Raw genomic sequence first — 144,179 nt, 5'->3', positions numbered from 1 at the left:
CCTACCGCGTCCATCAGCCGCTGGAAGGTCTGCGCGGCGTTCTTAAGGCCGAACGGCATCCGAAGGAATTCGAACAGGCCGAATGGGGTGATAATCGCAGTTTTGGGGATGTCATCCGGATGGACCGGGATTTGGTGGTATCCCCTAACGAGGTCCACTTTGGAAAAGATGCGGGCCCCGTGTAAGTTCGCTGCGAAGTCCTGGATGTGAGGGATGGGATAGAGGTCCAGGGTGGTGGCGTCATTCAGCCTGCGGTAGTCGCCGCAGGGCCTCCACCCTCCGGTGGCTTTGGGGACCATGTGCAGGGGGGAGGCCCAGGGGCTGTCTGACCTGCGAACAATCCCCAGCTCCTCCATGTGACGGAACTCTTCCTTTGCCAGGCGGAGCTTGTCTGGAGGTAATCGCCGTGCTCGGGCATGAAGGGCTGGCCCTGTGGTAATGATGTGGTAATGTGGTGTCGTACCCCGTGTGTGGGCCTAGAATTTGTAAACGAAGGTGCCAAAATCGATGGGAATTCGGCTAGGAGCTTGGCGAAATCGTCGCCAGAAAGGGAAATGGAGTCCAGGCGCGGGGCTGGTGGGCTGATTTCTCCCAGGGGATAGGTCCGGAGAGTGCTAGAGTGGACTAACCGCTTCCTTCGCAGGTCGACTAACAGGTTGTGGGCCCGAAGGAAATCGGCTCCTAGGAGTGGTTGGGCGACGGTGGCAAGGGTGAAGGTCCAGGTAAAACGGCTGCCGCCAAAGTGTAATTGAAGCGTACGGGTGCCGAAAGACCGTATCATTGTACCGTTGGCGGCATTGAGTAGAGGACCTGGTGGCCTGTCACGAGTGTCGCGGCCTGTCGGGGGCAAAATACTGACCTCCGCTCCAGTATCAACGAGGAAACGCCGTCCAGATTTCTTGTCCTGAACGAAGAGGAGGCTCTGTCGGCGGCCAGCCGCCATAGCCATCAGCGGCGGCTGGCCCTGGCGTTTCCCTGAAACTTGCAGGGTGGGCGGCATCGACGGGCCTCCGCACCCCACCTCTGATGGTAGAAGCACAGCTGGTCACCCGAGTCGTCGTCTGCATTCCTGGGGCGTGGCTGCTCGGTTGCTGGGGCCGGGCGAGGCGGGCGTTGGGCTCGCGGCCTGGTGATTTGACTGACGGACGAACCGCTCTCGCGTTTGGCCCTCCACAGGACATCTGCCCGGGCGGCCACCTCACGGGGGTTGCTGAAGTCGGCGTCAGCTAACAACAAGTGGATGTCATCGGGGAGCTGTTCGAGGAAGGCCTGTTCGAACATCAGGCATGGCTTGTGTCCCTCGGCCAATGCCAGCAGCTCATTCATTAGGGCGGATGGGGATCTGTCCCCCAGGCCATCCAGATGAAGCAGGCGGGCGGCACGCTCACGACGGGAGAGGCCGAAGGTCCGGATCAAAAGGTCTTTGAAAGCCGGGTACTTATCTTCCTCCGGAGGGGACTGGATGAAGTTTCCAACCTGGGCGGCTGTCTCCTGGTCCAGAGAGCTAACCACATGGTAGTACTTCGTGGAGTCGGAGGTGATCTGCCGAAGGTGGAATTGCGCTTTGGCCTGGTCAAACCAGACGCTGGGCTGAAGTGTCCAAAAGGTGGGCAGCTTGAGGGCCACTGCGTTGGCTGCTGCGCTGTTGTCCATTTAGCGGGTCCAAAAGCTGTTTGGACCGTTGGGGTCACCAATGTAGCGGTTGCTACCGCGGAATAAAACAAGACTCTACTCGGAGGATTGCCAAACAGAACTGGTTTATTTTCCTGCCTTGCGCGGGCCCTTTAAGGGAGAATGTTCCCGCCCAAAACAACCGGCAATGACATAAGTCCTACATCATCAGGACTTTCCCGCGCGCGGGTTCTCCCCGTCGCTCGGAAAGACGAGGCCCGCCGCCATCTTGGGCCTCGTCGCTCCGACGCCGCGCGACCCGACTGCCGAGCCGGTTCGCCGGACTAGACGGTGAGTCGCCACAATAGCATTAATTTTTACACAGTTGTGCAATTGAATCTCCATTCTCCCTGTCCAGTTGAACGGTCTCGACCTGAAACATTGACTGTCCATTTCCCTCCACAGATGCTGCCCGACCCACTGAGTTCCTCCAGCAGTTTGTTTTTTTTGCTCTTGATTCCAGCATTTGCAGAGTCTTGTCTCTGAATCTCCATTGTCCCTGGAGTGAAAAATGGTAACCACGGTATTAACTCAGCACTTGGAATATTCAACCAGGCCAAATGGGATGATGTTATCGATGTGGTTTCCATATCAATGAAATATGATTTTCACATCTGGGCCAAATGGGATGATGTGTTATTCTTCATGCAAAGCTCCTTCTCGAGCGTTAAAAGGGAGCAAGGGCCACATTGTCCTGGGGATGCCCATTGGCGAGCACTCCCAGGACCACATGGTCTTACTAACACAGTGGGTGGGGTCTGGAATGCCTGCCAGTAAGGTCATCACATCCTTAGCCTCCTGGCTCCCTCAATACTCCGCAGCCTGTGTGCACCCATTGCATCTGTGGTCGGTCTCGATCTGCCCTTCCTACACCATCCTGACGTACAGTGTTCCTCTCAAACCCCAGGCATCATTCTCTCCACCAACGCTAGTGTCTTCTCTTGCTCCCTCCACATCTGCCAGATTCTCACTTCCAATCCCGCATCCCTTCTACTGACCGTTCTGTTAGTTCCCTAACTATACCTTCTGGCCAAAGCGCAGGGGGGCCAACAACCAAAATAGCCATGAGTGGCTGGTGTCACTGTTCAGATGCACTTGAACCTCTTGGTGTGAATGCTTTACCACAAAAGATTACACAGGCAGGACCTGTAATCTTGTGCTAGAGGGAATTACTGATGCACTTAAGAAATGAATCTATAAGAACGATTGGGAATAATAGATTTAGAAATGAAAGCAGTGGCTACAATTTATGAACAAAAGCTCAAAATTGGGCAATTTTCCACAGAACCAAAATTGTTAACTGAGGGAATGTTAAGGAGATTTTCAAAGCTGTCAAGGAAGAGCACTTGGAAGTTCTCACTGATCGCAGATCAATATGTGTCCCTCAACCAAGAGCAGATAATTGGTCATGCATTTAATTGCTGTTTACATACTCTGACTGTGCACATTGGTGCTTTATTTCTTGTCAGAAGAAAGTCAACAATGTGAAGCCCTTTAAAGCATTCTGATTTCAGATACAAATGTTCTATTTTCCAGGTACTTGTTTTTCATTGTTCCTATTTTATCTATTTTATAGTTTTCAAAATCATATTTGCTAATTTTTTTTGAGCTGTCTTTTGCTGTTTTGGAGTTAATTCACATGTGCCTTACTGAGTGACCTGAGACAGGTTTTGGTTTTGGCATTTTTTATTCCACAGTTCCTCACCATTTCACTTCCTGTGATTGGCATGAATCTTTGATCCCATCTCATCCAAAATCCACATTCCTTTCAAACTTCACAATATTTAAATGCAGTTGAAGCTTCAAACTCTTTGTGTCAGACCTTCTTCAATATATAATAACTACCATCAGTGCAGCATTTTGAACACAGTAAAGGACATAAGGAACTTCACAATAGCTTTTTAAAAGAATGAAAGAATGTATTGAGAAATGTGATAAAAGGAGTTGTCCAAAAGGCAGGTTTCATTGAGAGGCAGCAAGGTTGAGGAAGAGAGTTGCAGTACTTAGAACCCTGTCACAAACACCACTGGTGGAGTGAAAGAAACCAGGAGAGGCTGGTGGGTGGGGAACTCCATTGGCTAGAAAGGGGGGGGGGTGTGGGGGGAGAGGAGGACAGAGAGTTGCAGAGCTGCTGAAGATGGAGTATAAGAGAAGGGCAAAAACATGAATCGAGGTGAGAGTGGTTGGAAGGCCATCAAACTCAGGAGAACAATTATTTGGTTTGAATTAGGGAAGATATTGGTAGAAGGAATAAAGCCATTTTATATTTAAGATTAAGATAAGATATCTTTCTTAGTCACATGTGCATCGAAACACACAGTGAAATGCACCTTTTGTGTAGAGTGTTCTGGGGGCAGCCCGCAAGTGTTGCCACGCTTCCAGCGCCAACATAGCACACCCACAACTTCCTAACCTGTACGTCTTTGGAATGTGGGAGGAAACCGGAGCACCCGGAGGAAACCCACGCAGACACCTCCACTGGTTGCTTTATTTCTTCTCCTGCTTTTGTCTGGGATCAGATATTAACCTTCAGATCTCTGAACCATTGGCTGGAGTTATTGTGAAACCGTCAACAAAGGAATAATGCATTTGTAGGTTGACCCAGTTTAAGAATGAATCTGATCCTTGTATCAGTCTATGAACAAAACAACATTATTTCATTCCTGGAACTTTCATCTTATTCCTTATTCTGCAGATGCTGCCAATGTTGCTGTTTCCATCACCCCCGTTACAGTGAGCACTTCATTTGGTATTGGTATTAGTTTATTATTGTCACTTGTACTGAGGTACAGTGAAAAACTTGTCTTGCATACGGATCGTACAGGTCAATTCATTACACAGTGCAGTTACATTGAGTTAGTACAGAGTGCATTGATGTAGTACAGGTAAAAACAATAACAGTACAAAGTGTCACAGCTACAAAGAAAGTGCAGTGCAATAAGGTGCAAGGTCACAACAAGGTAGATCGTGAGGTCAGAGTCCATCTTATCGTATAAGGGAACCGTTCAATAGTTTTATCACAGTGGGGTAGAAGCTGTCCTTAAGTCTAGTGGCACGTGCCCCGAGGCTCCTGTATCTTCTACCTGATGGAAGAGGAGAGAAGAGAGAATGACCCACTTCAAGGTGAAATAAGTGATTGAAAAAATTAAGGATTTGATTTTATTTCTTGCATAGTTAGCACGAAGAAGCTCAACTAGATTAAGGAGAATGGCTCAGAGAATTGCACATTCTCATCAACAAAGAAATGCAGAGTTGAGGGAGCAGCAAGTAACAAGGTGAGTTGATGTACCAAAGATAAAGACAGAAAACAATGAAACACTCAGCGAGTCACAAAGCATCTGCAGAGAGAGAGAGAGTAAAATTTCACATCTGAGATCCTTCGTCAGAATCAGGGGAAAGAAAAGTTAACATCAAGCTATAGTGAGGATGGGGAAAGGGTGAATAAAAGGTTTATCTCCAATACCGTGAGGCCAGTTTTTTGTTTTGAGAACAGTTTTTTGGCAAGTCAACAATTAATTACAATGACTTGACAGAAGTCAGCCTTCAGTAGCAAATTTCCCAGCTGCATAATTATAGAAAGAGAAACAATATCAGGCCACTTAAAACAGTTTTCACTGGAGAAAGGGTGGAGGGGGATGGTTGCAATGAAGGGATTACCTCACCCGATGGGAGACGTTCCCTTTGTTCTACCCACCCCACGTCCATTAAACGTGATGAAGGGTTCCGCACCTGAAACATTAGCTGTTTCTCTCTCTACCGATACTGCCCGACCAGCTGAGTGTTTCCTGCGTTTTCTGTTTTTACCTCAGATTTCCAGCATCTGCAGTTATTTTGTATTTTGAGTACAAGAAAGCTGGGGAAGGAGCAGTGCGTGGACTGCGAGGTGGATGCGAACCAGCTTCAAATCCTGGCGGACGTATTTCGATCCATTAAAGATCGCAGAGGAACCGGCAGCATGGAAAGTTTATATTAGTCTTTACAATCTGATTCCACAGTGCCTGCGGTATGGCTTATATGATGCTTGAGTTATGGGGTCATTGAGAGGTAGAACAACCCTTCGGCCCACCGAGACCGTGCTAACCACTCATTTACACTGATCCTACACTAATGCCATTTTGGTAATTTTCCCCACGTCCTAGTCAACTCCCCACAGATTCACTTACGCGCTAAAGGCAATGTACAGCGGCCAATTAACCCACCAAACGGCTCGTCTTTGGGATGCGGGAGGAAACCGAGGCGCCCGAAGAAACGCGTGCAGTCACAGGGAGAAGGTGCAATCTTCACAAAGACAGCACCCAAGGTTAGGTCTGAACTGGGGTCTCTGCTGCTGTGAGCAAGTGGCTCGACCAGCTACACCACTGTGTTGCCCTACCACTTGTTAATCTACTTGCGCAATGTACGAAGCGTAGCATTGGGTCAGCATTGTGTATTTATGAGGCTGCATCACTGTTCAGGAGAGACACGGCATTAGGCTGAAATGCCCACATTCATTAAAGTTAAGACGTTAAAGCTGCCTGTTTCTCATTCCATGGCTTCACAGCTGAGGAATTGGCAAACTGACAAATTGATAACAAACTGTTATCAAAACAAAAACAAATCGGCCTGACCTTATCAGCAATAGCCCTTTGTCCTGTTCAACCTTTCCCTGAGTGTAAAGTAAAGCCCTTCCCCTCCTGTGCTTCAGTGAATGAGTCCATGATTTCTGGCGCAGGGTGTCCGAGCGAACACGGGCGTCACCTCAAGGTTCGGCGGTTCTTGGCTCTGGGTGTAATCATCCTGGGTTCAACAACTAGTTCTGAAGATTACCCTCAGTTCCCGTAACTTCATTTGGTTTTGTTACAGGACCAAGAACCGGGGAAAAGTGAATTCAAATCCGAACCACCACGGCAGGTTGAAAAAAAATAAGGTCAGAACTTGATGATCAAAGGAATTAGCTTGTGGACAAAGTATCTACTGCATCACCAACGCCAATTAGAGAAAGAAATGTGACGTCTTAACCCATCTGTACAGCGCGGGCCTCCCACAAACCCAGAGGGAACTCTGAGAGCGATTTTGTCTCTACCGTTGAGGTTGGAACCAGTGTTAATCCTTACCTAAAACAAAGCGTTGGAGGAATTCAACCGGTCGAGCTCAGTTCCCCCAGCACATCATTTGTTGCTCCAGACTGCAGCATCTGCAGTATCTTGTGTCTCCTTGATTCCCACCTCTCTGAAGCTGGTGCCTTCACACGCAGCATGACCAGAAACAAGCCCTCTCCACCGCCCATCAACTTTCAGCTATTGATTTTTGAACCCAAGATATTGGGAAAGGAATGAAGAACCCAATTTGGTTCTTTTGGATCATTTGGGATTCTCCAGTGTTTTTCTCGATGTTCTAAAGAGCCGAGGCTGAGCTCGAGAGAGAGAAAGCTCGAAGGCTGAAAGCGGACATCGAAGCAATAAGTTGGAAAAAGTGCCTGAACCGTCTATGGGTTAAATTTCTGGGTTTTATGCAACTGGAACTGTATGAAAGAGCGATCGTCGGAATCATATCGGAGACCTGTTATAGTAGACCCAGTGCTCACAGTGAAATCTGCAGTCCTTGCAGGAACATTGGACAATTATTGGTAATTATTTTAGAACATAGAACAGTGCAGCACAATAAGGACCTTCGGCCCACAATGTTGTGCCGACCTTTAACCCTCGCCTAAGACTATCTAAGACTACTCTGTGGCGGACAACTGTGCATCTGAGTGCACAGTCCCATTGGCTGTGGCAAGGGGGGAAGTACTGACGAAAGGTTCGACAGCAGCTCGGCACTCACGGGGAGACCTGGGTTGGTGATCCCGTTGGGAATCTCTGGAAATTGCTTGGCAGCGAGCGTTCGGCGTGAAATGAGTGGCCCTCCCCGGCGGGACAAGTGCAAGGACTACATTGGGTAGTGGGGAGGTGGTGTTATTTATAAAGGGTGGGGGGGGGGTGTGGTGGAGAGTGGCGCACGGAGATACACTGGTTGGCGTGAGGAGCTGGAGTACAGTCGCTTCCGCACGTTGCGGAGATCCCAGCGGGGCAGGGCAAAGTTGGCGGCGGGATTTTGGGAGAAGGGGGTCCCTTCGCATCACAGCTGTTGAATCGGACCTTGGAGGCAGCTTGGAGTGAGCCCCCGAGAAAGTGGGATTTGGTCTTTGTATCGACAGCGGTGCACATCTGTTCAGGGCGCAGCTGTTTCAACAAGCCGCACATCTGCCCCCTTCAGCGCCAGAGCACGCAGCCGGGCCAGCGGATCAATCGCCAGGCAAGGAGCTGCCTGCCCGATGTTGCGCGTCTGAGTTGTACCTCAGTTGCCTCTTGGGTCAGTCAGTCTCCATCGCTTTTGCCGTTTCCTCCCCAACGGACAAGGCAGCAGGAGAGCTTCAGAGGCACCCGGAGTGGGAGAGAGGTGATTGCGTCCCTCTTTCTTGGAAGAAAAGACATTAATCCACGCTGGACTTTATAACCTATTTTTCGATATATCCCCGATATTTTAAGCTTCGGTTACAGTTTCTTGCGCGTCAGCGTCAAGATTCACCAAGCCGGTTCCAAGCGTCCCTTCTTGAATTCAGTTGTACTATCCCGCCGGTAGCTGGAGATGAACATCACCCCAGAGGTTCTAGAGCATTGGCTGAAAGCTTGGAATCTGTCTCGAAGAGAGTTCATAGAAACGTTCAATTTGCAGCCGTTGGTTTATGTGCCGGAGTTACCGCTCAGTCTGAAGGCCCTTTTCTCAGTCCTTTATCTCTTGATCTTTACCTTGGCTCTTCTGGGCAATTGCCTGATCATCACCAAGAACATGAAGATGCCCGTCAAAAACTCCACCTGTATCTTCATCACCTCACTGGCTGTCAGTGACTTGCTCATCTCCGTCTTCTGCATCCCCTTCACCTTACTGCAACACCTCTCTGCCAACTGGATAGCTGGTGAGTATCCCAATAGCTCTCCTTTGCCCCGGTTTCTCATCAGTTTACAGTGGTGGTGCAGAGGGATATACCGCTGTTGGTCAAGTGGTGGTGGAAAATAGTGCAACATTTTCTACAGACCAAGCCAATCCAAACCCAGAGTCTTTAGTTTTCCCACAATTGTGATATTCTCTTAGAACCTAAGATAAGATTTCTTTATTAGCCACATGTACATCAAAACACACAGTGAAATGCATCTTTTACGTAGAGTGTTCTGGGGACAGCCCGCATGTGTCGCTATGCTTCCAGCGCCAACATAGCATGCCCACAACTTCCTAATCCGAATGTCTTTGGAACGTGGGAGGAAACCAGAGCACCCGGAGGAAACCCACACAGACACGGGGAGAACGTACAAACTCCTTACAGACGGTGGCCGGAATTGAACCCGGGTCGCTGGCGCTGTAAAGCGTTGCACTAACCACTACACTACTGTGTCCGTGCAGCAACTGTTGAGTCTACTTAGCCCATTATGCTTGGCTGTTACTTCACCCTGGAGTGGGTGAATCCAGTCTAATTTTTCTGCCATTCCCCTGTTTTCTTCAGGAGCTTAACAAATCCCTCTGAGGTGTAGTGATTTCATGGTTTCATTAGCTCCTGGTAACATAGGCCACTGACCACCCTTTTCATCTTTCTAATACTAATCCTTACCTAATGCATCCTAGTTAATGGTTTACCAACTAGTGGAACTAATTTTCTCAGACAAGCTCTTCAAATTTCTCTTAACCACTACCTGTGTATCAGTCTTGGTAAGTCTTGGTAATAGGCAGTACAGACAGCCTATTTTGTATACCAAGACTTAGTTCTAAAGTGATAAATTATATAAAAATACAAAAAAAGTAATCAAATTAGGGGTATGTGACAAATCTATTTCCTCATTACTAATGTATTTATATTATAGTTGGTTTGGAATTTATTTTTCAAATTCAATGTTCATGAACTAAATTGGCTTTGAACTATATTAAGTCACACTACCCGATTATTTTAAATACAAATAGAGCATGCTAGGTATATTCAGTAGGATTGGCAGGGTATTGATATATTATTACAGTTATATTAAAGGAATTAATCATAGCGAGTATGCAATTCAACACCTCAGGAATTCATTTGACAGAATAATTAAAATGAAGTCAGACACAGAGATGCACTATCTGACAATACTTGTGCTACGACTTCTGTTGTGACAAAACTAAGAGCAATTTCAGAAACTGGCAAATCTAAGGCAGCACAGACAGCCCATCAAACCAAAGGATTACAAATGCTGATAATCTGAAACAAAAAATGAAAATGCTGGAAACACTCAGCAGGTCAGGCAGCATCTGTGGAGAGAGAAACAGGTTTCAGAACTGAGGAAGGATCTACAACCTGAAACGTTATCTCTGTTTCTCTTTCCAGCTTTACTGCTCAACCTGCAAAGGGCCACCAGCATTTTCTGTTTTTGTACTCGCTAGATTAATTGTTAAAAGATAAATTGTACGTCATTTACTTCAATGAATGTAGTGATTGAATTTTTTGGCTTGTATTTTTGGTTCTGTTCAGAGGTGTTTTTTATATTTTTTGTTACAGAATGGGTTAACTTCAGTTATTATAAAATTTCAGCGGAGAAGTGTATCAGTTTTAAAGGATCAAAGTGTTGACAGTGTTGGGAATCTTTCCGACGATGTTGCTAGGGAGTGAAAGGTGCAATTTGTACTATTTACTGGCCTTCATTAAGGGTAAAGCCTTTTTAAAAATTACTTATCATTCTTGTAAAGCATTGCAAATCATTTTTAAAAGCCTCTGGCGAATACTGGCTGTGGTGTGCCTGTGGTGATATCTCACTACTTGGGCTCTACTGTGAAATACCTCACTAAGGAATGCAATCTCGTTTCATCATGTCTCAATTACACCATTGCCTTATCAAATTCATGAGTGACAGTCTCATTTTCCTCCTGTTTTCTATTCCGTAAAGGTACAGTTTCTGTTAGTGACAAATGTACTGCAGTAGAAATTGAGAAGGGATTTCTAATTTGTGGGGATTGCTGTGCAGGTGTCCTGAAATCTGACAATTAATTTTGCAGTGGTCACAGAAATTAAACAAAAAAAAAGGAAATCACACAAAAATAATACTCCTCAGTACTTGCAGGTTAGTTCAGGCTTTCTCTAAATTATTTCTTCAGCAAAATCTTCCTTCATGTGATCACGTTCTATGGGCCCTTCTCTCCCATGCTGTTATTCTTCAGGCCACTGACCAGTGAGTCCCAAAGACAAGATTGGCTGGGGGCCCATGGGCATGTTCTGAGAAACATGTCCAGCACTCTGAAAGTAAGACGTAAAATTCATATGGTTGATTTTTATCACCAGCATAGAGTTTATTGCTTAACAAAAAATTCCAAGTCTTCTGAAATGTTTTTCAGTTTCCTTTTATTATCAGCATTAAGATTCAATGAATAGCTTTGAAACTATTGATTGCATAATATATTGTGGGATTGCAATTGAATATTGGTCAGCAGATTTGCCCAGGTTATCTCGCTATGACACAAGCTTTAGAAGATATGGCTCTGAAAGAATCACATGGACTTTCTCTTCTCTTAGCTGGACCTTCACCTTGGAAAGTGGTTCAGCATCTGTGACTATCTGTAGTCTTTCTTCACTAGTCTATTTACTCTCTGAACTTAATTCAACTTTCACATCTGTGTTTCACTGCATTCTTTCATTGATATTTTACTCTCATGTTGTAGTCAAGGGTGTGAACACTTAACTGTTGTGGTGATCCACTGTACAAGTTAGTAATGTAAGGTTAACTTCTTAACCTTCACTACAACCTTCATGCACGACCTCATCTTCACTGTGGTCGTCCAGTTCCTATATACCTCCATTCCCCATCATGACGACTCACTGCTCTATGCTTCTTTCTTAACCAGAGACAGAACCAGTCCCCTTCCACTAACACTCTCCTCTGCCTGGCTGAACCTGTCCTCACCCTAAACAACTTCACTTTCACTTCCCCTCACTTTCTACAGGCCAAGGGTGTAGCCATGGGCACTCGCATGGGCCCCAGCTATGCCTGCCTCTTCGTTGGCAACGTTAAACAGTCTCTGTTCCAAGTCTACTCCAGCCCCATTCCTCAACTCTTTCTCTGCTATATCAATGACTGCATTGACGCCACCTCTTTTCCATCTTGGAACCTTGCAGCCTAACGGCATGAACATTGAATTCTCCCACTTTAAGTAATCCCCACACCCCCACCCCCACCCACCACCCAACCATGCCTCTTCTTTCTTCCCTTTCCTAGCCTATGTCTCTTTTTTCTACCCCCCCCCTTTTTTTTCTCTCCATACCTTTGACACATCCCCCTGTGGACCTGCTCTCCCCTCCTCCCCTGCTCCTGCCCATCACTATCCCTTACCTGCATCTACCTATCAGCACCCTGTGCCCACCCCGCCTCCCCTCTTTTGTCCACCTATCACTGCTCTGCTTTTCCCTCCTATATATTGGGCTTCCCCTTTTCCTATCTTCAGTCCTGAAGAAGGGTCCTGACCCGAAACGTTGATCGCCTGCTCTTCTCCACGGATGCTGCCTGGCCTGCTGAGTTCCTCCAGCAACATAGTGTTTTTCGTCTAGGTTCCAGCATCTGCAGTCCTTTGTTCCTCTAACTTCTTAACAATACCAATCCAGTCACAGGGAATAAAATGGACAACATCACAATCTGGAGCATCTCAGGAATAGTGATCCTGGTACACATAGCAGCAGAGAGAATTCAGAACAGATTAACCATAATGTTGCTTGGAGGAGTTATAAAGAGGTTGTGTCGGATGGGTTTATTCTCACTGGAGTGTAGAAGGCTGAGGGGTGACCTTATAGAGGTTTATAAAGCTATGAGGGGCATAGGATCGATATCAGAATCTTTTTCCAAGCGTAGGGGAGTCTAGAACTATACAGCACAGGTTTAAGGTGAGAGGGGAGAAACTTAAAGGTGATCTGACGGGCAAGTTTTTACTCAGAGGGTGGAGAATATCCGGAACGAGCTGCCAGAGAAGGTGCTGGACACAGATACGGTTACAACATTTAAAGGGCATTTGGATAGGTTCATGGACAGGGAAGGTACAGAGAGATACGGGCCTAATGTGGGCAAATGGGATCAGTGTAGATAGGCATTGTGGTCAGCATGGATAAGGTGGGCAGAAAGAGCTCACTTCTGTGCTGTTTGATCCTATGATACAGCAAGGTCTAGTCACGGAGAAGGCCAAAGAACAATGTGGAGCAAAACTGCTGGAGCACAGATAACTTCAGGGAATTGAGCTGAAATCTGTCATTTTAGACCCAAAGACCTGCAGGCAGAGATCTAGTGGCTTTTATAGGGTGTGGCCTCAGGTCTTTGTTCATGCTTTCAAGGGATAAATAGATGCTAGTTAAACCCTGAGCTCTCTGGAGGATAATAGTATCAGAGAGCAGAAAGAAACAGTCAAACAGAAATGATGTAATGATGATAATATAAGGGTGAATTAGAATGGATTTTAAAAAATAAAGGTAGGCTGAAGAGACTGTACAAGAATAGATTTATGACTAACAAAGGGAATTTAAAGGTTCACGGTAGGCTTGTTAACTGTTGACTTATCAGAGGAGACGTGGAAAGGATTAGGGAGCAAACTGAGATCTGTTGGTCCAGGTAGATGCACGTTTGGACTACCACTCTAAGTCACTGTTTACCAAGGAAGTGGACAGGTTGTTCTTGTTCGTCACTTATCCCCGAGCAAGACCATGACACCTAGTCTATAGTAACACACAAAACGCTGGAGGAACTCAGCAGGTCAGGCAGCAGCTATGGAGCGACATGAACAGTCGACATTTCGGGCTGAGACCCTTCATCAGGACTGGAAAGAAAGAGGGCAGAGGACAGAATAAAAGGGTGGGGGAAGGGGGAGGAGCACGAGCCGGCGGGTGATGGGTGAGTCCAGGTGAGGGGAAGAGGTAGGTGGTGGGGGGACAGGGAATGATGTGAGAAGTTGGGAGGTGAGAGGCGGAAGAGGCAAGGGGCTGAAGATAGAGGAACCTGATAGGAGAGGACAGTGGACCATGGAATAAAGGGAAGGAGGTCGGGAACTGTAAGACCATAAGACACAGGAGAAGAATTAGGCCATTTGGCCCATTGAGTCTGCTCCGCTATTCAATCATGGCTGATTTATTTTTCCCTCTCAACCCCATTCTCCTGCCTTCTCCCCGTAACCTTTGACATCCTTACTAACCAAGAACCTAGTTTTAAATACACCCATTGACTTGGCCTCCACAGCCATCTGTGGCAATGAATTCCACAGATTCACCACCCTCTGTCTAAAGAAATTCCTCCTCATCTCTGTTCTAAAGGGCCATCCTATTCTGAGGCTGTGTCCTCTGGTCCTAGCCTCTCCCACGACTGGAAACATCCTCTCCACATCCACTCTATCCAGGCCTTTCAATATTCGGTAGGTTTCAATGAGATCCCCCCCCATCCTTCTAAACTCTAGCAAGTATGATGATAGCTGCGAGAAGACGGCATGACTCAGATGGTGGCGATCTTTGACGATGGATGTTGCCTTCTTGAGGCAACGGCTCCTGTAGATACTACCGATGGTGGGGAGGGATGTACTCATGATGTATTGGGCTGAGTCCACTACCGTCTGCTTACGTAACTGTGCTTTCGAATTGCCGTACCAGACCGCAATACAACCAGATCAAACGAGGATGTTTGATTCTGTGTCTGCGGTGCTTGGTGAAGGTGGGTGCATAACTTCTGTTTTCTTTGTGGACATGTATGAACCTGGTCAGAAACAGTTTAGTGATGGTGGTGGGAAACAATAAATTGAAAGAACAATTAACAGCTACGTGGAGAAGCATGGACCAAGAGAAATAGCCAGTGCTGGCTTGTTAAGGGAAAATCACGTCAAGAGTAACTCATGTTTGAATAACGATAGAATCTTTTAAAGAATTGCAAAATGATGTTGAAGACGATGAGCTGGTGTGGCAGTTTCAGATAATGTTTCTTAAAATACCACAAATAAAGCTTTACATTCTGGGATAAAAGTGAGGATACAAAACTACCTGGGGAATGGTAAACCAATCTGCGGTAAGTGACTGTTTTTCAGGAAGGAGGGAGGTACACTGTTGTTCTTAAGACGACTGCTGTTGTTAGTGCTCATGAACGATTTGGGCTTGGGAGGAGTTCGAAATTTAAAGGTGGCATAGGAGTGGATTAATCAGTGAGGAAGATTGTATTAAACTTCAGGAGGACTTGGGATTCTGAAGTAGAAGGACACATAACAAATGGAATTTGGTATTGGTATTGGTATTGGTTTATTATTGTCACTTGTACCGAGGTACAGTGAAAAGCGTCAGTGCCGTATCCCAAAGAGGACCTGCTCTGTTTCAACGTGAGGCTGGTTTTTGTCTCCATCACCCTTTCAGGCTGTAACCCAGATCCCCACTACCCTCTGGGTGAAAAAGTTTTTCTTCATTTCCCCTTTAGTTTATCTACCAATTATTTTAAATCTATGCCCTCTGTTTTTTCATTGCACAGCTAAACGAAAGAGATTTTACTCCCTCTTTGTTCCAAACTCCAAATGATGCAGATCTTATCTCTTTGTGACAGGCCAACCCTCACCCCAAGAATTAACCTAGTGAATCCCATCTGGACTGCCTTCAAAACTTGTACATCCTCTTTGAATTAAGGGAACTGAAACTGTACACAGAGCACCAGGAGTGGCCTCACCACATCCTCTATGCTTCTCATTTCTAAACTCCAACCCCCTTGTAATAAAATCAGAATCAGATTTATTATAAGATAAGATATCTTTATTAGTCACATGTACATCGAAACACACAGTGAAATGCATCTTTTGTGTAGAGTGTTCTGGGGCAGCCCGCAAGCATCGCCACGCTTCCGGCGCCAACATAGCATGCCCACAACTTCCTAACCCGTACGTCTTTGGAATGTGGGAGGAAACCAGAGCACCCGGAGGAAACCCACGCAGACACGGGGAGAACGTACAAACTCCTTACAGACAGCAGCTGGAATTGAACCCGAGTCGCTGGCGCTGTAATAGCATTACGATAACTGGTACCCTACTGTGCCTTTATCGCTGACATATGATGTGAAATTTGTTGTTTTGCAACGGCAGTACAGTACAAGGGCATAAAATTGCTATAAATTACAAAATAAATAAATAGTGCAAAAAAATAGGAATAACGAGGTAGTGTTCATGGGTTCATGGACCGTTCAGAAATCTGATGGCGGAGGGGAAGAAGCTGTTCCTGAAACATTGAATGTGGGTCTTCAGGCTCCTGTACCTCCTCCCTGATGGTAGTAACGAGAAGAGGGCATGTCCTGGATGGTGAGAGTCCTTAGTGATGGATGCCACCTTTCTGAGGCACCACCCCTCGAAGATGGCCTCGATGGTGGGGAGGGTTGTGCCCGTGATGGAGCTGGCTGTAGCCAATGTGACAAATGCCTACCTAACTACCTGCTGTATGTCAAAGTCAAAGTTGAGTTTATTGTCACATGCACAAGTACATGGATGCACAGGTGCAATGAAAAACTTACTTGCAGCAGCATCACAGGCACACAGCATCAGATAAGCAGCATTCACAAGAAAAACATTTTAGTGCAAGGTGGTTAAAGTTGTCATGGTGGTGCTAAACTATAGTGATTAGGGTTTTGGTGGTTGGTTAAAGAACAGATAGATCTTTTGTCTCTAGATAATAGTCTACCTTTTGAATCCTGTACTTTCCTACGTTAAACTCAACTTACTAAGTTTTCACCCAGTCACTCAATCTTTCTATATCTTGCTGCAGAATCCAAATATCCTCATTGCAGCATACCCTCCCACCTATTTTCATGGAGTATTGTGTACAGTTCTGGTCGCCCCGTTACAGGAAGGATGTGGAGGCTTTGGAGAGGGTGCAGAAGAGGTTCACCAGGATGCTGCTGGATTAGAGGGCATGAGATATAACGAGAGGTTGGGCAAACTTGGGTTGTTTTCTCTGGGCTGAAGGGAGACCTGATAGAAGTCCGTAAACTTATGACAGTTATAGATAGGGTAGACAGTCAGAGCCTTTTCTCAGGGTGGAAATGTCACATAATGGAGGCGTAGGTTTAAGGTGAGAGGGGGGATGTTTGAAGGAGATTTGTGAGACAAGTTTTGCACACAGAGGGTGGTATGGTACGTTCCTGGAATGCACTAACAGTGGAGGTGGTGGAAACAGATACAAAAGCAAGCAATATTGAAGAGGCATTTAGACAGGCAGATGAACAGGCAGGGAATGGAGGGATGTGCAGGCAGATAGGGTTGGATTAAATTGTATCATGGTCATCACAGATATTGTGGGCCAAAGGGCCTGAGCCTGTGCTATATTGTTCTATATTCTATGTTCTATCAGCAAACGTGGACACTTCACATGACTCAGGCCCTCGAGTCCTGGCTACATCCTTGTAAATCTCTGCACTCTTTCCAGTTTAATGATGTCTTTCCTATAACTATACACAATACTCCAAGTTTTATATTACCTGCGCACATTCAAACTGAACTTGTAGTTCGTTTGTTATGTGAATAGGTACACATAACACATAGCTTGAATGGGAAAGGTTTAGAGGGATATGGGCCAAATGTGGGCAAATGGGACTGGCTTAGATGGGAACCTTGGTCGGCAAGGACCAGTTGGGTCAAAGGGCCTGTTTCTGTGCTGTATGACTCAATGACTCTATGAAACTGATTTAAAATGTACAAAATTGATTGAATTATGCTGGGGCAGTGAACAGGTCTGACTTTTGTTGGCAGGCGAGTTCCTGTGCAAGATGATATCGTTTGTCCAGACCATGGCTGTCTCCACGGAAATTCTGACCATGGTGTGCATCGCTGTCGAGCGCTTCCAGGGTGTGCTCCATCCACTGCGGCCCAGAAGCACCTGCACATCCCTGCAGGGTAAGAAGCTGACAGGTATGCATCACTGAAGTGCCAGTCAATGAGGAGATCATTCCTTTTGGATCTTGTCAATAGGTTACAGAGTAACAGTGTGACTCGATCATGGATATGATCCTAATTCTAACTCCTAGACTTTGAAGTGTCAGTTAAATATTTGGGGTTCTGGGATTCATAAAAAGAGGCAGAGAGTACAAAACCCGGGAAACTATTTAAAACCTGTGTAAAACACTGGGAAAGCCATCCAGCATTGCATTCATTTCAGATGACTATACATTAGGGAGGATCACAATGGTTAATTGTATTTGAAAAGGGTAGATAGAATGGTCTAACCTTTCATTCTCATCTAACACCATGCTGTCTGAGTATTGGACCATGACTCCTTTATGTGCAAGGTTTTTCTATTACCTGCTACACATTCAAACTGAACTTCAGACAATCTGCTGGAGGAACTCAACCGGTCAAGCAGCATCTGTGGGGGAAAGGGATGGTCGATGTTTCAGGTCGAAACCCTGCATCAGGACTGCGTCAAGGTTTCGACCCGAAATGTCGACACACCAAGGGCAATATACAGTGCCTCACTGAGCTACCGACCTGCATGTTTTTAGGATGTGGGAGGAAACTGGAGCCCATACGGTCACAGGGAGAACGTGCAAACTCCACACAGGTAGCACTGGAGGTCGGGATCGAACAGGTCACTGGAGCTGTGCTCCACTAGCTGCACCACTATACTGCCCCTTAGTCTCTATTGAACTTGATTTTCACTGAAGTCTCATGGAGACAGACGTATTATTCATCTGTTTGTTTTACCTGATGTCAAGTCAAGTCAAGTCAAGTTTATTGTCATGTACACAAGTCCGTGTGTGCACAGGTGCAATGAAGAACTTGCAGCAGCATCACAGGCACATAGCATCAGATAAGCAGCGTTCACAAGAAAAACATAAACATAAATTATAGACAATTTTTACAAGAGAGAACACAAACAGAACAAACATAAACAAAGTCCATTTTAGTGCAAAGTGATCAAAGTAGTCACAGTGTTGCTAAACTGCAGTGATTGGGGTTTTGGCGGTTGGTTCAAGAACTGAATGGTTGAAGGGAAGTAGCTGTTCTTGAACCTGGTGGTGTGGGGACTTCAGGCTTCTGTACCTCCTGCCCGATGGGAGCTGCGAGAAGATGGCATGGCCCAGGTAGTGGGGACCTTTGATGATGGATGTTGCCTACTTGAGGCAGCGCCTCCTGTAGATACTACAGATGCTCTGAGGCTTCTCAATGTGGAAGCTGCTATTGAAATGCATTTCTGTCTGATTGACTGGTTTCTGGTATTTCAGCGGTTGTCTGGTTGTCTGCGATGGCCATTGCTTCGCCCCTGTGGTATGCACAGAAGATTGAGGTACATGAGCTTCTTCTCTTACCCTCCGAACCTTGACCTCTCACCCCACTATTCCAATAGTAAAATCTGAATAAATAACTAGAACAGTATTCTAATAATATGAGCCGACAAAACTTGCTGCCTTTTTCCTTCACGCCTACAATGTATTCTAATCCTCTGCTGCTGCTGTTCATATCGTCTGCATTTCCTTGCCATCCTTCAGGTGGGTGAAGCTCTTCTCCACTTAAAACAGTGTGCAACACACAACACAATTCAGGTTACTCTTCACCCACCCTAATTCCTGTCAGGACTCTATCCCAGTTCCTCCATTTCTGTAGCATCTGCCTCGAGACGCTGCCTTAATGTTGGTGCTCCTCAGCCAAGGTTTCACCCTTCCTCAGCTGACAAGGCCAATGTCCACTCCAACTAATTTTCTGCACCCCTGCTTCTCCCACCTAAGTGTCTTCTCCTCACAACTTTACTGGACACAAATTGTTTCCCTTATTTAAGAAGTTTATAAAATTATGAGAGGCATAGATAGGGTAGATGGTCAGAGTCTGTTTCCCAGGGCAGAAATGTCAATTACCAGAAGGCATAACTTTAAGGTGTGAGGGGGAAAGTTTAAAGGAGATGTGCGGGATTAAGTTCTTTCACACAGAGAGCATTAGATGCCTGGAACGCACTGCCAGGGGTGGTGGTGGAAGCAGATACGATAGTGGTGTTTAAGAAGCATTTAGGCAGGCAGGGAATGGAGGGATATGGATCACATGCAGGCAGATAGACTTAGTTAATTTGGCAGCATGGTTGGAACAGACATCGTGGGCCGAAGGGCCTGTTCCTGTGCTGTACTGTTCTATGTTCTAAGGGAAATGCTGGCATTGGAACCAGTCCAGAACGAGGCTAATTCCTGGCTTGAGAGGGCTGTCCTCTCCCAAACGGCTAAAGGAATTAGACTGATATTCTTTGGAGTTCAGGAGAAGAAGCAATGATCTTATTGAAACGTAAAAGATCCTTGGGAGATATGACAGGGTAGGCAGCGAGATGCTTCTACTGTGGGATAATCTCAAACAAGGGAACAGAGTTACAAGATTGGGGGGGAATCATTTAAAACTGAGGTGTGAAGGAATTTCTTCTGACAGAGGGTGGTGAATCTCTGGAATTCTCGGCCCAGACGTTTGTGGAAGCTGGATCATTGAGGATATTTGAAGAAGAAGTCAATATGGTTTGGAATGATCAGTGATTTGAGGGTCTAATGGGGAAGTGGCAGAGAATAGCAGATGAGGCCTGGGGTAAATCAGCCATGGACCTATTGAATGGTGGGACAGGTTTGAGGGGCCAAGTGGCCTACTCCTTGTTCACCTTCCACACTGCCAGCCCCACATTCAATCACTTCTGTCAATGCCTCTCGACACAATGCCAGACTGACTCCCACATTCACCCCTTCCACAGTTCGGTCTGCTACTTGTCTGTGAACGGGATCAGTGATTTCCTTAGCGGCTGTGTGACGTTGCTGTGTGATTGTTGAGCAGGTTCAGCACGATTTCCTCTTCGAAGTGCACTACATCTGCTGCCAGGAGGTCTGGCACCAGCCCCAGCAGAGGAAAGCCTACACCACCATCATTCTGCTGCTTGTTTTCCTTGTCCCACTCATGACACTGGCAGGCATCTACGGGAAGGTGGCGTATGAGCTGTGGTTCAAGCATCGCGTTTACGACTCCGTCTTTCAAGCCCTGTCCAGAGCTGAGCTGAACAAGAGGACAAGGTAAAGTTCAACAAAGAACCTTTAAGGTTACTTTGGCTTCAGATGTGATGATGGTCTTGAGGACTTATCTTGAGAAAGGTGTTCTGTAAATAGATCTTCTGTTTATTTTGCTTTTCACTCATCAGTAACCTCTTAATAGTAAAGGTAAAGTTTGCATGCTTCTGTACAAACATGCAATAGACCAAGCAATTCCTCCAGAGATGTTGTCTGCAAACTTGGAATGTACCCAGCTTTCGCTAAATGTTTCACTAAGTGGTTGCCAGTAAACGATTATCATTAGTTTATGCTCTCAGAGGCTCTCAACAAATGAGGGCTTTGGGAAAAGATGCCCTCAATCAGTGACAGTCTGGTAAGCAGTTCTTTCACTGAAAGATGCTTTTGGCAAACAATATTTGGAGATGTGATTGATACCTTCTCTTAAAGGCTGACCTCAGTAAATCACGTTCTTAGTAAATGCTGCTCACTCTAAATTAATATGCCAAGGACACACTTATAAAATGATCATCTTTGTAAATATCATAAATACTGCATTCACAGCATGACACTCTGTAAATAACATTCAGTAAATAGCAATCTCTAAATAACAATTTTAGTAATTAACATTCCCAAAATTAAGACTTTTCAATCAATAAAATTCTCAGTAAACGTCACTCTCAATAAATGTTACTCTGAGTAAATGTTGCTGTCTGTAACTGTCATTTTCAACAAATGCCACACTTAATAACTGCCATTTTCAGACACTGCTACTATCAGTAAACGTCGCAGTCAGTAAAATATCAGTCTCAGTAATTGTCAATGTCAGTAAGTGTTACTCTCAGTAAATGTCACCCACAGTAACTAATATTTACAGTAAATGTTGCTCTGTTAAACGTTACTCTTAGTTATAATACTTCCAGTTAAATGATGCTCCTAATAGACAGCACGGTGATGGAGCGAGTAGACCTGCTGCTTCACAGCTCCAGTGGCCCAGGTTCAATTCTGACCTGCATTGCTGTTCTCCCTGTGACTGTGTGGCTTTCCCCCAGGTGCTCCAGTTTCCTCCCACATCCAAAAGACATGGCGGTTGGCAGGTTAATTGGCCGTTGTCAATTGTTCCTGGTGTGTATCTGAGTGGTAGAATCTGGGAGGAGTTAATGGAAACATGGGAAGAACAAAATAAGGTTATTGTGAATGGGTGCATGGAACTGGTTTGGTCTAAAGGGCCTGTTTCCACACCATGTGACTCTATGATATTCTATAATAACTCATCCTCAGTGAATAAGGCTCTGTGTACGTATTATCCCCAATGAATAATGCACAATTACTCTCACTGTGTGAGTAAAAGTCTCGTAAGTCTTCTCAGTGATGTAGGTTCTTATTACATCAGGATTAGTTAATAATGTTTTCAGTGTATAACCTCTTTAAATGTAACTCTCAGTGAGTGATGCTTATTAAATGTCACTCTCAATAACTAAAGCACTGAGTAAAATGTGCGCTCCTGAATAATGCTCTCTGTAAAAGTCACTCTCCATAAATATTGTCATTTGTAATTCACTCAGTAAATGTCACTCTCAGTAAGTGTCACTCTCAGTGTCGCTCTCAGTAAATGTCACTGTCAGAAATATGAAATTCAGTAAATGTCACTCTTAATAAAAACGTAGTTGTCAGTAATTATCACTCAGTAAATGACTATCTCAGTAAACGTGTATTTGAGTAAATATCACTCTTAGAATATGTCACTTTAAGTAAATATAGGACCCAATAACTGTCAGTCTCAATTAATGTCACTCTCAGGAAGTTTCATGCTCAGAACATGGAGCTTTCAGTAGGTGTTGCTTTCAGGAAATGTCACTCCTCATTAAAAGTCATTTTCAGTAAACGTTACTCTCCATAAATGTCAATTTCAGACATTCCTGCTCCCATTAAATGTCACTGGTAATGAATGTCCAACTTTGTAAATGTGACACTCAGTAAATGTCACTCTCAGCAAATGTCTCCCACTTCCCGTCAATAATGCTTTCAGGAGAATGTTGCTCTCAATATGTTGCTCTCATTGAATAACATGTGCAGTTAAAAATCACTCTTAGTAAATGTGTTTAGTAAATGTCTATTTTGTTGATCTTAATCTCAGTTAAAGGTCACGGGTCAGTAAATGTCACCTTCAAGGCTTGTCACCATCTGTAAATGCCACTCTCAATCATTATTAATTTAAGAACTCTCACTCTCACTTATTGTTGCTCTCAGAAAATGTAACTCTCAATAAATGTCACATTCAGTAACTTTCAATCAATGACACTCTCAGTAACTGCCATTTTCAATTAATGTCACGACAGTAAATGTCACTCTCGTTAATTGGAGGACTTAGGAGGCTGCAGATGCTGGAATCTGCAGCAATGTACAATCTGCTGGAGGAACTCAGTGGGTCGAGCAGCATCTGTGGAAGGAAAGGAATTGTCGACGATTCAAGTCAAAACCCTGATGCAGTCCTGATGTAGGGTTTCGACCTGAAATGTTGATAATTCTTCTCACCCCACAGATGCTGCTTGACTTGCTGAGTTCCTCCAGCAGGTTGTTTACCACTCTGTAAATATCACTCAGTAAATGTTTGGTTTCAGGAGATGCCAATCTCAGGAAATCCGACTTTGAGCAAATGTCACTCCCAGTAAATGTCACTCTCAATGAATGAAGCTCCTTGTAAATGCCCATCTCAGTGAAATAATGCTCTGTAATGTAGATTTAAGTGGATAATGCTCTCAGAATAAATTATCAGTAAATATCCCCCTCTGTAAATGTTACTCTCAGTGGCGTTCTCTATAAAAGGCAATCACGGTAAATTCACTCTCAGCAAAAGTCGATCTCAGTGAGTGCCTCTCCTCATTAATGCAGCTCTCATTAGGTGTCAGTGTCAGTAAACACTGCTTTCAGTAATTGTTACTCTCAGTGAATGTTACTCTGTGTAAATGTTGCTCTCAACAAATGTCTCTCTCAGTAACTTACACTGTCAGTAAATGTCCATTCAGTAAATGTCAATCTCAGTAATTGTGAATCTCCATAAATGTCACCTCTGGTTACTCTCACTCTCAGTAAGTGTCACCCTCACTAAATGTGGCTTTCTGTAAAAGTAGTTCTGAGTAAATATCACTCTCAATAAGTGTGACTTTTGGTAAATGTTACTCCCAGTAAATATTGTTTTCAGGAAACGTCACTCTCAATAAATGTTGCTCAGCAATGGTCACTCTTATTGAATGTTATTCTATAGGGTTTTTGTTAATAACTGACCAATCCACAAATATTAATCTGTCAGTAAATGCCACCTAGTAAATATCACTCTCAGGAAATGTCTTTCTCCATAAGTGTCATTCTCCATAAAATGTTCTCAATAACTGTTACTCTCAGTTAATGTTGGTCTCAGTGAATGTTACTGTCAATAAATGTCACTCAGTAAATGTTGCCTTGATTAATTGTCACACTGAGTAAGTGTACTCAGTATGCATTGATCGGTACATGGAACTGTGATGTTGAGGCCATAACAGAGACTTGGTTGAGAGAGGGACAGGAATGGGTGTTTAATGTTCCAGGGTTTTGATGTTTTAGAAAATATACATAGAGAAGGAGGTAAAAGAGTGGGGGGGGGGAGTTGCACTACTAATCAGGGACAATATCACAGCTGCACTCAGAGGAGAAATAATGAGGGCTTGTCCACTGAGTCTCTATGGGTAGAACTCAAAATAAGAAAGCTGCAATCACTCTGATGGGATTATACTACAGACTCCCCAATAGTCACTGAGACATTGAGGAACAGATATGCAGGCAGATTAGGGAAAGGTGTAAAACTTATGGGGTTGTTGTCGTGGGGACTTCAGCTTCTCTAATATAAACTGGGACCTCCTTGGTGTAAGAGGTTTAGATGGGGCAGAATTTGTTAGGTGCATCCAGGAGGGTTCCTTAAAACAATATGTAGATAGTCCAATGAGAGGAGGGACCGTACTGGACCTGGTTTTGGGAAACGAGCCTGGCCAGGTGACTGACCTTTCAGTGGGAGAACAGTTAGGAAACAGTGACTACAACTCCTTAAGTTTTAAGATAGCTATAGATAAGGACAAGTATGGACCTTGTGGGAGAGTATTAAAATGGAGCAGGGCAAATTACAAGAATATTAGGGCTGGAACTAGGGAAAATTAATTGGGAACAGCTGTTTTTGGGCAAGTCCACGTTTGACCTGTGGAGGGTGTTTAAAGACCAACAACACAGAGTACAGGACAGGATGTTCCTGTAAGAAGGAAGGACAAGGATGGCAGGGTAAGAGAGCCTTGGATGTCGAGAGAGGTGGTGAATTTAGTCAAGAAGAAGAAGAAAAAGTTTGTAAAGCTTAGGAAGCTGGGATCAAACAGAGCACTTGAGGATTATAAAGAAGCCAGAAAGGAACTCAAGAAGGGAATTAGGAAATCAGGAGGGTCCATGAAACATCCTTGGCAAGTAGGATTGAAGAGAATCCCAAGGCATTGTATACATACATCAAGAGCAAGAGGACAACTAGGGAGAGGGTAGGGCCACTCAAGGATAAAGGAGGGAACATGTACTTGGAAGCAGAGGATGTGGGTGAGGTCCTTTAATGAGTACTTGCATCAGTATTTACAAGGAGAAGGATGTGGAGGATAGGGAGGTCAGTGTGGAGTGTGCTAATGTGCAGGGCATTTCGAGATAAAGGAGGAGGTAGCGTTGGGTCTCTTAAAGAGCATTAGGGTGGATAAGTCCCCAGGGCCTGATGGGATATACCCCAGGTTATTGAGAGAGGCAACAGATGAGATTGCTGGGGCCTTGACCAATATCTTTGTGTCCTCTCTAGCCACATTCAAGGTCCCGGAGGACTGGCGAGTAGCTAATGTTGTTCCATTGTTCAAGAAGGGAAACAGGGATAATCCTGGTAATTATAGACCAGTGAGTGTCATGTCGGTGGTAGGGAAGTTACTGCAGAGGATTCTTAGGGATAGGATTTATGAGCATTTGGAAAATCACAGCCCCAATTAGGGAAGTCAGCATGGCTTTGTGCAGGGCAAGTCATGCCTTACTAACTTCATTGACTTTTTTGACGAAGTGACGAGGGTGATTGATGAAGGTAGAGCTGTGGATGTTGTCTACATGGATTTTAGTAAGGCGTTTGATAAAGTTCTTCAAGGGAGGCTCATCCATCAGAAGATTAAGATGCATGAGATCCACGGTGAATTGGCTATTTGGATTCAGAACTGGCTTGCCCGTAGAAGACAGAGGGTGGTGTTCGATGGGACTTATTCTAGCTGGAGGTCTGTGACTAGTGGTATTCCTCAGGGATCCGTACTGGGACCTCTGGCTGTTTGTGATGTATGTAAGTGACCTGGATGAAAATGTACATGGGTGGATTAGTAAGTTTGCAGATGATACAAAGATTGGTGGTGGTGTGGATAGTGTAGAAGACTGGCAAAGGATACAGCAGGATATAGATCAGTTGCAGATATGGGCAGAGAAATGGCAGATGGAGTTTAACCCGGCCAACTGTGAGGTTTTGCACCTTGGGAGAACAAATGTAAAGAGACAGGACACTGCTAATGGCAGGACCCTTAACAGTGTTGATGAGCAGAGGGATCTTGGGGTCCAAGTTCATAGCTCCCTGAAAGTAGCTACACAGGTTGATAGGATGGTAAAGAAGGCGTGTGGCATGCTGAGGCACTGAGTTCAAGAGTCAGGAAGTTATGCTGCAGCTTTATAAAACCTTAATTAGGCCGCAGCTAGAGTATTGCATTCAGTTCTGGTTGCCCCATTACAGGAAGGGTGTGGAGGCTTTGGAGAGGGTGCTGCTTGGATTAGAGGGTATGTGCTATGAGGAGAGGTTGGACAAACTTGGATTGTTCTCTCTAGAGCGGCAGAGGCTGAGGTGAGATCTGATAGAGGTTTATAAGATTATGAGAAGCATAGATAGAGTAGATAGCCAGTATCTTTTCCCCAGGGTTGAAATGTCTAATACCAGAGGGCATGCATTTAAGTTTCTCTCCATAAATGTCACATATAAGTGTAACTCAGCAAAAGCTTCTTGCAGTGAATGTCCTCAGTAAATGTCACTTTCAGTACATATTTATTCAAATAATAACACTCTTTGAGAAACAAAGGACTGTAGATGCTGGAATCTAGATGAAAAACATGATGATGTTGGAGGAACTCAGCGGGCCAGGCAGTATCCGTGGAGAAGAGCAGGCGGTCAATGTGTTCAGGTCAGGGACCCTTCTTCAGGACTGAAGATAGGAAAAGGGGAAGCCCAATATATAGGAGGGAAAAGCAGAGCAGTGATAGGTGGACAATAGAGGGGAGGTGGGGTGGGCACAGGGTGGTGATAGGTAGATGCAGGTAAGAGATAGTGATAGGCAGGTGCGGGGGAGGAGGGGAGAGCAGACCCACCGGTCAAAGGTAAGGAGGAAAAAAGGGTAGAGAAAAAGAGAGAGGCTAGGATAGGGAAGAAAAGAAGAGGAATGGTGGGGCTGGGGGGTGCGCGGGTTAAGTGGATTACTTAAGTGGGAGAATTCAATGTTCATGCCATTAGGCTGCAAGGTTCCAAGATGAAAAATGAGGTGCTGTTCCTCCAGTTTGCACTTGGAATTCTCCTGGCAGTGGAGGAGGCCGAGGACTGACATATCAGTGATAGTGTGGGAGGGGGAGTTGAAGTGAAGGGCAACGGGGAGATGTAGATCGTGCTTACGGGACAGAGTGCATGTGTTCTGCGAAATGGTCACCCAGTCTGCATTTGGTCTCACCGATGTAGAGGAGGCCACACTTGGAGCACCAAATGCAGTAGATGATATTAAGGGAGGTGCAGGTAAATCTCTGCCTCACCTGAAAGGACTGTTTGGGTCCCTGGATGGAGGTGATGGAGGTGGTGTAGGGGCTGGTGTTGCACCTATGGGTGGAGGCAGTGGAAAAGTCCCCGGGGTGGGAGTGGGATGGGTGGGGGGGAGGAGTGAACTAGGGAGTCGCGGAGAGAGCTGTCCCTGCGAAAGGCAGAAAGGGGTGGGGAGGGGAAGATATGCTTGGTGGTGGGGTCCCATTGGAGATGGCAGAAGTGGCGGAGAATGATGTGTTGGATATATAGGCTGGTGGGATGAAATGTGAGGACAAGGGGGATCCTATCCCTGGTGAAAATTAGTGGCGAAATTTATGAAACTGTTGAGTTCTGTACGGATGCAAGAGGTGGCACCCACGCAGTCGTCCATATAGCGGAGAAAGAGTTGAGGCATAGCTGGGGCCCATGCGAGTGTTTCGTGAGTCGTGAGTTCCGTGAGTCCCCCCTCACTGCTCCCCGTCTGTGATCTCCTCCGCTCTCCGGCTCCCCAAGGCTCACTCAGACTTGGCTCCACATCCTCGCTCTGTCTCAATGCCGCCATCTTGTTCCAGGTAGCTTCCAGGTCCACTTCCATGTCTCCCAGTTCAGCTCCAGCTTGGATCTCCACTACGTTCACTCGATCCATCGCTGCTCTCTCCGGTTCTCCCTCTGTGCCCTCTGTTCTACCCTCTCTGCCATGCGCTGACACCTTCTAGCCCTCTCTCTACCCCTTCCACAGCTCCGGGCCTCGGTCTCCAAGATGTGCGCAGGACCATTATTCTTTGTCATTCTCTGCTGTATCCACGCTCTCAATGGATGATCCTTCGCCTTCCTCACTGCTGTCAAGGATCGCAAGATCGCCCGCCTCCAGACCCCTGTTGCCGCACGGTCCTCTGCCTCTCCCTCCCCTCCTTCCCCACTTGCTCCAAGCCGGAAGTTCCCACCGCCGCACGATCCTCCGGCTCCCCCTCCCCCACCTGCCTGGACACCCCCACCCCAGCCTCTGCCCTACACCACTTTCTGCTCCCACCCCCTTCCCTGGGCCCTCCCCCTGTCCAGGCTTCACCTGTTGCCTCTGCTCTGTTCCTTCCCCCATCTACATCTAACATCCCACCTTGCCCACCCCCAACCCCCCATCCCCTCCCCCTACCCTGACCTCTCCTCCTGCTTCCCCTCTTGTTCCCTCCCCCCCATCCACCTCCTATCCTTCATCCCACTCTTCACTCCCACTCCCAACCCTCTCACCCCTCTCCTCTCACCAGTCCAGCCCCTCTACCCCCCTCCCCCGCACCCTTCCTCTTCTAGCCCCAACGCTGACCCCTGCCGGGTCTTTACCACCCCCCCAGACCTCCCCCTCTCTGAGGCTGAGCAGTCTGTTCTCAGCAAAGGCCTCACCTTCGTACCCCTGCGCCCCCACCTCAACAAATTTCGAGCCCGGCACGATGCCGAACTTATTTTCCGCCACCTCCACCTCCGTGCCTTCTTCTTCGGGAAGAAGTCCTCTTCCCCTCCTGATGACCCGTTCTCCTGCCTCCAGCCCTCTCCTTCCAGCTGGACTCCCCCACCGGGCCCGTTACCTTCCCTGGACCTATTCATAGCCAACAGTCGGCGCGACATCAGCCGTCTTGATTTTTCTGCCCCCCTTCACCCACTCCAACCTCAGCCTTTCTGAACGCTCTGCTCTCCACTCCCTCCGCACCAACCCTGACATCATCCTCAAACCATCCGACAAAGGTGGTGCTGTGGTGGTCTGGTGTACTGACCTCTGCCTTTCAGAGGCCAGACGCCAACTCTCGGACACTTCCTCCTACCTACCCCTGAACCATGACCCCACCAAGGACCACCAGGACATCATCTCCTGCACCATCATTGACCTCATCACCTCGGGATATTCCCCCCCACAGCTACCAATATGATAGTCCTGCAACCTAGGACTGCCCGCTTCTATCTCCTCCCCAAAATCCACAAGAAGGGACCAAAGGCATAGCCATGGGCACTTGCGTGGGCCCCAGCTATGCTTGCCTCTTCGTTGCCTACATTGAACAGTCTCTGTTCCAAGCCTACTCCGGCCCTATTCCTCAACTTTTTCTCCGCTATATCGATGACTGCATTGGCGCCACCTCTTGCACCCGTGCAGAACTTGACAGTTTTATAAATTTTGCCACTAATTTTCACCCAGCTTTCCAATTCACTTGGACTATCTCTGACACCTGTCTCTCCTTCCTCGATCTTTCCATCTCCAGCTCAGGAGATTCCTTATCCACTGACATCTTCTACAAACCCACTGATGCCCGCAGCTACCTCGATTACAGCTCCTCCCACCCTGTCTCTTGCAAGGATGTGATCCCTTTTTCTCAATTTCTCCACCTCCCACGACATTCCATGACTTTCCACTCCAGGACATCCGAGATGTCCAACATCTTTACTAACTCGTGGCTTAACCCGACCGTGGTCGAGAGAGCTTGCACCCGCATCTCTGCCATTTCCTGCACCTCTGCCCTCACCCCCACCTCTCCCAGATCCAACAGGGCTAGGGTCTCCCTTGTCCTCACATTTCATCCTACCGGCCTACGAATCCAACACATCATTCTCCGCCACTTCCGCCATCTCCAACAGGATCCCACCACCAAGCATATCTTCCCCTCCCCACCCCTTTCTGCCTTTCGCAGGGACAGCTCTCTCCGTGACTTCCTAGATCACTCCTCCCTCCCAAACCATTCCCCGCTTAACCCAGAAACTTTCCACTGCCCCTGCCATAGGTGCAACACCTGCCCTACACCACCTCCATCCAGGGACCCAAACGGTGCTTTCAGGTGAGACAGAGATTCACCTGCACCTCCTTTAATATCATCTACTGCATTCGGTGCTCCAAGTGTGGCCTCCTCTACGTTGCGAGACCAAACGCAGACTGGGTGACCGTTTCGCAGAACATCTGTTCTCCATCGGTAGCCGCGATCTGCATCTCCGGTTGCCAGTCACTTCAACTCCCCCTCCCACACTATCACAGATATGTCAGTCCTCGGCCTCCTCCACTGCCAGGAGAATTCCAAGTGCAAACTGGAGGAACAGCACCTCATTTTCCATCTTGGAACCTTGCAGCCTAACGACATGAACATTGAATTCTCCCACTTTAAGTAATCCCCTCAACCCCACCCCCACCGAACCATGCCTCTTCTTTTCTTCCCCCTCCTAGCCTCTCTCTCTTTTTCTACCCTTTTTACCTTCTTACCTTTGACCGGTGGATCTGCTCTCCCCTCCTCCCCCACACCTGCCTATCAGTATCTCTTACCTGCATCTACCTATCACCGCCTTGTGCCCAATAACATTCTTTGTGTAGCTTTCAGTAAATAGCATTCTCAGTAAAATGTGCTTTAAGATGGAAATAGTGGGAGTTCAGGGCAATGTCTCCGTGAGGGTGAAAGGTAAGGATGGCAAGAAAGAGAACCCTGGATGATGAGGCATGTTGAGGGCTGATGACGATAACGGAAGCGTATGGCACGTAAAGACAACTGACAATGGCAGAGTCCCTTGAGGAATATAGAGAGCATAGTCGAGCACATTAAAAGGAAATTAGGAGGGCAAAATGGGGCTATGAAATATCATTGGTAAACATGATTATAGACCCCTCTCCTGGTTACAAATGGATTCTGTTTTTATAGACATGGTAGAAAATACTCAAAGTCACTTGCTATTGTAACCACACCTCCACAGTATTAGAATGACGGTGTTGAGGAGGGCCAGATAGCATGAAATTTTATTTATTGTCTTCCTCTGTCTAGTTACAGTGGTACAGATGGGCTTGAGGTATCAGTAGATGTTACATTGCTTAATGGAGTATGGTTGCATAGGTATTAGTAGAGTGATTGTTTGTCAATTTCCATAGCAATTCTCTTAAGTGGCCTCCACAGCGAAACTGGCAGCTTGTGTTCTTTCGAGACAATGGTGTCTGAATACTGCGGGGAGGGTTACATGTAAACTGGGTTCTTTTTAAGAATAGTTCTAATTTGAATTTAATAATATTTATGGGAGCTCGCTTGTATAAATGGATGTCCATAAATTAGGTGTTCATAACCCAGGGATGGTCTGTAAGGTGAATCCCAAGACATTGTATAATTATACTAAAAGGAAGAGGGTAAACCAGGGTAGGTCCCTGAGGGGCCAAAGGGGCAATCTGTGCTTGGAGCCAGTGGATGTGGGCGAGGTCCTAAGTGAATACTTATCTATATTCACCGAGGAGAAGAATCAGGTAGAAGAAGAGTTCAGGGCAGTGGACATTGGTGTTTCTGGAGCATGTTAGGATTAGATGCTGGATGTCTTGGGATGCATAAAGATGAATAAAGCCCCAGTCCCTGACAAGATTTATGCCAGTCTGCTATGGGAGGCAAGGGAGGAGATTGCTGGAGGTCCTGATGGATATTTTTGCATCTTCATTAGCCATGGGTGAAGCACTGGCTGAGTGAACGAGGGCAAACATTGTTCCTAGGGAGGAACAGAGAGACCTTGGGTACCTGAAAGTGACAGCACAGATGCGTGAGGGCTGCTTGCCTTCTTTGCTGGACATAGAATATAAAAGCTGGGGCATCATATTACAAACTTTATAAAACAATGGTTAGGCCACACCTGGAGCACTGTGTGCAGTTCCGGTCACCACACTACAGGAAGGGGGTGATTGCACTGGAGAAGGTGCAGAGGAGATTCCCCAGGTTGTTGCCCGGATTGGAGCATTTCAGTTATAAGGAGAGACTGGAGAGGCTGGGTTTGTTTTCCTGGAGCGGAGGAGGCTGAGGGGGGACATGGAAGAGCCATTAAAGGGAGGTAGATAGGATAGATAATAACAAAAAAAATCCTGGAGTCGAAGTGTCTAAGCCAAGAGGGCAGAGGTTAAAAGTGAGAAGTAAGAGGTTTCGAGGGGATCTGAGGGGGAGTTTTTTCACCCAGAGGGTGGGTTGAGTCTGGAACACGCTGCAGAGGGGGTGGTGGAGGCAGAGACTTGCACCACGTTAAGAAGCATCTGGGCAAGTACTTGAATTGCCAAGTCATAGAAAGGCTATGGACTACAATGCAGTTAAATAGGATGAGTGCGGATAGGTAGAGGGACAGCACAGACGACGGTGGCCCGAGTGGCCTGGTTCTGTGCTGCACACATCTATGACTTTGTTACGTTCAGCAAATTTCTCTTGCAGTAATGTGCCCTTCAATAAATGTCACCACAGAAAAGTTAGCTCTCAATAAATGACAACGTCAATAAAGTGGATTTCAATTAATGTTACTCTCAATAACTGTCCCACAATAAACTTAATTCCTAGTAAACCCTCTCCCCATTAATGTGGCTCTCAATAAATGTCAGTCAGAAAGCGCTCCTTTCAGTAATTGTCACTCTCAGTGAATGTTACTCTGTGTAAACGTTTCTCTCCATAATATCACTCTCAGTAAATCTCACTGTCAGTAAATGTCATTATCAGTACACACTACTTTTAGGAATTTTTCCCCTCAGTAACTATGAATCTTTGTAAATATACACTCAATAAATGTCATTCTCCTTAAATGTCAAGCTCGAGATATTTAACTCTATTTTAATGGCATTGTCAGTAAATGTCATATATGTTTATTAATATCAGGCTTAATATATGCCACTTTCATTAAACATAGGTCTCAGTAAATGTTACTCTCAATAAATGTCCCATTTGGTAAATTTCACTCTCAGTAAATTTCACTCTTTGTTGAATGCCACACTCAGTAAATGAGATTCTGTAAATGTTGCCTAGGTAAGGGTCACTTGCAGTGGAACGTATACCTCAGTAAGTCTCACTGTCAGTGAATATGCACTTTGTAGATGTCATTTTTCGTGCAGAGGCTGTGAGTATATGGAATGAGCTGCCAGTGGAAGTGGTTGAGGCAGGTACAATAATATCATTTCAGAAGCACTTGGATAGGTACATGGAGGGGCAGGGCTTGGAGGGATATGGGCTGGAATGCAGGAAATAAGAATAGCTGGGTGAGCAATGTGGTTGGCATGGACTTGTTGGGCTGAAGGGCCTGTATCTGTGCTGTATTACTCTCTGACCCTCTGACTCATTTCACTTTAAACAATCACTCCTTTAAATTTCACTCTGAGTAAAAGTTGCTTTCAGTGAATGTCACTCTCCATTAATGCCATTCTCAGTAAATATCCCTCTCAGTAAATGACAATCACAGATAAATTTGAATTTCAGTTAACGCCACTCTCAGCAAATGTCACTCTCCATGAATGTCGATATCAGGAAATTTCATTCTTAGTAAGAATCACTGTCAGTAACTGTCATTCTGAGGAATGTAACTCTCAGGAAAGGTTATTTCAGTAAGTACCCGCTCCGTAATGCCACTCTCAGTGAAGGTGACTATCAGTAATTTTCACTTACAGTGATGTCATTCTACATATCTGTAACCCTCAATAAATGTCCCTGTCAGTAATTGTCACTGTCAATTAACGGCAGTCTTGATAAATGTGACTTTCTCAGTAAATATCACAACAGTAAAGGATCATTCTTAACATAGGTCACTCCTGGTAAGAGTCCATTTTCAATAATTCAGTAAATGTTATTTGTAACTGTCACTCTCAGTAAATGTTCCTTTCAGGAAACATCACTCTTAGTAACTCTTGCTCTCAATAAATGTCACTTTGAGTAAATCTCACTCCCAGCAAATTTCTCCTTCTGTCAATGTCCCACCCTCACTCTGACCTCTCTGTCTGTGGCTTCCTGCACTGTTACAAATGCAGCCAATGCTCGCTTGAGCAACAGCAACTCATCTTCTGTCCTGGCACATTGCGGCCTTCTGGACTCTTCTCCAACTTTTCGTAACTCACTCTTTCTTTGTAAGTTTTGGGATTGGCTTTTTCTGTTTGTCATTGTTTTGGCTCAGTTTTCTTATTCTACTGGTATGGACCGGCCTCCTGGCATGTCCCACAACCTTCCCTTTAACGACACATTCCACAGACTCAGCAGCATAATGTGCTTGTCACTGCACACATTTGGTCTCACCCTATCAGAGAGATTCCCTTTCTTCCACCCATCCCTCCCCCACCTTCTCTACAACTCAAAACTAACTTGTTTTTCACTTATTCCCATTCTGACATAGGGTCCCAGACCTGAAACGTTACCTGTTTCTCTCCCCACAGATACTGCCTGACCTGCTGAGTGTTTCCAGCATTTTCTGTTTTTATTTTGGATTTCCAGCATCTGCAGTTTTTAAAAAAAATTATTTTTACGAAGAGGATGGACTTCTTTCCCTTCTTAGAATGGTCAGAAACTAGAGTGCACAGATTTAAAGGAAAAATAAGGATCTGAGGGAAGATGAGGCAAAGGGGTCTTTAACCAGAGTGTGATATAGACCTGAAAACCAATACCTGGAGGAAGGCATTGATGCCACACGTAACTGTATGTATTTTGAACAGGCGATACCTGCAGGGGTTATAGACCAACTGCTGGAACGTGCGATTAGGCCAGGTACCTCTTCTCTGACTGGTATAGACATGGTGGATTGAATAGGTTCTAAGTCGGTGATGTTCTCACATGTACTGTAGTCTCAGTGATTGGGACTGAAATCATGTAATGGTCTCACAAACTGATGCATCCTAAAAGATGTTCAATCAAGTGATACTCTCAGCAACAAGCCTGGTACAGTAAGTGAGTGCTCTTTTTATCCCATTCCCATTGCAGATGTTGCTACAAGTATATCGTATAGTCCCCATGCTAAAAAAAACTCAGTCTATAGCACCTCAGTGAAAGACACAAGAAGCCTATGACACACTTAATAAAAGATAAGCAGTCAATAACCACTGAGTGAACTCAGAGACTAGCACTCTCAATGAACGATGAACATTCTGTAGTCACTAAACAAAAGATGAACTCAGTGAATAACACACTCAGTAAACAACAAATTCAGTCTGTAATACCCTCAATAGACAATGAACTCAGTCTATAACTCACTCAGTGAATGATGAGCTAATCTATCAACACATTCTATAATGCACTCTACGAAAGACAAACTGAGTGAATGATCACTCAGTGAGAAGGTGGATTCAGTTGAGAAACCCTCAGTAAATAGATAGACAGGATTGAAGCACATTTTACAATGCACTCGGTGAAAGGTGCACTTAGTCAATAATGCAAGAAAAAATGCAGTGAATGATGCACTTGGTCAAAGCGTACTCAGTGTGTGACACACTCTGTCCACTTAGTACTTGGTCAATCACACACTCAGTGAATGACACTCAGTCAGTTATTCTACATGGTACGAATTGTACTCATCGAAAGGTACAGTCAGTATAAGATGCACTTAATGAAAGATGGACCCAGTCAGTAATGCAATCAGTGAAGAATGGACTTAATTGATAATGCACTCTGTGAAAGTTACAGTCAAAATTTACTTAGTGATTTGGAGCAAAAAAAAAACCTGCGGATGCAGAAAATCCAAAATAAAAACAGAAAATGCTGGTAATGCTCAGAGATCCAGGCAGTATCCATGGGGAGGGAAACAGAGTCGATGTTCTGGGTCTTCATCAGAACTGGAAAAGTGAGAATAACTTTAAATACCAGCAGTTGAAAACAGAAAATAAAAAACAAATGGATACGGAGAGAGGTACATCCACATCTGTGAAGAGGTGAATGTGCTGAGAGTCCTCTGCCTCCACCACCCGCTGAGGCAGCACATTCCAGACTCCAGCCACCCTCTGTGGGAAAGGTTGGAGTTACCTGAAATTGATAAATTTAATAGACTGTGCGAAACAAGACGTCAGTGCAAGAACAAAACAGAGACAAGACCATGGTAGCACAAGAGGTGGTCTGTAGTCCTCTGTTACTTGACTTGAAGCGCAGGGTTGCCCATGAAGAGGTGTTCTCCAAAGTAGTCACCCAACCTGCACCACTGCTTCACCTTGAAGCATGATCAAGGTGAATGCTACGAAAGGTAGCAAAAGTTGAAAGTCATATTATTGTCACATGTACAAATACATTTGTGCACAGGTGCAGTGAAAACTTACTTGCAGCAGCATCACAGGCCACACAGCATCAGATACACAACATTCACGAGAAAAACCATAAATGAAACATAAATTATACAAAGTTCAAAGTCAAAGTTGAGTCGAAGGAGGAAAGACACATGGTGAAAAATAACACTTTGTTAACAATGTCCCAATGGATATTACCTCAGTTAGGGATGCTGTTTGAGTAATGCACTCAATGATTGATGCATGCAGTGAATGAAGTACAGTGTGGAAGGTGCTCTCAGAAAAACCATGCTCTAGTGAACTTTGCCCATGGTTAGGAATACACTGGAATAATGCATTCAGTGAATCATGCACATTGTGAGTCATTTGTTCAGTGAATATTCCTCTCTGTATCCAGTGCTCTCCCTTTATGAAGACTAAATGCTTAAATGATTAACTGTTGCTTTCATAATGTCTGGTTCTTGTAAATCATAATCTCACTGAAATAAATAATGATTCTTCAATGACGGTCCAGAAATGATTGCTAGGTAAATTGGTATGCCTTGTGAAAAGTGCTGTCATTGAAAGCAATTAGTTGTTCTCTTTGGTAATGAACTCACTGAATGATACTCTCATTAATTGATGCTCAAAATGAAAATATTCTCAGTAAAGGATAACCTTTAGTAAATCATCACCTCAATAATTATGGTCTCAGAAAAATGAGATGCCCAGTAAATGATTCTGTCGCTAAATTTTGCTCTCTTGAAGTGCTCTTTGGTAGAGACCATTCAGTCAGTGATGGTTTCAGATAAGTCTTAGTTTTGATGTGTTCTTTTGTCTTGCCAGCTTTCCAATTATTATATCTGTGTTCTAAATTCAAAACTGAACATGAATATGAATATATGAATATGTCAGTTTTTTGAAGGGAAATTCTTCACTCCATTTAATGCGTTGTAATTGGTACAAAACAGAAAATGCTGGACGTACCCAGCCAGTCGGGCAGCATTTATGCAGAGAGAAGCTGAGTCAATGTTTCAGGTTATTGAACTGTGAAAGTTGCTGTGAGTTGTTTAATGTTGTCCACAGAAAAAAGAAGCATGCGGTGAAGAAGATGGTGGCTGTGGTGATTGTGTTTGCAGTTTGCTGGACTCCATTTCACCTCGTCGTCATGCTCTCTGATTATGGTAATATGTTCAAGTGGCAGGAAGTTCTCTGTGGTGGCTTGAGGTAGCAATGGTCTCAAAATGGGCACCATCATTCGAGTGAAAGGACAGGTAGAGGAGGAATCTGTAAATTCCGTAAGAGAAACAGCTGTGGATGTCTTGGTAGATTTCAGTTTCTGGATCATCAAGCCAAGGACCCTTAAAGGAAAGTTCTTGTATTTATTTGCTGCCTTTCATGAACTCTGGATATTTCCAAAGAGCGAATAAAATCAGCTAATAAATACCTTTCAAAAGTAGTTTGTTTGGATTGTCCAAAATATATGCATATTACCACCTTTAATTCACACCAGAGCCTTGTGCACTACTGAGAGGGGGGCATCCTTGTCCAAAGTGTGCTCTTTCAGCTGAGATCTCATGTGGACATCAAAAATCCCAAGATACAAGTCAAAGAAGAGCAGATGAATTCTCCTCTTCCTTCAGCTAAGATCATTTGCCTGCCTTATCATTTGTCTCTACAAAGCTCTTTGGAATACCCTGAGATTGTGAAAGGTGCTTTATAAGTGCGTATCTTTTCCCATTGGTCTCCTGCAGTCTTGATGATATTAGAGTTCAGGTGAGTGGTCCAAGGAGGGGGGCCAGGTTCAACACTTAGACTGTGCAGAGTCAGTACATAGGCAAAGGACAATAGTCGGCCTCAGCGAAGGGGAAAATCAGACGAGTTTCTGGCTCCTGATCACTATCCCACGACTCTTCTAAAAATGAACACGTTGGTGTTCAGTGAAGAAAGGATCATGTAATCCTGCTCATGGAAAGAAAACTGTCCAACTGTACAGTAGCCACTTTTGATTGGGTACCTGAAGTGTGGCCACTCCAGTGGAAGCAAGTCCAAAAAGGCTGACAGAAAATGTATCCAGGAAGCAACTTCCATTAACTGTTAAGTGTCCTAGGGAACTTTAAGTGAGCATCATCAAACAAAACGCCAAAGGAAAGATGACTAAAAACTCAGTCAAAGAGGTAGGTTTTAATGAACATTCCAAAGGAAGTTAGAAAGCAGAGAGGAATTGAGGGAAATTCCAGAGGTTAGGATCTTCGCAACTGGATGCCAGCGGTGGAACGGGAATGTGCAAGAGAACTGGAAGGATGCAGAAACCTCTGAGGGTTGCGGTGCTGGGGAAGGTTACGTGGCTGGGGAAGAGTGAGGCCTGATGGATTTGAAAACAAGAATGAGAATCTTCAAGACAGCACGTCAGGCGAGCAAGGGTAGCAGTGACCAGTGAGCAGGATTTGGTCTAGGTCAAGACCTCAGCAGCAGAGTTTTGGATTGCTTCACATTTAAAATGTTTCAGATATTTTTCTGAATTCTGTATTATCTTAAGTGGAGGTTGAATGATGTGCTTGTGCTGCAGAAAGGCTTGTCCATGTTCCTGTTACCTCAAGACATCGCCCTTCCAGCCAAAGCCCCTATCCTGGTTTGTAAAAGACCCCGTACTCACTGATCTCACTCTGGCTTCCAGTAAAGCCTCATTTTTAAAGCCCTCATCCTTGTTTTTCAATACCCCCATGGGCCGCTCCTGAAGTCTGCAACCTTCTCCAACACTGCCACTCTGATCTCTGTGATCCAGCTTTCCCTCCATAGATGCTGCCTAACCCACTGAGTTCCTCTGGCTACTTGTTTTTTACTCCAAATTCCAGCATCTGCAGTCTCCTGTGGGCTGAGTTTAATCAACCCACTGTTGGCAGCTATGACATCAGTGCCTGAAGCTCTGAAATTTCTCAGTAAATACCTCCACATCTCTCTCCCTCCCTCTGACATTCTTGGTGAAGAAGGCTTTTGGTACGCTGGCCTTCATCAGTCAGAGCATTGAGTACAGAAGTTGGGATGTTATGTTGCAGTTGTACGAGACATTGGTGAGACCGCATTTAGAATCTAGAGGACACAGGTTTAAGGTGAGAGGGGAGAGATTTTATAGGAACCTGAGGGGCAACTTTTTCACCCAGAGGGTGGTCAGTATGTGGAATGAGCTGCCAGAAGAAGTGGTTGAGGCAGGTACATTAACAAGATTTAAAAGGCACTTGGACAGGTACGTGGATAGGAAAAGTTTAGAAGGATATAGGCCAGACACAGGCAAATGGGACTAGCTTAGATGGGAGCATTGGTCAGCATGGACCAGTTGGGCCGAAGGGCCTGTTTCCGTGCTGTGTGACTCTATGACTTGAAAACGACTTCTTTGGTCATCTGCCTTGTACCTCCTGATGTGGTTCAGGATCTGATCTTGTATGATGTAGTTCTGAGGTAGCACCCTGGGACACATTGCTACTTTAAGCTTTGACTACTGCTTGCTGACATTTATGTATATAGTAGACAGCGTTGGCGATCAGTCAGTAAGGAATGATTTGACTAATTCCCTCCTTAAAGGAAGCAGGTACATTCAGTTGGTGGAGTTTGCGAGAAACATTTGTTCCACTAGTTTGTCTAAATGATCTTCTCCTTTCAGGTAAACTGCAGCTGAACGCAGAGAAGGAGACTATTCTCTTTGCTTCGGTACAGCTTCTGGGTTTCAGTAACTCGACCTGCAATCCCATCATCTACATGGCCCTGAAGGAAAACCTGAAGAGCTTCTGTAGAACCCTACGCTGTCAAAGGAGGAGGATGAGTTGGAGAGCCTTGGGCAAGAGGGTAGAGCAAAACCCTTCCCAACCGTGCACCAACACTCTGCCCATACAGCCACGTTCAGCCTGGGCGATCGATCCAGGCCAAGGTGCCCATTTCTCACAAGTCCACACACTGACCATCATGGATCCAATCAACTCTCAGTTCCCCAGGGCTCAAGGGGATCTCCCTGAAAAAACAAGAGATGCACACATCGCCTTTGTGTGATGTGCTTTCATTGCAACTGCCATCACCCATTGTAGGAGATCGTTGAGTGTCCGTCATATTCCAATCCAACATGATTCATTCATGTGTAACTTCAAAAATAATTGTGTAGCAAAAGGAAAAAGAGCACTAGTCATTTCTGTCATTTTTCCCCACTCTGGGATACGATATTTCTCCGTTTTTTTCAATTGGCTCCTTGACATGCAGAGCAAGTCAATGCAGCTTTGAGGATACTCCAGTAGAAATGGAGAGAAATGAGATCTAGGCCATTTGTATAAGGTCTCACACACATCCTGTAACCCACCTTCTGTGGCACATTTCTGTTAGGCTTTTGTCAATTTATTAATTTTTAAAATTTATGGTGCAAACGTAAAGCAGTGCTTTGTCCAAAACTGAAACACTGCAGATGCCGAAAATCTGAAATAAAAGCAGGGAATGCTGAAAATACTCAGTAGGTCAGACAGCATCAATGGAGATGGAGACCACATACTTGTTTTAGAATACCTGCAGCAGTTCACTGAGGTTCATGACAAAGGACAGGCATGGTAGTGTAGCGGTTGGCGTAATGCTTTACAGCGCCAGCGACCTGGGTTCAAATCCGGCCACTGTAAGGAGTTTGTACGTTCTCCCCGTGTCTGCGTGGGTTTCCTCCGGGTGCTCTGGTTTCCTCCCACATTCCAAAGACGTACAGGTTAGGAAGTTGTGGGCATGCTATGTTGGCGCCGGAAGTGTGGCGACACTTGCGGGCTGCCCCCAGAACACTACACAAAAAGATGCATTTCACTGTGTGTTTCGATGTACATGTGACTAATAAAGATATTTTATCTTATCTTAAAGGAATTCCTCAAAGACAATGATTCACAAAGGGCTCACGGGAACCGATGTGGAGATGTCTAGGATACCTTTCTGGATACAGTTTTTATGAAATTAAACCCAATTTCTAATATACAAATTAGAGTTTTAATACAATAAACTCACCCAGAATATTACATATTTCCATAGTTTCTCGGTTCAACTTACTTGCGAATTATTCACAGCTTCTCCACATCTGATGGAAGGAACTAGATTATCAAAGACCCCTGAAAATTGATAAGCTGGTGAGATTTATAGAGTTGCCAGATTTGAAAGGAAAACAAGTGCTGTAGACTTTGGAAGTGCTTGAAAGCATTTCAAGACATTGACAATGTACTAGTATTGAAACTGACCAGAAAAAGTTACGGAAATTCCCCTCTCAACAGAAGACGGCCACTGATTTATAACTCAGTAATTAATAATCCCCTTGCAGAATTCCATTCTCATGAATTATATCTGTCCAACCTGTGCATTCCTGCAATTTTACTTGAAAGCTGTTGGATAAAGAGCAGATATTTTCAATTCAGAGACTCCACCCCAGGCTTACAACTGAAAAATCTAGCGAGGTCTACAGTAGGTGAAGGTCCCCTAACATCTGCTCAATGTATTCTGTAACAAAAGTCTCACAGTTTTATTGTGATCTTTCTCATTTAAAATTAAAGTGGCTTTTCTAAAGACCTTTAGTAATTCAAGCTTTGAGAAAATCTCTACAAATAAATATGTTATTATCTCAGGCACTGTAGTTACAATCTTGAAAACCATTCTGGTTATATAAACATAATAAATTGAAAGGGAAAACCAAACATTTCACTCTCCAAACTTTAATCATATTTGCAAGTTACTTACCCATCTAGGACTATTAATTAATGTGAAGCAACTTCCTAAATCTTCACTGGGATTACTAGAAGTCTCCTGAAAGAGACAGGGAAGACTAAGTTCTAACATAGACAATTGGTCCAGACCCCACATTGTCCTCAAGCAATACCACAGAGGAGTCATCAGTTAACACTGTGTAAAAGTAATCTATGGGTATTGCTGGAAAGGCAAGCATTTACTGCCCCTCGTAGTTGCCCCATGACAGTGGTTGTGGGTCTTCTCAAGACCAGCTAGAGATGGGTATTTAATGCAGGCCTTACCAGCATTCCCATGTCCAAATACTTAATTTTAATTAATATATGCATACTGTTAGTACTTAACAAATACAAGCCATGGTTTGAAGGAACTCATGCTAGCTATAGATCTTCTCCATCTGTCCTACATACAGTTGGAGGTGATATTGCCTCTGGTATCTACTATATTGATTGTCTTTGATCTGCTTATGTTAACAGCTTCCAATCCTACAAGGCAAAACCACGGGATGGCTGGAGTCACAGTGTTATAAAGCATGAGGTGAAGTTTTGGTCTGTGTTCGGTATGTTGCCTTGACAGTTAGCTCGTGTTTCAGAATGTGTAACTTTATTGGAATGGACTACCCAGAAAATATGATGAGGGAGGAATCAGGCTGGTAGAGAGCTGTTTCCAGTCTCTGATGGGAATGCCACTAGTTGAAAGAACTCCTCCAAGTAACACACCAATCTGGCTTGGAAATTTACCTCTGTTCCCTCATTATCACAGGTCAAGACCCAGGAACACTCTCTGAAAATGAAGACAGTAGTAGTTCATAAGGCAGCTCACCATCATCTCAAGGGCAATCAATAAATGTTGGCCTTGCCGGTATTGGCCACATCCCATAAACGAATAAATAAGTGCAAATTGACATTATTGAACTATACAAAGAATCGGATGTGATCCCACATAATGTCATTGGAGTCTATGCCTTTAATTTAGCTTTTGTTTACATCGAATTTACAGCATCGGAACAGGCCATTCATACTAATTATACCTGGATTATGCTCCTTATGAATCTACTCTGACCCATCAGTGCATTAGCACACCCAATATTTCTTGTGCACAGAAAGCTTCCCCTTAAAAAATATATCCAGTTCGCCTTAACAAGGAGTGGGAGGGACTATGGATCTTGGGAGAATTTGAGTATGAGTCTGTTTTAGACCTCATAAGGACAGTATGGAGGGAGCTTCACTCCATGGTCTGTATCAAACCTATACTGTGTCATCCTGTGACTGTTTACTGGGGCAGTGAAATGTGAGTGTATCTAGTCCATGCTATACTGGCCCTGGGAACATTTGCGGGACAGTTTAGAGGGAACTTTTTTTCTGTAATTAACCTGTACCTTATGGACCATTGTAGAGAAAGATTTAATCCATATGCCATCTCATGCTCTCTCAGTCCTGGCAATGTGTGAGGGAGGGAGTCTTTCTATTTATCTAACTCATGCAGCCCCTCTTCTGGGAGTACTTGATGGGACCACGTCAAGGAGGTCTGCTCTGTACCCAGCCTATGCTGAACTCCCCAGGAGTGTTTGATCAGATCCTGAGTGGAAGATTTGCTCTGTATTTAATCCATGGACTTGAAAGAGAATAATTTTCAGGACTCTGGGAAGTGAGCCAGGAAGGGAGTAATAGTGTTGTTCTAGTAGTTGGCATGGACCTGATCAGGTGATTCTCTTCTGTCAGATTATATTATGGAAAATCAGAACCTATGTGAAACAGAAGAGCAAAGCAATCAGAGAATATATTTACATCGACTATGTTACTCTGTAGATTGATAAAATGAAGGAAAAACAGACCAATGAGATTATCCCTAGAAAGACAGAATTGAGAAGTTAGGCTGAATTTATATCCAGTCCTCGTTAGAGCAGAATTCAAATGCTGGTTACAGTCCTGTTCACTGTATAAAAAGGAAACTGAGACCTTGGAGAAGGTGCATTAATGATGTCAGCACAATAAGGTTACATCCAATAGGAAAGAAGAAACAGAATGGGTCTCCTTCACTTAAAAATGCAAGGTTGAGGCATGCAAAATCTTGATATAGTAACCACAGGGGGGCTGTTGTCACTTTTAAACATATTATCATGGCACAGAAGGAGACCATGTGGTGACGTCCTCACATCTGGAGAAGAGCAAAATTGGAGGCAATTGTTATAACACATCTGTCAGAGATAGGGGTAAACGTTGAACCCACTACCACAGGGAGAAAGGAGCAGACGATTAGTCTACCAAAGTTAAATGAGAAAAGATGGGAAGCAGCATGTCTTTTTTTTATTTCAAGTAAGAGAAGTAAGTAAAATGGGAACATCTGTGCAATAGCGATCACAACATAGTGAGGTTTAAGATAAAGACTGAGAAAGTGATAACTAAGACTCAAAGCCATATCTTGGAGAATGATTACGTGCACTTAAATTGTGGGGAAAACTTCAAAAAATTGCAGCTTAGTTCCAGATAAGACTGACAAAATTGTGGAAAAATTATATTTACATATTAATTGCGATAATTTGCAAATGTTAGTATGAATGTTTGTTTCTGGAGGAAGAACAACTAAAACTACATAAACACCTTTGATACTTTGTTTAAAAGATCAAATTCTTCCATTAAATCACATAATCCCTGAATTACTACCTTTTTTTTCAATATGCACCCCTCGGCACACAGTAGTTCATTGCTGTAATACAGAGATGTGATTGGTATGGTTCGTGGAGTCTGCTGCAGAAATAAGTGATTATGGGTATGTAGGCGGCAAGTCCCAATGTTAGCAAGAAGGATGCCAGAGGCTATGGAAGTGACACAGATTGGACAATCCAGCTCATTACATTGGAAGTATTTAACTTCTGCAATATCACTATTTGAATAGGGCTTTAGATAGATTATAATTGAATGTGAGTGGAGTTTGGAAAATCAATTAGTATAAGGTACTTAAGAAGAAATAGAGTAGTAGTGGGAAATGTTTAAAACAGTGATTAAACTACTGGAGACATATATTCCATTAATAAGTAGTAATTAGCTGGTGATGTCAGAACAGGAAAGTTAAAACAAACTGAGGAGAAAGTTGAAGTAGAAGAATACACAAAGGACATAAAGAAGGAAAGGTGGACAATGGGAATATGGAAAGGTTAAGAAATAAAGCAAACTAGGAAGGAATAGAGAAATCGGGAAACTAAATTGTGTTGAGCTTCGTAAGTGTTATCCGAGCTGCACTCATACAGGAAAGGGTAGAATAGTCCCATTCCTGCCTTGTAGATGGTGAAAAGGTTTTGGGAAGTCAGGAAGTGAGTCACCCTCCACAGGATACCCAGTCTCTGGCCTGCTTTTACAGCCACAAAATGTATGCGGCTGATCCCAGTTAAGTTTCTGGTCAGTGGTGATCCCTGGGCTGTGGTTAAGGTCTTTCCAGTGGCACAAATATTACCTAACAGTTATCAGCCCACACTCACATGTTCTCAAGGTCTTGCTGCACACAGGCATGGACTACAGAGGGGGTGTGAATGGAAGTGAACATTGTGCAATCATCATTAAACATCCCTGTTTAAGAGGGGAGGGGAGGGGAGGGGAAGGGGAAGGGAAGGGAAGGTCACTGGTGAAGCTGCTGAACTTGTCTAGGCTTAGAATACTGTCCTGAGGAGCATCTGAATCAATGACTCGAAGTTGAAATGATTCACCTCCAACAGCTGGATGTCAATCAAATTTGCATTTTAAGTAAATCACCTGCGGGCAATTTTAATTCACACATTCAGTCAAATTTTGAGTATAACTTTATTGGACAGATGAACAATTAGTTGCATGAATAGAAGTCATCCCAAACAGAAAAGCTGGTAATCAGACAGGAAGACTGAACAGGCAGTGAGTATTTTCACTTTATTTTCTCTTCCATTCCTGACTAGTCCCGTTAGAGCATTAGATTCACGTGGACATGTGTGGTCGGGATGATCCCTTGGTAGATTTTTAACTTGCAAGAATGTCTATTTTATGCATCAATCGCTCTCACAAGCGGCCAGAACAAGATGATAGGTTTCCCAATGCCTTGATCAAAAAGTGTATTGGTTGTAATTAGGCCACCTCATTTGCTTGACTTTGACCATTTATCTTAAGTGTCCAATCAGGGGTGTTTTGACATATCTTTTTCAATTGCAAGACAGACTGTCCTCATTGCTTCTATGGCCCTTGTTCTCTCAGCAGGATTGTCTTGTTAAAGTTATGGCTCTTTCAGTAAGCCAGGTTTGACACAATAGCTCACTTCATGGTGAACATTAGTCTGCTTTTACACTGGAGTCTTATTTAGCATTGAGCTGGTGGGGGGGGGGGGGAGGTGTTCTGATTTATTTTCCGGGGGATGTCCCTTGTCTGAAAAGAGTTTTAATCCGAAAGCCTGAATTCTTTATTTTCCTTATTTACCATCTTCAGTCATTATCATGACTAAAATAGGCCTCTAAGTTTCTGCTTTCAAACCAGGAGTTGTGTTAATTAACTCACCACCTACATGCTTACTAAATAAAAACTGAGCCCAGAATGATTGATTAGTTTGCAACCCAAATTCTTCAGCAGAATAAATATAGCCTGTAATATTAACACATCGTTGTTTATGTTATATATGGCTCCAGCCATTTGGGCTGTTAACCCTTAATTTATTTGATGAGTTTTACTGAATGTCCTTGATGCCAGCTTGATCGAATGTTCCTTTGGGTCAGGGGTAGCTCTGGGATTTAGCTCTTCGGTGCATTTCTGGATCTAAGTTATAATGAAGTCTGGAACCCAAGTGGTCTTGATGAAACCCAAACTGGGGACTGGTAAATTTTAGCCTGAGGGCTGTGTTTTATACTGGAGCTCTTTGACCAGTGCTGTGCAAAATGTACAGTACTCTGTGGAATGTGATACATGGACTATGACAGTGATATCAGCACATTATAAATAGCTTACTGCATAGTGATTGGCTGTTTATTAAGTAGTGTGATATGTTTGTATCTTCTACAGTATATCAGATTGATGTTTGTTGTCAATATTGCGGTGAGGTAGATTGAGATTCCTCCTGATGTGGAGTTAATCTATACGATGAATGGGAAACCGTTCAATACTCTAGAACCAAGGTCAGTGCAACTTCAGACATTGAGCTGCAATCCACAGTTGACACTTGTGTATGCATAGATTCAGTGGCCAAGCTCCAAGTTATCACTGGGGCAAAAAGGTCTTAACCTGCTGGACAAGAAGGTCCTCTCCCAACCTTGTCTCACTGCATGACTACACAATACCCACCCTTTCCCCCGACAATAAAGTTCCATGAGAGGACCCGCGATAAACCAGTCGACTTCCTGTATCTCATCTCTGCGAAGGCAGATTTTGTTGAGGATATTCACCTCTGGAACTAGCACAGCCTTTGATTGCCTGAGGAAGAGAGTGTTCTATTGGGCAGCAGCGATCCCTGCCCTCATGTACACTTCAGAGATGTGGACTACCTACAGCAAGCACCTGGAGAAATTTTATTAATCCTGCCTCCGCAAAACCCACCAAATCCACTGGCAGGAAGAGGGAGACGATGTCAGCAACCTCTCCCAAACCAACATCTCCAGCACTGAGGCCCTAACTACACTCAGTTGGTGCGAATATGTAGGCCATATCATTCACACGTCTGACACTAGACTCAATGCCCAGATCTGTGAAGGCAAGAGATTACCAGGAGCACTGGGGAAATGGTTCAAGACTTTTCTCAAAACCTCCTTGAAAGAAATGTAACATCCCAACTGACTGGGAGAAATCGCTGGCCAGTGACAGCTCAAAGTGGAGCAGGAGCAAACAGAATGGCACTGAGAACCTCAAATCTCTTCATCAGGAGCATGAAGGAGCCCATTGAAGACACCATTTGGAGAACACCACTGCCCAAGCTACCCAACCATCTGCCCAATCTCTTGCCCCACCTGTGGCAGACTCTGTAGGTCCCACATCAGGCTCATCAGCCGCCCACAGAACTAATGGAAGCAAGTCACCCTCTACCTGACATACAAGCTGAGGGGAAGTTTGATCTTATTGCAGGTGTACATTGAATTTTGTAACATGTACTGTGTTATTGAAAGTAGTCTAACTTCTGTATCCCAAATTGTATAATAGTGTGATATGTACTGTACCATGTAGAGTTTATTGCATATTATATAATATCTATAGGATAGTATGAAGCTTGCTGAGGCCATTCAGCCCATTGTCCAACAATCTAGTTCATGTTTTCCTCAAATCTGGGGCATATTCAATTGTCTTAAAATTTCAGTATGGTGTCTGCTAGAAAGCAGATTCAATGATGTGATCATGTAATATGTTCTATGGTGTATTTTATGGTTTATATTGAATAATGAGTGTACTATCTTCTAGTAAATTATATGACCATATGCATTTCCTCCAGCTCTTTCCTCATAAATCTCTACATCTTTCTTCTTCAAGTTTACATCCAGTTCTCATTTGGAAGTTCAGGCAATGTAGCAACATGTTTTTTCTTGTCTTTGGTTCCTTTGGCAATTATCCTAAATCTGTGTCTTCTGTTTACTGAACCTTCTGCTGCTACAAGTGTTTTCTGCTTCTTCCTTCTTTTTAAGGATATTCAACAAACCTCCCTTTAACTTTCTCTAGCCCTACCCTCAATTTTTCCCTTCTCTTCACATAACCAGTGAAGTACCATGTGCGGTATCCTTGCTGTAAATCCTTTCTGCTTCCTGCCCAGCCCAAGGCAGCCTTTCTCAAGTGCCCAGATTTGTGTTCAAGTCCCAGCTGGGCCCTAAATAGTGTTTTGGAAACGCTTGTCTTTTAATTCTGATAATAAAGCCAAGGATCTGACAACCTATTTTAACAACCTTGTCCAGCCAGAGGCAAAGACTTTGTGTTGATTTTCTACAAATAGTGGCCTAGGGTTGGGCCTGGTTTAAGTCGATTTACCACAAGATGTCGTTATTGGTAAAGGAGTTGGAACCAGTGCTTGGAATGGCCTCTCCTGGTTTTGTTACAGAGTACATTGTCGTAGAAATATCTGGTAGCACTCAGTAATGTTTCAGGTGACAAAGCCCAAGCTAGGAAACCGCCCCAGCAGCTGAGGACAGACTGTACCACCTGAAGCCCGGTCATTGTCCGGACATTGCTGTTGGACATGAAGGCCTTTGTTCATTCATATGTCGGGCTATGGGCATGGGCAGTAAGGCAGAGTTTGTCGCTCATTGCTAACTGTTCTTGAGAATTGGAGTTGGTTTATTATTGTCACTTGTACCGAGGTTCAGTGAAAAACTTGTCTTGCATACCAATCATACAGGTCAATTCATTACACAGTGCATTGAGGTAGTACAAGGTAAAACAACAACAGAATGCAGAATAAAATGTTACAGTTACAGAGAAAGTGCAGTGCAGGTAGACAATAAGGTGTAAGGTCATAATGAGGTAGATTGTGAGATCTAGGGTCCATCTATCCACCTGTGAGGCAACTTTCAGTGATCTGTGGATATGAACCCCAGATCCCTCTGCTCCTCCACACTGCCCAGAATCCTGCCATTAACTTTGTACTCCACCTTGGAGTTTGTCCTTCCAAAGTGTACCACCTCACACTTCTCCGGATTGAACTCCGTCTGCCACTTCTCAGCCCAGCTCTCCATCCTATCAATATTCCTCTGTAAGCCCTCCACACTATCCACAACACCACCCATCTTTGTGTCATCTGCAAACTTGCTAACCCACCCTTCCACTCCCTCATCTATGTCATTAATAGATATCACAAAAAAGGTCCCAGAACCGATCCCTGTGGGACACCACTAGTCACAGCCCTCCAATCCGAATTCACTCCATCCACCACAACCCTCTGCTTTCTGCAGGCAAGCCAATTCTGAATCCACATAGCCAAACCTCCCTGGATCCCTTGGCCTCTGACCTTCTGAAGAAGCCTACCATGTGGAACCTTGTCAAATGCCTTACTAAAATCCATGTAGACCACACCTACTGCACTACCCTTATCAATCTTCCTGGTCACCTCCTCAAAGAATCCTATCAGGCTTGTGAGGCAAGATCTTCCCTTCACAAAGCCATGCTGGCTGTCCCTAATCAGTCCATGATTCTCAAGATGCTCATAGATCCTATTTCTTAGAATCCTTTCTAACAGCTTACCCACCACAGATGTAAGGCTCACTGGTCTGTAATTCCCTGGACTGTCCCTACTACCTTTTTTGAATAAGGGAACAAGATTTTCCACCCTCCAATCCTCCGGTACCATTCCCATGGACAACGAGAACTCAAAGATCCTAGCCAACATTTCAGCAACCTCCTCCTTCACCTCACGAAGCAGCCTGGGGAATATTCTGTCAGGCCCTGGGGACTTATCTGTCCTAATATTTTTTAACAGCTCCAACACATCCCCTCTCTTGATATCTACATACTCTAGAACATTACCCTTACCAACACTGTCCTCAGCGTCATCAAGACCCCTCTCCTTGGTGAATACTGAAGAGAAGTATTCATTGAGAACCTCACCCACTTACACAACTTCCAGGCACATCTTCCCACCTTTGTCTTTAATCGGACCTACCTTTATTCTAGTCATCCTTCTGTTCTTCACTTACAAGAAAAAAGCCTTGGGATTCTCCTTAACCCTACTCGCTAAAGCCTTTTCATGTCCCCTTCTTGCTCTCCTCAGCCCCTTCTTAAGTTCCTTCCTTGCTACTCTATATTCCTCACGAGCCCTATCTGATCCTTGCTGCTTACACCTTATGTATGCTGCCCTCTTCTTCCTAACTAGTTGTTCCACCCCCCTTGTCACCCATGGTTCCTTCACCCTGCCATTACTTCTCTGCCTCACCGGGACAAATTTATCCCTAACATCCTGCAAGAGATCCCTGAACATTGACCACATCTCCATAGTACATTTCCCTTCAAAAATGTCATCCCAATTTACACTGTCAAGTTCTCGCCTTATAGCCTCATAATTTGCCTTTCCCCAATTAAATATCTTCCCGTCCTCTTTGCTCCTATCCCTGTCCACGACAATGCCAAAGGTTATGGAGCAGTGGTCACTGTCCCCCAAATGCTCACCCACCGAGAAATCTGTCACCCGACCTAGTTCATTACCTAAAACTAGATCAAATATGGCATCCCCTCTAGTCGGCCTGTCAACATACTGTGACAGGAATCCGTCCTGGACACACTTTACAAACTCCGCCCCGTCTAAACCTTTGGCACTAAGCAGATGCCAATCAATATTTGGGAAGTTGAAGTCTTCCACGATAATAACCCTGTTATTTTTGCATCTTTCCAAAATCTGCCTCCCAATCTGCTCCTCGGTATCCCTGCTGCTACCAGGAGGCCTATAGAATACTCCCAGTAGAGTAACTGCTCCTTTCTTGTTCCTAACTTTCACCCATATTGACTCTAGAGAGGATCCTTCTACATTATCCACCCTTTCTGCAGCTGTAATATTGTCCCTGACCAGTATCACCACCCTTCCTCCTCTTCTCCCCCCCTCCCTATCCCTTTTAAAACACTGAAAACCAGGAATATTCAATATCCATTCCTGCCCTGGTGTCAGCCATGTCTCTGTAATAGCCACAATATCGTAGTCCCATGTACTTATCCAAGCTCTCAGTTCATCTCCCTTATTCCTGATGCTTCTTGTGTTTAAGTAAATGCACTTTAGCCCATCCACCTTTCTATTTTTGTAGCCTGTACTCTGCTTCTCCTTCCTCAAAGCCTCTCTACCTGTTAGATCTGACTTTTTCCCATCACCTTCTTCCTCTGACCTACCCCTCTGGTTCCCATCCCCCTCGCAAACTAGTTGAAACCCTCCCTAACCACCCTAGCAAACCTGGCTGCAGGGATATTGGCCCCCCTCGGGTTCGGGTGTAACCCGTCCTCTCTGTACAGGTCCCACCCTCCCCAGAAGCGATCCCAATGATCCAAAAATCTAAAACCTTCTCTCCTGCACCAACTTCTCAGCCACGCATTTATGTGTCATCTCCTCCTATTCCTACCTTCACTATCGTGTGGCACTGGCAGCAATCCCGAGATTGCCACCCTTGAGGTCCTGCAACTCCGGATCCTGTAGATGGTAGAACAGAGTGACATCATGGCTGCTGCCATGGTAATGATGGGTTGTGTTGCAGAATGCAGGTCTGCTTCCTTGTGGTCATCTCTGTGAATGAAGGATGGCTGGGATCTTCAGGCCTTGTGTGTGTTTGGGGTGAACTGTGACTCATTTGTATGGATTCATCAGTCCAAACCCACCTCACCATCAGTGGTCCACTGGTGCAATGCTTTTGGATATTCAGAATCAGAATCAGCTTTATTATCACTGACATACATCGAGAAATTTGTTGTTTTGTGGCAGCAGTACAGTGCAAGACATAAAGACATAAAAATTACTATAAGTTACAAAAATAGTGAAAAGAGGAATAACAAGATAGTGCTGATGGGTTCATGGACTGTTCAGAAATCTGATGGCAGAGGGGTAGAAACTATTCCTGAAATGTTGAGTGTGGGTCTTCAGGCTCCTGTACCTCCTCCCGGATGGTCATAACGAGAAGAGGGCATGTCCCGGGTGGTGAGTGTCCTTAATGACGGATGCTGCCTTCTTGAGGCACCGCCTCTTGAAGATGTCCTTGAAGGTGGGGAGTGTTGTGTCCCTGGTGGAGCTGGCTGAGTCTACAACCCTCTGCAGCCTCTTTTGATCTTGCACATTGGAGCCTACATACCAGACGGTGATGCAACCAGTCTGAATGCTCTCCACTGAAATTTGCAAGAGGCGTTGGTGACATTCTCAGAGTCCTGACACTCCTGCAGTGCTCTGAGGCACCCGAGATTCTGAGAATCTCTAAGATGCTCTTGGATGCTCACAGATACACTGTTGATGATAATCGGCTCTGAACAAATTCTTGCTGTGACAGTGTTGGAACTAATGGACCAGAACTTGACATCAACAGCGACTCATTTACACTCTCTGTGAACCTCTGGATTAAGAATGAACTTACCTATATCAGATCTACCAATGCTGGTGTGGAGACTCCAATGCACAGGAACGCAAGAGGCTTCAGAGAGAGGTGGACTCAGCCAGTTCTGTCATGGGTATAGCTCTCCCCACCATCGAGGACATCTACGCGAGGTGATGTCTCAGGAAGGCGACATCCATCATCAGGAACCCCCACCATCCGGGCCGTGCCCTCTTCTCGATGCTGCCATCAGGCAGGAGGTACAGGAGCCTGAAGACCCCACACCTCAAGGTTCAACAACAGCTTCTTGAACTGACCTGAACAACCCTAATTCTACCTCAGACTATATTTCCCTCAACTTTCACTAATATCATTATGTTTATTTTTGTTCAGTTTGTCGTGCAAGTTATGTATAATTTATGTTAATTTGTTGATATAATTTATGCTTGTCATGTTTGTAACGTACTGTGCTGCTGCTGCAGAAAGCTAATTTTCATGGCATTTATACCTGGGTGTGTACGCACATGACAATAAACTTGAATTTGAACTTGGCCCCAGGTGCCCTGATTCTGTGTAAAGCAGAGCCTTGCCTGATATAACGCCGTCACAGTGAGTGAGCATATATGGAAACAGAGGAAAAAAAACGTTTTCTGGCTTAGCTGACTGTTAACCCCATCAAGGACCAAGAATGTTTCTGAATATCTCTTAAGTAATTCAAAATATATATAAGTTAACTAATACTTACCCTTCTTCTTTGCAGCTGATCCTCTCCATTGTTCCAGTGTCAGATTTAAACTGCACAAGTTTGGCTGGTGGATTTCCCCGTGTAACTGCCAGGGATTTACAGTGTGTGCACTCTCCCACTAAAGTCCATGAAGAGTCCAATGTGAGGTATGATTGGATAAGCAACAGCTTAGAGTGGCTAACACAAATGAGATTTGCTGGTGTGTGTGTGTGTGTGTGTGTGTGTTTACCTGACACTTACAGGAGCCTGTGCTTCAGCAGGAGCTGTCGGCATTTGTGTGGATAAAAGTCCTTCTGAACAAGTTTTATTTCCTAGCTGGAGAAGCTTGAGCCCATTCCCTGCACTTAAACCTCAGCAACAAACAATCTGCTGGAGGAACTCAACAGGTGGATCAACATCTGTTGGGGGAAAGGAATTGGTGACATCTCAGGATGAAACCCTGCATCAAGACTGCACCAGATTCCTCTGGTGCCTTAACTTAACTTAAACCTCAGTTCCCTTTTACTGACATCACTTGCTGTTTATAACATGCAGTCACAGGTGTCACTGATCAAAGAGTGGGCCGACCTGGAACACTGAGGCAATCCACTCGGAGAATGGGGTGGAAAACTTAAACGCATTCAGGAAGTTTCCATTTCTTTCTCTCGATCATTTAAAACATCTTTGGAAATGTTGACAAGGCTGCCAGGTATGGCCCATTCCTAGTTGCCCTGTGTTGTGGCTTGGCTTTTTAGATTAGATTTGGTATTAGATTTGGTAAAACTGAGTAGCTGTTTAAGAGGGTAGACAAAAGCCACCCACATTAGTGCGGGACAGGAGTCACAGAAAGCAGGATCACAGCTTTCCTTCCCCAAAGGACGTTAGTGACCCATTAAGTTTTGCTTCAGTCTCACAGCTTCATGTTCACCCCTTCAGATGGCAGCTTAATATTTCCAGGTACTTTAACAAAAGGAATTAAAATCTACCCAGTGGGATTTAAAATCTTGTTTTCTGAATTATTACTTTTTAACAGGATCAGAAGCTGTGGGTCAACTCTATATCTGCACACACTGGGAAGTCTTTCAGATTCGGGCAGTGTGGTGGGAAATTACTGAGGAGTGACTGAGCGACCTTCCTCTTTTTGGAGAGCTGGAAACTAAACTCTTTAGTTAAGTTTTAGTTAAGTTCAAGTTTGAAGAATCATTGGACACCCCACTGAGTGAGACCTCTGGGGGCACAGCAGCCGGACTGCTGTTGGCCGGGTTCTCACCGCTGCCCTGGTCAATTCTCACACGGTTGCTTCCTTCTTCTGTCTGTCTGTCTGTCTCTCTCTATCCATCTACCTATCATTCTCTCTCTTTGTTGCTCTATCACTGGCTCATTTTCACTCTTCTCATCTCCCTCCTTTTGTACAGAGTGGCTCTCTCTCTCTCTGATGGTTGGTTGAGGTGGACAGTGAAGTGAGCTCATTCTGTGGCGACAGTTTAGACGGGGAAGTTGTCCAGAGCTCCTGGGCCGTGCGCACACTCCTCCAGTGAGGACTCTGACCAAGCCCACAGACACAAAGCCTTTGCTGAAGCTTTTATTGTTTTTCTCATACGTGCAGCACAAGCGTTGCTCCACTCTGTAACAGTAGCTTGCGTAGAAATACAGAACACCGATTGCAACTGCAGACAGATTCACCCGAACACGGCTTTGAATATCTTTTCATGCACAGCAGAACTTGGTTAGTCTGCAGTATTAAACTCAGCGTGTGAAGCGAAACATTTTGCAAATGTGTGACAGCTGCCTGTCTCACCACCACCTCAATATGGTGCAGCAACGTTGACACTAAAAGAACAGACATCCCTTCTTTTCCTGTTACAGCCTGAACTTCCCCGGACAGTCAGAGCCAGGATGCAGCTTGGCTACATTAAGGTTTCAGTGCGAGGGATTCACAGGGAGAAATTTGTCTTTGCCTACTGGTGTTTAACACTTGTGTGAGTATCAGCCACTGGTTTGACCCAGCTCCACACCAACCTTAGAGAAACAAAGGACTGCAGATGCTGGAATGTAGATGAGAAAACAACGTTCTGGAGGAACTCAGCAGGCCAGGCAGCATCCGTGGAGAAAAGCAGGAGGTCAATGTTTTGGGTCAGGACCCTTCTTCAGGACTGAAGATAGGAAAAGGGGAAGCCCAATATATAGGAGGGAAAAGCAGAGCAGTGATAGGTGGACAAAAGAGGGGAGGCGGGGTGGGCACAGGGCAGTGATAGGTAGATGCAGGTAAGAGATAGTGATGGGCAGGTGTGGGGGAGGAGGGGAGAGCAGATCCACCGGGGGAGGCGTCAAAGGTAAGGAGAGAGAGGGAAAAAAGGTAGAAAAATGAGGCTAGGAAAGGGAAGAAGAGAAGCAAGGGGGGGGGGGGGGGGGGGGTTGCCACTTGCTTCAACTCCCCCTCCCACACTATCACTGATATGTCAGTCCTCGGCCTCCTCCACTGCCGGGAGAATTCCAAGCGCAAACTGGAGGAACAGCACCTCGTTTTCAGTCTTGGAACCTTGCAGCCTAACGGCATGAACATTGAATTCTCCCACTTTAGGTGATCCCCACCCACCTTCCCCACAACACCCCCCCCCCACCATGTTTCTTCTCTTCTCCCCTTTCCTAGCTTTTTTTCTACCTTTTTTTCCTTACCTTTGACCCCCCCCCCTCCCCCGGTGGATCTGCTCTCCCCTCCTCCCCTGCACCTGCCTATCAGTATCTCTTACCTGCATCTACCTATCACCACCCTGTGCCCACCCCACCTCCCCTCTCTTGTCCACCTATCACTGCTCTGCTTTTCCCTCCTATATATCGGGCTTCCCCTTTTCCTATCTTCAGTCCTGAAGAAGGGTCCTGACCTGAAACGTTGACCACCTGCTTTTCTCCACGGATGCTGCCTGGCCTGCTGAGTTCCTCCAGCATCACCGTGTTTTTCATCCACACCAATCTTTCTTTGGATCTAACTGTGTAGAGGAGCCAGCAGCCAATAGTCACACACGCACTAAATGACAGCAACTGAGGAATGTCTCCCCGACATCTCTGGATAGGCCAAGATGTGTGTGGATTTTTAAACTAAAAATATTTTGAAGTGATCCTTAACCCATAATACTTAGAGAGGGGCATTGGAATTTGTGATGTCTGGATGGATACGTCCCGTCAATCCTTTAACCCCTACTGCCTCATCATTGGTCAATTGTCTCTAGGCTCTGCCTACCCTAGACCACTTGATTCACAAACAGACTGGATCAGTCCCAGCTTCGATCAAATACTCTCATCCCAATCGCCTTTGTATTTTTATAATTTATAAATGTGTTTAAAGATACCTTTTTTTGAAAATCACTCCTTTTTTTAGCTTTCTTAGTTTTGCTCACTACACATGTCCTGGAGATTAACCTTCTGTTCCTGGGCCCTCCTGGAGTACACTCTGGTGTTCTCAACTCTCTTTGGAGCAGATTCTCTGCGGGACCATCACAGCCATTGTCAAATCCTGGGAACTTCAGTCTTATGTTGCTTTTGTGTTAACTTCGATAAAAATCTTGCCCACGAAATTGCCTCTTGTTCTGTTGAATCCAAGTCTTATTGCATCATCTTCTGCCTTTCATCCTTCTGGGATTTCAGATCAACGTTCCCTCAATTGTGTATACCCCACAGGCTTTTAAAATTGCAACTTGGGCATCACCTACTTGTAGACTTCTGATTTTCTGGATAGGTACCTGTTACTTATGCAGGAGATCAGTTCTAAAATTCTCATCATCCTATTGAAATCTGACCTTGCTGCTTCCTATCTCCGTCATCTCCTCCAAGATCTCCATGCTCCTCCAATTCTGCCCTCTTGTGCGATCCCAGACTTTGTTCACTGGCGACAGGGCCTTCACTTGTCACATCTGAGATTCCCCTCCGAAACATCTCTACCTCTCTGCCCCTCTCTCCCCCTTTAATCTTCTCTGTGAAGTACCTCTGTAGTTTCTCACAGAATTGAAAGATAATTGCAGGAAACCATTTCTTTGGCCCTTGAGATAACTTTTCTCTGGACATGTTTCTGCTTTGGGATGTTGTATGATGTAAAAGGTACTCTATAACGCCTATCCGAATTGATCGATGTGACTTGGAACCTCTGCCCATGCATCTCAAGCCATACAAGTTCTAGCTTTGGAAACGAGCATTGGTCCCAAGTCCAAGTGTGAGATGTTGTGAAACTCTAATGTGAAAGTAATCCACACAGAATCCTTTACAGTTTGGACACAACACTGTTGCCTCTGAGCTCCACTGGGGAGTGAAGGCAGGCTTCGAAAAGTGAGGACACTGGAAATCAGAATACAGAAACCAGGAATATTGGAAACATTCCGTTGCCGTGGACGGAAGATTTGAGTAAGAAGCATCCTAAAGCAAGGATAAAGTTACAGAAACTAGCGGAGTAAGAGAGGGAGCAACAAACAGAACGCTGGAGGAACTCAGCGGGTCAAACAGCATCTGTAGAGGGAAATGGACAGTCCGTGTTTCGGGTCAAGACCCTTCATCTGGACTAAGAGAGGGACCAGAATACGGGAGGGACTGGGAGTAGCGGTAAGGTGATAACTAATGGAAGCAAAATCTACACACACAAGAAGCAGGAGATGGAATGACCTGCGATTACTTGGGCAATGGTGGAATGGGAACAAGGAATGACTTGGAACTTGGCCTCCACATGTTCACATACACGCGCATCGTCTGCATACTTAAGCTCGATGACTGGAGTTGGGTCAGTGGCAATATAGGTTGAACAATTTCCCATTGGAAGTTAGCTCCATTCCAGAAGGAAGCTCAGTGGAGGTGAGTTGCAACATTATGGCAAGGAAGATGGAGAAAAGAATTGGTGGAGTGGGGTGACTCACCGAGATTGCTCTACTGTGGTCTACTGTGTCGGTTCAGATGCATGCCACCAAGAAGCAAACGTAAGAGGGAGATGAATTTTTGCAGGCAGCCAGATTTGAGAAGGATGTTCCATTGTCCTTATCAACTGATGGAGTCAAAGGTTTGTGATGTCAAAAAAAGTCCATGTTCAGCAGTTGGTGCTGCTGCCTGCATTTCTCTTGGAGATGTTCTGTTGTTAGGATAATGTCCATTATGTCTCCTAATGGGCTGAATCCACACTGCCGTTTAGGGAGCAGTTCTTCAGCTACTGGGAGCAGACGGATGGGGAGGTTCCTGCCAATTACTTTCCCTGTGGCAGATGGCTAGGAGATGCCTGTGCAGTTAATGAAGACAGATTTATGTCCTTTCTTGAAGGTGGTTGACTGAAGCAGACAATGGACCTTAATATCTTCAAAACAAAGGTCCTCTACCAGCCAGCTTCCAATGTACGCCACCTCCCTCCAACTATAATGGTCCTCAGGGACCCTGGAACATGTGGATCACCCCCCAAACCTCAGGAGCTACCTGTTACCCAAGGCAGACGTTGATGATGAAATTCAAGTTGCCTTCAATATGTCGGCATGAGTTCTCCCTACCTGAGGAAAAGAGTGTTCAAAGATAAGACCCCAAATCTGGCACAAAGCTGCTGGTTCACCAGGTAGCAGTCATGGAGTCAAAGAGAGATACAGCATGGAAATAGGCCCTTCGGCCCACTCAGTCCGTGCTAATCATCAACCACCCACTTATACTAATCCTACAGAAATCCCTTTTTTTTAAATTCTCCCCACATTCCCATCAACTTCCCCCAGATCCTACCACTCACCTAAACACCAGGGGCAATTTACAGCAGCCAATTAATGCACCAACCCACACGTCTTTGGGATGTGGGAGAAAACAAGAGGAAACCCATGTGGTCACAGGGAGAATGTGCAAACTCCACACAGGCAGTACCTGAGGTCAAGACTGAACCCAGGTCTCTGTCATTGAGAGGCAGTAGCTCTTCTTAGTGTAGCTTGCTCCTGAGACAGGGACTCTCTAAGCAGGGACCACATGTTAATGTACAAAACCAACACGAGACCTTCAGAAAGCAAGATTTAAAAGGGGTCTGAGAGGCAAATTCACACAGTGTATGCAACGAGCTGCCAGAGGAAGTGGTTGAGGTAGGTACAATAACAACATTTAAAAGACATTTGGATAAGTAAATGGATAGGAAAGGTTTAGAGGGATATGGGCCAAACACAGGCAAATGGCTGACATAGGTGGACACCTTGGTTGGCATGGACTGTTGGGCTGAAGGGCCTGTTTCTGTGCTGTATTGCTCTATGAGTCTATGGAATGAGGACTGGTCAAACTATAATGGTCCTCAATGAGTCCCTGGAACACGTGGACCAACCAGTCCCCAAACCTCAGGAATAAATGAGGCATTTTCAGTTGGGGTGCGGCAGGGATCGGTGCTGGGGCCCCAGCTGTTCATCATCTATATCAATGATTTGGGTGAGGGGATCAAGTGTAATATATCCAAGTCTGCTGATCATACAAAGCTGTGGTTTGTGAGGAGATCGCTGAGAAGCTTCAGGGGCCAGAGACAGTGTAAGTGAAGAGAGAGAGAGAGAGAGAGAGAGAGAGAGAATATAACTGAGAAAAATGTGAGACCATCCACTTAGATAGAACAATGTGGAAAGGTGGAGTATATTATAAATAGTAAGAGATTGAAAGGTGACGTGAGTGTTCTGTACACAGCACTGAAAGCTAACACGTATTAGCCCCTATTACAAGAGGATTTGAGTACTAGAGTAGAGATGACCTGCTCCGATTATACAGCTCTCTGCTGAGATGTCACCTGGACAATTGTGTACAGATCTGGTCTCCCTACCTAAGGAAAGATATAGTCGTGATGGAGAGAATGCAGCGGAGGTTCACCATATTGACTCTGGGATGGCAGTTTGTCATTGAAGGCAGATTAGGTCGACTGCACTCATATTCTTTAGAATATAGAAGGAAGAGAGAGATCCCATTGAGATGTACTAAATTCTTGTAGATACATGTGGAGTTGATGTTTCCCTTGGCTGAAGCACATAGAACCAACTGTCACAGTTTCAGAGCAAGGGGTTGACCATTTAGAAATAAGATGCAAAGAAATTTGATCATCCAGGGTGTAGTGAATCTTTGGAATCCCTTACCCAAGAGGGGCATGGAGGCTCAATAGCTGAGTGTATTCAAGAGAGGAATTTTAGATATGAAGGGAATCAAGGGTTATGGGGCTGATGTAGGATAGCGGGACTGAGGTACTCTTATTGAATGGTGGAGCAAGCATGAGGGGCTGATTCACTGGAGAAATAGCCAATAATCTCTCTGCAAAATCCTCCCTATCAACCAGAGGATTGGTCAGCGTTCTCTTCCATGCCAATACCTCCAGGGCTGAAACTCGAATACACTTAGTTGGCTCCAATGGGCAGGCCATATCTTCCGTGTGCCCGAGACCAGACCCACAACATAGACACTCTGTTCTGAACTTTGATCAGGAGGTCAGAGGAGAAAATTCAGGGATGACTCTTAAAGCCTCCTTGCCAAACTGTAACATCTCCATTGACTTGGGGAAATCCCTCACCCGTGGCTGCTTGAAATGTACTGAAATGAAGCCTTCAGGATGGCACCATGAACCTTAGCTCCAGGCAAGAGGGACACAGGAGACCAGAGTTAATGGTCCCAAAACTACCCCTACCTGTCCTGTCAATCACTTCTACCCCATCTGTGGTTGAGTCTGTAGTTATGTAGAGTATCTACAGGAGGCGCTGCCTCAAGAAGATAACATCTATCATCGAAAATCCCCACTATCCGGGCCGTGCCATCTTCTCGCAGCTACCATCAGGCAGGAGGTACAGAAGCTTGAAGTCCCACACCACTAGGTTCAAGAACAGCTACTTCCCTTCAACCATTTGGTTCTTGAACCAACCTACACAACCCTAACCCTACCTCAGCATAGCAACACTATGACCACTTTTATCACTTTGCACTACAATGGATTTTGTATTTTTTGTCCTAATTCTTTCTTGTAAAAATTGTGTATGATTGTGTTTAATTTATGTTATTATGAGAATACTGCTCATTTGATTCTCTGTGCCTGTGATGCTGCTGCAAATAAGCTTTTCATTGCACCTGTGCACATGTGGACTTGTGCACTTGACAATAAACTCGACTTTGACTTTTGAGTTCCCACACCGGTCTTGTCAGCCTCCCCAGAGCCTGCAGATCCCGAGGGACAGAGTCAGAAGAAAAACCAGAAAATGAATGAAAAGTGTAAACAGGGGGAGAGAGTGGGAGGGAGGTGTAGAAAGTATAGCAGAAAACATTACAGAGGTGGGGGCAAGCTCCCTCTGAGCTGAAGCTGTCAGTGGTTCAAAGTTCTGACCACAGGCAGCCACAAGGTGGCAGTGTCTGGTCCTGGTGGTGAGCACGAGGAACAAGCCCAGTCCATCACGCAAACCAGCCTCCCGTCCGTCTATACTTCCCGCTGCCTTGGTAAAGCAGCCACATAATCAAGGACCCCTCCCATCCTGGTCATCCTCTCTTCTCCCCCCTCCTGTCAGTCAGAAGATGCAAAGGCCTGGGAACACGTAGCACCAGGCTCAAGGACAGCTTCTATCCTGCTGTTATCAGGCTTTTGAATGGGCCTCTCATACACTAAAGATGAACTCTTGATCTCTCTATTTACCTCGTCGTGACCCTTGTACTTTATTTCTCTACTTGCACTGCACCTTCTCTGTAACTGTAACACTATATTCTGCATTCTGTTAATGTTTTCCCTTGTACTATCTTGATGTGCTTATGTGTGGAATCATCATGTAAACAAAAGCTTTTCACTGTATCTTGGTACACAAGACAATAATAAACCAATTTCCAATTGATGCTCTCCTCGCAGCTGAGTAGGGACAGTAGCCCCTCACAGCACCTCTCCCTCGAACACATTCTATCACAGACCTCTGGTCGCCTGCAATTCGGAGGATTGGTAACCCTTGACCACCACTGCCTGGTTACCTTCCCCTTTCCTCATGTTTCACCCTCTGTGCCTTGGTCTGGGGGTAAACTTTGCTTTCTCAGTTTAACGGGAAAAGCTAGTAGACCCTTTGAGCCATGCCCTGGTTGTAAGCGTTACATCAGCTGAAGAGACTAGCATAATGAGGCCCGAAATAACTGGAGCCTGGCTTTTTTTCTTTCACCTTTCTTAACACAAAGATACTCTGTGCAAGGCTATTGACAAGGTCCTGCATGGTAAGCTAATCTGGAAGGTCAGATCACAGGGGATCCAGGGTGAGATAACCAATTGGATACAAAATTGTCTTGGTGGAAGGAGTCAGAGGGTGGCAGTGGAGGGTTGTTATTGACTGGAGACCTGTGACCAGTGGTGTGCCACAGGGATCGGTGCTGGGTCCACTGTTTTTCTCAACTATATTAATGACCTGGATGAGAATGTAGCTGACATGTTCAGTAAGTTTGCAGATGAGGCCAAGATTGGAGGTGTGGTGGACAGTGAAAAAGGTTGTCTCAGGTTACAACAGGATCTAGATCAACTGGACATTGATGGGTGCAGTCACCTAGTTCTGTATGTAGAAAAGAAAGGGGACTTAGAAATGAAGGATCAGGGTGAGAGCTGATTACCTTGCGAGGCTGTTCCATCACTCAGCAAGACCATGGAGACACAGGAGACTGCAGATGCTGGAATCTGGAGCGACAAAGAATCTACTGGTGGAACTCAACGGGTTGAGCAGCGTCTGTGGGGGGGGGGGGGGGAAGGAATTGTCGATGTTCTTGGTCGAGACCCTGCATCAGGACTGTCGACAATTCCTTTCCTCCCACCGATGCTGCTCGACCCATGAAGTTCCTCCAGCAGATTGTTACTTAACAAGACCATGTCTGATCTGTGATCTAACTCCATAAGCTTCCCTTTTTGTAACATCCCTTTGATTAACAAAAATCTAAACTGATTTGGATCAATTACTCTTTGGGAAAAAAAGACTTCCAAAATAGGTGTTGAAGGGGTTCCAATCTCCACGCTGTGAGGCTAGGTTGTAGTTTTTAGACAATCTATCTTAGTCCTAGATTCCTTAACTAGTGGATACATTGTGGAGAAACATCTTGATGCCAGGGTTGTTGCTCTAGGAGACATTGGTTCATTTAACCTGTGGAGTGCCCTTGAGGATAGGAATATTGGCCTGGGAGAGGATGCTGACATTGGCTCCTATGACCGATCAAAACAGAGAAGGAACATCTGGAGCGCCAGTGAGAACCTTGAGTCACGTGCAAGTCCCTTCTGATAAACCACCTCCTGCTCCACCTGTGGCACATCAGCCTCACCAGTCACCTCAGGGCCCACAGAACCAGAGAAGAAGCAAGTTTATAGAAGTTTACAAAAGTATGAGAGGCATAGGTAGACAGAATCTTTTCTCCAGGGTAGGAATGTCAAATACTAGAAGGCAAAGCATTAAGGTCTGAGGGGGAAAGTTTAAAGGAGATGTGTGGGGCAAGTTTTTTACACAGAGAGTGGTGGGTGTGTGGAACGGGCTGCCGGGGGCAGTGGCGGAAGCAGGTATGATAGTGGCATTTAAGAGGCTGTTGGACGGACACGTGAATATGCGGGGAATGGAGGGATATGGATCACGTGCAGGCAGAAGGGATTTAATTTAATTCGGCATCGTGTTCAGCACAGACATGGTGGGCCGAAGGGCCTGCTCTTGCGCTGCACTGTTCTGTGTTCTCTGCTCTAAGTCATCCTCAATCCCACGGGACTGCTTGAGAAGAATAAGAACTAGTATCCTCCGATGATGTGAGTTTGAATTCTACAACAGCAACAGGGGAATTTAACTTCATGAAATAAATCTGCAGAGAAAAGACAGGTGTTAATCCTGGTGGCTGTGAAACTAGCAGATTGTTGTAAAACCCTATCGGTTTCACTAATGTCTTTCAGTGTAGTAAATCCGCCATCGTTACCCAGTCTGGCCGATATGTGGCTCCAGTCCTACAAAAGATATTGATTCTTAACTGCCCCTCCTGAACCCTAACTGCCCCCCTGAACTAAATGGTCAGTAGGCAAAGAGGGTGTGGGCCATAAATTCTGGCCTTACCAGGAACTTCCACATCACAGCTATCAATTTCCCTTAATCACTTCAATAAAATCACTCAACATCCTATATTCCAGTGAATTCATCCTTAATTTGTGTAATCTCACATCGTAATTTAATGTTTTGAAGTCTATTGAATGGTTCCCTAGTACGATAAAATGGATCCTTGACCTCACAATCTACCTCATTATGACCTTGCACCTTATTGTCTGCCTGCACTGTACTTTCTCTGTAACTGTAACACTTTATTCTGCATTCTGTTATTGTTTTCCCTTGTACTATCTCAATGCACTGATGTAATGAAATGATCCTTATGGATGGCATTGCAAAACAAAGTGTTTCACTGTACCTCAGTACATGTGACAATAATAAACCAATTTATATCTCATTCTGGTAAATCCACACACACACTCCCTAAGGTCAATGAGTTCCACCCTCCATCTACAGTGGTGGGGCTGGGGGGAGAGATAGGGAGAGGTTCCTGACTTAGAGTGGTTGCAGTTAGTAACATCAAATCTTCTGCCTAAGGCCTTCAAGATAAAGAAGTCCATAAGTGCCAAGCCAGATAATAGGCTGAGCCTCCCACAGAACAGAACTGATACATCATGTGATGGTGACAGCAGAGTTTATGTCAATGGGCAGGAGCTCTCCTGTGGGCTTCTGGCATTTCGCGAGCTTGGTTCAGTGGCCACCACCGTGCTACCAGAAAGTGAAGCCACAATCAGGTGCAGAGGGCACCTGGCAAAGCCCACCACACCCCTGTAAGATGCAATTCCTTTGACAAATCAGAAGCTTATTTTTGTCAGTTTAGAAAAGAAAGGCTTGCATTTCTATGGCACCTTTCACATCCCTTTCAGGACAGCCAAAGGTACTTGCCAGGTGAATGAAGTACTTTTGAAATGGAGCCACTGTTGTGATGTAAGAACCAATTTATGGTCAGCAAGCTTCAACTGCCAGCAGGATGACAATGACCAGACCACTGTTTTATGCAACTTTGAGTTAAGTAGTTGCCTCTGCACCAGGGACGAAGTCCCTGCTCTTCTTTCAGACTGTTCCGTGGGGTAATTTATGTTTGCTTGGGAGAGAAAGTAGAACTGTGGCGACACAAGAGACAGCAGATGCTGGAATCTGGAGCGAAAAGCGCTGGAGGAACTCATCGGCTCAGGCAGCATCTGTGGAGGGAAATGAACAGTTGACGTTTCAGGTTGAGAACCTTGGTTCAATATCTCAGTGTTAGTTCCATTCTCCTTCAGTGGAGAAATACGATGCCAGTCGTCAATCCTTTGGAACGACCTTGAAACCAGAAACTTCTAGTTGAGGGGTGAAAGGTGAGAAGTCAGAGGTGAACCACAGCTGACACAAGCCACATCAAACTTTGATGGCGGTATCAGCCTCGGGTAAATCCTACAAAGCCTATCTCTGGTCTTACAGCAGTGGTTAACCCAGACTACACCATCCTGATGTATCAACAGTGAGGGAGCTCCATGCTATTCACCATTTGAAGTATTAAGGCTGGGGTTAGGGGCAGACCTGAAGTCCTGTGGATTATTTAGACAAAAATTCATTGAAAACCAGTAACTGACGAAGAAGGAAGAAGAATGGACTGGCGTAAGAAACTCACCAAACGCTCAACAATCATTTGCATTTGTGTGGTGCCTTTAGCACGGCTAAAGGTCCCACAGTGCAGTTATCAAACTGGAGGGTGGTTTGCAGGTGCAGGGGAAAGTCCACCTGGGGATTTGCCCCCATGAGGGTGTGAGTGAGGGTCTGGGGGAGGTGCAGCGGCAAGCCAAGTGCTATCCCAGACGTAAGAGGACAGAGGAAGTCAGAGCACAGGGTGCTGGAGGCTGGATTATTGGGGAAGCAGGTACATTTTTTGAAAGATCAGGGAACTGAGAACCAAGGGCAACTAGCACAGGAGAGGAAATGAGGCCTGGGGCAGATCAGCTATGATCATATTGAATGGCTGTACAGGTTTGAGGGGCCGAGTGGCCTACTCCTCCTATTTTCTTCTGTTCTCATAAATCAGTGCTGATGTGGGCCTTGCCTCTGTTTGATCCATGTCCCTTGATACCTCCGTACTGTTATTCCCTCAGCGGAGAGGCTGGTGTGTATGTGCGATATGTTTTTTGTAGCCCGTAAAGAATTATAGAACTGTTATAGCATAAAAGGAGGCCATTCAGCTCATCGAGTTCATGCTACCTCTTTGGAGTTCCATGTCAGTCCCTTTCGCTCTGTTGTTTCCCTGTAACCCTGGAAATTATTTTCCCTCAAGCGCCTGTTCAATTCCTACTTCCAATTATTATTCCTAACGCTGATTAATTTGCTATTCAGTTCCTATCAAATTTACACTTGGCTGCACACGCACAGCCACAAGTGCACTAGCAGGGTGTGTAGAAATGAATAGGCTCACATTAAATCCACTGTGATGGAAACCATGCACTCTGACCCCAGGCCACTGACTGCAAGGTCCTGAGAGAGCTCTGTCAGAAGATGCAGTAGAGAACTTGAACATTGCAAGGAAAGTGGAGAATCATAGAGTCATAGAGTCATACAGCACGGAAACAGGCCCTTTGGCCCAACTGGTCCATGCCAACCAAGACTCCCATCTAAGCTAGTCCCAGTTGCCCATGTTTGGCCCATATGCCTCGAAACCTTTTCTATCCATGTACCTGTCCAAGTGCCTTTCATGTGTTGTTAATGTACCTGCCTCAACCACTTCCTCTGGCAGCTCATTCTATACTGACCACCCTCTGGGTGAAAAAGTTGCCCCTCAGGTTCCTATTAAATCTCTCCCCTCTCACCTTAAACCTATGCCCCCTAGTTCTTGGTTCCCCAATCCTGGGAAAGATGACCGTGTGCATTGACCCTATCTATGCCCCTTATAATTTTATACACCTCTACAAGATCACCCCTCATTCTCCTATGCTCTAATGAAAAAAGTCCCAGCCTGCTCAACCTCTCTCTATAACTCAGTCCCTCGAGTCCCAGCAACATCCTCGTAAATCTCCTCTGCACTCTTTCCAATTTAATGGCATCTTTCCCATAGCAGGGTGTCCAAAACTGAACACAACTGAGAAGCTAACCCAATTGCTCTATGGAATCTCTAGGAATCCAACATTACCCTGGCTCACAATCGTGGGGGACTTCCACTAATTATGTGCAGTATTGTTCATTTTCATTGGGCAGCAAACACACTGGAGATAGGAAAGGGCTCCCTGACTAGGAGGGGGGAGGGTGGAAGAGACATGTGAGGGAGACTCTAGGAATGCATGCGACCAGGGTTGACAAACTCTAGAGGAATGTGGATGGAAGTCCCATGGGTTTTCATCAGGAGCTGCTGGTGTAAGGGATGATCCAGATTTGATCTCATTCAGAGAGAGAGAGATGGATCGACAAGGGAGGGCTTTTAAAAGAGCCCCAACTTTATGGTGCTGCTCTGGTCACCTTATTCTGTGTTGATGCTGGTCAAACCAGTGATACAGTGCTCACTGTCCTCGCTGAGGCCCAATCACAGAATATCCAGGTAGGTCTGAATTTCTGCAATCAGGACTAAGAAAACTCACCCACGAACCCTGGTCCTGCGGACCGCTGGCTCCTGTTAGATTGCTGTTGAGAGATCTCTTTGATTCGCAGTGTTGCAGATCGCAATTGATTGAGAAACAGTCAAATATATTGTGCTTCAGCTGGGAAAGGATGGGAGGGGTGGGAAAGGGGGTGGTTTTGGGTGTAGATAAAGTCTTTATCTGGGATTTCATTTGTGCTCACAAGGTTTGATGAATCCATGACTGAGAATTCTTCTTCCGTTGGATTTGGGTTTGTTTGGGTCATTGTACGTGAAGAGCAAGTGATGATACATTGAAGAAAAGAGAGACAACATCCAACAGATGGAGGCCGAATGAGCTTCCGACACTTGGGAATCACTTTGATTGTACATGCTGCACAATCATTTTAAGAATGGTTGGAGACATGTGGAGTGGAGAGGGATCCCTGTTTATAATGGGACCAGGTCCACTGATTGTGTTACGTTAGCACCTTTTGTAGATAGAAACTCCTTCAGCCTCTCCATTACTCAGACTGTTGGTGCTTTGTGTAATGGTCCAACCCTTGCTTCCACCTCTGGATCACCATTAACTAAAGTATATTTGAAAGAGCCCACCTCCAGCTAAACCTCTTTGCCCAATCCCTATTGTGTCTTGAAGGCTGTATGCTCACAGTGTATCTGACCATTGGCTTTGACCGCCCCAACCCCAACCCACCCCATATCCACACCCCCACCTGCACCCCTCCCCCTCAACCTCACCTCCACCTGCCCGACCTCCCTTCTAACGCCCGACACTGATGTTGCAGGTCTTGCAGCTTGGGTCCTTCTTGGCGTTGGCGGTGGAGAGACTCATGAGCTGGTGGCCTCCAATCTCGCCCAGGGTTCCCAGGGCCAGGCTCAGTGGCTGGGTGTAGATCAGTTCCAAGATGAGGTCCTGGGCGTGGTGGTAGATGAGCTGACCGTCGGCTCCCTCCGTGCAGGTCAGGAAGCGGTTGTGGGCACTGTCCAGCAGTGGCAGCCTCTCCCGGCAGAAGAGGTCACCAGCAGAGCCCTTGGGTGCCAGCACCAGGATGACGTAGTGGTAGGCGGTGTACATGCAGTAGAAGTCGGCGAAATACAGGTTGGTGTTGGGGTTGAAGAGCTGCTCGGCCTCCACCTGGAAGCGCATACGGCCGTAGGGGGAGTCCAGCTGCGGCTCCCCCGTGTTGAACTCGGTGTTGCAGCTGAAGAAGATCCCATGCAGCATGCCGTTGACTGGAGAGCCATGGCTGCCACTGCTGTCCTTCAGGTAAGGCTGCATCACCCCGTTGTGGTGCGTCCTGCAACAGCGATGGCTTAGAGTGAGACGGCTCCAGTCAGCAACAGCCCATGAATATCCCTCAAGGCACCAGCCTCCGTCCTCCCCCTACACAGCCCCATTGAACACCATGGGTTAGGTATAGAGCAAAGCTTTCCCTACACAATCCCATTGAACACCATGGGTTAGGTATAGAGCAAAGCTTTCCCTACACAATCCCATCGAACACCACGGGTTAGGTATAGAGCAAAGCTTTCCCTACACAATCCCATCGAACACCACGGGTTAGGTATAGAGCAAAGCTTTCCCTACACAATCCCATCGAACACCACGGGTTAGGTATAGAGCAAAGCTTTCCCAAAACAGTCCCATCAAACACCCCTGGAAGGGTTTATCACAGGTTAGATATTAACCTCTCTTACACAGTCCCATCAAACCCTCCAAGGGTAGGTTCAGCAAGGGTTTGATATAAAGCTCACTCTGCACTGTCCCATCAATCTCGCCCAGAGGAAGAAAAATTCTTTTCCATTAAACGCTCCTAGGGCAGTGATAACACACAGTAGAGTATTGCGTACAGTTTTGGTTACCCTGTTACAGGAAAGACTTCAGTAAGCTAGAAAAAGTACAAAGATTTATGAGAACGTCACCAGGAATCGAGGGCCTGAGTGGGGAAAGGTTAGGCATGTTAGCTATTTATTCCTTGGAGCATAGGAGACTGAGGGGTGACCTTATAGAGGTGTATAAAATCATAGATAGGATGAATGCACACAGACTTTTTCCCAGGGAAAGGGAATCAAAAACTAGAGGGCATAAATTTAAGGTGAGAGGAGAAAGATTTAAATGAGGCCTGAGGGGCAACTTCTTGAAACAGGTGGTGGTGGGTTTATGGAATGAGCTGCCAGAGGAAGGGACTGAGCCAGGTACAATAATAACATTTAAGAGACATTTGGGCAGGTACATGGATAGGAAAGGTTTAGTGGGATAGGGACCTGATAGGATTAGCTTACATCACATCTTGATCAACATGGCGTTGGGCTGAAGGGCCTATTTCTGTGCTGTATTACTCCATAAGATAGAAAATAAAGCTCACTCTACACTGTCTGATCAAACACTCCCAGGGAAGGTACAGCAAAGGTTGCCTGAGTACTACTCCCTAACACCTCGAATCTATCAGAGAGAGACAGTGGTTGAAGCATGTGGAGGTGGGAGAGAATGGAGAGAGAAATGGGGAAGGATTTCCAACTCCCTGGTGAGGGGGTGGCGAGAGTAGAGGGAGACGGTTTTCAAGCTGAGAGAAGACCTGGATGAGCTTCTGAATCTCAAGAGGCTGAAGAACAATTTTACTTGGACTGTTGGGGAAGGAGAGAGAGAGAGAAAGAAGGCCCAAGGAGTGGGGCAGTCTCCACTTTGTGGGGAGGACATCTGCTGATCTCAGCTTGAATACAGAGAGGTTGCCTTCCCAGTCCGTGTACCTGGCCCAAGACAGCTGGAGCTTTGGGGGGTGTGGGGGGGTGAGAGAAAGGATTTAGAGCTGAAGGAGGATACAAAGATATTCTGCAGAGATTAGGTAATGCACTGTGGGAGGGGCAGCAAGAGAGGAGTATGCAGTGAATGGGGGGACAGCGGGAACTGTGAGATCTTTATGTCCACAGATTCTTAAAGGTAGCAAGGCAGGTCGTTACACCCCTTGAAGACCTTTCTCTTATTATCTAAGAACAGGGAGGAAATGCTAGGATTATGTACAATGCCTAGGCACTGGATATAGTTCTGATCCTTGCCTTACAGGGAAGATGTGATTGTGCTGGGGGGGTGGGGTGCAGAGGAAATTTACGAGGGTGTGATCAGGACTGGAGATTCCCATCTCTGGGGAAGGGTGGGAGAGGCTGGGGTTGTCTTTAGAGGAGGCTGAGGGGAGGCAAGTGAGCTGTATGAAATGATGAGAAACAGAGGTTAAAAAAGGAGGACCCGTTTCACCAAACAGCAAGTCAAAACCCAGAGGACATAAGTAACTGGCAGAGGATCAGAAGCGAGATGGGGAAAAGTTTTCCCTGGGAGGGTGGTGGGGTCTGAAACTCATTACCTGAAAGGGTGCTGGAGGCAGAAAGAGCCGTGACCTGCAGGGCTCAGACCCAGTGCTGGGAGGAATGGCCTCCTCTGTGCTATAAGTGTTGTTCGATTCCATGGGGTTTGCGAAGAGGTGGAAGGACTGGAAAATTGGGGTTGGAATTTTACAAGACAGCCTTTCCTGGACGGGAGCTAGTCAGTGAGCAGAACACTCCTCTGTGGATATGATGTGGTTCAAGGTGGGGTATAGGCAGCAGTTTTAGACACAGTCAGGACCAGAGATTATTGGTCCATTCTGGAGGGAGTAAGGGGACGGATGAGGGTTTCAGCAGCAGAGAACTGAGGCAGGGCCAGGGGACAGGAGACATTACCGGGAGGGATGGATGTGAGGTTGGTGCTTGATACAGGGTCAAAATATGAATGGGTAATAAATATATTACCTTATGTATTCGAAATATTCCTCATGGTGGTTCCGATAGAAGACGGAGAACCTCAGCATGCGTCCTGCAATTACTTCTGCCTTCTCCAGAAGCTGCTTCAAGTGGGCAGTGGAATAATCTGGATGAACCATGTGCAGAGAGTTATGTACGTTCCATTCTACTGTCACCTCCCATTCCAGCATCACCCTCCGTCTATCTCTGTCAATTATCTGGGTGTTGCTGAGGTGGTTAGGGCTTGACGCACCCCCTGTATGAGCCCTACTCTTCTGGTTCAAGTCATGAGGTTGGGTATAAGGGATCTGCCACTCAACAGTCCAGTGGCAGTCAACCTCAGGAACCCCTTTGATACTGAACACAAGTGTACTTACTGGAGGTACCCTAGAGTATGTTTGGGGTCACAGAATACATGGGGCCAGTATTCTTCCTGAGAGAGGCTCTTTCTGAGACAGAATTACATTCACAGGATAGCTCTAGGAAGTTGTTAGCATTCCCAGGATATCTCTGGGAATATCTTAGGGTTCCCAAGCTACAAGTATGTCTGGGAGAGCTAACATTTACGGAATAGCTCAGTTGACATGACTTTGTTAATATTCATCTGGTGACCCCCGAGTGAAATAATATGCACAGGATAAGGGTGGCATAGTGACACAGTTAGTAGAACCGCTGCCTCACAGCTCCAATGACCTGGGTTCAAGCCCGACCTCAGGTGCTGCCTACGTGGAGTTTGTTCGTTCTCCCCACTGCGTGGGTTTCCTTTTTGTGCGCTGGTTTCCTCCTATATCCCAAAGATGTGCAGTCAGTAGGTTAGCTGGCCACTGTAAACTGCCCCTGTATGGATGAGTGGTAAAATCTGGGGAGAGTCAATAATGGCATGAGTGTAATGAAAATGAGTGCTTGATAATTGGCATGGACTTGATGGGCTGAAGGACCTGTTGCTGTGCTGTATGACTCTATAACACGAGGGATTTCACTGCGACTATAAACGCACAAGGATATCTTGTCTCAGTGTCAATAATCAGAGGATATTCACTGGCAGACTGTTAATGCTCACAGGATATAATCTGGGCTGTGTTAGTAAATACAGGTTATCCCTTCAGGAATGGTAATATTTACTGGCTATCCCTGGTACTGCATGAATAGTCACAGAATATATCTGGGAGAGTTTTCACGTGGTATCTCTGAGTGATTGTTAAATTTCACAGGGTATCTCTGTGACTGATAGTGTAATCATTGGACAATTCACAGCATATCTGCACACACTGTCTCTGGCGGGGGTTAATCCTCAAGGGTATCACTGGAGCAGGACTAATACTCATGTGTATCTCTGGGACAGTACTAATATTCATGTGTATCTCTGGGACAGTACTAATACTCATTTGTATCTCTGAGACAGGACTAATACTCACGTGTATCTCTGGGAGTGTTTGAATATTTATGGGATATTTCCAAGACGGGATCAATGTTTACAGGGCCCCTTGCGAACAGAATTTGTAAGCCAGTCTCTGAATATAAGTCCCAGAAATCCTTAATTATTTAATTTTTAAAATTCTGCTTCTGGGATTTTATGTCAATAATGCTATTTAGCAGAAGTCCTCCACATATTAAAGGTGATAAAATAGAAACAAGCCTATCGCTGTCACCGAAGCAAAGCTTTAATATACACACGTTTCAGTGTCTTCTTGAATATTGTGACAGTCTGTATCTGGGACTTAGTTAACCTCATCATAACTGGTAACTAGTCAGGCATTGTCTCACTACACAGCTAGGATACAGTCAGTTATTGTCACTGTAATAAGCATCAAAGACGGTTACTGCTATTAAACGTAACTAGGATGTAGTCATTTATTATAAACTAATGTAGTATGTTACGGACTCAGTGAAAGTCCCTTTAAGATAGAGAGAGTGTGTGTATTTGTGTGTGGGGCGTGCTTACGTCAATAGAAGATAAAGGACGTAATGACGTGATAGAAGTTAGAAGAGAGAGAGAGAAGGGAGAGAGACACCAGCCTGCTAGTTTTCTCTATCGATGGATGAGAAACTATAACTGTGTCTGCCACTGAAATCCATGTATGGAAGTTGGAAGTAATCCGGTGGAGTTCACTTTGTTGCTGACCTGTAGAAGGAAACAGGTATTTGTGTGTGGACGACCACGGTTCGGATGCTTTTCGGGGTGAGGAAGTCACTACCGAGTAAACACTGAAGTGTCGTTTGGGTTCCATCGTGGAACATTTGGATTTCGTATGTACTCTCTCTATGTTTTTCTACATCTACATCTTATCTTCAGACAACGGTGGTTGTTGAAGAAGCCCTTGCTCATGTTTCACCTTATGGCTTGCGGAACTGAACTTTAAGAACCATTCCAGAACTGGGAGTTTTGGACTTTGTCACACACACACACGAAGAGTTTAGTTTTGGGGTTAACGTTCAAGGTTTAACATTTTTGAATTCTAACATACTAACATTTTTACTTTTATTTTACGTATTATCATAAGTAGTGATTAATAAAATAGTTTTTAACACTGAATCATGCTCAGTGTGTTTCTTTTGTTGCTGGTTCATGACAAAATTGGGGGCTCGTCCGGGATCCAATCCAAAGATTAACAAGTGTCATCTGGGATCGTTCCCCAGATTGACGAGATTCGTTCGGGATTCAATCCAAAGATTTTTGAGGGAGGTCTGATAAATTCTTTTTAATTGGCTTGTGTGTGTGGAAACCAGCAGCAATGGATATTAAGGCATTTTTGGAGCCACCAACCCAAAAGGGATTGGAGGTGGCAAAAAGGATGATTTGATAAAGATTGCTACAAAGCTAAACCTTACAGAAGTAAAGCAGTCTATGAGAAAGGCAGATATTCAGAGACTGATAGCTGGCCATTATGTGGAAAAGAAGGTGTTTGAGAAGGAAGTGTTAAAACAGTTTCCTGGCAGTGAAATAGCAATTTCTGAGGCACAGGTGCAGCTGGCAAAGATAGAGGCTGAACGAGAGCAAAATAAATTAGAAGCTGAACGAGAACAAAAGAAATTAGAGGCTGAACGAGAGCAAACCCAGTTAAAGAAATTAGAGGCCGAACAAAAGATAACTCAGATGAAGATAGAGGCTGATCTAGCAATGAAGCAGATGGAATTGAAGAGGATGGAGCTGGATAACGAGGAGAAAAAGAGGCAGCATGAGTTACACATGAAGCTGCAGGAGCTGTGTTGTTGCAGAAGGGTGACCTTGATGATATTGACCATCCTGTAGCTTACTTTTCAAAGAAATTTAATGAGCATCAAAAGAATTATTCCACCATAGAGAAAGAATTACTGTCGCTTGTTTTAGCCTTGCAACATTTCAGTGCATATGTTTGCACCGCTCAGAAACCATTGACTGTGTATACAGATCATAACCCATTGGTGTTTCTGAGCCGAGTCAAAAACAAGAACAGAAGGCTGTTAAACTGGAGTTTAATTTTGCAAGAGTTTGATCTCATGATAACTCACATTAAAGGCAAAGATAATGTGATTGCTGATTGTCTTTCCCGATGTTAAATGGGAAACATGTATCTGTACTAATCTGATAGTCTGTAGTTGTGTAGCATGATAATTATTAACATTACTAACTGTATGCGCGGTTAAATTTTTCTTGGGAAAAATTTTTTTTTAGGTGGGAGGTGTTACGGACTCAGTGAAAGTCCCTTTAAGATAGAGAGAGTGTGTGTATTTGTGTGTGGGGCGTGCTTACGTCAATAGAAGATAAAGGACGTAATGACGTGGTAGAAGTTAGAAGAGAGAGAGAGAAGGGAGAGAGACACCAGCCTGCTAGTTTTCTCTATCGATGGATGAGAAACTATAACTGTGTCTGCCACTGAAATCCATGTATGGAAGTTGGAAGTAATCCGGTGGAGTTCACTTTGTTGCTGACCTGGAGAAGGAAACAGGTATTTGTGTGTGGACGACCACGGTTCGGATGCTTTTCGGGGTGAGGAAGTCACTACCGAGTAAACACTGAAGTGTCGTTTGGGTTCCATCGTGGAACATTTGGATTTCGTATGTACTCTCTCTATGTTTTTCTACATCTACATCTTATCTTCAGACAACGGTGGTTGTTGAAGAAGCCCTTGCTCATGTTTCACCTTATGGCTTGCGGAACTGAACTTTAAGAACCATTCCAGAACTGGGAGTTTTGGACTTTGTCACACACACACACGAAGAGTTTAGTTTTGGGGTTAACGTTCAAGGTTTAACATTTTTGAATTCTAACATACTAACATTTTTACTTTTATTTTACGTATTATCATAAGTAGTGATTAATAAAATAGTTTTTAACACTGAATCATGCTCAGTGTGTTTCTTTTGTTGCTGGTTCATGACAAGTAGGTCTAATTATAAAGGATCTGGTTAGTTACCATCACCGAATGTAACTCAGATACAATCAATTATTATCACTGAGGTAACGTGGCTCTGGTCAGCTCCTGTCACTGGGAGTAACTGGAACTTGGTCCGTCAGCACCACTGTTGCTAAAAACCTACAAACACAGGAACCAGAAGCATGAGAGGCCACTTGGCTCCTTGTGGCTGCTCCACCATTCGTTGAGATCATGGTTGATTGTTTACCTCAAGGCCACTTTCCTGCACTAACCCTAGATCCCTTCATATCACCAACATCCAAATACTTATCTGTAATCTAGTGACCTAGATCAATAACTAAGATCTGGTGAGGTATCACCTCTGGGTGTAGCAAGGATCAAGTCAGGCGTCACCACTGTTAGTAACCAGTGAATCTAACTAGGACCTATTGAACCTAACTAGGACCTATTCAGGAAGTGTCACTGCTGTAGACTAAGATTGATGAGATAATGTCACCAGATATAACTAAGATCAGGTTGTTTAAGGCATCGGCCATAACTGTGATCTAATCAATTACAGTCACTGGCTGTAACTGGGATCGCAACATGATCTCATTGGGTGTAACAGGATGCTAGTAGGTGTGTGTTTTCATACGTTGAATCATCCTGCTCACCTCCTGTGCAGAATTCCACCACTTCACTCCAGTCAGACACCAGGTATTCTCCATCGCTCTGCTTGATGGCAATCTGGACAGCGACACTGTACTCTGTGCGGGGGCTGAGGAACCAGTGTCCTCTCACTGTCATTGGGAGAGCCACAGCCTTGGCCACCAGCTTGGTGGGAACGTCCTGCAAGGTCAAGAACCAGAGTGAGCTTAACTGATCTGGGGTCAGTACAGATGGGTGTGAGAGTCTGGGGAGGGTGTGAGTGGGGCAGGGGTGACTGCTCTCTGATCAAACTATGTGCATTAAATCAGCATTCTGCCTAAAGCATTCAATGCTTTGATGGAATTTAAGGAGCAGAACTGCGGAAGATTCAGCTGTACTGGATTCAGGTTAGAACCCATCTGGATACTGGACATCTCACGTCAAGAAGGTTTAGCCTTGGAGCAGATACCCCAGAGCAATACTGGGGCTACAGTGGTAAATTGTGGGGGTGGGTTGCTTGGACTGGTCTAGCAGTCATGGAATCTTAGAGTAGTACATCACGGAAACAGGCCCTTCAGCCCAACTCATCTATACTGAACCAGGTGCCCACCTACGCTTGAACATTTGGCCGTGTTTGGCCCGTATGGCTCTAAACCTTGCCTATCCAAATGTCTTTTAAATGTCATTATTGTACCTGCCTCAACTACTCCCTCTGGCAGCTCGTTCCATATACACACCACCCTCTGCATGGAGAAGTTGCCCTCAGGTCCCCTTTAAATCTTTCCCCTCTCACCTTAAACCTATGCCCTCTAGTTTTTGATTCCCATTCCCTGGGAAAAAGACTGAATGCATTCACCCTATCTGTACCCCTCATGATTTTATACATCTCTATAAGGTCACCCCCTCATTCTCCTACACTCCAAGGAATAAAGTCCTAGCCTGCCCAATCTCTCCCTATAACAGTCCCTTGAACATAGAAGGCACCCACCACTCTGTGTAAAAAAACTTGCCCCGCACATCTCCTTTGAACTTTCCCCCTCTCACCTCAAATGCATACCCTCTAGTATTAGACATTTCTGCCCTGAGAAAAAGATTCCAGCTGTCTACTCTGTCTATGCCGCTCATAATTTTATAAACTTCAATCAGGTCTCCACCTCAGCCTCCGCCGCTCCAGAGAAGACAACCCTAGTTTGTCCAACCTCTCCTTATAGTACCTGCCCTCTAATCCAGGCAGCATCCTGGTGAACCTCTTCTGGACCCTCTCCAAAGCCTCCACATCCTTCCTATAATGGGGCGACCAGAACTGAATGCAAAACTCCAGATGCGGCCTAACCAGAGTTTTATAAAGCTGCAACATAACTTCCTGACTCTTGAACTCGATGTCTCAACTAATAAAGGCAAGCACGCTGTATGCCTTCTTTACCACCCTATCAACCTGCACAGCCACTTTCAGGGAACTATGGACCTGGACCCCAGGAACCCTCTGAACAGCAACACTGTTAAGGGTTCTGCCATTAACAGTGTACTGTCCTTTTACATTTGATCTGGCAAAGTGCAACACCTCATATTTGGCCGGATTAAACTCCATCTGCCATTTCTCCACCCATATCTGCATCTGATCTATATCCCGCTGTGTCCTTTGGCAATCTTCTACACTGTCCACAACACCACCAATCTTTGTATTGTCTGCAAATTTACTGACCCACCCATCTACGTTTTCATCCAGGTTAATTAGCTTAACTAATTAGCTTAACTGTCGAACTAATTAGTTTAATTGGTTCAGCAGCAACATTGTGGGCCAAAAGGCCTGTTCCTGTGCTGTACTCCTTCTATGTGTTTGGTATGTTCACCAAGGGTAAATAATCTATCTGCGTTCCTTGTATTTCTTAACTGGTTCTTGTCTATTTGAATATAATTAATTGCATAATACTTCCATAGACAGGTGTGCCAAAAATTGCAATGTAGTAGGTTTAGGAGTAGGGAACTGCACTCTTGACATTTTCAGTATGTGTGAATCAGCAAGTGTAGATTGAAAGTATGAGGGGAAAACAACAAGAACAACATGAAATGTTATTCTGCCTCACTTGTGTTAATCTAGCTCCACTGCTATTTACATAAATTGGCTCTCAGAGGGGCGAGAGATCAACCATTTGACTGTCAAATTGGTGAGACTGACTGAGGGGCAATGATTTCTCATATTCAGTGGAACTACCCTTGGACTCAAGCTTTCTTCATTGCATTGATCCATGAACAAACCAACTATTTCTGTATCCAACTGATCCACTCCTGAACCAAAAAGTGTTGTAACCATTTGATCTATCCTGGAGATACAAACGATGATTGCCTGAAATTGAGAACTTCTGGCAGTGAAGTTACCCTGCGACATAATATTTTATCAGAGCATCTTACCAGGCAATTGCTCTACAATTCAGTTGATCCTCCTAACATCAACCATCTCCTTGCTATGGTCTCTCTCTCTCTCTCTCCTCTCTCCTCTCTCTCCTCTCTCTGCCTCTGTCTCCTCTCTCTCCCTCTCTGTCTCCTCTCTCTCCCTCTCCCCCACATCCCTGACTCAATATCTCTGTGTATCTCTTTTGCTCTTTCTCATTCTCAGTCTCTTCTTCTCTGAAGCTCCCTGATTGCATTAAAATCAAATACTTCCTGAGCTCCCAAACCTGAGGAGGACAATGGCAGTGATGGACTGCGAGGTACCAGCTCTCTTGGTACTTTGCACTGGCAATAATAAAATGAAGCAAGATTCTGCTGCTAATTCAGATGTAGATGAGAGTTTCCAAGGCAACGCTTGCTCATTGTACAATTTACTGTTTAATTGGAAAACGAGTTATGCCAAAAGAGAAAAAAAAGAGCAGTTCACAAATGCAAAGACCCTCATACCCTTTATCCCCCAGCCCTATGGGTTCTTCACAAGTCACGACATTAAAACATCAGGAGTACTGACGTTTCAAATGTTAGAAGAGTCAGTGGGTCAGGATAGAAAGGCTACCAGTGATAAATGAATGTAGGAGGTACAAGGGATATGTGTACAGTATTACTGTGCTACTGTTAATGAGGGCTCTGTCCATTGGCAGATACCTGGAAGGGAGTTACATGCTAGAATCTAATCAGGGATCAGGATGATTCATAGCTAAAGGAGGTTAAGAGGACATGATTGAGGTATATAAAATTATGAGGGACATAGATAGGGGAGACTGCAGGAAACCATATCAGAGGAAGATAAAAGCAGAGGGCATAGGTTTAGCATAAGGAGTAAGAGACTCAGAGGGGATCTGAGCGGGACCCTCACTCAGAGAGCGGTGAGTACCTGGAATGCACTGCTGGAGAGATTGGTGGAAGCAGAGTTGCTGACAGTATTTAAGAGGTGTTTGAGCACTTGAATTGCCCAGGCGTAGAAGGCTATGGGCCAAGTGGTGGGAGATGGGATTAACACAGACGAATGACCACTGGTTGGTATGGACATGTTGGGCCGAATGGCTTGTTTCCGTGCTGTGTGACTCTATGACTGATAGATTCCCAGGATCAGTCATAGAGTCACAGAGCAATACAGCACAGATATAGGCCCTTCAGCCCAACCAGTCCATGCCGACCATGATGCCCACCCAGCGAGTCCCAATTTCCTGCGTTCGGCCCATGTCCCTCCAAGCCCCGCCCCTCCATGTCCCTATCCAAGTGCTTCTTAAATGATACTGTTGTACCTGCCTCACCCACTTCCTCTGGCAGCTCGTTCCATACACTCACCACCCTCTGTGTGAAAAAGTTGCCCCTCCGATCCCCTTTAAATCTTTCCCCTCTCACCCCAAACCTATGCCCCTTAGTTTTGGGCTCCCCTACCCTGGGGAAAACACTGTTATCATCCATCTTAGCTGTGCCCCTCAGGATTTTATAAACTTCTATAAGATCACCCCTCATTCTCCTGCGCTCCAAGGAATAAAGACCTAGCCTGGCCAACCTCTCCCTGTAACTCAGGCCCTGGAGTCCTGGCAACATCCTCGTAAATGAATTATGAGGAATTAAAGGCTGCATTCTTTTCAAGAGGTCTGGGGGGCAGAAGGGAGAGTTGTATCTTATATGCAGCAGGTAGGTAGAATTCGGTAGGCGTGGAATTAAAGTATAGCAGCTCACAGGCAACTCTTATATCGAGTAACAAGTACCCAGGAGTGATTTACAGGCTGAAATCTACTTGAATGATGGAAAGGTTCACAGGGATATGGGCCGAACACAGGCAGACCGGGCTAGCTCAGTTAGGCAACTTGGTCGGCAGGGATGAGTTGGGCCGAAGGGCCTGTTTCCGTGCTGTATAGCTCTATAAAGGGTGGTGCTGGGTTAGAACAACAAATGCCCAGGATATAAACAGAAAAATGCTGGGAACACTCAGCAGCTCAGACACATCTGTGAAAGGAGGATCAGAGTTAATGCTTCATAGGAATAGATCATCGACCTGAAACATAGACTCTGGCTCCGTCTCCACAGACCTGCCGAGTGTTTTCTGTCTTTTTTTTCGGTTCATAGAAACAACATAATCCAGGGGCTCCCGCCGTTTGTAAATAGAATCGCAGATATACAGAATGTGACCGGGCGACCCGGGCTCTGGGGTTGCTTGGACAGTTACAACAGCAGGTACCCGTTACCAGGAGGGAGTTACAGGTTGCAGTTGAATCCCTAACAATTTTCATCGCCTGTGTGGACATTTTAAAAAATCCCACGCGAATGGCACCATTATGCAACAAATCAATTTGGGTCAGTTTGTAGCCTGGTGGTTTTATTGTGGGGATTGTGTAAGATTCAATGTGGGAAATGTCGGTACAGTGGGACAGGAACCTAATATATAATGTGTGTCGGTGGGGGGCAGCTTCTAATGAGCTGATTAAACGATTCGTTGTCCACACTGTAACCGGGAGACGCAGGCTGCTTGGGTTCAAACCCAAGACCCAGATCTGCAGCCGGGCAGCTCCTTGCTCTCCCCTTGCTAGGGTTAAGGGTTGCAGGGAGACTCCGGCTCCCTCCCTCTCCGCCGGCCAGATGGTCTGCTGGAGTCGATCCCACACACACAGGGAGAGGGGGCCGGCTCTGCACCTGTCCCCGTGTGACTGCAGCTTCCTCTCCCCGCGGTTTACTCTCTGTCCATCTGCAGCCTGCTGTTTGAACGGTTGGCCCTCCTGCATTGCACTCACTTGATGCTGGCAGTGACGTGGAAGAAACTGGCGCCGTACAACCTGAGCCGGCCTGAAGCAACACCTTCGGTGGGGACAACACTGTGGCCCGGCCCCGCTCTGTGACAGAATGAACCCTCGCACTCACCGCGCCCTCTTCTCGCCAACCTCCTGACCTGCACCCTCTTGTGCTACCTCTCTGCTTTACTCTCGCTTCCTTCTGTCTGTCTGTCTCCCTCTCTCACACACACAATGGAACCTGTACAAATTAGTTGACGTTTCCACCAGCACGGTAAAAAGGATTTCATCGGCTTTTCTGACAATCAGGGATAAGGCGCTATCCATAAATGCAAACCTCTTGTTTTCTCTTTCCTTGGTATTTCTGTCTGTCTCTGTTAATTAGTCGCTGTCACACTCTCTGTCTCTCCCATCGTTTCTCCGCCTTTGCTGCTGCTCTCTCTCTCTCTCTCTCTCTCTCTCTGCCATCTCTATTTTTCTATCGCTGGCTTTCCGTTTCTCTTTATTTCTCCCTCTGTCCGACACTCTCTGCCCCGCTCCCCCTCCCCCTCCCTCTCCGACACTCTGTGTTTCACTATCCCTCTTATGCCTCACTCCCCCCCACACTCCCCTCACTCCCCCCCACACTCCCCTCACACCCCCCACACTCCCCTCACTCCCCCCACACACACTCCCCTCACTCCCCCCCACACACTCCCCTCACTCCCCCCCACACACACTCCCCTCACTCCCCCCCACACTCCCCTCACTCCCCCCACACACACTCCCCTCACTCCCCCCACACACACTCCCCTCACTCCCCCCACACACTCCCCTCACTCCCCCCCCCACACACTCCCCTCACTCCCCCCCACACTCCCCTCACTCCCCCCACACACACTCCCCTCACTCCCCCCCACACACTCCCCTCACTCCCCCCCACACACACTCCCCTCACTCCCCCCACACACACTCCCCTCACTCCCCCCCACACACTCCCCTCACTCCCCCCACACACACTCCCCTCACTCCCCCCCACACACACTCCCCTCACTCCCCCCCACACACTCCCCTCACTCCCCCCACACACACTCCCCTCACTCCCCCCCACACACTCCCCTCACTCCCCCCCACACTCCCCTCACTCCCCCCCCACACACTCCCCTCACTCCCCCCCACACACACTCCCCCCACACACACTCCCCTCACTCCCCCCACACACTCCCCTCACTCCCCCCACACACACTCCCCTCACTCCCCCCCACACACACTCCCCCCACACACACTCCCCTCACTCCCCCCACACACTCCCCTCACTCCCCCCACACACACTCCCCTCACTCCCCCCCACACACTCCCCTCACTCCCCCCCACACACACTCCCCTCACTCCCCCCACACACTCCCCTCACTCCCCCCCACACACTCCCCTCACTCCCCCCCACACTCCCCTCACTCCCCCCCCACACACACTCCCCTCACTCCCCCCACACTCCCCATCACTCCCCCCCACACTCTCCTCACTCCCCCCCACACACTCCCCTCACTCCCCCCCCACACTCCCCTCACTCCCCCCCCACACACTCCCCTCACTCCCCCCACACACTCCCCTCACTCCCCCCACACTCCCCTCACACCCCCCCACACACACTCCCCTCACTCCCCCCCACACACACTCCCCTCACTCTCCCCCACACTCCCCTCACTCCCCCCACACACTCCCCTCTCCCCCCACACACTCCCTTCACTCCCCCCCACACACTCCCCCCACACACTCCCCTCACTCCCCCCCACACACTCCCCTCACTCCCCCCCCACACACACTCCCCTCACTCCCCCCCACACACTCCCCTCACTCCCCCCCACACTCCCCTCACTCCCCCCACACACTCCCCTCACTCCCCCCCACACTCCCCTCACTCCCCCCCACACACACTCCCCTCACTCCCCCACACACACTCCCCTCACTCCCCCCACACACTCCCCTCACTCCCCCCACACACACTCCCCTCTCCCCCCACACACACTCCCCTCACTCCCCCCACACACTCCCCCCACACACTCCCCTCACTCCTCCCCACACACACTCCCCTTACTCCCCCCCACACACTCCCCTCACTCCCCCCACACACTCCCCTCACTCCCCCCCACACACTCCCCTCTCCCCCCCACACACACTCCCCTCACTCCCCCCACACACTCCCCTCACTCCCCCCCACACACTCCCTACCTCGTTCACTCTCTCTCTCTCTGACACTCTGCCTCACTCCCCATTTCTCTGACTAGTGTTTCAGTAGGATGAATTGAAACATTAACTCTTGTTTGTCACCACACAGATGCTGCCTGACCTGCTGAGTGTTTACTGCATTTTTCTGCTTTTATGTTTGATTACCTACTTCTGCAGTTTTTTTCCTCTCTCCGGTAATACCTATTGCTTTAGAACATTTTAAAATTAGACTTCAGTTGGAATATTTTCCTCTGCATCCATTAGAAATGGCAGTTGAGCTGCCCTCAGCAACAAACTGTGCCAACTGCAGTTATGTGGCTCAGTTCAAATTATTTAACTTCATCTGTCTCAAGAGGGATCCTTTGGTTACCTTGTTAGGACAGCTCCTGATGTGTGCCTTCCACTGCTGTGACTGTGGAAAATGACACCTGCTGATCTAGCTCAGTAGGTATGTCAAGAGGACACAGGCTATGTAAGGACTAGAAAGTCTGAGCAGCACTGTTATACAGCCCAGAAACAGCCCCTTGGCCCAATTAATCCATGCTGACCACGAGGCCTAGCCAAGCTCATCTCAGTCGCCTGCATTTGGCCCATATCCCTCTAAACCATGTACCTGCCCAAGCGTCTTTTGGACATTGTAATTTTACCACTTCCTCTGGGATCTTGTTCCATATACCTACCTCCATGTGGAAAAGATGTTCCTTGGATTCTTATTAAATCTCTTCCCTCTCACCTTAAACCTGTGCCCTCTAGTTCTTCATTCCCCAACCCTGGGAAAAAGACTGTGTGTTTTCACCCTATCTACGCCCCCTATGATTTTATACACCTCAGGTCCCCTTTAAATCTTCCCCTTCTCACCTTAAATCTATGCCCACTAATTCTAGACTCCCCTATTCTGGGGAAAAAGACTGTCCCATCCACCCTATCTATGCCCCTCATGATTTTATAAACCTCTATTAGGTCACCCCTCAGTCTCCTACTCTCCAGGGAAAACAGTCCCAGCCTATCCAGCCTCTCATAATAACTCAAGCACTCTGGTTCCAGTAACATCCTCATAAATCTTTTCTGCTTCTTTTCCAGCTTGATGACATCCTTCCTGTAGCTGGATGACCAGAACTGAGCACAGTGCTCCAAGTGTGATCTCACCAATGTCTCATACAGTTGCAACATGAAACCTCAAGTCCTGTACTCAATACCTTGACCAATGAAGGCAGGCATGCCAGATGCTTTCTTCACCACCCTGTCTGTGTCACTACTTTCAGGGAACTGTATACCTGTACCCCCAGGTCTCTAGGACCCTACCATTTACTGCTTGGTTTAACTTACCAAATGCAGAACCTCGCAATTATCAAAGTTAAATTCGACCTGGCCAGAGCTCTTCTCCTTCAGTACCTTTAAGTGGACTTGGCAACTAGAAGGTGTGCTGAGCCAACCAGAAAATGAACCATGCCTTTAATTTACAGGGTGTCCCACTCTGTGAGCTGCCCAGTTGGATAGACTCTAACATGAATACTAACACAAATTTATTTCCACTTAAAGTAGATACTTGGAAAAGGATGGTAGAAAATAGGGATGTGGAGAACTTGAACAGGGAGGATGCAAGAGCTTCTTGATGTTTAGAACAAGAGATATCAAGCTCTATTGGTTAACTTTGAAAAGGTGAAACTAATGGTAAAATATTATAACTTATTATCCACAGAAACACCTTACTGTGCCACTTACTAGGTATAACAGCACAGAGACCATGGTACTGCAGTAATAATCCACAAAACTGGACTAACGACCTGGAGGCTGAGTTCAAATTTATCTTAATTCAATTAGTTGAATAAGTAAAGATTAAAGAGTGTGTGTCAGTAACGGGGACCATTAATTAATTAATAGATAAAGATTAAAGACTAAAAATAGATCTTCAATTCAATTAGTTAATACAGACAGAAAAGTGTGTGTCAGTAATGGGGATCATGAAACTTCTGGATTGTCTTCAAATGCAATTCAGCGATGTTTCTTAGGGGAACAGGATCCAGCCCAGACGCTTACCCTATGTTTGAATTTGTTGGAGTCTTTGTTTTCCTTCTTGTTGAGGTCCACAAAGTAATGTGTGATGCGCTCTCTGTCCTTTGCATCTGTCTCCCAGCAGATCTTGAAAGAGTCGCAGGTGATGTTGGTGATTTTGATGTTGTGGGGAGTAGACAGAAGCTCCATTTTACGTTTTCTCTCTGTGCTGGTGGCGGAGGGAAAGAGAACTTAAGTACCAGTACTCAGCACTATTGCAACGTGGCTGCTAAATCCTCAACGCTGCTCGGTGAGGTGTGCAAAGTGAAGTGGCTCTTAATAATTCATGGTTGGCAGCAACGACAACTTGCAAAATATTTGCTCCCTTGCTACAGTAAAGCATCCCAACATTTCATGGTGCTGAGGATATTAGAAGTCTGACTTGCTGGGCGGATCCCACAGCTTTACAATTAACAACACATTGCACAGACCTAGTAGCTTAATGTGCTGGTAACTGCCATAAAGCCATCTTGACATCCTATCTTAGACCTTCCCTTTGTTCTACACATTCCTCCCCTTACTTAAGTTAACTTGTACATCTCTCCTTCTCAATTCTGACAAATGGTTACAGACCTGAAACATTGACTGTTTCTCTTTCCATAGATGCTGCCTGCCCTGCTGAGTTTTTCCAGCTATTTCTATCTCAATATAATAACAAGCTACATAAAGGGGTCATAAAGAGGTATTAAGACAGATGACAAAAAAGACTTGTCAGAAAGACATAAAATTATGAGAGGCATAGATAGGGTAGGCAGTCAGGATCTTTTTCCTAGGGTAGAAATGTCAAGTACTAGAGGTATGCATTTAAGGTGAGAGGGGGAAAGTTTAAAGAAGATGTGCGGGCACGTTTTTTCCAGGTGTCTGGAACGGGCTGCCAGGGGTTGTGGTAGAAGCAAATACAATAGAGATGTCTGAGAGGCTGTTAGACACACGGAATGGAAGGATATGGATCATATACAGGCAGAAGAGATTTAGTTTAATTTAGCATTGTGTACAGCACAGGTATTATGGGCCAAAGGGCCTGTTCCTGTCCTGTACTGTTCTATGTTCTATGTAAAAGGAGATTTGAAAGGAAATAGTTAGAGCAGGGAGGTCATGAAGACTAAGAGAGAATCTTGGTGCTTCAAGGGAAGACAGTCGTGGGCAGTGTCCCGTCAGTGATATATCCTGAGTTGTCATCTTCCCGAGAATGACATTTCTACGATCCCAATAGTAAGGTTAGGGTTAACCGGGGATATTTGAGACCCGGGACTGACACACGATGTGCTAATATAATCCTGCTATCGATTTTCTTTCGTGTTGTTAAAGTAATGTTCGCTGCTTGCCTTTATTTGAGAAGTACAGAAGTATGATACAACTTTATAAATATTGATTGCTGAATATTTGAACTCAGGCTGACCCAACTGTGTTGGCCAATTTTTTAATGTAACATTATCACCTCTTCAATGAAGGGATTTAATTAATGACCTGCTATGGCTTATTGGTTCTTGAGTCTCTGGGTGGTGTAATTACTAATAGTGGGTTCAAGGACAACAGTTAATCTTCCGAAAGGAAACCATCAGGGGGGTTTGTAACTTTTTGGAATTAGTCCATTAACTGATGTTGCAGAATAGATGATGAAGCAGCTATTTACAATTAAAGTTTTCACATGAAATAGCAATTATATGCCAGCTATGCAGAATTATTAATCAAGATAATGAAGTAAATCATCAGCAAGGCTAATGGAAAGATGTTGTTGGTTAGCAAATCAGATTATTAATGGAAGATTGTGAAAGTGGATATTCAATTAGATTTTATTTATCTGTAATTGTGTTCTAGTGATTAGTAAAATCTTGTTATACCGAAACATTTTAAGTGTCAGAACTCCCATCTGACATTGCTGCAGTCACACAGTTATCAATACTCCAACAGTAACACATATATCTCAGCACTTCATTGTAATGTACCTATGGAAGGTGTAGCATACGTTGCATTACATTGCGTTCCCATCTCTTCCTGGTACCAGACAACAAAGGTGGACTATGCTCTCTTAGCAAGTAACAGGTGCTGACAAAGCATGGGTGCCTCTCTGGACAGCACTACCCCTCATCCATTGACTTGTCCAGACACTGCCTTGAGGACTCCAAGGTCACTCACTCTCCTAGGTGCATTGTGACTGTGATAATGCTTGTGCTCTCCAATATAACCCAACTCAGAGAGAGAAGGGAAGTACTGAGGATAGAGGAGAAAGTCCTATCCCCCTGGGGCCATCAGTCCACCCTATGTTTCAGCTGAAGTAAGGCAGGCCACCTGAAGATACATGTACCATGCACGGTTCCCAGATACATGGCTTTGGCCATGAGATTAGTTGTTGGTGGTCCCAGACCATCTGAACCTTCAGGGAGTGACAGTCTTTGCAGTTTATCTAACCACATGAGGGCAGACTATCCCCCCGGACATTCAAGCCTCCTTATAGAGGTTTATAAAATTATGAGAGATCGATAAGGTGAATGGTCACAGTGTTTTCCTCAGGGTAGGGGAGTCTAAATCTAGAGGGCATAGACTTAAGGTGAGAGGGTAAAGATTTAAAGGAGACCTGAGGGGCAACATTTTCACACTGAGGGTGATGGGTATATGAATGAGCTGCTAGAAGAAGTTGTTGAGGCAGGTATAATTATAATGTTTAAAAGACATTTGGACAGGTACATTGATAGGAAAGGTTTAGAGGGATATGGGCCTAACGCCAGCAAAGGTGGACAACTTGGTCGGCATGGACGAGTTGGGCCAAGGAGCCTATTCTTGCGCTGTATAACTGGGTTATGAAATCTGGGTTAATCTATCTGCCCATGAGCGATACAATAGGATTCGATTCTGACCTCTGGCGCTGTCTGTGTGGAGTTTGTACGTTCCCCTTGGGAACAGGCAAACCCAAGGAATGGGTTTCCACTGGGTGCTCCAGTTTCCTCCCGCATCCCAAAGGTATGTGGGTTGGTAGGTTAATTGGCCGCTGTAAATTGCCCCTAGTGCAGGTGGGTAGTTGGTCCTAGGGGAAGGGGGTGGAGTTATTTAGAAGATGGGGACAATAAAATAGGATTAGTTACCAATTAGTATAAATCAGTGCCTGATAATCGGCATGGATCTAAATGTCCTTGACCTTGATAATTGGATTGACTACATCTCCTCGACCTTGATAAATGGATTGACTCTACATCTTCTTGACCTACTGCTCTCTATTCAAAGAAAAGGAGAAAAATTTCCCTCTCCTTGGGTATAGAGCATCCATAATGTCATGTACACAGCAGTGAGCTTCACACTGGAATGTGCTGAAATCTGTTGCTGCCACCAAGTGGTATGTTCTCAAGGCTAAAATGCTCAGGGTGACAGAGGGTCCAGTCAGGGTTGTGTCTGGAGGGTTTGGATGCAGAAGGTGACAAATCTCTGTCACCGTCCCTTATCCTGCAGATTGTTTGCTCTGCAGACAGGTGCAGATAGGAACTCTGTTCCTGGAAGACTTGGGGCAGTGGGAGGTTCTGGGGGAATCCTAGTCAAAGCACTTCTGTCCCTTCTCCATTGACTTTCCCTGGTATAGTCTTACACTGCATTTGGTCATTCTGGAGACCCAACAAGACCACTGCTGAAGCACCCAAAACATGCAGCAATAAAAGGCAGATGTGACTTCAACACTCACCCACACTCAGAACGCAACCCTAACCCTATAACATGGCATGAATGCATTCTTTTGCCCACTCCCTAACAAATGTGCCAGGATTGTTGACCGCTTTAAGCAGACCAGGACTAGTCATGTCTCCGTGGGTATCGCAGTGAGTGTCAGTTTCACATCACTGAATCAGTTGCAGTGGGGAGCTGTTAGGATATGGATTGATATCGCCTGTGTGCACTCTACGGAATTAGTTCACAGAATCATGCATCTTGAATATTGTGATCAAAAATGTCTTTATGTGGCAGGAGGGCTGTAGGGTTGTGACGAGTTTAATGATCAATTTAATGCTGAAATCTAATGATATTGCACTTAGAAAACATGCACCATGCAATCATGTTTCTGGACCAATATCTTTTAAATTGTCAACTTGATAAATTCGTTTATTACTGTTGCATGTACCGAGGAACAGTGAAAAACTTTGTTTTGCATGCCATCCATACAGATCATTTCATCACATCAGTGCATTGAGGTAGTACAAGGGGAAACAATAACAGAATGCAGAATAAAGTGTAACAGTTACAGAGAAAGTGCAGTGCAAGTAGACAAAAAGGTGCAAGGCCATAACGAGGTAGATTGTGAGGTCAAGAATTCATCTCATGGTACTAGGAGACCATTCAATAGCCTTATAACAGCAGGACAGAAGCTGTCCTTGAGCCTGGTGGTATGTGCTTTCAGGCTTTTATATCTTCTGCCCAATGGGAGAGGGGAGAAGAGAGAATGTCCAGGGTGGGTGGGGTCTTTGTTTATGTTGGCTGTTTTACCAATATGTTTAAGTATTAGTAAGTTTTGTAAAAGAATTAGCGGTTATTTAGTAGTATATAAAAAGAGAAAATACTGGGGATACTCAGTATGTCAGGCAGTATCTGTGGAGGTCAATGATCAATCATCAGACCCTTCATTATCTACATGTAGGTGGGAGTGCTACAGGTTTCCTCTGCAGCATTTCACAGTGATTCAATAACTACTGTTGTGGAACAGATCAATGTAAAATTATTCAAAGGATGCAGAAGCTTCCACCTACTATTGATTTTTTATCAAGGGAGAACTTGGTAATGGTGGGGAGGAGTTTTCCAGCTCATGTGATGTTTGAAATCCGCATATTTGTTGAGGCTTCTTGTGGATAAGACTTGTTTTTGTTTACAAAAGGTAACAGGACAGATGGAGTTGGCTATATTGTATTTGACCATGAGTGTGTCCCAGCTGAGATTTTTTACTTTGATTCAATTGTCCTCAAAACTAATAAGGTTCATGAAACACTGTGGTCAATCTGTGGATTTATTAATCAAATGGGCATGTGCAGCATAAACGGTAAACCCTCAGCAGGTCAGGCAGCATCTGCGGAGAGAGAAACAGAGTTTAAAGTTTCAGGTTGAAGATTCTTTGTCAGAACCAGGATAGAGAGGAAACAAATTCGTTTTAAGTTGCAGAGAGTTGGGGAGGGATGGTTAGGACAAAGGGAATATCTGTATTAGGTTAAGGCCGCAGTTATCGGGAGGGGATAAGAATAAGTGAACACATTCAGTTGATAGGTTAATGAGGTCAGTTAGAGAGAGAGAGAGAGAGAGAGAGAGAGAGAGAGAGAGAGAGGACAAAGGAATGTAAAGGCTGTGAAATGCAGAGCTGCAGGACATGCTCAGAATATGTTAGTGGAAGGAAACTAATTGAGCCAATATTACACCATGCAAACGTAACACCGTCCTACCATGCACACTCTGTTGGACATCCATCCAAATCAGGCCATTATCATTAAAGTCAATTACTGTGCAATTGACTTTAATTACTGCAATTATTAAATGCAACATTTCTTTTGCCCTGCATGTTTGGCACAACTTGCTGACTGTAGAATGCTACCCACATTATGTAAATGTTGCATCCCCTGACTTAACAGCAATCTATTGATATTAGTTGTGATGGCAACAGTTGACACCCCGACAGTCACAGGTTTCTGGGGAAGAGAGTTCCAACATTTCAGATGTTTTGTGTGAGAAAATGTCTCCTGTCTTCTCTCCTAAACAACACAGCCAGAATTCTCAGGTTATGATCACTTGTTCTTGGTTTCTCGGTATCTCTGAATACTTCTGGCAATTTAAACAGCTCAGTGAGGTCACCCCTCAACCTTTGTGAAGAAAGGAAAGTCTATACAACCCAGCATCGTTATTTAACACATTCTGCTGCACTGCGTCTTTGCCTGATGTCACATGCCCAGAATTGTACACAGTGTTCCTGGCTGGAAAATACTCCAGGTTATTTTTCCTTTATCTAGAGTAGATGACTTCACACTTGTAGAAGTCTCACCCAGTTATACAGCACGGAAACAGGCCCTTCAGCCCACTGACTTTGTACTGACCAGCACCAATCCTACACCAATCCCATTTTATTCTTGCCATATTCACATCACCTCCCTGAACTCCATTTGTCCACTCACTCTGCCTATGTCCCCCTTGAAACATCCTGCTGCCAGCTACACTCCTCACTAGCCTTGGCGCTGAGGTGGAGATGGTTAAGAGCTTTAAATTCCTAGGTGTAAATATTACCAATAGCTTGTCCTGGTCCAACCATGTAGACACTATGGCCAAGAAAGCACAACAACACCTCTACTTCCTCAGAAGGCTAAGGAAATTTAGCTTGTCCCCACTGACCCTCACCAATTTTTAAAGATGCATATCCGGATGCATCACAGCTTGGTACAGCAACTGCTCTGCCCGAGACCGCAAGAAATTGCAGAACTCTGAACACAGCCCAGTCTATCACACAAACCAGCCTCCCCTCTGTTGACTCTGTCTACACTTCCCGCTGCCTTGGGAAAGCACCATAAAGACCCCTCCCACCCCGGTCATTCCCTCTTCTCCTCTCTCCTGTCAGGCAGAAGGTACAAAAACTTGGGAGCACGTACCACCAGGCTCAAGGACAGCTTCTATCCCACTATTAGACTCTTGACCAGACCTTTTGCATGATAAAGATGAACTCTTGATCTCTCAGTTTAACTCATCATGACCCTTACACTTTACTTGCCTACCTGCGCTGCATTTTCTCTGTAACTGCAACATTATACTCTGCATCCTGTTTTTGCTTTTACCTTTGTACTACCTCAGTGTTTGGTATGATCTGTATGGATGGCATGCAAAACAATGTTTTTCACTGTACCTCAGTACATGTGATAATAACAAACCAATTACCAATTACTCTTCCAGAGTAATACCGTGGATTCAACCTCCTCAGATACTTTGCCTGAATGTCCACTGAGCTCCCATTAGGAAAGCAAGGCTGAGTTATTTTTAGTTTTTCTCTCTCTTTTGCCTTAAGGCACTGGAGCAAACCAGGGGAGAACTCACTGACAATTGCAGGACCAATGTGCTGTGCGCTGAATGTCCGTGGAGGTCGCCAATTTCATCGCTTCACAAGTAATCCTCCGAGCCAACCATACGAGCTGGTTCAGACTGTCACACACGGTCTGATTTCAAGGGCTCTTCTGCAGTAAATTTCCGCTGCTTCTGGTTATAGTGAGAGAGTCATACCGAGTCATAGAGCACAGAGGCAGGCCCTTCAGCCCATCAAGTTTGTGCTGACCATCAAGCAACCATTTAAGCCAATGTGGTTAATGTAGTTTTCATCTCTGTAGCAGCCTGTCACTCATACACAGAACTCTGGTGGTTGAAAACACAATTTGACTGGTGCTTCCTTGGTAGCTCATCCATTGTTGAAAGGTGGCTCTGAAAGGAGTGAATAAGGGCCTGTACAGTGGTGCAGCTGACAGAGGCGCTGCCTGATGGCTCCAGAGACCCGGGTTCAATCCTGACCTCTGCTAGTCTGAGTGAAGTTTGCCCATCCTCCCTGTGACTGCGTGGGTTTCCCCCGGGTGCTCCGGTTTCCTCCCACATCCCAAAGACATGCAGGTTGGTCAGTTAGTTACCCACTAGGTGAGCAGTACTATTGTGGGGGAGTTGAGGGGAATGTGGGGAGAATAAAATGGGATTGGTGTAGGATCAGTGCGAGTGGGTGCTTCTTGGTCAGTGTGGACTCAGTGGGCCGAAGGGCCTGTTTCTCTGCTATCTCTCACTTTCACATTTGACCCATTGAGTCCAATGCCAACCATCAACCATCCATCTACACTGACCTCACATTAATCTTGCCACTCCCCCCAGATTCTAGCCCTCACCCACACACCGGGGGCAGTTTACAGCGGCTGATTAACCCACCGACCCGCACGTCGTTGGGATGTGGGAGGAAACCGGAGCACCCGGGGTGAACCCCACGCGGTCACAGGGGGAAGGTGCAAACTCCACACACAGACAGACAGAGCGCCAGAGGTCGGGATCGAACCTGGGTCTCCGGAGCCGTGAGGTGTCGGCTGTTCCCACTGCGCCACGGTACATCTGCCAGTGAACCACGCCCTTCCAGCCAACCTGGTCTCCGTGGCATTTCCATAGACACCACGAGGAGAAAGGTCACACCTCGGTGGGGGAGGTTGGCGAAGTGATGGGGTGGAAGGTGAACGGGTGGGTGGGGTAGAGGGTGTCAGAGACATTGAGATATAAGGTGGTAGGTTGAGAGAGGGTGGGTGGGTGGGGGAGGGATGAGTGTGTAAGCTGCAGCATGGGCATGGGTGGAGAAGAGGGTGGGATAGTCAGCTTCAGAGGGAAGGATTGAGTGAAGGGGGTTGGCGGGCTCGAGGGTGTAGACTATAGGACTGGTGGGGGGGAATTAGATGATTAGCAACAGGGAGTGAGTGGGAAGGGTAAGTGGACTGAAGGGAGATAATGGGTAGGAGTGAGTGACTGAGGGATGTGTGGGAAAGAGAGCGAGGGTCGGAGGACGAGGGAGGGGGAGACGGTGGGATGGAGGAGGACGTGTGTTTCTCCTGTCATTTGTGACCCCTCAATGATCTCAGTCTGAATGTGTGCAGGATTCAATCATTAAAACAAACGCTTGGAGAATTGAAATATTTCATCTTTTTGTTTCCAAGGCAACAGTAAGACTCTAAAAGGAAGGATGCTGATTATAAATAGATATCTCACACAGACCAGTACAGGTCCATCCCCTCTCAGTTTTTGAACTCCTTCCCACTATTTCTTTTCCATGTTGTGTGGCAAACGCTTTTAAGATGCCTCATGTTCCATCTTGTAAGATCAAGGGATTTAATTTACCAACCTAGCGCCAAGCTCACTCCCCTGACCCTGAGGATCACACTGGTGACACCCTTCCTTGCTACAAACCTCCCTCTCAGCATCCGTCCTCCAGTGAACATGTACGTTGTGCATATAGTGCATTGTCTCCCCCACCTCACTAATTTCTCTGTGACAATATAGTCTGTAGTTTATGAAGGCACCGAAGGGGTTTGAACCTGAAACATTAACTGTGCTTCTCTCTCCACAGACGCTGCCTGACCTGCTGAGTGTTTCCAGCATTTTCAGTTTTTATTTCAGATTTCCAGCATCTGTAGTCTTTTGTTTTTTGATTTTTGATTCTGACTTCTTGTTGTCCTGAATCTCCACCCCCCGACACCCTCAAGCCCACCTTCCCCCTCACTGTCCCCTCCCTCTCTCTGAAGCCAACCATCCCACCCTCTCCCTCAATCAGGCCCACGCAGCCCTGCACACTCCCTCACTGACTAGATTGAATCACAGAGTCGATTGGCAGGAAAACAGGCCCTTCAGCCCATCGACTGTGTGCTGGCCATCAAGCACCCATTTATGCTAGTCCCACTTTCCATTCTTCTGACATTCCTGTCAACTGCTCCCAGATTCTACCACTCCCCTACAAATTAGGGACAACCTACAGGGCCCAATTAACCTACTAACCCACATGTGTTTGGGAGGGGTTTGGAAACAGGAACACCCAGGGAAACCCACGCGGTCACAGGGAGAACGTGCTAACTCCACATGGACAGCACCGGAGGTTAGGATTGTACCCAGGTGACTGGAGCCGTGAGGCAGCGGATCTGCTAGATGAACCACTGTGCCACATGCAGGTCACTCTCTGGAGGCCATAAAATTCCTGCTCTGTGGATCTGGATATTTGGAGATGTCATGGTTTGGGAATATATTTCAAGCGATCCATTGCAGAATTGAGCCATCATCAAATCCAAGGTGGGTCACTTAATGGCTTTAATATGTTTCCCATTACAGCTGTGTCCTGAGGTTGAGGAAGGTAAAGAGTGAAGCCAATGTGAGCTGCACTGATCTCTTCAACCTGTTAAGTGTGGAGATAGACTCAGATATCATGAGTGTTGAAACAGCAGGAAAGGTCAGAACCTTGTACGTGTAGAGGAATATAATAGCAGGACAGGCAACCAGGGAGACAGACAGTTCAAATGGGGTCAGGAGGCAATGACAAAGAGGCAGGATTGAAGAGGGACAGGTAGGTAGTACTGGACTCAAGTGGGTGAGTGAGGAATATGGAAGGGTGGTGGTTATGTGGGGTTGGCTTGGTAGTTGGAATTGAGAAGGTAGACCGTGGGGCAAATGGGCAGATAAGGTTAAGGAGTACAGAGATGTTAATATATTTATCAGAAAGCAATGGGGTTGACTACTTCCTATTCGAGGAAGCAGAGATGTTTGTGGAGGTCAAAATCCAACTGGACACTGCGATGCATAAATTGAATTTACAGCAAGACAGCACATTGGTAAAAATAGTCTTTTTTCACCTCCAGTTTTCTCTTCAGTTCATAAAATAATGAGGTTTAGAAATAATGAATAAAAAGACATTTTATGGTAACAATGAATTTATAGTCAAGGGGCGTCTGGAACTGAATAAAAGCTTTTTAAAACAGTATACATTTCTTCAGGTAATCATGATGGGTGCCGCAGCAGATTAAAATGGAGCATGTTCTGCAAATTGTGCAGGGCTGTGAGAAGGGAGCTGACAGCTGAAACACTTAGTGCCATTTTACAGTCAGATCCTCCCAATGCACCACATTAAAATCTGGTTTGTGGATTTAATTGCTGCCTTGAACTACCTGATTCTCAACTCTGCCATTTGCAAGGATGAATTCTCACAGACACTTGGGTCACAATCTGGCTCTGTGGCTGCCGTTGGCACTAATGGCCAATGCGGTCAGAGATTCTGCAGGATGTTGCTCATGCACAAGCTGCTTCCCACTGCTTTTGACCATGGAGCAACAAGCATGCAGTTGGCACCGTTGCAGTGGCTATAGGAAGGTTGGAGAGGGTGCAGAGGAGATTCACCAGGGTCTCATCTGGATTGGAGCATTGCAGTTATAGAGACTGGATAGGCTGGGTTTGTTCCCTCTGAAGGAGAGGAGGCTGAGGGAGGACCTGAGAGGTCTTCCCTTCCTCAAGAAGGCAACATCTATCATCAAAGATCCCCACTATCCGGGCCATGCCATTGGGCAGCAGGTACTGAAGCCTGAAGTCCCACACCACCAGGTTCAAGAACAGCTACTTCCCTTCAACCATTTGGTTCCTGAAACAACCAGCACAACCCTAATCACTGCAGTTTAGCAACACTACGACCACTTTGATCACTTTACACTAAAATGGACCTTGTTTTTTTTGTTCTGCTGGATTGGTGCAGCGTGGTTTCCCTTTCATAGCTCCAGGCTGATTCAGCTCAGTCCTCGTATTCTTTTCAAGGTGTGCTGTTGCCATGTCCTTCATTGTAGGTTGCAGTACTTGCCTTTCTAACCTCCTCCTCTTCACCTCTTCCCCACTATAGGTCCTCTCGCAGGCTTTTCTCCAACACTGACCAAGGATGAGATGGCATTTTGACACCTGTCCCTCCACTCTCCAACACAGAGCTATGATGATCTGTTCTATTCTCCCAGGGCTGCCATTGTACCTCTTGTTCACATGGCAGCTGAAGTCTCCTGGCCTGATACAGTGACCCCATTGTTGTAAGCGTGTAAGACCTACTGTGGCGTAACGCATTATGTATCAGGATGGTGGGTGGTGGGGAGGGGGGAGGGGATATCTGTGACCACAATCGCCCCTCAGTGAGGTTTATTCAATAGGAGGCTGTGTTCAGTTCCTTCAGGCTAAGTGATAGTACGAGGTAGCACACTGGAGGCTGAATTTTATCAGGGGAGGGATAGGGTGCAAAAGCAAGGTACTCAGTAAAACACTTCTGTTAGATTATTGTTTTCAGTTTTAGGTGTCGAGCTTTAAGGAGGATATCAAGGCCTTACAGAAAAGAGTCTACCAGGGAATGAGACTTTGGTTCTATATGGCAGAGATGGTAAAAGCTGGGACTGTTGGAAAAGAGACCATTAAGAGGAGACAGAGTAGAAGTGTTAAGCTGCGAAGGGTTTTCCTTGAGCAGGGTTAGTGACGAAGGGACGGAGATTTATAATCATTCACCAAAGTGAGTTATGATTGGAATTCACTGCCTGAAAGGTGCTGGAGGATTCAAGAGTGCCGTTCAAAAAGCAATTAGGGTAAAAGAAGAGAGGGCTTGCAGGGTTGTGGGGAAAGTGCTTTGGTCTAATTGGGTGACTCTTACAAGGAGCTGGCACTGGAATGATGGCCTAAATAGCCAACTTGTTCACTGTACATTATTTATTTTTCTGGGGTTAGAGGCTTCGCAGATGAGACCAACATTTATTGGCCATCCCCAAATATTCCCAGAATGCTAGAACTCAACAGGTCGATCAGCATCTGTGGAGGCAAAAGGTGTACTGGAGGAAGGACACTGTTCCTGATGCAGAGTCTCGACCCTAAAAACGTCGACTTACACCTTTTTCCTCCACAGATGCTGATTGACCCACCGAGTTCTTCCAGCGTTCTGTTTGTGGTCTCCATTCCAGCACCTGCGGTCTCTTTTGCCTCCGTACTTCCTGAGGCACCTTGCTGAACTGCTGCATTCCTCCTGGTGAAGCCACACTCATAGTGCTGTTGGGGAGGGAATTCCAGGATCTATACCCTGTGAAGGAGAAGGACTGGTGATATATTTCCAAGGCAGCATGGTACGTGAGACTGGGAGGGGAACCAGAAGGTGGTGGTGTTCCCCTGCCTGTAGCCCTTGCCCCTCCTGGTTTGGAAGATGCTGTCAGAGTGTCCTGGGTGAGTAACTGCTGGGAATTTTGGAAATTGGTGTTGGTTTATTATTGTCACTTGTACCGAGATACAGTGAAAAACTTGTCTTGCACACCGATCGTACAGATCAATTCATTACACTGTGCAATGAGGTAGTACAGGGTAAAAACAATAACAGAATGCAGAGTAAAGTGTCATAGCTACAAGGAAGTGCATTTCAGGTAGACAATAAGGTGCAAGGTCATAACAAGGTAGATTGTGAGGTCAAGACTCCATCTCATCGTATAAGGGAACAATTCAATAGTCTTATCACAGTGCGATAGAAGCTGTCCTTGAGCCTGGTGGTATGTACCCTCAGGCTCCTGTATCTTCTGCTTGATGGGAAAGGGGAGAAGAGAGAATGACCCTGGTGGGTGGGGTCATGTTGGCTGCTTTATCGAGGCAGTGAGAGGTATAGACAGAGTCCATGGAAGGGATGCTGGTTTCCGTGATGCACGAGGCTGTGTCCACACTCTCTGCAGTTTCTTGCGGTCCTGGGCAGAGCAGTTGCCGTACCAGATAGGATGCTTTCTATGGTGCATCAAAATCGAGGAAGGCAATGAAGTGGCTGTTGCGGGTTGATATTGAACTTCTTGTGTGTTTTTGGAGCTGCCCTCAGCCAGTCCAGTGGCGAGCATTCCTTCACACCCCTGACCAGTGCATTGTAGATAGCGGAAAGGCTTTGGGGAGTCAGGGAGTGAGTCCTCACCATAGGATACACAGCCTTTGACATGTTCTTGTATTTCTGTTAGTGGTCCAGTTGAGTTTCTGGTTAACGGTGATCCCTGGGGAGTTGATGTTGGGGAGTTTGGTGATATTAATTCCATTGAATGTCACAGGTAAAGTTTCTCTTTTTGGAACACACTGTTGGAGGAACTCAGCGGGTCGGGCAGCATCTGTGAGGGAAATGGACAGTCGATGTTTCAGGTCGAGACCCTGCGCCAAGACCAGTGTCCTTCCTCCAGTACACCTTTTGCCTCCACAGATGCTGATCGACCTGTCGAGTTCTTCTAGAATTCTGTTGGTGGCTCAAGCAGTATTTGGGGGTGGGCAGTCCAGGTGACGGGTCTCAACCTGAAAGATCGTTCATCCATTTCCCTCCACAGATGCTACCTGACCCGCCGAGTTCCTCTAGCAGTTTGTTTGCTGCTCCGGATTCCAGTATCTGCGGTCTCCCGTGTCTCTCCTTTTGGAGATGGTCATTCCCTGGCACACTGCTCTGAGTGCTGGGATAACCCTCCATCTTCCTTCACTCATGTCTGTCACATCGGAGGGTTGGGACAGAGAGACCTACAGCATGAAAACAGCCCCTTCGGCCCATCCAGTCCATGCTGACATCAAGCACCCATTCTACATCGATCATTTTTCCGATCACATCTCCCCCCTCCTCCAACTCACTCTGCCCCCTCCAACTTTCCTGCCACCCAACTACACTAATGGCAATTTACAGTGACCAATTAACCTACCAACCTGCGCGCCTTTGGGATGTGGGAGGAAACCCATGGGGTCACAGGGAGGACGTGCAAACTCCACACCGGCAGCACCCGAGGTCAGGATTGAACCCGGGTCTCTGGAGCTGTGAGGCGGCCACATTAAGTGCTGCGCTAATGAGCCCCCCATAAGTGAGGAGCAGCCTCTAACCCTGTTGGCTGCAGCCTGCCAGTGCCTGAAGAAAAATTCTCCCGAGGGGTGAGCTGCAATTGATATTTCTCCTGAATGTTTCCATCTCAGCGGATTAGTGTAGCATGAAATGATACAGAATTACCCAGCAGGAGTGTTGTGCACAACATTTGTTCTTGAGCTTCAGTGTGCCTGCTGCTACCTCTCTGCGCCAGGATTCCAAGGTATGCATGAATGCACAGACCTCGACAGCACTACAGGAATTCCAAAAGAACGCAGCAAAAATAACTCCTGCTTTTCCCCAGTTTCTGCCCTGTGCCTTTGCTTCTCTACATACCCACCCCAATTCCTTCCCTCTCCAAAGACCTAACTTGCATCACTAGCAGTGTGAAATCGAAGAGAAGATTGCCCATTTAGCCTATGCGTTGCCTGCCTGATCACCCTGTCATGGCTTTCAATGCAGCACCTGTTCAACTCTACGACTTCCTTCCACTGTCCGCTCTGAAAACAAATTGAGCTGCTGCCGCCAATACCTCTGTGACTGTACTGCATTCTGGGCTAAGATCTTACAGCACAGAAAGAGCCAATTGTTCCTGTACCGATTCTTTCGAAGAGCAAACTTACAAGACCCACTCTGCACAATGTTTCTGCAGATTCCTGTAGTTTTTTTCCATGCTAGGTGGTGCCTTCTGGATCGCAACTTGCCATATTAAAAAAAACTTCTCAAATAGACCCTGGCTTTTGGCTATTTATCTAAAACCAATGTCCTCTGGTTACCAACCTTTCTGCCACTGGAAGCAGTTTGTCCCCATTTATAATATCAAAATCCTTCAATGGGCAAGAGTTTGCCAGGCAAGAGTTTCCCAACCCACCAAGATAGTCTGTGGATCCCTTTGTTAGAACCTACTCTGATCCTTATGGTAGGGATAGATCAGTGCTACCCACAAAACAGCTGATAAAACATCTCACAGCTGGGCCAGCTGGCTGTTAAAACCATCAAAAAGTTTTAAATATCTCTGAATGGCTGAAAACATTCAAAGTATTAAAAATAAAATTATTAAAACACTTTGAAAATCAAATAACAAATAAACTCCTTAAAACAATTAAGATCAATTAATTAAAAAGCTAATTATCTAATACTTATCTTGGCCCCCCACAGTCATTGCTTTTCATTGCAGGTCATGAGGTGTCACAGGTGGAAGTCCCAAAGTTCCTGATACTTACGCAGGAAAATGCCTGAAATTCCCAGGAACATTCAGCCATTATTTTAAACATCCATATTAAATCTCCTTTTTGCTGCATCTGCCCTGAGAAAGCTCCTCCAGGATTGAACTCCCAACCTCTACTATCCCATGTAGAACTTGAACTCTTCACTGTTCTGAAGAAGTATGAGCCAGCTGTTGAAAGCTGGCATAGGAGTGTTTGTGACCTTTACTTCTCACCACCCACTGATGTTGCCACCTCCCACCAGTGACTGGACTGTCCCGGATAGCTGCAGGCAAGTACATGGATGTACATGGCTGCTCTTTGGATCCATTGCTGGAATATTCCAAGGCAGGGTTTGGAATTCTCCACCTGTTGTTTGAGCTTTAACACTTGCTGACTGATTCATTCTCAAATACAGTCACAGCGCTGCTTGGTGTGAAGGTTTGATGGTATTCTCAGATTTGTCTAGGTCAGTGTTTTGGAGACAGCTCATCTGTCTCTCTCTAAACCTTGCCTAGGTCTGCCTCCTCACTCAAGTGAATGGATCAATGCCCAGAACAAGTGACGGAGAACCTTAAAGCAAGGAAACAGGCCAACTGGTTCACCAAGTCCGCACTCATTTACACCAATCCTACACTAATCCCATTTTATTCTACCACTCACCTACACACCGGGGGAAATTTACAGTGGCCAATTAACCTACAACACACATGTCTTTGGAATGTGGGAGGAAACTGGAGCCCCCTGGGGTAACCCACGTGGTCACAGGGAGAACGTCCAAACTCCACACAGACAGCACCTGAGGTCAGGATTGAACCCGGATCTCTGGAGCTGTGAGGCAGCAAATCTACTGGCTGTGCCATACAAGTCATCCAGGTCTGGGTGTGAACAGAAGAACCTGTCTGGTCCCCTGTCACAGAAAAAACAACCTGTCCTAAACTCACAAGAAGTATGTGTGTCTGATTGTATCCCCGTCTCTTAAAACTGTCTTGTGTCTCCGTCCCTCATCTGAAATAAAAACAGAAAATGCTGGAAGTGCTCAGCAGGTCAGGTCAGGCCACATCTGCAGGAAGAGTTAATGTCTTCAACCTGAGATGTTAAATCTGCTTCTTGTCCCACGGATGCAGCCTGACCTGCTGAGTATTTCCAGCATTTTCTGTTTTTATTTTAGATTTCCAGCATCTGCAGTTTTTTTGATTCTCCTCCATTGTCTGCTTTGTGTAAGACACAATGAGTGATGTTTAATATTAAAAACACTGGTTCAGAAATCTTGGTGGCATTGCATCAGAGAGGATGATATCACCAAGTCGAAGCCAGGTGTTATTTCTACCCGGTACACTTAGTACAATTAAGCGGAGAAAATAATATTCTGGAGCAAAAGGTGTTAAATCAGCTGTGTGATCACTGATGTACCAACACTGATTGAGTTGCCATTTTAAGTGAATATTTAACCTAACAGTAATAGATGTAACAACTTGCATTTATGTAGTACTAATAGTCCCACAGCACTTACCGAAACACAATCATAATTAAGGTACCCTGACTAGCTGTATCACGGCCTGGTACGGCATTTCCAACACACAGGAATGCAAGAGGATGCAGAGAGTTGTGGACACAGCCCGGTCCATCGTGGGCACGGCCCTTCCCACCACTGACAGCATCTACAGGAGGCGCTGCCTCAAGAAGGCAGCATCTATCTTCAAGGATCCCCCACCATCTGGGTCATGCCCTCTTCTCGCAGCTACCGTCAGGCAGGACGCACAGAAGCCTGAAGTCCCACACCACCAGGTTCAGGAACAGCTACTTCCCTTCAACCATTCGGTTCTTGAACCAACCGGCACAACCTTAATCACTACCTCAGCAACAGAACACCATGGACCACTTCTTGCACAACCATGGATTTGTCTCTGATTATGTTTTTGGCGCTCACGTCTTGCTCTGCACAGTCTTTTATTTCTATTCACTGCCTTGTATAATTTGTGTATATCTTATGTTTAATTTATGTTTTGTGTGTTGTCTGTACCTACATGCCTGTGATGTTGTTGCAACCAAGTCTTCCATTGTACCTGTAGTTGTGCATGTAACAATAATCTCAATGACTTGAAACAAAATTTGACGCTATGAGAGGTTTAAGAGCCAGGTGGAGAGGACCATGTGACAAGAAAAGAGTGAGGGAAGGAAAGTGAGGGGCAGAGGTGCAGGGAGGGAATTCCAGAGCTGGGGGGGCCGGCAGCTGAGTGCACAGTCACTGGGTGTGGCAGATTGTACAAGAGAGGAGAATTGGAGTAACATCAAATCCCTCAGAGCCAGAAGGAGAGAGAGGGAAGAAAGTGATAGGCATCGGATAGGAACAGGGGAATCACATTGGATTATAGAGGATTACATGGGATTCTGTGGGATCACTGCACAGAAACAAACCATTCCACCCAACCAGCCCACACCAGCATTTATGCTCCACTCAACTCTCCTCCTGACTTCCCTTATCTGATCTATCAGCATACTCCTCTGTTCCCTTCTCCCCGACATGCTTGTCCAGTGTACCCTTAAACCTGTCCATATTATTCACCTCCCAGTGGGAGTGAGATCCACATTCTCACTGCTCTTTGGGTTAAGATGTTTCTTCTGAATTCCTTATCAGGTCTGTTGCTGTCTGCTTTACACTGATGGCTTCCGGCGATGTGCTTCCCCACAAGGGACACATTTTCTCTGTCAAATCTTTTCATAATTTTAAAGACCTCCATTTGGTCACCCCTCACCTTGTCCAAGGGAATAACAGACCCAGCCCTTTTAGATCAGATTTCTTTATTAGTCACATTTACATGGAAACACACAGTGAAATACACCTTTTGCCTAGAGTGTTCTGGGGGCAGCCCGCAAGTGTCGCCACGCTTCCGGCGCCAACATAGCATGCCCACAACTTCCTAATCCATACGTCTTTGGAATGTGGGAGGAAACCGGAGCACCTGGAGGAAACCCACGCAGACACGGGGAGAACGTACAAGCTCCTTACAGACAGTGGCCGGAATTGAACCTGGGTTGCTGGCGCTGTAATAGTGTTATGCTAACCTCTACACTACCGTGCCTGCCCACCCTCATATTTCTATAATCATTCTTGTAAATCTTCTCTGCAGGCCCCTTTATCCTGTTGACAACCTGATGACCAGGACTGACTGCAATACTCCAGCTGTGCAGTCAGTAAACTTCATAAAGATTTAGCATAACTTTTGTACTTTTGAACCCCATCCTTCCAGAAACAAGCTCTTGTGCACTTTATGACCTGTGGTTTAGTGTCCGATATGTTTACACTTCAAGATCCTTTTGTTCCTTTATCACACCTGCACTCTGACCTTCTGGGCAACAAGGCACTACCTAGCTGCGTGGATCCTCACATGCAACTTTCTTCCCCTTGCTGGGGGTTTATTAATGTCCTCCAGTAATTCATTGCAGCTCTCCTCAGCACTGGCTGAACCCCCAAGTTAATATCACCTGCAAATTTAGAAACTCTGTTTTTGTTTCAAAAGTCTAAACCATGAGCGTGAATTGGGAACCACACCCTGTGGTACACCACTGCGCACACCTCTTGAAATAAAAGTAGAAAGTGGAAGAAGCACTCGGCAGGTCAGGCAGCAGATGTGGAGGGAGGAACAAAGTTAATGTTTCAGGTCTATGACTCTCCTGACTTGCAGAGTATTTCCAGCACTGTTTTATTTCAGGTTTTCAGCAACTGCAGGTTTTTTGCTTTTTAACTACCAACCTTCATCTAACGTGAGTAGCCACCCTTCACTCCCGACTCTTTGCTTTCTGAACTGAAGCCAACCAGTAATGGACTGCCCTGAGTACACTTTCTCTGATCTTATTCATTGATCTTTTACAAGGAACCTTGTTAATCGCCAACTGTAAATCTGGATAAATTACATCGATTCTCTCGATATAGTGGCATAGATAAGGGTAGAGAGCAAGAAACCTTTTCCTAGGGCAGAGGTGTCTAAGACTAAAGGTGAGGAGTAAGAGGTTTAGAGGGGATCTGAGGGAGAATTTTTTCACCCAGAGGTGGTTGCAACCTGGAACGCACTGCCTGAAGGGGCGGTGGAGGCAGATACTCTTACAACATTTAAGAAGCACCTAGACAAGCACTTGAATCGCTGAGGACTAATTGGGTATGGACCAAGTGCTGGTAAATGAGAATAGTATAGATAGGTACTTGATGGTCAGCATGGACTCGGTGGGCTGAAGGGCCTGTTTCCGTGCTGCATTTTCTCCATTACATCCTCAGAAAACATAGTAAGGTTGGTTGAGCAAGACGTACCCCTTTCAAACCTATTTAACTATTCATCATAACAATTTTTGGTATTCAACCTTCTTGTATTCTCTTATTTTTTTCTTCCACAATGTTAAGCCAACTGGTCTATAATTCCCAGGACATATTCTGTCCCCTTTAGTTTATTCCTAACCAGAGATAGTGCTTCCTTAAAGGCATGAGTGAGTTACCCCTGGATTTGTCCATCAGTCCTGTTTATATTGCAGGTAAAACTAGAACTCAAGCACCTTGGGTTCAATTCAAGTTGACAGCTCTGTTAATGAAGCTGGGTAGCGGAGAGCCAGGATTATTCAGTCACTGTGAGGTCTTTGGATACACTGTATGCCAAGGTGAGGATTTGTTAATATTGGCCCCCAATGTCTTGTTATATAACCTGGGCTTTTTGGTGGTGTTAAATTCCGAGTTCAGTTCTTGGGAAAGGGAGGTTTTCAAAGGGATATCGTTAGCATTTACGGATGGGAGGAATTCTGTGGAGTGGTGTCTTTGGCTTGGGTCCAAGACTCAATGCCAAATGCTGGCAAAGCAACCTCGTTCAGTCAAAGCTCCAACAGCTCCCAGGGACAGGAGGATGAGATTTGGGCAAAAGCTAATCATTGTGTAAAAATGAAGTGTTTATTTTTTGGGATTCTATAATTGGTTCACAAATAGAATTTGATTATGCTTAAGAGATTCCCCATTGTGTTAAGGGACAAATAAGCCTGCCAATCCTTTGAGTTTATTCCAGGATAGTCACAACAACTCTTTGCTGTGTGTTGTATAAAGGACTTACAGTTTTAACACAGGCACCGATTGGCTTTAAGTAAACAGGCTCGAAGTGTCTTCCATCGACCCTACCCCCACTGTTCTCACATGGGGAGTGACGAGTCCCAGTCTCAGGCCTTGGCTGAATGAGAGAAATACCTAGGGTCTGCCCTCGAGGCATCTCTTTACCTCCATCACCTTCTCTGCGAGGGTCCTTGTTTGTGCCGCTTTATTTTAGGGGAGAGTTAGGTTGGCCAGACCAAGTCAAGAGAGAAGTCTAAAGCCAGGTTCAAGGTCCAGGTCACCCATGATTGCCCGAATTGTCCCTTGTCAGATGGTTGGGAGCTCCATACATCCTGTAGCGCAGTCACAAGGGGAATATGTCTGTCTGGAGAGCAAGAACACTTTCTCAAAGGGATGGCATAAGCCAAGGGGCTGAGTGGCCTACCATACTTTATTAGTGATTCTACAAAACAGGCTCTAAGAGACAATAAAGAACCATTATTTGAAAGATACGGATGGAATAAGATTAAAAATCCTTGGGACGGAGCCATCATACATTTAGTAACCTGCAGGGGAACATCCAGAGCTGCCCTGTACAGAGCCCAGTGTACCTAATGCTCTTATATTGGAAAGCTGAGGCCTTGGCCCATATAGTCATATAGTTGCTCCATTATCCAGTGGGTGAAGGCTGCCCATCACTGTCATGGGCATGGAGTTGGCAGCTGCCCCAGAGAACCATCGGACATCGGTGTGGGAAATGGAACAGCAGCTGCAAACCCAGGAGTTATCCACGCAGAGTCACTAGACCGTGGAATGCACAGTCAGAAGAAACTACTGAGGACAAGTCAATCAAACCATTTCAAAGAAAGATTCAAAAAACTAAAGTTTCAAAAGCTGGAAGAAAGGAGTGGGAAAATAGATTGGAGTAATCGCATGTATGGAGCCAGTAACCAATTAACCTCCTTCTGAACTTGAATTCACCTAAACCTGTGGTGAATAAGGGAATGAGGAACATTGTTTAGGCAGTGTAGAGGGAGTTTCACTGTATCCAGCCCGTGCTGTCCCTGTCCTGGGAGGCTGTGACAGGACAGTGTAGAGGGAACTGTCTAACTCAAGCTATCCTGCCCTGTGTGTGTGTGATGGGACTGTGTAGAGGGAGCTTTATGTTGTTTTCAACTCATGTTTGATGGGGCAGTTTTACTTTTATCCAAACCACGCTGCCTCTGACAGAAAACCAAAATGCAGGAAACACTCAGCAGGTCAGGCAGCATCAGTGGAAGGGAAAACTGCTAATGTATCAAGTGGAATACTCTTTGTCAGAACATGCTGTTTCTGCCTGGGAGTGTTTGATAAGACAGTGAAAAGGGAGCTTTAAGATATATCTAACTCCTTTTTATATTCCAATGTAATTTATTCTGTCCCTGCCCTGGGAGTGTGAGATGGGACAGAGCTGAGGGAAATTTACACTGTCTAACTCACGCTGTTCTGTCCTGGGAGTATGTGGTGGGACTCTGTAGAAGGGTCTGAGCTGTCCCTACCCTGGGACTATTTAATGGGGCAGCTTTACTTTCCAGCTAACCCATGATGTGCCTCATCTTGATGTGCACAAAGCTTGTCATTTTTAAACAGCCATCCGAAATTGTGGTGTCCATCACACTCCATTAAATACATTTACTCTTGCAGTGACTAACTCTTCAATGCCTGCCCACACACTGACTCACCGCAGTAAGCTTTTGTAAAAGGATAATTCATCCAAACTATTAACAAATAGGTGCCATTTTAGGGCTGGTCTCGGCACTGGTTATGTAACATTACCCCAGCCAACTGACCAGTTTCAACTGCCGCAGAAGCAGACCCTGTGTCCGAGTAGAATGCCACTCCACAGCAGGGGGTCTGTGTCGTGCACTGATTATTTGGTCATACGTCAGCTCATCCTTGGAATAAGTCCGACAATTCTCTGCAATCCGCCAGTCGTTATCACTTGAACATTTCCAATTCCTTTCACTCTCTTTGCCAGCCATGCACTCAGCTGCATAGCTCTGGGATCCCCCTCTCCTTTAAGTGCTCTTCACTTAAGAAGTTCCTTAAAACCTATCACAGGACAGAACAATGTGTGTAGCTAGCGGAACTGCTGCCTCACAGCTCCAGTGACCTGGATTTAATCCTGACCTCGGGTGCTGTCTGTGTGGAGTTTGCACGTTCTCCCTATGACCGTGTGGGTTTCTCCTGGATGCTCCGGTTTCCTCCCACATCCCAAAGACGTGTGGTAGGTTGGTTGGTTGCTGTACATTGCCCCTAGTGCGTGGGTTAGTGGAGGATCTGGGGGCAGTTGGTGGGAATGTAGGTAGAATAAAATGGGATTGATATAAAGGGCTGCTTGATGGTTCAATCCTGACCTTGGGTCTGTCTGTGTGGAGTCTGCACGTTCTCCTGTAACTGCATGGGTTTCCCTGGGGTTTTCTGGTTTGCTCCCACATCCCAAACACATATGGGTGAGTGGGTCAATTGCTGCTGTAAATTGTATGTAGGTGAGTGGTAGAGTCTGGGAGGAGACGCAGACTTGGTTGGCCAAGGGGCCTGTTTCCGTGCTGTATGACTCTACAACCTAGTTTCTCCACATTCAGCTCAAACTTCTGTCTGACCAGGAGCAGGACTAGGCCATAAAATCCTGAGTCTGTCCATTATTCAGTAAAGCCTCCATCTTAATCTAATTACCTTCCTCGTCCTCATACCCCTGTATGGCCAAATGTCTACTGACCTCACCTAGAACATACTCGGAGCTGAACATCCACAGCCCACCGAGAATGCGAAGGGGCTAGAACCCTCCAAGTGAAGAATATTCTGCTTACTTCACTCAGATAGATGCGGTCCTTCCTCCAGGCACAGTAGTGTAGCGGTTAGCGTAACGCTTTACAGCGCCAGTGACCCGGGTTCAAATCCGGCCACTGTCTGTAAGGAGTTTGTACATTCTCCCTGTGAGTTTCCTCCGGGTGCTCTGGTTTCCTCCCACATTCCAAAGATGTACAGGTTAGGAAGTTGTGGGCATGCTATGTTGGCGCCGGAAGCGTGGCGACACTTGCGGGCTGCCCCCAGCACACTACGCAAAAGATGTATTTCACTGTGTGTTTCGATGTACACGTGACTAATAAAAATATCTCATCTTACAATGCCTGGCTGTGGAGTCTCCTGTGAAGACACTTGGGATTTTGTATCTCTATTAAGGGTAAGTTGTTACAGTTGTGGAGACAAAGTTGTTGAGAGAACAAAAATTCTGAGAAGACAGAACCACACCAGAGCAGATGTGCTGGTACCTTCCCTTCCCCTCATGTTTGCAGTTTAGAAAACTTACAGATAAATCTTCTCACCTGCAGCCTTGCAAAGCTGAAGAGCAGCCTCCTGTAGATGGAGAGAAGTGGGCAGGTCTTGCTGCTTTCTGTACAGGGCTGATCCCCACGGCACTGAGAGAGAGAGAGAGAGAGAGAGAGTGAGGGAGAGAGCTGTACAGTAATCCAGTCATGTACAGCTCTGCACAAACCTCGTGCTGTCAGGAGGTTGGGACACACTGGAATCATCAGCGCGCAGCTGACAGGGTGTGTACCCAGGAGTTCTGACTCAGCGGCCAATCCACCATCACCCGGCAAAGCGTCAGATGAGGGTACAATAGCAAGGCTTGCTTGCTCTGAGCTCGCGAAAAGCCAGTGACTGAGTCAGCAGAAAGCTTTCTAATGTTAATCCTCAGGGTGCACCGGGCCTGGTGGATGCACATAGTGCAGAGGAGACCATTTGGCCCACTGTGTTCCTGCCAAGAGCTCTCCAGTCAGTCCCACTGCCCTGCTTTTCCCCCTGAGCTCGCAGCGATTTTTTTAGTCACCCATTAAGGATAGCATGCTAGTGCAACTGGTAGAGCTGTTTACTCACAGCTCCAGCAACCATACAACATGGAACATAGAACAGTACAGCACGGGAACAGGCCCTTCAGCCCACGATGTTGTGCTGAACTAATGAAGTGAATGATGCCTAATCCCTTCTGCCTGCCCATGGTCCGTATCCCTCCACTCTCTGTATATTCATGTGCCTCTTAAACCCCTCTATCATATTTGCCTCCACCCCCACCCCTGGCAGCGGATTCCAGGCACCCACCCCTCTCTGTGTAAAAAAACCTGCCTTGCACATCTCCTTTGAACTTACTCCCTCTCACCTTAAATGCATGTCCTCTAGTATTAGATATTTCGATCCTGGGAAAAAAAGTACCGGCTGTCCACTCTATGCCTCTCATCATGTTATAAACTTCTATCAGGTCTCCCCTCAGCCTCAACCAGGTTTGATCTTGTCCTCCTGTGTTTTCTGAGTGGAGTTTGCACTGTGACCACGTGGCTTTCTTCTGGGTGCTTCGGTTTCCTCCCACAGCCTAAAGACGTGCCGGTTGGGAGGTTAATTGGCTGCTGTGAATTACTTCTGGTGTGTAGATGAGTGGTAGAATCTGGGGAGAGTTGATGGGAACGCAGGGAGATTCTGTTACAGGGAGAAGTAGTGGGGAAAGGGATTGCTCTGTGAGCTGGCATGCACTCAATGGGCTCAATGGCCTATGTCGTAAAGAAATATAGAAATATCCAATTCATTGTGAAAGAGGGGAGACAGGTCAAAAATTGGTGTGACGAAAGATCCCACATATACATTCACCTGCCCAGCAAAAGCAGATTATCTTATTTTTAATTCCTGTCATTTCTAAGTCGCTGTGCTGCCTGCCATCTGCTAAAAATGATAAAGGAATGTCCTGATTTATATGAAAGATTTCACATATTTATATAATAGAAATATATTGAGGGAAGAAAGATGCCCCGATACTAGTGTTAGAACGATCAGAAAAACAGGAGCCCCTTTGATCCTTTACTCTGGGAAAGAGAAGCTGAAGATAACCCAAGAGGAAACCTCAAGGACATGAAAGTCATAAAGTCACACAGCATGGAAACAGGCCCTTCAGCCCGTTGTCTGTGCTGACCGACAGGCACCCATTTACACCAATCCTACACTAATCCCGTTTTATTCTCCCCACATTCCCATGATTGCCCTACTCCTGGCAGCGGATTCCAGGCACCCGCCCCTCTCTGTGTAAAAAAACCTGCCTTGCACATCTCCAGAGTGTTCCCAGAGTGGGTGGTTTAGAAGAAGCTGTTAAGGGGAAGACATATCGTTATATCGAGGGTGACAGCGAAAGGAAGAGATGCTGAGGGTGAGATAAGGATGGTGGGTGGAAGCTCTATAGGGCATAAACTGTACCTATTTGGGCTTGATTCTGTGCTGTAAGTTCTGTGCTATACCCATAGCTGGTTGGTACCCTCTAGAACATTGGCTGATCTTATTGTCAGAAAGCAGATCTTACTCCCTCAGTGAACTGATGTCTAAATCCTAGCCCAAGCTAAACTCTGCTCATCCACCATCCTGATCCACTCTGGCTCTCAGACTTGCAAAATTCCTGTTCATATTGATAAATCGCTCCCTGTCACTCTAGTGTTTGTATAATGTCTGCAAGCTCCCTCCAATTAAGCTCAACGTTTTTGTTCTGTCCACCAATGGTGGCTGTGTTGCTGGTCCCTTCACTCCCATCACAACTCTCCGCATCTTTCCGCTGATTGAACCGACCAAGGCTCTTGTAAGTGAAGCATCTGTTCTGAACAAAGCCTGATTTCGGCTTGAAAGAAGTCAATGAATTCAGGGGTAAATCATCCTGGAAATGTGGACCACGTCCCATATCTCAGGAGCCGTCTCTTGGTGAAACCTGACATTGATGAGAAATTCACAATCGTCTTCAATGCACCAGCACTCTCTGATCGATAGAGGGAAAGGGTATTTGACAATCAGGGTCTCAGTGCTCAAATCCCTTCGTTCGGTGGGCAGCAGTGATTCTTGCCCTCCTATATGCATACATAACATAGGTAGGGCAGACAGTCAGAATCTTTTCCCCAGGGTAGAAATATCAAATACTAGAGGACATGCTTTTAAGGCTGGGGGTGGTGGGGGGGAGAGTATAAAGGCGACATGAGGGGCAAGTTTTTTATGGAGAGAGTGGGAGGTGCCTGGAATGGGTTACCAGGGGTAGTAGAGGAAGCAGGCAGTTTGGTGGAGTTTAAGAAGCTTTTCGATAGACACATGAATATGAAGGGAACAGAGGGATAGGGATGATACACAGGAGGGAAATATTTAGCATAGATTGGCATCAAGCTCGGCACAACGTCGTAGGCCGAATGGCCTGTCCTGTGCTGCACTGTTCTATGTTCCATGTTCTCTATGCCTCTGAGACCTGAACTACCTGCAACAGGCAATTTAAGGCAGTGGAGAAAAATATCACCAATACTGTCTCTGCAAAATCCACCAAATTCATTGGAGGAATAGATGAACAGACATTAGTGTCCTCTCCAAGTCCAACATCCCAGTTTTGAGACCCTATTAATTCTCAGCTGGCTACATTGGACAAGTTTATTGTTCACACACCTAACATTAGACTCCAAAAACAGACATTCTGTTCCAAGATTACCAAGTGACAGAGAAAAAAGATCCAGGATTACACTCAAAGCTTCCTTGAAGAAATGCAACATCCTCACTGACTTCTGGGAATCCCTGGTGTGTAGGTGAGCGTCGCAATGGAGGAAGAGGATTTGGGATGGTGTTGAGAACCTCGAGGCTGTGTATCAGGAGTGCACAGAAGCCCTGTGCATCACTTCACAACGACCCACCCAGACATCCCATCAGCTACCTCCTGTCCCATCTGTGGAAGAGCGTGCACTTCCTACATTGTCATAGAGTCATACAGCACAGAAACAGGCCCTTTGGCCCACTGAGTCCATGCTAACCATCAACCACCCATTTACACTAATCTTACATTAACCTCACATTCCCATCAACTCCCTCTAGATTCTACAACTCACCTACACACCAGGGGCAAATTACAGTGGCCGATTAACCTACCAACTCACAAGTCTGTGGGATGTGGGAGGAAACCAGAGCACCCAGTTCAAACCCATGTAGTTACAGGGAGAATGTGCAAACCCCACCCACATACTGCCAGAGGTCAGGATTGAACCCGGGTCTCTGGCGCTGTGAGGCAGCGGAACCACTCTTCCTGCATTACAACAGGGACCAAGCTACAAACATTATTCCTTTGGCTAAGTGCTTTGACACATCCCGAAGTGGTAAAAGAGCGTATGGAAATGCAACCTTCTTTACCTCTCTCTCTCTGCTGACTCTCACATTAACAATGGTACTTTTGGCCAGTGTATCCTTAATTCAAACCTCACCAAGACTGTCCATCATTATCCTTCATCTCAGAGACCAGATCCAAGCAACCAAATCATAAAAATCAATTTCTTTGTACCTCAGGCATATCATTCATTTACACTTCTTTGGCAGGGCTTGTTCTGTGGATCAGGTGCTACACAGTAATGACTGCTCCACTAATGAATCATGCCAATATTAACCCAGTTCTCCATCCGTATTTTCTAACTACTTCACATCTTTCTATTTTAAATTCTCCCTTGGGCCATAGAGTGAGGGCTGCCAGCTGGCTGCTTGCCAGTCCCTCCCATTAAGTATCAGTGATTGCTGCTCGAGGAACAGGACTGAGCCTCTGAAGCCATTCACTCCCAGTCTCGTTTTCTCTTCCTCATGATGTGCTCAGTTCAGTTTGTGTGCACATGCTCATTGGTATTAATTACAGTCACCCCATCCCCTTAAGACAGTTTTAGGACGAAGTTTATGTGAACATTGTGAAGCAGGAAGCCCTGGCAAAGTGGTGCAATGGGTAGAACCACTGCCTCACAGCTCCAGTGACCCGGGTTCAATCCTTATCTACAAGTTTACAAGTTAGCAGGTGATATCCCTATAGTGGGCCATATCTCAAATAATGATGAGACGGAGTACAGGAAGGAGATAGAGAGCTTAGTGACATGGTGTCATGACAGCAACCTTTCCCTCAATGTCAGCAAAACAGAAGAGCTGGTCATTGGCTTCAGGAAAGGGGGCGGTGTACATGCACCTGTCTACATCAACAGTGCTGAGGTTGAGAGGGTTGAGAGCTTCAAGTTCCCAGGAGAGAACATCACCAATTGCCTGTCCTGGTCCAACCACGTAGACGCCACGGCCAAGAAAGCTCACCAGCGCCTCTACTTCCTCAGGGGTCTAAAGAAATCTGGCATGTCCCTTTTGACACTCACCAACTTTTATCGATGCACCATAGAAAGCATCCTATCTGGATGTATCACGGCTTGGTACGGCAACTGCTCTGCCCAGGACTGGAAGAAACTGCAGAGGGTTGTGGACACAGCTCAGCACATCACGGAAACCAGCCTCCCCTCTGTGGACTCTGTCTATACTCTCACTGTCTCGGTAAAGCAGCCAGCATAATCAAAGACCCCACGCACCTGGGTCATTCTCTCTTCTTTCTTCTTCCATCAAGCAGAAGATACAGGAGCCTGAGGGCACATTCCCCTCCAAGTCACCCATCTCATAACAATAGAAGGAAGCCATTCGGCCCATCAAGTCTGACATCCCCACTTATTTATTGATAATCTATTCTCTCTCATGGTCCCATCAACTCCTGCCACACCCTACACAGCTTTACAGCGGCCAATTAACCGACCAACCTGCAAGTCTTTGGGAAGTGGGAGGAAACCGGAGCACCCGGAGAAAACCAACATGGTCACAGGGAGAACGTGCAAACTCCACACAGAGAGCGCTGGAGGTCAGGATTGAAATTGGGTCCCTGGAGCTACGAGGCAGCAGCACTACCCACTGTGTCACTGTGTCACTGGGCTTGGAAACTTATTGTTGTTCCTTCATCGTCGCTGGGCCTGATTCATCGAAGTCCTACTCAGTGAAGCTGTGGGAGGACCCTCAGTGAATTCAAGGCGGCAGCTCCACACTCAGTGATTATATTAGCACTGGCAATGTACTGGCCTTCACGTCTCATCAGTGACCTTGAGAACCCAGCTATGATCAGCTAATACGTAGCAACAGGGATCCTGGGCTCTTGCTGTGCAGTAGCAGTGTTCCCCACAACTCTTAGCTCATTCACCAATGAGCTAAGGGGTAGAACAGAGGGGTAGGACAGAGTGAAAAAGACTGATTACATAAGGTGTGAGTTCCCAGCAGGACAGACACTGACAGAGTGTGAATTCACAGCAAGATTGGAAAGACAGAGTGTTCCTGAAGCAGTGTTCACCACAAAAAGACCACTGTGTGCATGGATCCAAAAGCAAAAGACTGCAGATGCCAGAAATCTGAAATAAAATCAGAGACTGTTGGAAATACTCAACAGGTCAGGCAGCTTCTGTAGAGAGAGAAAAACAATTAAACCTTTCAGGTTGATGATCATTTCTACCCAAATGCTACCCAACTGCTGAATATTTCCAGCATTTTCTGGTTTTATTTCAGCCATGTTCATGTCCTTTAGAAATGATCTAGTCCCTATTGATTTCAATTTACACAGTAAGTGGCAGGGCCCTGGAGAGCATTGTAGGACATAGAGACCCAGAAGTACAAGTACTTCGTTCCCTGGCAGTGGCAACACAGGTAGACAGGGCGGTGAAGAAGGCATTTGGCATGCTTGCCTTCATCAGTCAGGGCAATGAGTGCAAGAGTTCGGGTGTCAAGTTACAATTGTCTTATGAGGATAGGCTGAGTGAGCTAGGGCTTTTCTCTTTGGAGCGAAGCAGGATGAGAGGTGAACTGATAGAGGTGTACAAGGTGATAAGAGGCATAGATCGAGTGGACAGTCAGAGACTTTTTCCCAGGGTGAAAATGGCTCACATGAGGGGGCATAATTTTAAGGTGACTGGAGGAAGATATAGGGACGATGCCAGAGGCAAGTTTTTTTACACAGTGAGTGGTGGTGGAGGCAGATACATTAGGGACATTTAGAAGACTCTTAGATACATGAATGATAGAAAAACGGAGGGCTATGTGGGAGGGAAGGGTTAGATAGATCTCAGAGCAGGATAAAATGTCGGCACAACATCATTGGGCCGAAGGGCCTGTACTGTGCTGTAATGTTCTATGTTCTATATAAGCCATTGGTGAGACCACACTTGGACTATTGTGTGCAGTTCTGGTCGCCCAGCTATAAGAAGGATGCCATTGAAATGGAAAGGGTGCAGAAAAGATTGTCAAGGATTTTACCCGGACTGGAGGGCTTGGGTTATAAGGAGAGGCTGGACGGGCTGGGACTGTTTTCCCTGGAGCGAAGGAGGCTGAGGGGTGGCCTTATAGACGTTTATAAAATTATGTGAGATAAGGTGAATGGTAATAGTCTTTTCCCCAGGGAAGGGGAGTCTAAATCGAGAGGGTTAGGTTTAGGGTGAGAGGGGAAAAATTTAAAGGGGACCTGAGGGGCAACTTTTTCACACATATGGAATGAGCTGCCAGAGGAAGTGGTAGAGGCGGGTACAATGACAGTGTTCAAAAAACATTTAGACAGGTACATGGAGAGGAAGGTTTAGAGGGACATGGGCCAAATGCAGGCAAATGGGTCTAGCTCAGGTAGGCAACTTGGTCGGCATGTTTCCGTGCTGTATGGAAAGGAGAGGGGAGCAGGGAGAGAATAGTGAGGGAGCAAGAAGGAGGAGGGAACAGGAGAAAATGAGGAAGGAGCAGGGAATAGGGTGTGGAGGGAACGGTGAGGGTGTGGGAATGAAGAGAGAGGGAAAGAGGAGGTGTGAGGAGCAGGGAGGAATGAGAAACCAACTGGGTGGAGAACAGGAGTGTTCATGGGGCAGAGTACAAGGTGTGAGCAGAGGGTGAGGCAAGTTGCAGGGAGCAGGAGGAAGCAGGGAGCTTCAGGGTGAAAAGGGAGATAGAGGTGAACGAGGTGGGAGGGAGGAAATGGGATGGGGCGGAGAGAGTGGGAGAGAACAGGGAGAAAGGATGAGAGCAGGAGAGACTGCAAGCAGGGACCAGAGAGTGGGAAGTAGTGGGAGGGAGTGAACAGGAAAGAAAAGGTAGGGGAGGAGACAGCAAAATTAGGAGAAGATTGGAGTGAGGGGAGCAGGAGAGAGGAATTCCAACGGGATGTGATGTTGGCGGAATGAGAAAGTGAGCAATGTTTAGGAAGATTACAATCGCCAAACTAATAACCAAATTATTTACAACAGTCCTGATTAAACATAGCTCCAGTCTGGCAGAGACCGATAGAGATTTAATTTAAACTCAGCAATAACTGAACCACTTTGGGATTGTACGGACTACAAGTAGAAGTGTTCTGATCATTAATTTCACAGGCACTCGCTGGTCTCACAGCCAGTGTTCTTTTTCTCCAGACTGTGCTCACCAAGGTGAGAAGAGGCAGTAGAGATATAGCTTGTATTCAGATATTGTCTTACCATGGTCTCTGTGTAAATATAAAAGGTGAAATCACTGGTATAAAGTTGGCAGCCAATTTCAACGCACCAAGGTCCCACAAACAGCACTTGTATCCAGTCCCCTCACTACCCTTGGTCCTGAATGCTCCCTGTTTCCCATTTCCTGTTCCTTTCTACCGATAGAGTTATAGAGTAATACAGTAAAGGAAACAGGCCTTTCAGCCCAACTGGTCCATGCCGACCAAGATGCCCATCTAAGCTAGACCCACTTGCCCGCATTTGGCCCATATCCCTCTAAACCTTTCCTATCCATGGACCTGTCCAAGTGTCTTTTCAATGTTGTTATTGTACCTGCCTCTACCACTTCCTCTGGTGGCTTGTTCTATACACACACTACCATCTGCATGAAGGTGTTTCACCTCAAGTCCCTTTTAAATCTTTCCCCTCTTGCTTTAAACCTATGCCCTCTACTTCTTGATTTTCCAACCCTGGAAAAAAGACCGAGTGCGTTCACCCAATCTATGCCCCTCACGCTTTTATACGCTATCTAGAAGGTCACCCCTCAGTCTCCTATGCACCAATGAATAAAGTCCTAGCCTGCCCAACCTCTCCCTGTAAGTCAGGCCCTCGAGTTTTAGCAACATTCTCGTAAATCTTCCTGGAGAGGGATCATTGGGCATGATACAAGAAAATATCGATTCTTCCCTAAGTAATGTCATGGGATATCTACCTTCCACTGCATCAGGCAGATAGAACTTGATTTAATGTTTTATCTGGAGGATAAGTCATAGGTGTTTAATTTGGCATCATGGTTGGCACAGACACGGTGGGCCGAAGGGCCTGATCCTGCATTGTACTGTGTTCTGTGGAGAACCTTCATCATGATGATGCTCCTTCAACAATGCACTGAAGTGTATGTGCTTCAGTCCTGGAGGGGGACTTGAATCCAGGACCTACAGACTCACAGATAAGAGTGTCACCACTGAGGGGAATGATTAGAACAGTGTTATTACTATTTCAGCATCAAGTACTTCCAGGTCACATGTTCTACTCTGCTCCAACAGCAGTCTCAGCCATCACCTCTTTCTTCGATGAACATCCCATCCACACTAATGTAATTCTAACATGCTACACCCTCTCAGTCAGATTACTAATTCACCGTCAATATATGACTCATTTTCTAATTGGTGTTCATGTACACAAGGGTTGTGATCCAACTCGGCTTGTACAGGGCTCTCCGTTGCCAAGGTGAGAGGTTATTGGGTCTCGTTGTTAGCTGCCAGACCTCCTTCCACTCCACACTTATCCTAGAAAGCAAAGGTGGCATCTTTCCCTTGCTGCACACCATCTCCGGATATACTCTTCCCTCACGCAGGTGCAAGCAGTCAACAGACTTCACCCCTGCTGTTTCACCCTGCACCTTCTGCTGCTCCTTCACTGCATGTTTCTACAGCATCACCCTCTCTCCCTTCTGCTCCCTCTGAGATCTCGTCTGGTCCTCGATGCCCACCTCCTTCTCTCTTCATCCCATTGTTGCTAAACTGTTGACTGTCCCAAGTCCCCCTTCCTATTTTGGCTGAAATTGCAGCTAGTTCTGTTTTCTTTGGCACTGTCTCCCTCTGCCCTCACTGTCCTTATTACAGCACAGGAGGAGGCCATTCATCCCATTGGATCCATACTGACTCCCAGTAAAACAACGCCATCAATCCCACTCCTCTTTCTGTTGTAGCTTATTCTCCCTCATACTTCCAAGAACTCCCTTTTTCTTCTTTTTTCCCACTTCCCTACACTAAGGGTTAATTTACCATAGCCAGTTAACCTATCAGCAACATCTTTGGGATGTGGGAAGAAACCGGAGCTCCTAGAGGAAACCCACACAGTCACAGTGAGAACGTGCAAACTCCACACAGACAGCACCTGATGTCAGAGTTGAGCCTGGGCCTCTGGTGCAGTGAGGCAGCAGCACTAGTTGTTACACCACCGTACTGCTCCACAGTGATGTTCTCCTCCCTCTCCAATTCCTTAAGGTGTTGTAGTGTCCCAACTCCCTCCTGAAGGTTCGCACCACCGCCTAACCTCTGCGGTATTGTTTCTGCCCCTTTCACAGCAATGAAACAGCACCAACCAAAGTCATCAACAATGAAACAATGAGTTATAATTTTCCTCACCCCATTATCTCCAATGATTTCCCTGCGTATTGGTTCAGCACATTTACCACCCTTTCACACAGTGGGATTGTACTCTCCTGTTCCCCTCTCTCTCCCCCTCCAATGAAAAGAGACACCTCAACCAAAACAGGAGATGGAGAAATAGTGGGAAGGAATGATTTGGCTTTAGGAATCTAGGAGAACAAGGATCAGATACCAAGACTTTGGGAGGAAATTAATTATAGTCTAGAGTTGTGGATGTGAGTTATTCAAAGGTTGAATAAAACCACATGGGTGGGAGAGGAAATGGGTGCCAATGTTTGGACTATGGTGATATTACCCAGTGTGATATTGGTTTGGCATTCAGCTGACAGTATGCTTTACTAGAAGAATGGAAAGAGTTTTAACACAGAGAACCAAGGCAATTAAAAGAATATAGCAAATGGCAAAAGGGAAAATAAAGATTAATAATCAATGCTTAAACCCTTGGAAAGTTGGCACTGCCAAATCATATCGCTCTTCACTGGGTACAGAACATGACAAGTGGTTATAATACATGACAAGCAGTTATAATACAGAACAATGACAAGCAAGAAACACTTGTCAAACCTTTCCCTTCTTTGGTCAGGTATTAGATGGACTTTATCCCAAAACAAGCCCTAAAAGACAGTCCTGTTTTCGTGTTATTCTTCTATCCCTCTGCAGCTTACTCTATCGATAGAGCCTCTAAACCAGCTTGTACATCCAAATATCCGTGTCCCAGACCTGTCGCCTTTCTTGTTTTGTGTAACCACGTTCTCTCATTTGATAAATTTATCATTTCCTTCTGTCTGATTTCTTCCAACAACAAACTGTACACCTCAAAAGAATTTCTTTGGCTGTAAAACACTTTGGAAACTCTTGAGCTCATGATCAGACCTATAACAAAGCCATTTCCTTCTTCTCTTCTGCAGTTTCTCTTCTTTCTGATCCATTATGGACCCCTTGAAGCACCCTCTCCCCCCTGCCCCCTCACTTCCCATTCCCACCCACCCCCCTCACACTCAATGGAGAGATGAATGCGTTTGAAGTTTGTTTTACCTTGCTGGTCAATCAGACATCTGTATCATTCTCTATCAGCATGCATAGATGCATGTTATCAGCAGAAGTGAAGGTGGCTTAAATTTCTTAGCAGCAGAAGGTGTATGTCTGACAATATTGTCTTAACTCATTTTAACTCTTTGCGTCAGACTCTTTCCTACTGGTATACTACACCAGCACCTACTGGCTTACCTTCACTCCTGGCTATCAGTGAGTGGTCAGACCTTTCTTGTCTCCATTTTACCAGGAGAATAGAATATAAGAGCAAGGAAGTCATGTCATTACTGTATAAAACACTACCTTGCCCACAGCTAGAGCAGAGTGGAGTTCTGGTCACTGCACCACAGAAAGAATATTATAGCACTAGAGAGAAAGCAGATAAAATTTATAAAGATGTGATTTGGTGTGGAGAATTTTGCTGATGAGGGGAGATTGGTTAGGCTGGGGTTGAAGTGGGTTGTGTCACAAGGGTGAGGTACAATGGATGGGAAGAACATTTCCCTGAGCTGAGAGCTTGATAAGTAGAGAGAATAGAAAAGATTGGAGGGAAATGAAGATTCGTTTTCAATCAGGCAGTGCTGGGAGCTCATTACCTGAAAGGTTGGTGGAAGCAGAAATCCTCAATGCATCTAAAAAGCACTTAATGTGATGTATAAGCACCAAGAACACAGCTCCTGCAGTTGCCATGGCTACCCATTTCCTCCTACCCTGCTTCCTGTTAGAACTCCACTCCTTTCTTCGGCTCCACCGCATCTGTTTTGTAGATGCCAATAACAGTGCTTCCAATCACCTCCACCCCTCACCTCCCAGCCTCCACCCTTCGCTATTTCCACCCTTCCCTCCTCCACCTGCCTATCACCCGCCCCCCCAACCTGGATCCACCTATCACCTGACAGGTTTTGCCCCACCCCTTCCCCTCACCTCTTTCTCCCCTCTTATTGTTCAGTCCAGATGAAGGATCTCAACCAGAAACGTCGACTGTCCATTTCCCTTCGCAGGTGCTGCCCGACCCGCTGAGTTCCTCCAACAATTTGTTTCTTCCTTCCAGATTCCTGCACCTGCAGTCTCGTGTGTCTTCCAATATCTTCTATTTTTCCTGAACTGTATTCTCCTTCACTGCAGCCGACAGGGCCCTTAACTGTGTACACTGCACTTTCTACACTTTTATTCTCAAACCTTCACCCCAGGACAGGAGTCCCTCGAGGATCCGCACCATAATCTTCCAGTTAGCCACATCCTGGACTCAACATTGACTTCAATAATTCAGATAACAATCATCTCCAGCGCTTTTATTTTAGGTTTCCAGAAGTCATTCCACATTCTTATGATAATTTCGGATAATGAAACATCTCCTTTAGGCTTTGGCTCCCAGCCATCACTGTCTATTACTGACAGTGTCTCACCTTTTGTCTGCTAGCCTCCACTGCTTTCCACCTCATCACAGACCTTCCCTTCTGTTGTCTCCTCCCTCCACCACCTCCCCGTTCCTCTGATTCTTATATCTTTGTTTTATTTCAATTCCCAGTACTGATAAATGTTCACCCACCTGAAACATTAACTCTGCACGTCTCTCCACAGGTGCTGCCTGACCTGCTAACATAAAAACATAAGCAGGAGTCTCCCATTTGAACCCTTCTGCCTGGTCCACCATTCAATAAGGTCACGGCTGACGGCTTGCTCAGCTACACTCTCCTGAACTCACTCCATCTCCCTTAATTCCATTAATATCCAAAAATCTACCGACCTGTCTTGAATATATTCAATGATGGAGTCTCCACAGCCCTCTGGGTGAAGAAATTTTGTCTTATCTGTGTCTCAATAGCAAATCTTATTTTGAGGTTTGCGATTGAGAACAGAGATAAGAATAAATAATAAGAAAAAACAAACTGCTGGAGAAACTCAGCAGGTCAGGCAGCATCTGTGGAGGCAAAGTATGAAGAATGTGTTTCATTATCTGAAATTAATCTGAAACTAAGGGCTAGTCGGCATTGCAGGTTGAGACCCTGCATCAGAACTGAGAGTGTAACGGGGAGATAACGAGAATAAAGAGGTGAAGGGGAGGAGTGAGGCAGGAGCTGGCAAGCGATGGAGGGATCCAGGTGAGGACGGGTTGATGGGCAGGTGGAGCCGGGTGAGGGAAGGAGGGAGGGGTGGAGATAGCGACAGGAGGCTGGGAGCTGATTGGTGGAGACAACAAAGAGCTGCAGGTTCAGGAATCTGATCAGGAACTAGATAGGGGAGGGATGGTGGGGAGCTGGGAACAGCAGGGGGAGGGGAGGGGATAGGGAACCGACTGGGTGGAGTATGTGAGTGATAGGCAGATGGAGCCAGGTGGGGGAGGGGAAAGAAACTAGGTAACCAGGGGCTGGGGTTGGGGGGTTGGGAAGAAGGGGAAGTACAACAGGGGTCCTGTCCTATCCCTTCCTCTCACCTCTTTACACTGTCATTCTCCCCTTTACACTCTCAGTCTCAATGCAGGGCCTTGACCTGAAACCTCATCTATCCCTCTGCCTCCACAGATGCTGCCTGACCCGTTGAATTCCTCCAGCAGTTTGATTTCTGCCCCAGATCACAGCATCTGCAGTCTCTTGCGATTCTTATTTTAAGATCGTGACTCTTGACTCTAGACACTCCAGCAAGGGCTAGTTACACCTCCACATCCACTCTGTCAAGTCCCATGAGAACGTTGCATGTTTTGAGAGATCCCTGCTCATTCTTCTACATTCAAGAGAGTAGAACTGCATCTGACCCAACAGGACAACCCCCACCTGATGAGCATTTCCAGCCATTTCTGTTTTGCTTTGGGACTTCCTGCTGTGGGACCATTAACGGGAGCCTGCTACTGACAACATTAGCCCCTTTGCTGATGAATCTGGTCAATAAACGATGAGGTGAGTGCAGCCTGGATGTGTAAACATGCAGGAGAGCAGTTAGCATGAAGTTGCAATGATGCCTGCACTCCACTCAGTGGGGATGTGCGAATGGTGCAGTGTGATCCCACATGAGGATGTTGCCAGGACTCGAGGGCCTGACTTACAGGGAGAGGTTGGACAGGCTAGGACTTTATTCATTGGGGCGTAGGAGACTGAGGGGTGACCTTATAGAGGTGTACAAAATCATGAGGGGCATAGGTAGGGTGAACACACTCGGTCTTTTTTCCAGGGTTGGAAAATCAACAAGTAGATGGGAGAGGGGAAAGATTTAAAAGGAACTTGAAGGAAAACGTTTTCACACAGAGGGTTATATGTATGTAGACAAGCTGTCAGAGGAAGTGGTTGGTGCAGGTACAATAACAACACTTAAAGGACAGTTGGACAGGTACATGGATAGGAAGGGTTTAGAGGGATATGGGTCAAATGTAGACAAATGGGACGAGCTCAGATGGGCATCTTGGTCAGTGTGGACGAGTTGGACCGAAGGGCCTGTTTCCATGCTGTGACTCTATGACTTTATGTTTTCAAGGACTCCCTCAAATGTCTGGCTATTGCTGTGTGTGCAATGTGGCTGCTACATTTCCAGCATCCAAACACTTTGATGAAAGAAATGCGGTGGGTTTGGTGTTTATGGACTTCTAATTGTATTCGGTTGCACTGGTTGCATCAGGGTCTGGTGCGGCAATTTGAATGCACAGGAACGTAAGAAGCTGCAGAGTAGTAGACTCGGCCCAATACATCACGGGCACATCCCTTCCCACCATCGGGAGTATCTACAGGAGGTGCTGCCTCAAGAAGGCAACATCCATTATCAAAGATCCCCACCAACCGGGCCAAGCCATTTCCTCACAGCTACTATCAGGCAGAAGGTACAGAAGCCTGAAGTCCCACACCACCAGGTTCAGGAACAGCTACTTCCCTTCAACCATTCAGTTCTTGAACCAACCGGCACAACCCTAATCACTGCAGATTAGCAACACTATGGCCACTTTGATCACTTTGCACTAAAATGGACTTTGTTTTGTTTTGTTCTAATTGTGTTCTTTCTTGCAAAAATTGTGTAATTTATGTTTAATTTATGCTTTTCTTGTGAATGCTGCTTCTATGATGATATGAGCCTGTGATGCTGCTGCAAGTAAGTTTTTCATTGCACCTGTGCACACATGGACTTGTGCAGATGACAATAAACTCGACTCGACTTGATTTGACAAAGTGCCATGTAATAGGCTTATCATCGAGGTTGAAGTCCATGGAATTACAGTGACTGTAGCGGCTCGAAAAGAAAATTGACTAAGTAACAGGAAAAAGAGAATGGTGGTGAGAAGGTGTATTTTGGAGGGTGGGGCAGTGTACAAGGAGTTTTCCAGGAGGCAACTGTAATCTCACCATTTTTCTTAATATATCTTTATGACAAACTTGGCTGTACAGGGAACAATTTGAAAATTTGCAGCTGGCACAAATTCACTGGCATAGTGAGAAGCACGGAGGATAGTAATGGGGTTGGCAGGGTGAAAATAGAACTCCTGCCTCGCAGCTCCTGTGACCTGGGCTCGGTCCTGACCTCCGGTGCTGTCTGCAGGGAGTTTGCACATTCTCCCCGTGACTGTGTGTGTTTCCCCAGCTTCTCTGTTTTCCTCTCATGCACAACACAATGTAGGTTAATTGGCCACTGTAAATTGTCCCTAAAGTGTTAGTGAGTGGTGACATCTGGGGACAGTTGACAGGAATGTAGGGAGAATAAAAATGGGATTAGGGTAAGAGCTTGAGGAGATTTGGTCTGTCACCAAGGACTCTTGCAAATTTCTATAGATGTACGGTGGAGAGCATTCTGACTGGTTGCATCAACAACCTGGTATGGAGGCTCCGATCGCAAGAAACTGCAGAGGGTTGTAGACTCAGCCAGCTCCATCACAGGCACAACCCTCCCCACCATTGAGGACATCTTCAAGAGGCGGTGCCTCAAGAAGGTGGCATCCCTCATTAAGGACCCTCACCACCCGGGACGTGCCCTCTTCTCATTACTGCCATCAGGGAGGAGGTACAGGAGCCTGAAGACCCACACTCAATGTTTTAGGAACGACTTCTTCCCCTCCGCCATCAGATTTCTGAACGGCCCATGAACCCGTGAACACTACCTTGTTATTCTTCTTTTGCACTATTTATTTATTTTTGTAACTTATAGTAATATTTATGTCTTTGCACCGCACTGCTGCTGCAAAACAACAAATTTCACGATATACGTCAGTGATAATAAACCTGAATCTGATTCCGGATTATTGTAAATGGATGTTTGATGGTTGATGTGGACGCAGTGGGCTTCAGGGTCTGTTTCCATGCTGTAAAGACTCCATGACTAATTTCCAAGCAGATGTGGATCAGCTGATGGAAAGGGCAGATTGGGAGATAAAGTGTGTAGCTGAGCTATGTGAAATGTTACATTTTATAAGAAGAGGCAATATAAAATAGCATACACAAATCCAAAAAGGATACAAGAAGAGAAAGATCTATTAGTATATTTTTCTTGAAAGTGGTAGGACTGGTTGAGAAAATGGTTAAGGATATATATGGGATGTTGGGCTTTATAGAGGCATGGAATACAAGATCGAGGAAGTCATGATGAACCTTTATCGCATAGATCTGGGCACCACAGATCTGGAAAGATGTGATGGCCTTAGACGGTGTGCCAAAGATTGCCAAGGATGTGCCAGGAATAGTGAATCTTGGTTTATCTTTTAGTTATGTGGGTAAACTGGAGAAGTTAGGGTTGTTTTCCATGAACAAGGAGGTTGCAAAGGGAACTTAGTGGGATAATTAAAATCTTGAAGGGTATAGACAAAGTGGATAGAGGGAAACTGTTTCCGTTGGTGAAAGGATCAAGAACCAGGGAATATAAAGTGATGAACGGCTGAAGAAGCAAAAAGGACATAAGGACTTTTTTTCCATGGTGAATGTTTGGGATCTGGATGCACTGCCAGGGGCAGTAGTGGAGGCAGACTCAATTACAGCATTCAAAAGGGATAATTATCTGAGGGGAAGGAATTGTGGGGCAATGGGCAGAGAGGAAATGGAAACATTGCTCTTACCTGGAGCTAGTACAGATTCAGAGGGCCAAATGGCCTCATTACTTGCTGTAATCCTTGATTCTGTGATTCAAAAATATTGAGAAGCACAAGGTTGTGAAATTCATTGGAAGAGAGCAAGTTGTTCCTTTGCTCTCAGCCTTGGTGATGTTTCTGTTGGAACCTTCACTGAGGTAAGCAGTGTGTGGGGCCGTGACGTTAACGCTTAGAGACACTGGATGATCATTATTCACTCACCTGGAATCAAAGTGCTCTCCTGCAGCTCATCAGGAAAGGCAAAGGATATAGTCATCTGGCTGTGGCTCCCAGTGTCAGTTCACAGGGTGTGATCATTGCATAGTGGCAATGTTTTAGTCAAGTTGCCTTTTACAAATGTTAAATCTTACACTACTGATTAAACAAACACCCAAGACATCATGTCAATGACTGTGGCGTATGCAGGAATGAGAGCATCTCCTTATCAAGGGCACCTCTTAACGAAGCAATCTTAACAATGGTTTCTTTTTAAAACCCAGCTGTAGCCGATTTCTTTACTAATATTACTGTAAGATCTCATTACAGTAGATACACAGAGTCACAGGAACATGATGCTATAAAATACTAAGTGATTATTTTTGGCCAATTTATGATCTTCATCTTTTGTGGATCCTAAGACCTGCTTCAGGGAGGGTTAATCGTGGATTATGCAGCTGATTGAGGGGGGTCTCACCTAACTGGATAAATACAGCTCCTGGTGCCAAGTCACCATCTGAATTATGGAGTGACACCCTTAAAGGTGAGCTCACTCTGAACCCTTTAGTAAATCACTGCTCTTCTATCGATGAACAGGTTCACACATTTGCCAGTCCCCCAATCGCTGCCAGTCCCATCTTAGCCAAGTACTTCTGCACTTCATAAGAAAAAGGAGGAGTGGTTGTGCATTCAGCTCCTTGAGCCTGCTCTGCTTGTCAATAAGATTGTGGCTGATCTTCTACCTTAGCACCACTATCTTGCCTTTACCTCCTAATATCTTTTGGTTCTCTTAATATCTAAAATATTAATGTTAATATTTTAGTAGCCAAAGTGGGCTGTGAACCTTCCACCCCTCTCTGTTGCAATGTTCTCTGGTTCCAAGCCCAGAACATTCCCACCACAGGCAAAAAGATGTAACTAAGGTGTAACTAAGGTATTAAAACATAGATTCAGAATGTAAAAGTCACAAATGTAAGATGCTTCATATACTACATAGAGAGGAAGATGAATAATAGATCACATTATCCTAACTTGCAGAGTGTTTCATTTACCTCTCATTCCTGTGCTCTCTAAGCTACATCCAATCAGGGAAAGCTGTGATTTTAAAATATCCATCTACGTCTTCCCCTTTCCTATTGCTGTTTATTCCTCGAGTCCTTAAACTCTGCCGGATATTTTTCTCCTTTACTTATGTTCACTTGTGCAGTACGGGTTTGAATTGCCTCCGGCCTTAAGATCTGGAACTCCACCCCTCTCCCCTACCCCTCCAAACCTCACCGTCTCTCCTTCTTCCTGTAAGGATTTCATTAAACTCCTTGAGCAAGTTTCAGTCCTCAGTTCTAATATCTCCTTTGAGGCCGAATGTTAAATTTTGTTTGATGACGTTACTATGAAGCATCTTGGGGTGTTTTAATGCTTAAAGGTGCTATATAAATGCAAGTAGTTTCTCTTTAATCATCCAGCATTTCATTAAAATAGGAACAGAAATTATGTCCTTAACATGGAGTCCCAGTTACTTCTGTGTTCCTGGTCCAATTATATCATCCTGTGTAAATCCACATTATGTGAAGGTTTTAGTTGCCTGTCTCTCCGTGTGCAAGGCTTCAGAAGATTTCCCCTTTAACTATTTTGCTGTTACTTTCCATCCAAGCTTTTGTCTTTGATCAGCCTCTCTATCAATTTCTTGATTTTAGATAGAATCTGGGCTACTTGATTGCAAACGTCTGCTGATGAGTCTCGTGCAGACTTGTGCAAAGCTGCCTGGGCTCATACACCCTGTGTAAACATTATTTAATGTGACAGATTTTCAGAGATATAATCACAGAATTAGCAAACAATGCTCAGTACTCCCTGGAGCCTCACAATTAAAAAGACACGGTAAAATTTAAATCTTTTTGAATTGTTTCTCTAATAATCACCCAAGCCCCAGATATACAGCAACAAACATCTACGAAGCAATTAAATTGACTGTGTTCTCATGGAAACCTTACATGGAAACCGTAGTGGATATTTAATATCAGGCTGAAAACATGTCAAAAGGGAGGGGATATGAAATAAACGTATTTTTTAAATTTCAGTGTACTGTTTAGGGTGTGAATGGGGAGATATTGAAATTCAGAAATGGGGTGTAGTAAATTCTCACTTCAAGCACCCAGCGTGTGATTTGAATTGATAACCAATAAAATAAAATAAAATGGGATTAGTGTAGGATTAGTGTAAACGTATGACACAGGAGACGGCAGATGCTGCAATCTGGAGCAACAACCAATCTGCTGGAGGAACTCAGTGGGTCGAGCAGCGTCTGTGGGAGAAGAGGAATTGTGGACGTTTCGGGTCGAAACCCTGATGCAGTCCTGGTGCAGGGTTTTGATCTGAAGTGTCGACAACTCCTTTCCTACCACAGATGCTGCTCGACCCGCTGAGTTCCTCCAGCAGATTGTTTGCTTCTCTAGTATAAATGCACGATTGATAGTCGGCACGGATTCAGTGAGCTGACAGGCCTGTTTCCATGATGTAGGGCTCTATGACTCTATGAGGAGTGAAGCTGAATTACGATCATGTTGTACAAAATTTTCCAGGGCCTTCTCAGCCAATCCAAGGTTAACAGGGCATGGACTGTGGGATTGTTACAGATTGAATTTATGGCTCCTGGTATTCAACTCTGAATGAATCAGAACCTATAGGCAAATTGCTTGTTCGTTTGTTTTATTGTCATTAGGTGCACCAGGATATCTGCAGTGTGAGTGTGCACAGTGGGTTTATGCTGTGGGGCAGATATTACAGAGGAGAACCTTCTTCTGTCCTTGAACCCACAATCCTGTAATGTGAAATGTCTGAATGAGTGTACGCTGATATTGGCCAAGGCTGAAGAACGTTCCCCGACCCCTGCAGAGATTGTGAGGATCATCGGTGCAAACGTGGCTTCCTTTGCCTTCACAATGAAGACTTTGAATCGCTTCAGACCCCCATCCTCTCCACTGCTGCTGACTTGCACCTCTGCAAAACTGCCTCTCTCCACACCCCCTTCATTCTCTGCTCTATATTCAAACCTCTGGCGTTTTCATTCTCCAACCTCCATTAACCGCAACTAATTAGATATTCATCTCCCTCCAACCTTACCTAATCCCCCACTACTCCATTCCTTCCAACACTGAACTGCAGATTCTCATATTTATCTGCAGATTGCACCCTCACCCCCAGCGACCTCCAGCACTAACTCCCCCATTCAATCTCCTTCAGCCCAATATTTGCCCTCTCCCCACTAACCAACACTGGCTGTCAGTGGTTCCTACCCTCCCTATGGCCAATCATTGCAGGCTAAACCTAGGCCACATTTATTGAGGCACAGTCCTGATGCAGGGTTTCAACCTGAAATGTCCACAGTTCCTTTCCCCACCACAGATGCTGCTCGACCAGTTGAGTTCCTCCAGCAGATTGTTTGTCATTCCATAATCATTGAGGTTTCCTCCCCAAACCTCGTTGTCTCTCTAATTACTCTCCCCCTCCACAAACCCTCCTTGAGATATTCATTTTTGACCAAGACTGGTGGGTGGATGGTGTTGGCTGGAACAGCAGTCAGAAGGACTCCCAGTCCTTCGATAGAGACACTCCTGCACTCGATGGCAGCCAAACACCAGGAGATGCACTGGAGCTTCCTTGTGACAGTAGAGGTAGTGAATGCAACTCTGAGCGTTGACGCAACCAAGCAGCTTCATGCAGGGGTGGGGGAAGGATGGACCAACTGGAGAGTCCCAACTGGTCTCTGTGCCCACATCAATGAGCCAACCTGGTGGAATGAGGATGTTCTACTGACCTGAGAATGTGACTGTGTCTTCCCATTGGGATAGCCTCCATCTGCACGTTCTTGCTTGGGCCACATTGTGAGTGTTGAAATGTGGTGGATGAAACAAGCTTCAGACACAAGGAGAAAAGGAGTACGCCATCAGGCCCCTCAAGTCTGCTCCACTATTCAATATAATCCTGGTTGAATTGCCCCAAGCCTCAACTCCTCTTCTGTGACAGTTCCACCTCGACAACCATCTGGGATGGAGAATTCTAGTGACCACCCACCCTCAGCGAGGAGAAATTCCTGTGCACCTCAGATTTATAGGATCATTATGGTCACTCACTACCTCTTTATTCCTGTCGGTTGTTTAATTCCCACCTTCTGTAAGACCTTGGCATATCATCACATTGGAGGTTCCAGGCTCAGGTCATGCTCGTGTCCCCAGCTGCAATAATATCGAATGGCGGGAGAGGATAGAGGGGCCGAGTGCCCCACTCCTGCTCTGATTTTCTTGCATTCTTATGTAGACCAGCCCTCCAAATGGTCAGGTATAAAACAGAAACTTGTTTATTCTTGGCACGATAAACGCTATTTATGAGTTCCACAACCCACGCTGGCGTTCCCACGGTAACAGAAAAACTGTAACAGCCGGGAGAGAATTCTAGTGCATTGTTAGCCATGAGAATTGAATATGGGGAGGCTGCAGAGTGGCAGCATAGAGGGAAAGGGGGAGGGAGAGGAGGGAGGGAAAGGGAGGGAGATAAAGGGAAGGAGAAAAGGGGAGGAGGGAGGAGGGAGGGGAGGGAAAGGAGGGGGAGGGAGGGAGGTAGGGATAGAGGGAGCAGAGGCAGCAGTTAGTTAGAGAACAGAATCAGGGCTCATACATCAGTTAACACTGACAAACCTCCGATTCAGTAAGGGCCAGAGCGGCAGCGGTGAAGTGACTATCACGTACAGTGCTTCATTCAGCCATTTTATTTTCTGGTCTTATCTGATTGTGGGTAAACTGATGTTCTGTTTGTGTTAAATGTGTCATGGCTCACAACACCGGTGCATACTTCTGTGTAGGAAGTGAAGATAAACCTTACCGTGGTTTGGATGTTAAACAGTTCAACTGTGTGTGTGTGTGTGCGCGCGCGCATTCACATTCCTCCCAAAAAGAAAAGTCCACAGTGAGACGTGGGAAAATGTGGACTACTTTCTATGTCTTAAGGAGTGACTTCTCAATAAAAATTCACCACTGCTTACGATGTACCAGTGTAGTTTTTGGCCACACAAGGGTGCCTGAAGATCAAGTCCTCGAATCTTGTTCAAAACTCATGGTTCTTCAGACAACAGTTATCCCTGGCTCCTGTACCTTTCAGAGATGTGGACCACCTACATCAGACACCTCGAACCCAGCTCTGCAAAATCCTTCAGGAGAGGTGAACCAAACTCAGTGTCCTCCTGCAGACTGTTACACCCACATCAACGCCCTGATTACATTCAGCCAGCTCCAATGGGAAAACCATACAACTGACACCAGTCTCCTGAAATAAGCACTCTACTCCGAGTTAGTCACACCGAGCAGTTTCCAGGAGGACAGAGCAAATGCTTCAAGGATGTTCTCTGAGCGCCCTTGGAAAAATGCAACATCCCCATCAACTCATGGGGATCTCTTGCCCAACAACTCAAAATGGAGAAGGAACATCTGGAATTGGCAGCAATGACCATAGAACCATAGAACCATACAGCACAAAACAGGCCATTCGGCCCACCTTGAGTTTCTTCAGGAGAAAGCAGAGGCCTGGTACAAGCCTCCTAAACAATCCACCCAGCCTGCACCTCCTACCCACCTGTATCTGTGTCTGTGCCCCACCCTCACACTAACGTCACTTAAGAACCTACCAGACTTGAGTGGAAACAAACCACGCCCAACCCTGAAGGACAATATAGCATGAGACTGGTGTGCATTCTTATGTTAGTGAATTTGTGTCCCAGAGTGATGCTTCACTATCAGAGTGTGCTAGTGGGTGTGGGCACACATTCATGTACATGGATTAGTGTGTTGGTGCATGTGTGTCAGTGTGTGTTTATATATCAGGGTCTCAGCACCTGAGTGTGTGGATGTGGATGACTGATAGCGCAGGTAGGTGGTATTCTTGAATCTTGGAGCATTCCTAAAGTCATAGTCATAGAGCAATATAGCATGGAAACAGGCCCTTCAACCCAACTGCTCCCACCTGACTAAATTGCCCATCTAAGCTAGCCCCATTTACCTGAGTTTGGCCCATATCCCACTAACCTTTTCCTATCCATGTACCTGTCTAAGTTCCTTTAAATGCTGTTGATGTACCTGCCTCAACCACATCCTCTGGCAGCTCATTCCATACACTGAGCACCCTCGTGAAGAAGTTGCCCCTCAGGGCTCTATTAAATCTTTCCCATCTAAAACCTACACCGTCTAGCTTTTGGTTCCCTTTCCCTGAGAGAAAGACTGAGTGCATTCACCCTATCTATGCCCCTCGTGATTTTATACACCTCTATAAGGTCACCCCGCACTCTCCTACACTCTAGGGAAAAATGTCCCAGCCTATTCAGCCTCTCCTTATAACTCAAGTCCTCTAGTCCTGGCAACATTCTTGTACAGGTCCATGCTTCTGAACGTAAATTATTCTCTCAGTCACAGAATCCCAAAGGGTCCCGTGGAGCGATAATCTGCTCCTCTTCCATTTAACTGTCCAGATACGTGCCGCAGGGAGCTAGGTGGTTCCCATCATTTTGAGTTGAGTTAGCCCGGGGCAAATTATTCCATAATCGTCAGCCAGCAATCCCAGTACAGGAGTGACCGAGCATGACTTTCTTCATTCCCTATCATAGGGGTTCTGAGGCTGGCCCTGGTGCATATGCTTAGCTGCTAAAACGCTTAAGCATGTTCCCAGCAAAGGTGCCGGTGGTTATACAGTTATGTGAATAGACTGCCAAATGTGGAAGTCCCATTACTGCACGAAGTACCACAGCACTCTCGGGTGGAAGGGTCGCGCTGATATACCCACCGGGCAGACTCTGCCCCTCTGCAAAGTTCCTCAGGGGATAATCTCCGCCCGCTGCGGAGTCTACAGGGACCCGGCTGTGATTGACGCTGGCACTCCAACCGAGGGAGGCTGGCGTTTGAGGATCGGAGAGAGAAAAACATGTCGGGATGGTGCAGAGGGGGAAAGGAAGGCTTTCACTCAGCGAAGTGCGTGGGGGAGTGTTGCTTTCTGCCGATGTGACATTCCCCCACGCAGCTCCACCCACATGCAAGAAGTGCGAAAGTGGCCACAGAAATATTGCTCTAGATTAATAAAATACAGGAGATAAGGATAATCCCAGCCTTCAAAGGTGGCATACCCGCAACGGGATTTAAATTGAAATCAGTCTTGTTGATGAATTTGATTAATTCCAGATAGTCTCCTTGCTCGGATCCCAGCCGGCCGTCCCTGGCTGGTGTCTGAACCCCTGATTCCAGTCACTGGGCGAGGTTCCCCCTTTGCCGGTGTGGATGGAGAGGGCAGCCTCTGTCCATGGTCCTGAAGTAGGACCTAGCCACAGACGCTGCCTCCCGCTTGTTTTTCTTGCTGCATTTACAGGAGCCACCATGTGTGTGTGGATTTGCCCTCCGTGCCATCTGCTCCTCGGTTGTAACACCAGAGTGTGAGAAATGGTCTCTGCCGCCGTGTCAGATAGATTCCTCACACTCCCTCGGCTCCCAAAAAGGCTGGTGGGTGTTAAATTGCATAACAACCCTGGCCAGCGACTCCCCCTCCTAACCTGGAATGAATTCCTCCGTTCAGCCGATGGTAAAGGAAATTCCTCAATGCACCTACCTCAGTCTGCTGCTTCTCAACTCTTCAACGCAGGCGATCAGCAAAACCACGGCGCCTGACGTTCAAGTGTGTTTTTCTCTCGGTTTAATTTGGGAAGGGGCAGGGGGTTGCGGTGACTGAATTCATTCCAACTGCATCTTCTCCCTCCGCCTCAGACACTGGTCTGTTCTCGGAGGACCTGCCTCCCAGCAACAGCTGATCCTACGTCAAATCGCTGCATAATCCACACTCGCGGCGTCTCCGGGGAGACTTGGCCTCACCAGGTACTCAGCCTCATTCAACGGAACATCCCTAGCCTCTGCCTCCCTCTGCACAGGTAGCCTTGGGGAAATGAGCAGAGCCCATTACCAACGTTAACGCTGCTATCACACTGTCCCTTATTACAGGAAGGTGTAACAACAGATTTTATTTCTAAATTGCTGGGCCTTTTGCGATATCCAGATCTCTGCAGTCATTAGTCTGAATGGTAATCATTATAGACAGGTCACTCGAAGCCCTGCTTCAAGGTTGTGTAGGCTGGGGTTCCCCGGCCGAGGAGGACATCTGATAAGAGGTCTTTAGTATTAGGAAGGGATTAGAGTCGTAGAGCTATACAGAGGCCCTTCGGCCCAACTCGTCCACGCCAACCAAGTTGAGAGTTCCATAGAGTGATGTTGGAGGACTGTTTCCACTTGTGGGTGAGTCCCTAGCATAGGACAGGACCACTAACAGACCAAATGAGAGCAGTTAGGAACAGGGACTGGGTATGCTGCACTTGTAGCAGGCCACAACCGGAGCACTGCTTCCAATTCTGGTCACCAGACTTTAGAAAAAGGGGTGTAAAGGTGGTAGAGAGGTTGCAGAAAAGATTTACTGGGAAGGTTCCATCAGTGAGGAACTTCAGCTACAAAGTAAGACAAGGCAGGGTAAGACAAGGTGGGATCCAGTGGGGAGAGGTAAAGACACATCTCTTGATGAAGTGCAAATGTAATTACATTCCCAACCATAAAGGAACATCCTATATAAATCAAAAGTGTTACATAAGGCAACAAACTGTAGGGCCCTTTATGATTTGTTTTTTTTACCAATTCCCCATTCTCCCAAGAAAGCTGATTCCATGTCGAGAACAATTCAGTGGGCACAGACTGGGTTTGACTTCACCTTCCACTGACCATTCTTCCTCGTCTAGTGCAGACATTCACCAGCAAAACCAGATCACATTGCTCTTCATTTCCAAAAGTGTGCCTTCAAACAGTAATTGCCCATAGCTGTGGAGTGGGAGGGAAGGAAGACTTCATCTCTCCAATCCTTCCCTCAGGATGTGAGCACAAATCCAGTGCAGTACTGAGGGAGTGCTGCATTGCCACAGGCATTGTCCTTTGGACAAATGCTTAGATCAAATCCCATGTTCCATGCTCTCCTCAATGTCCTGGCCAATATTTATCCCTCACCCTAAGAGCAGAGTATCTGATTAGCATTAATAATTTTGAGTGATCCACTGCCACAGCTATTAGAGCCACTGCCTCACAGCACCAGAGATCCGGGTCCAATCCCGGCCTCCGGTGCAGTCTATGAGGAGTTTGTAAGTGCGTGGGCTTCCTCTGCGTGCTCGGGTTTCTCCCCATGTCCCAAAGACATGTGGGTTGGTAGGTTAATTGGCTGCTGTAAATTGCCTCTAGTGCGTAGGTGAGTGGAGAATCTGGGGCGAGTTGATGAGAATGTGGGGAGAATAAAAAGAGGGATTAAAGTAGGATTAGTGTAAATGGGTGCTTGATGGTCAGCATGGACTCGGTGAGCTGAAGGGCCTGTTTCTGTGCTTATGTCTTCTATGACCTCCATGACTCTTACTGTGCACAGATTGACTACTTTGCTTTCTACATTCAAAGAGGCTGCAGTTCAAAAGTATTACATTGCAATGATCTGAAATCATGAAAGGGACCCCGGTCTTCCTTTCTTTGTAAAGCCCAGATAAGATAAGATATTAGATATCTTTATTAGTCACATGTACATTGAAACACGCAGTGAAATACATCGTTTTGCGTAGAGTGTTCTGGGGGCAGCCCGCAAGTGTCGCCACGCTTCTGGTGCCAACATAGCATGCCCACAACTTCCTAACCCGTACGCCTTTTGGAATGTGGGAGGAAACCGGAGCACCCGGAGGAAACCCACGCAGACACGGGGAGAACGTACAAACTCCTCACAGACAGTGGCCGGAATTAAACCCAGGTCGCTGGTGCCAAAGTGTTACAATAATCACTACACTACCGTGCCTGCCACCAGAAATATTTAAAAAAACACTCAAAGAATGTTCACCATTATAACCAGTCCGTAGGGGATACTGCTGACTGGCACATTCCAGGCTGCAGGAGTACGTGCTGAGGGACACACTGAAGCTGGGTGCAGCCAATGCAAGGGCTCGGTGGGGAAGGACTACAGTTTAGGGTTCTTCTGCCACTGGAGAGGGAGGGGCGGGGTCAGGCGAGGAAGCCCCTTAAATATTGTAAATATGGGATTGGAGTATCACCCCAGGGAGCCACACGAGTGGCATCGGTGCTGTGTTTTTTTATATAAAAAGGTAACACTAATGATTGATCTGTACAAGAAAGTAAAGGCTTGCACTGTTTTATTATTGTATTATAGTTTGTCTTTTATTATGAATAAAGTTTATTTTGGATAAAAAAAAACAGAGGTCCAGGATAAAAAGGGGATAGATTAGTGAGGGAGGTGTGATAGAGAGAACAAACAGAGGGTCACGCAAAAGCTGTGAAATGCAGATCAGAGCTGTAGCTGAGACCTGAAACCAAAAGGAGAATGCTGGAGATGCCCAGAAGATCAGGTGGTGGCTGTAGAGAGAGAAAACCAGAGGTAATATTACAGTTGGACAACCTTACAGCAGAACTGGCCACTTAGTAAGTTAGCAATAGTTGTTGAATTCATTATTGAGTTCAGAGGACTGCCATATGTCCCTCGAGAAGATGAGATGCTGTTCTTCAAGCCTACATTAGGCTTCATTGAAACAGGGTAATTGGTCATACACAGACAGATTGCATAGACAGTGGAATGGGGAATGAGGTAACAGGCAACTGGAAGCTCAGGGACATTCCTCCAAGTGAGCGCAGGTGCTCTGCAAAGTGGTCACCTAATCTGCATCAGATGGCTCCATGAACAGCAGAACCACCTCAGCAATCCCGGTCTCACCCTATTGGAGATAATCTCTTTGCTCTGTCCACCCCTTCCCCACCCTCTCTGTAACTTAAAACTAACTAGTTATCTCATTTTCCTAGTTCTAATAAAGGATCTTCACTCTCTGTTTCTGTCTCCACAGAAGCTGCCTGACCCGATGTTTCTAGTTTTTTTTCCTTTTTATTACAGAATTCTAGCATCTGAGGTTTCTTTGATTCTTGGGTGCTTAAAATCCTGGAGAGAGTGAATGTGGAGAGGATATTTCCATCAGTAGGAGAGTCTAGGATCTGAGGGCACAGCCTCAGAATAAAGGGACATCCCTTTAAAACTGTGATGGAGGACTTTCTTCAGGTGGTGAGTCTGTGGAATTTGTTGCCATGGAGGGCTGTGGAGGCCAAGTCATTGGGTGTGTTTAAGGCAGAGATTGATAGGTTCTTGATTGGTAAGGGGGTTAAGGGTTACTGAAAGAAGGAGGGAGAATGGGGGGGGGTTGAAAAAAGATCAGCCATGATTGAACGGTGGAGCAGACTCAATGGGCCGAATGGTCTAACTCTGCTCCTGTATCTTTTGGTCTTCATATATCCATTCGTGTTCTGCTACTTACACACTCTGCACCACCATTCATTAATCCCATTACCATACTCTTTCCCACACCTCTATTTTCAGTTAAGCTCTGCTGCTCTCCACCCTTTCCCTAGACGTCTCTTTGGTTCTCTTCTCTCCTCCTGCCTTCTCTTCTCTGCATCTTAAAACTTCTTCCATCTCTAACTTTTCCCAAGTTGGATGAAAGGACATGGACTTGAAACATTAAACCTAATTTTCTCTGTCCCATCCACACGTCCAGCTCCTGTTTTATTTCAGATCTCCAGCTACTGCGGTATTTTATTTTTGAATAGATCTTGGAATCTACCTGACCGGAATTGCTCAGCAATGCATAAGACGTTCAGCACTGGACCATCCTATCAAGGACTGATGACCGCTGGCTGTTGCAGTGACAGGAGTGCTGACAGATCAAATGCGACCCAGTAGCATATAGTCCAACATTCCTGCCCCTGCAATTACAATAGGTTGCTCACTTCCATTGCTCCTCATTTGAAGTATATTATGCTACATTATTATCTTGATGTCCAATTTCCAAGGTTAGCTCTGCTTATTTCCACATTCTGCCTCTATGTTCCTTTCTCATTACCTGAGATTCTACCTCCTAGAACAGATGGTAGTCTCTGCACATTTACATTTCTCTCTTTTCCCCCTATTAATCGAAAATTATGATCTATTTGATATAAATCTCAAGTGAAAGACAACATAGTTGAACGCAATACAGATGCCCAGAAGTTGAAAGGATAGTCAACTATTTAAAGGTTGGAAACGAACTACGGTAGCTACTGGAATAGGGCGCAGCCTACTGTTGGATGAGAGAAGTGCAGGGGAACTATGCTCATGGATTCAGGGGTTGCCTCCAGCCAGGATCATTGGGCAGCAAGTCGGTGGTCTGGCTAAACCTCCTGCTCCCTAATTAGGTTGCCCTCATAACCACATAACCCATAGGTTTCTATATTTAATAAATATATATTATAATAAATATTACAAATTTCTATAGATGTACAGTCGAGAGCATTCTGACTGGTTGCATCACAGCCTGGTATGGAGGTTCCAACAGGCATCTTCAAGAGGTAGGATCTCATGAAGGTGGTATCCATTACTAAGGACCCTCACCATCCGGGACATGCCCTCTTCTCGTGAGAGAGGAGGTACAGGAAAACTTGAAGACCCACACTCAACGATTCAGAAACAGCTTCTTCCCCTCCCCCACCAGAGTTCTGAATGGTCCATGAACATTAACTTGCTACCTCATTATTTCATTTTTTTCACTAGTTATATATTTTTGTAATTTATAGTAATTCTATACCTTTGCACTGTTCTGCTGCTGCAAAACAACAAATTTCATGTCATATAAGACAGTGATAATAAACCTGATTCTGATGACCAGCACATTCAGAATGGCCACACGGAGAACAAGAGGAGAATACTTTCTGCAGTGAATAATAACCCACCCAAAATTCAGCAGTGCAAAGAAAAAATATCAGATGGCTTGAGAAGTAATTTTTATCATAGAATCATTGTTACGGCATAGAAAGAGGCCATTCAGTCTGTGTTGTCTATTCTGGACAAAGATGGACTTTAGATTAATCCCACTCCCCTGCTGTTGTAGATTGTGGCCCTTCAAGTCCTTATCCTCATGCTTTTCAAATACGTTGGAGGTTTCTGTATCCACCGCTCATTGTGACAGTAAGTTCCAGATTCTCACTAATCATTCAGTGAAAACCATTTTCCGCAACACTCTGCTCCTTCTATCAATTAGCTTAAATGTATGCAATTTACTTCTTGTCCTCTCTGTTCAGCCTGTCCAAGACCAACTTAATTTTCTACCCTTGATTAAATGCCCCCTCAGTCTCCTTTATTCCCAAGAAAAGAACCCCAGGGTAGTGTTTCTGTTCAGATGAAGGGTCTTTACCCAAAATGTCAACTGTTGATTTCCCACTGCAGATGCTGCCTGACGTGCTGAGTTTCTCCAGCAGCTCATTTACGCTTTGCTCCAGATTCCAGCATCTGCAGTCTCTTGTGCCTCCTAATCTCTCTGTCCTTGTGTCTCTAATTCTCCAGCCCCAATAGCATTTTTGCAAACCTCCTCTACACCATTCCTCAGCTATCACATCCTTCCTGTTGTGTGGTGTCTAGAACTATGTATTGGTTTATTATTGTCGTCACTTGTACCGAGGTACAGTGAAAAGCTTGTGCTATAATGATTCTTTGATTACTGGAAATCTGATGCTTCTCATTGAACCTTTTCATTGATGGATAACACACTTCTCTACCTACTGACTGCAAGACTCCTTCGTGACATGAGTTTGGGAGGTCTCAGTCCAACTACGACTGGATGGGGGGAGGCCACAGATGTGACTCAGTAATGATGGCAAGATATGAAATGGAAGCAGTGGAGAATTGTGCTATGGCTCAATATAGTTAAATATAATAGATACAGAGAGGGGCAGTGCACTGGACACTACAATGGACTCCAGAAAGCCCCTCCTCTATAGGAAACTCGCACACAAGTTTCATATCTGCCACTCACACCTATATAAGACATTGGTGAGGCTGCACTTGGAGTATTGTGTCCAGTTTTGGCCACCCTGTTACAGGAAAGATATTAGTAAACTAGAAAGAGTGTAGAAGAGATTTACCAGGATGTTGCCTGGTCTTGGGGGCCTGAGTTACAAGGAGAGGTTGTGTAGACTAGGCAATTATACCCTGAAACATAGGAGATTGAGGGGTGACCTGATGGAGGTATATCAGATCATGAGCGGCATAGACAGGATGAAAGCACAGAGTCTTTTTCCCAGGGAGGGGGTGCTAAAAACAAGAGGGCATAGGTTTAAGATCAGTGGCGAGAGATTTAAAAGGGACATCAGGGGCAGCTTCTTCACACAAAGGGTGGTGCGTATTTGGAATGAGCTGCCAGAAATAGTGGTCGAGGTGAGCACATTAGCAACATTTAAAGGCCATCTACATAAGTACATGGATAGGAGGGGTTTAGAGGGCTATGGGCCAAACGTGGGCAGATGGGACTAGCTCGCTGGGCAACACAGTCGGCATGGAAGACTTGGGCTGAAGGGCCTGTTTCCATTCTGTGTGACTCTATGACTCTATCAATAAGATAGAGCAGGTAGCATGGAAAGAGAAAATGAGAAGGACAATGAATAGAAAACAGTTGAAAGGAGTACAAAAAAAAATCCATTGCTACCAACTGTTACCTTTCATTTATCAGGGATGGCTAATGTTTCTGCTGAATGTGGCTCATAGAACATAGAACGTTATAGCACAGTACAGGTCTTCGGCCCACGATATTGTGCCGACATTTTATCCTGCTCCAAGATCTATCTAACCCTTCCCTCCCACATAGACCTCCATTTCTCTATCATTCATGTGTCTTTCTAAGAGTCTCTTAAATGTCCCTAATGTATCTGACCCCACAACCTCTGTCAGCAGTATGTTCCACACACCCACCACTCTCTGTGTAAAAAACTTAGCCCTGACATCCTCATTATATCTTCCTCCAATCACCTTAAAATTATGCCCCCTCATATTAGCCAATGTCGCCCCAGGAAAAAGTCTCTGACTGTCTACCCGATCTATGCCTCTTATCATCTTGTACACCTCTATCGAGTCACCTCTCATCCTCCTTCTCTCCAAAGAGAAAAGCCCTCGCTCACTCAACCTATCCTCAAAAGACACGCTCTCCAATCCAGGCAACATCCTGGTAAATCTCCCCTGCACCCTCTCTAAGGCTTCCACATCCTTCTTATAATGAGGCGACCAGAAATGAACACAATACTCCAAGTGTGGTCTAACCAGAGCTCTATAGAGCTGCAAAGTCACCTCATGGCTCTTGAATTCAATACCCCAACTAATGAAGGCCAACACACCATATGCCTTCTTAATAACCCTATCAACCTGCGCGGCAACCTCAAGGGATCTATGGACGTGGACCCCAAGATCCCTCTGTTCCTCCAAACTGCTAAGAGCCCTGCCATTAACCTTGTATTCTGCCATCATATTCGATCTCCTGAAGTGTATCAGTTCACACTTATCCGGGTTGAACTCTATCTGCCACTTCTCAGCCCAGGTCAGCATTCTATCAATATCCTGTTGTAATTTACAGCAACCTACACTATCCACAATACCACCAACCTTTGTATCATCAGCGAACTTACTAACCCACCTTTCCACATCCTCATCCAAGTCATTTATAAAAATCACAAAGAGCAGGGGTCCCAGAACAGATCCCTGTGGAACACCACTGGTCACCGACCTCCAGGCAGGATATGTTCCATCTACCACCACCCTCTGTCTGAATTCTGAATCCACATAGCCAAACCTCCCTGGATCCCATGCCGTGACTTTCTGAATAAGCCTTCCATGAGGAACCTTATCAAACGCCTTACTAAAATCCACGTACACCACATCCACTGCTCTACCTTCATCAACGTGCTTTGTCACATCCCACTGAAAATCTCTCTCCTTGCACTTGTCTTATGACCTGGACTATTTGTGAGTAGTGTGTCTGAGAGTGGCCAACTGCAGAATGGAGCTGAAATCGAACAATAGCTTGGCCCAGGAACTTCTGATTTATAGATTGTGCAAGATGTTGAGTAAAGGAGAAATACTC

General features: G+C 45.8%; 2 protein-coding genes across 4 annotated transcripts; one reads left to right on the top strand and one right to left on the bottom strand.

Annotated features, from left to right (window-relative positions):
* Nucleotides 1-8,277: 8,277 nt before the first annotated feature.
* LOC127584150 (pyroglutamylated RF-amide peptide receptor-like) lies at nt 8,278-40,534 on the top strand. The gene is made up of 6 exons (XM_052040730.1): nt 8,278-8,605; nt 17,431-17,589; nt 18,903-18,964; nt 20,473-20,705; nt 37,580-37,677; nt 40,152-40,534. Exons 1-6 carry the CDS (start codon nt 8,278-8,280, stop codon nt 40,532-40,534), a joined length of 1,263 nt encoding a protein of 420 aa, XP_051896690.1.
* A 28,683-nt stretch (nt 40,535-69,217) lies between these two features.
* LOC127584357 (phytanoyl-CoA hydroxylase-interacting protein-like) lies at nt 69,218-136,096 on the bottom strand. Of its 3 annotated transcripts, XM_052041079.1 has the most exons (7): nt 135,791-136,089; nt 131,970-132,067; nt 110,702-110,794; nt 86,705-86,888; nt 77,303-77,477; nt 72,304-72,421; nt 69,220-69,821 (listed from the first exon to the last, which is right to left on the bottom strand). In XM_052041079.1, exons 2-7 carry the CDS (start codon nt 132,008-132,010, stop codon nt 69,284-69,286), a joined length of 1,149 nt encoding a protein of 382 aa, XP_051897039.1. In that variant the 5' UTR covers nt 132,011-132,067; nt 135,791-136,089; the 3' UTR covers nt 69,220-69,283. The 3 variants fall into 3 exon arrangements, with proteins under 3 accessions (XP_051897041.1, XP_051897039.1, XP_051897040.1); XM_052041081.1 differs by lacking the exon at nt 86,705-86,888 and having other exon boundaries at nt 69,218-69,821; nt 135,791-136,096; XM_052041080.1 differs by lacking the exon at nt 131,970-132,067.
* Nucleotides 136,097-144,179: the final 8,083 nt, after the last annotated feature.

Source organism: Pristis pectinata, chromosome 29 (genome assembly GCF_009764475.1).
Source record: "Pristis pectinata isolate sPriPec2 chromosome 29, sPriPec2.1.pri, whole genome shotgun sequence".
NCBI lineage: Eukaryota > Metazoa > Chordata > Chondrichthyes > Rhinopristiformes > Pristidae > Pristis > Pristis pectinata.
The sequence above is the reverse complement of the archived record's forward strand: the minus strand, read 5'-3'. Positions and strand labels throughout refer to the sequence as shown.

What these genes read in the sequence shown, in the direction of transcription:
- LOC127584150 (XM_052040730.1), top strand. Translation starts at nt 8,278, where the DNA reads ATGAACATCACCCCAGAGGTTCTAGAGCATTGGCTGAAAGCTTGGAAT. An exon ending in GCAGGGTAAGAAGCTGACAG is followed by an intron (nt 17,590 to 18,902) that starts GTATGCATCACT and finishes CTGGTATTTCAG; the next exon opens with CGGTTGTCTGGTTGTCTGCG. An exon ending in GAGCTGAACAAGAGGACAAG is followed by an intron (nt 20,706 to 37,579) that starts GTAAAGTTCAAC and finishes TGTTGTCCACAG; the next exon opens with AAAAAAGAAGCATGCGGTGA.
- LOC127584357 (XM_052041079.1), bottom strand. Translation starts at nt 132,010, where the DNA reads ATGGAGGCTATCCCAATGGGAAGACACAGTCACATTCTCAG. An exon ending in CCAACAAATTCAAACATAGG is followed by an intron (nt 77,478 to 86,704) that starts GTAAGCGTCTGG and finishes TTGACCTTGCAG; the next exon opens with GACGTTCCCACCAAGCTGGT. An exon ending in GGTGGAATTCTGCACAGGAG is followed by an intron (nt 72,422 to 77,302) that starts GTGAGCAGGATG and finishes TGGTTCATCCAG; the next exon opens with ATTATTCCACTGCCCACTTG.